This window comes from Myotis nattereri (genome assembly GCF_964212035.1).
Source record: "Myotis nattereri genome assembly, chromosome: 19".
Classification (NCBI taxonomy): domain Eukaryota; kingdom Metazoa; phylum Chordata; class Mammalia; order Chiroptera; family Vespertilionidae; genus Myotis; species Myotis nattereri.
Genome location: NC_138095.1, coordinates 24,954,126 through 25,079,120, shown reverse-complemented (window position 1 = coordinate 25,079,120; position 124,995 = coordinate 24,954,126). Strand labels below are relative to the sequence as shown.

At 56.9% G+C, this 124,995-nt stretch overlaps 4 protein-coding genes across 8 annotated transcripts; 1 reads left to right on the top strand and 3 right to left on the bottom strand.

Moving 5' to 3' along the window:
- Positions 1-7,184: 7,184 nt before the first annotated feature.
- On the bottom strand, positions 7,185-9,476 carry UQCR10 (ubiquinol-cytochrome c reductase, complex III subunit X). Its single transcript, XM_081113819.1, has 2 exons — positions 9,279-9,476; positions 7,185-7,442 (listed from the first exon to the last, which is right to left on the bottom strand). Exons 1-2 carry the CDS (start codon positions 9,426-9,428, stop codon positions 7,404-7,406), a joined length of 189 nt encoding a protein of 62 aa, XP_080969945.1. The 5' UTR covers positions 9,429-9,476; the 3' UTR covers positions 7,185-7,403.
- A 13-nt stretch (positions 9,477-9,489) lies between these two features.
- On the top strand, positions 9,490-29,593 carry ZMAT5 (zinc finger matrin-type 5). Of its 3 annotated transcripts, none has more exons than XM_081113816.1 (6): positions 9,490-9,875; positions 18,133-18,282; positions 21,874-21,936; positions 23,279-23,359; positions 24,276-24,387; positions 29,181-29,593. In XM_081113816.1, exons 2-6 carry the CDS (start codon positions 18,156-18,158, stop codon positions 29,308-29,310), a joined length of 513 nt encoding a protein of 170 aa, XP_080969942.1. In that variant the 5' UTR covers positions 9,490-9,875; positions 18,133-18,155; the 3' UTR covers positions 29,311-29,593. The 3 variants fall into 3 exon arrangements, with proteins under 3 accessions (XP_080969942.1, XP_080969943.1, XP_080969944.1); XM_081113817.1 differs by having other exon boundaries at positions 9,825-9,875; positions 18,133-18,265; XM_081113818.1 differs by lacking the exon at positions 18,133-18,282 and having other exon boundaries at positions 9,827-9,875.
- CABP7 (calcium binding protein 7) lies at positions 28,701-38,733 on the bottom strand. Its single transcript, XM_081113815.1, has 5 exons — positions 38,618-38,733; positions 32,373-32,516; positions 31,559-31,671; positions 31,162-31,312; positions 28,701-30,928 (listed from the first exon to the last, which is right to left on the bottom strand). The coding sequence occupies exons 1-5, from the start codon at positions 38,724-38,726 to the stop codon at positions 30,801-30,803; spliced, it is 645 nt and encodes a 214-aa protein (XP_080969941.1). The 5' UTR covers positions 38,727-38,733; the 3' UTR covers positions 28,701-30,800.
- Positions 38,734-56,661: 17,928 nt separating this feature from the next.
- NF2 (NF2, moesin-ezrin-radixin like (MERLIN) tumor suppressor) lies at positions 56,662-124,647 on the bottom strand. Of its 3 annotated transcripts, XM_081113812.1 has the most exons (17): positions 124,051-124,624; positions 106,091-106,216; positions 103,488-103,610; positions 100,652-100,735; positions 91,121-91,189; positions 89,678-89,760; positions 88,384-88,459; positions 84,683-84,817; positions 81,613-81,687; positions 80,340-80,453; positions 77,310-77,432; positions 76,099-76,316; positions 74,766-74,871; positions 73,580-73,707; positions 72,518-72,683; positions 70,375-70,419; positions 56,662-59,122 (listed from the first exon to the last, which is right to left on the bottom strand). In XM_081113812.1, exons 1-16 carry the CDS (start codon positions 124,162-124,164, stop codon positions 70,384-70,386), a joined length of 1,776 nt encoding a protein of 591 aa, XP_080969938.1. In that variant the 5' UTR covers positions 124,165-124,624; the 3' UTR covers positions 56,662-59,122; positions 70,375-70,383. The 3 variants fall into 3 exon arrangements, with proteins under 3 accessions (XP_080969938.1, XP_080969937.1, XP_080969939.1); XM_081113811.1 differs by lacking the exon at positions 70,375-70,419 and having other exon boundaries at positions 56,664-59,122; positions 124,051-124,647; XM_081113813.1 differs by lacking the exons at positions 70,375-70,419; positions 100,652-100,735; positions 103,488-103,610; positions 106,091-106,216 and having other exon boundaries at positions 56,664-59,122; positions 124,051-124,196.
- Positions 124,648-124,995: the final 348 nt, after the last annotated feature.

Genomic DNA, 124,995 nt, shown 5'->3' with positions numbered 1-124,995 from the left:
GCTCGGCCGACTGGCTGCGCGGGCCAGGGGAGGGGAGGACACGTGTGCAGGCGCTGCCCAGGTACGTGTGAGAAAGACCTGGTCCCCACCCTCATGGAGTTAAGACATTTTTGGAAAAATTATTAGTAACCGTTGGGCTAAGTGCTAATAAATAAATGAAGAAATGAGGAGGCAAGGTCAACAGAAAGTGGCTGAGCGCCAAGAGACTTTCCAGAAGCTGAGGGTGGTGGTCACGGTGTCAGGCAGCAGCCAAGATCGACCAGGCTAAGGCAATGGAGCTCCTCGGGGCTCTGCCCCAGCTTTGCCGCGGAGGGGAGGCAGCCAGTGGAAAGAACGGAAAATGAGGAAGACAAGGCGAGAGAATGAGCCTATCTTGAAAGGAACTTGACATCACAGAGGAGGGAGAGGGGACTCGGATGAGGAGGGAGTGCTGGACCCCAGAACATGCTTAGGGGATGGCTAGAAGGAGCTGGGGAGCCCCAGGGAACCCTGCTGGGAAAGGGTAGTCAGTGAGGGGAAGTGGGGGGCCAGGGCCCGTGGGGAGCTCTCTAGATCACCCTTGACAGCAAGGGGCAGCCGGCATCAGGTCTCCCTAAATCCATAAGTGCTGCCCTGGTTGGGTAACTCGGTTGTTTGGAGCATCGTCTGGATATGCCAAGGTTGGAGGTCTGATCCCCGGTGAGGGGACATAGAAGAATCAATCAGTGAATGTGTGGCTGAGTGGAACAACAAATCAATATTAATCTACAGGTGCCAGAGCAGCCAGCAGGGGCCTCAGCTGCGGGCTGAGGTTGTGGCAGTTCTGCAGCCTGAACCGAGGTTAACCAACGGTCTGAAGACGACCATCCCAGCCGTTGGTGCGGTGGGGGTGGCAGTGTCTTAGAATGAACACGAAACTCTGACTTCACATCAGACTGGAAATTCTCTTCCCACAATCAATAATCATCCAGACTGTCGGAACTTGGAGAGCCTTAAAGGGCACCTAGCCCACAATTTCTTAACCTATGTAAACCTCCAAACCTCCCCCGCCAACCCTATCCTCCCCATCGCCCCCCCCCCCAGGATTTCAGATACTCCCTCTTCCCCTGGGGGCGGGGAGCTTTCCCTGCTTAGGAATCCACGGGGCTGCTGTGGGTCTTTGCCAGCCAGGGAGGCTGTGCCAAGCTTCACTTGCTGTGCCCTGAATTCCAAAAACAACGGGCACTTAATTCCCGTTTTCCAAATAGGAAATCATGCCACCGAACATGCTTTTTCTGGCTGCGTGAGCCCACCCTCCGCACGCTGACATGTCCCTGAAGTGTGCTGTCACCCCAGGCTGTAATTATGGTTTTCTCCCCTGATAGTGGTTTGCACAGAAGAGCCTGGGAGAAAAGGGGCCCCCAGCGGGATGAGGACGGATTTAATTATTCCTGGACACTTAGGGATTTTACTTGCAGGGTTTACAGGCAGACTCTCACCCCATCGCTCATCGCCTGGTCTGATGTACTTAGCGTTCTTTCACACGTAACATTCCCAGGCCTCACATGCCCATCCTTTCTATTGCTCCTTTGGTCACGAAGGTGGCCTGGGGTGGGGACAGGAGCACGCGATGAAGGGCCAGCAGGCTGGGGGCTGGGTCCTGGACTGCAATAAGCTGTGTAAACTTTGGTCTGTCTCTTGGCCTCTCTGGGCCTCCATTTCTTCTTGTGAGAAGTGGGGACAATGGTTCTCCCAGTCCTTGCCTCATGGACACGGGTGATGGTAAGGGTCAGGTGAGACCACGCCTTGGAGGACATGCTAAAAGCAGTGAACCTTGCGCTGACTGGTCTGGCTCAGTGGACAGAGCGTCAGCCTGCGGGGGACTGAAGGGTCCCAGGTTCGATTCCAGTCAAGGGCACGTGCCCGGGTTGTGGACTCGATCCCCAGTAGGGGGCGTGCAGGAGGCAGCCAATCAATGGTTCTCCCTCCACATGTGGTTGACTAAGAATGGGAAAGAGGGCATGTCACCTTCTTTGTTCTAAACACCATACTTCTGTTGATATGATCAAGTTACTCCATTGACAGAGGGACAGGGGAGAGGAGGACAGCAGGAAGCCGAGCAGAACGTATTTTCCAAGTCTCTGCTCTGCCAGTCTCCCCTGTGGGCCTGTGGGAGGAAGGGTTGCCCCTTGGGGGGCCCCATGGGAAGAAGGTGTTTCATTAGGAAAACTCAGTGAGCCACGGCGACAAGGAGTCGCAGGGCATCGCAGCCCTAGGGAGACCAGTGTGGGCGGGAGACAAGTCTGCTCAGACCTCAGGCAGGAGGGGAGACAGAGAGGAGAGGCGTCGGTTTCATGGCGACAGGTGTGGGGCGGAGATAAGGGCTGCCTGCAGATGGATGACACGTGGCTGCCGGGGTCTGAACAGTGTCAGAGATGCTGAAGTGAGATTTCCCGGGGACACGAAGGGGGTCCCAGGAAAGTGAGTGGGCCTCGAGGGATGGGAGGATGTCGGTGAACATGGTTTTAAACAGCAGGGGTGGGGTGGGGGGACGCCTGGGTGATTCCGCTGTACAGTCATCCCCAAAGCTCCGCACTGGCCCCTGAAGACCATGCAGGGAGCCCCTGTTGGTTCACTCCCTGCAGGTGACACTGGCTCATAAGCCTGTGCTAAACATGCCACAAGCATTATCTCAGCTATCGTCTGTGAATTATTATTATTACCCCATTTTCCACATGGGGAAACCAAGGCTCACAGAGAGAAAGCAACCCACCTGGTTGGAGTTCAAACGCAGGCATGTCCCGTGTCCACAGCCCACGCCTCGGCACATCAGGGTGGGCAAAGGGACCCACAGCAGCAACCCTAGCTGGAAGGTTTCTGAAGTGAAGTTAGAGGTAGCCTGGATCTTAAATGTCAGGCTAAGGAATGTGAACTTGATCTTGCAGGTAGTGGGGAGCCATTGACGGTGTTGGGACATTGATCTGGCAGCCTTCCAAGGACGCAGGGAAGAGGAAGGGCCCCGAGCCGCTGAGGAAGGCTCTGTGCAGCAGGACGGCTCCTCGCCAGCACTTCCTCTGCATTTCATCGCCTTGTCCTTGAGGCCGGCTGGAGTCTGCCCTTGACATTCAGTCGGTGCGTAAATCCCAGCCTCTCAGGCCAAGGCCCCAATGAAAAGAGAAAAATGGTTTTTACAGGGTGTGGAGCAGTGCATACTCGTGTAGCCTTGAGCCAGCTGTCCCGCTCCACTCTCACTAGCTGTCACCCTGGGCGGGGCGCTAACCTCTGAGCCTCACTTCCACTTGTAAAATGGGGTGGAGATTGGCGCTCACCTCGGCGTGAAGATCCAGGGACACGGGGCATGTTAACAGCACCCAGCCCAGGCCGGGCCTTGGGTCAGTGCCCAGAGAAGGGAGGGGTGTGTGTGTGTGTGTGTGTGTGTGTGTGTGCGTGTGTGTGTGTGTGTCTCCCGTGGGGGCTGTGCCTGCCCCTGGTACACAGTGCCTGTCCCTCACTGACACTCAAGCAGCTGCCATGACTTCCATCTTGCCTGAAGAATTGGTATTCCCTCCAACTTCACACGTCGCTCAGACATTTTATTTTTTATTCTTTTAAATATATTTTTATTGATTTCAGAGAGGAAGGGAGAGAGAGAAACATTAGTGATGAGAGAGAATCATGGATCGGCTGCTTCCTGCACACCCCACACTGGGGATGGAGCCTGCAACCAGGGCATGTGCCCTTGACCGGAATTAAACCGAGCCAAACCGGCTAGGGCTGCTCAGACATTTTAAATTCATTGATTTCTCTTCTTTCCTTGGAAGACTCCAGACTCATTTGTAGGACAGTCCTTGTCCCTTCGAATTGGAAGGGCTGGCTGAGTTACAGGATGGAATCTATTTCTTTTTACCACTTACATTGCTTCCCCCCTCTCCTTATTACAAAAGCAGTCATATGCTGTGTTCTTCACACAAGGCAGAGATGAAGAAAACCACCATAATCCTACCATCTGGACATAATTACAGTTGGGGTTTTAGTTCTTATCCTTCGAGCATTATTTCAGAAAAAGGGATATACACATTGGTTTTACACACACACACACACACACACACACACACACACACATGGGATCTTACCACAGACACGTGCTGTTATCACCACTGTTTCAGTTATTAAGACATTGTGGCCAAAACCGGTTTGGCTCAGTGGATAGAGCGTCGGCCTGCGGACTGAAGGGTCCCAGGTTCGATTCCGGTCAACGGCATGTACCTTGGTTGTGGGCACATCCCTAGTGGGGAGTGTGCGGGAGGCAGCTGATCGATGTTTCTCTCTCATCGATGTTTCTAACTATCTCTCTCCCTTCCTCTCTGTAAAAAAATCAATAAAAAAAATTAAAAAAAGACATTGTGAACATTTCTCCCATTTCTCATCCTCATCCTTTTTAAGGGCTTAATAGTATTCTCTTGTACCGGTGCCCTGTAATGCGCACCTAGGTTGTTCCTCATTATTTGCTACTAAACTACAATGAGCAGCCAGCCTGCTGGCTAAATGTTCATCCACACCCATGATTATTTTCCCAGGGTAAATTTTAGAAATAGAATGGCTGGGTCAAAGTTTTTCTAAAAATATATTTTTATTGATATTTCAGAGAGGAAGGGAGAGGGAAAGAGAGATAGAAACATCAATGATGAGAGAGAATCGTTTGACTGGCTGACTCCTGCATGCCTCACACTGAGAATGGAGCCTGCAACCCGGACCCTGTGCCCCGACCAGGAATTGAACCATGACCTCCTGGTTCATAGGTCGATGCTCAACCACTGAGCCACGCTGGCTGGGCTGGGTCAAAGTTTTTGACTGTCAAGTTGGCCTTCCCACCAGCAGGATTTGAGAATGACCAGGCCACATCTCTTTGCTCATGCCAGGTATTACAATAAAAACCTTCTGAGTTTAATAAGTAAAAGCATATCTAGCTATTTCTGTTTTGCAAATCCATTCTTGTGGGCCTGAGGAGGATGTAGAGGGGTGTGGTGGACGCTCAGATTTGGTGCCCGGATCCCCCACAGGAGTGGGATGCTGGAAGTGTTATCGCCAGCGGCCTCAGCTGTCAGCCCCGTCAGAGGTCAGCCACGCCAAGAACTGCCCTGCCCCATTCTGCCTCCTTCCTAGGCAGCAGCCTCAGTGGGTGATTGCCGTTGACTGTACAGGGCTGCCCTCTTGCCGGCCAGTGTAGCTCAGTGGTTGAGTGTCGACCCATGAACCAGGTCACGTTTCGATTCCCGGTCAGGGCACATGCCCAGGTGGCAGCAACAGATCCTCAGTATGGGGTGTGCAGGAGGCAGCCTATCAATGATTCTCTCTCCGCATTGATGTTTCTCTCTCTCTCCCTTCTTCTCTGAAATCAATAAACATACATGTATATCTATATCTATATCTATATCTATCTATCTATCTATCTATCTATATACCTTTTTTTTTAAGGGCTGCCCTCACCCTGCTCAGGACAGCTCTGGAAGGTCATCCCATTCTCAGAACTCCCTGGGGATTGGGGTCAGCAGAGGCCTCCGCTGAGACTGCGCCTGCATCTGCCTTCTCCCTCTGTCAGTTCTGTTTCCTTCCCTTCCTTCGCTGACCCCCAGGGTACTTCTTAATAAAGCTCCTGTGCACTGAAGAGTCCATTTCCCAGGGATCCCAGCCTGTGATAGGCAGCATCCTCGTGTCTACTGGGGACGAGCCTAGAATGTTCTGAGGGCTGGGCTTTCCTTTTTGCTTTGAGCTGCCAGGACAATTTGGACTCCACCCAGAGCTGAGAAGTTCCGAGCCTTGGCAGGCAGCCCTGCAGGACCTGGGCTTCCGGGTAGCCCCGGCCGGGTTAAGCAGCCAGCAGGGGAAGATTTACTGCAGTGATCCTTACTCCTCTTGACACCCCTTTAAGATGGCATCTCCAGAAATCAGAGGAATCGTAGCTGTCATTGTGCAATCTCACAGAGGGTATTTCACAGATGAGGAAATTGGCTCAGAGCAGGGAAGTAACTTGCCTGAGTTCACACAGCCAGGGAGCGCTGGTGCTTGAATTCACCCAGGACTGTCCATTCTTAAAAATCAGTGCTCTTTACACTTCACTCCAGCCACTCAGTGGTAATAATAATATGGATTATTGGATCATCATTCACGTTAAGTGACACGGAAACTGCAAAGCACTTAATACAATGCCTGGTTCATATTAAGAAGCTGACAAATGTAAGCTATTGATCAGAAACTCCCCCAGGGCTTCCCTTTCTTAGAATAAAATCTGAATTCCTTTAGCACGGCCGACAAGGCCACCCGGTATCTGGCCCTCTCTCTCCCTTCCTCCCGCATTTCAGTTCAGTGGATAAACCAAGCTCACACTGACGTCAGGGGCTTTGCACTTACTGTTCTCTTTTCTTGGAATGCTCTTCCCCTTGATCTTTACTTGGCTGAAATTTCCATTCAAAATTCCATTCAGCCCAGCTGGCGTAGCTGAGTGGTTGAGCGTTGACCTATGAACCTGGAGGTCACAGTTTGATTCCCAGTCAGGACACATGCCTGGGTTGCGGGCTCCATCCCCAACGTGGAGCATGCAGAAGGCAGCCCATCAATGATTCTTTCATCATTGATATTGATGTTTCTATCTCTCCCTCTCCCTTCCTCTCTGAAATCAATAAAAAAAATAAATAAAAAAAAGCCTTTTCCCTTGCACAACTAGAACGGGTGGAGTAAGGATTCAAACCTGTGAGTACCAGGACAAACCAAACTCTTTAGAGAGCAGAACTCTAGCAGGAGGCTTCGAGTTCTGGCCTAATTCAATCATCAGATGGGTTATGGCCCAGAGAAGCACGGCAGCTTGCCCGGACACACAGCAAGTTCAAGGAGGGATGGAGACTAGACTCTGGGGCCTGGGGTGCCCCCCAGTGCTCAGGCCAGGGTTTTTTTTCCCCAGCTGAGGCCATAGCGCCTCCCCATGGCCAAGTCAGTCAGCTCCCCTCTACACGATTTAAGAATGGAATTATCGGTTTGGAAGACAAAGTTGCAGGTCACATCCCCAACCCTAGCTCATGTTTTTGAAAACCAGAATTCTTTGGAAGTTAATGGGAAACCCAGAATAATGGAAGCTGCCCTTCAGATGTTTGCAGAGGACTCTGAAGTGGTCCCAAGGAACTGACCAGTGACGATCGGGCCGAGTTAATAAAGCACCAATCCGGAAGCAGGTCTCAAGGACAGCTTACATTTATTTGCTGATGACTCTGACTAATCATACTTCAAACACAGCAGAAGTTAAGAGTCTGTCAGGTGAAGCCATTTCATAACAACAGCTAAACGTGGTCCGTGGACAGTGCTGTGAGCATCTTCTCACGCTGAGGCCCTGGCTCCGGGCAAACAGCTGGCGGGTGGGCCTGGTCCGTCCGGCCTTGATGGGCGCCCCCGAGGAACTAGTTCTCATACTTGTGCTTGATGTGTTTCCACAGCTTCTGCATTTTAAAGACAAAAGCCACAAACTTTAAGTTTCCCCTCTCACATTTTACAATTATACTCCCACTGCCCTGGTCCCTAAAACAAGCTGGAGAGAAAGTCTTACCACGTCCTGACAGTTGCAGCGGGAAAATTGGAAGCAATACCAGGCTTGTCACACATTCCTAATGTTTAGAAAATGCTTTGAGCCCTGGCTGGTGTGGCTCAGTGGGTTGGAGCGTCCTTTTGTACACCGAAAGGTCATGAGTTCAGTTCCCATCAGGGCACAGGTGGCAGGTTCAATCCCCAGAAGGGAGGCAACTGATCCATGTTTCTTTCACATCCATGTTTCTCTCCCTCCCTTCCTCCCTCTCTAAAATCAATAAAAACATATCCTCAGGTGAGGATTAAAAAAAAAAAAAAAAAGCTTTGATGCTCTCAATCACCAGGTGAAGTAAGTGGGAAAAGATGTTATTACTTTTACAGGAAATTGAGGAACCGAGATTGAGGGATCTGCCCCAAAGTGCAATTACTAAGGAACAGAGCCGGGGAGACGGTTCACTTCTTCAACTCTAGGTATGACTTAAGGGATCCTAAGCATAGAGTCCCCAAAACACTTCACACTGAGCCATTCTCCTTTCCTCAGACCTGTGCTTTCTGGGTCAGGGACTGGCTGGACTCTCATTCCTAAAAATACAGAAGTCATGACAACACACTTCCACGTCTCTCCCAAACACGGGGAACGGCGAGCTGCTTGCAGGAGATGGAACTGTGGTAGGAGCTTTATAGGGGCAGAAAGCTGCCCTGGCCACAGGCAACACAGCGATCGTGACCAGAGCCTGCCCGGCTACCGTTATGCATTATACAAACAGAACGAATGGTGGGACAGGGCTATCGGCACAAGGTGTACCCTCGTATGAGCCACGATTTAATGATATAAAGTCTGCACAGCACCCAGCCCAGCGCCTGCCTGATTCCCCACCTCATGCTTCCAATTTCTCCTAAGGAATGTAGATGTTATTTTCTTCCTTTTTTTAATCCTCATTTGAGGACGTGTTTTTATTATTTTTTTTAGAGACAGAGTAAGGGAGGTGGGGGGAAACATTGGTAGGTTGCCTCCCCCACGCACCCCCGCCCGGGATCAGGGATTGAACCCAAAACCCGGGTATACAAATGTTCTTTCCTGAGTGGCACCACCTGGCAGGCACGGTGGCATCTTGCCTGTATCTCGAATAATATTCACAGTAAATCCGAGGTCGTTACTGTGATCTATGTCACGGGTAGAAGTGAAGCCCAGAGATGCTAAGAAACTTGCCCAACTTAACGTCACAGCTATAAAGAACCGGGGCCCACTATTCCCACGCAGGGCTCCGATTTCACAGCCCGGACTCGGAACCACCGTGAACGCCGCGCCGCTTGCGCGGGAAGCCCTGGGAACCGAAGGCGCCATCGGAAAAGGCAGCCGCGAGGTCTACGGGGACAGATGTCCTTTTCGCCATCGTCCACCGCTCCAATCTGCCCTTGAAACCCTCCGCGGAGACAGGGGGTTCAGTCCCAGCCCTCACTTCCTGGTGCTGCGGCCCTAGGACGTCCTTGGCTCTCCCTAGGCTTCAGTCTGCAAGTGGAAAAGGGGGAGAGCGCAATATTTAAACGCCCTGCAAAGTGGACTCTATGGACCTCGTTTGACGGTTTAGGATTCACCCCCGGCAGAAAGGCCAGACGGCAGTCTGCAGACAGAAGACGCGCAGGGTTCACCCCTCTTCCTTATCAAGGTGCACTGCGCCCCGTCCCACCTCCCTTCCCACTGACACGCTCAGGTGGGCCCAAGGTCATGGATGGATGGCCTAGGCCCTCACCCCCTGGTTGATGTGCTCGTAGATCGCGTCCGCGCCTTGATCGAAGGCACGCTCGAAGAACAGGGCACCCACGGCGATGGTTAGGGCGAAGGTGGAGGTTCTGCGGAAGAGCAGGGAGTACAGCCTCCCACTTAGCGTCGGAGCCGCCATGTTTCCCCACCGCCGAAGTCGCGACACCGCGCCTGCGCCGCGGCCGACCTTGCTCTCCAAAGGCCTCCGACGAGCCGTGCTTTATGGGACATGTAGTCCCCTCTGAATCTCCGTACTCGTCGTTTTGAATCACGGAGGTAACGGATGGCTTACGCGGGACAAAAGTCTCATAAGGTTCAGATCACAGCAGCGCAAACTGTTTGGTAATATTTATTACACAATGTTACTCCTCAATCATTTCTTGCTGATTGAATATTGCTAACTACAATACCCAGAAACCCTCGCGAGCCCCCACCTACCCTCATGGTGTTGCAGCTTTAATTCGCAAAGGTTTCTGGGAAAGGAGAACTGATACCTAAGGAAGGACTACGAATCCCAGCAAGCAGTTTGCAACGCAAGCGCGGAGGAGGAGGAGGAGCGCTGGGCCGTCGGGCCGGGCCGAGCCAGGTACCTTCTTTGCGGGACATCGAGGGTTGCGTTTTGGTCTCCTGTCCCTCACCGGAGGACTTGGGCTCTTCTTTCCAAGCCCGCGCTCCTCCCGGCGGGCCGCTCCGTTTAACGGGTGTGGGAAGTAGAAGAGCGAGGGGCCTGGGCGTCTGGGTCCCCGGCTCATCTCTGGTCCCTGATTCCTCGGTCAGTTTCAAGTTCTGGGCTAACATTGGAGCCCGTGGCAAAAAGTCCGGTCCTGGGGGCTGAACCCATCCGCCCGACTCCAGGGAGAAGGGCGGTTCTTCCCATTTCCCGCATCTCTGGGCTTCGCATCCGAGAACCCTGGCCTGCAAGGCGGGCGGGCTGCCACCATCATTCCTACCTGGGAATAGAAAGAACGGGGGCTTTGGGGTGCTCGGGCCGTCAACAGATATTTCATTCATTCATTTATTCGTTCATTCATGCGTTCATTTTATTATTTATTTACTTACTTATTTTCATCCTCTCCGGAGGATGTGTGTGTGTGTTTGTGTTTCAATTGATTTTTAGAAGAGAGGGGAAGGGGAAGAGAGAGACACATCTAATGAGAGAGAAACATCTAATCGATCCGTTGCCTTCTGTACCGACCCCGGGGGGGATCGAATCCGTCACCTAAGTATGTGCCCTGACTGGGGATCGAACCCTCAGCCTTTTCGTGCTCAGGACCACGCTCCAACCAACTGAGCCACCCGACCAGGGCAACAACGGTTCTCCGAGCGCCTCCTCCGGGCCGAGCACTCATTCTGCTGCGTGCGGGTGGGCGGGTGGGGAGGAGCAGCAATGACAAGCCAGCGATGCTTTGAAGAGCAGAAGACAGGTTGGCTATTGTAGCCAGAGGGACACTTAGCCAGAGACTTGAACGAATAGTAGGAACTCAAATAAGGGAGACGTTGCTGGGGAGGCCTGAGGCTGCTGCAGTCGGGGTGTCTGAGGGACCGAGCAGAGTGGGCTGTGAAGAGGGGGGCGGGGGCAGCTCAGATAAGGCCCTTGTAGCCTGTGGGAAGGAGCCTTATGTTTTTCTAGTTGCACCAGGAAGCCCCTGGAAGGTTTTAGGCTGGGTGGTGACCTGCTCTAATTTACATTTTAATGGCCTCATTCTGGCTGCTCTCTGTTTTGGTCAAGTTAAGTTAGAGCTGCCCCGGAGACATCCAGCTGAGAGGTCTACAGGCAACTGGGGATTTGGCTCTGGAGTTCAGAGGAGGGGTCTGGGCCAGAGAGAAAAACCATTGACATCGGGGTGTGGCGTTGAAAACCAGGGGCTGGATTCGAGGCCCGGAGCCGACTTGTAAACCGGGCAGTGATGCCTGAGTAGGGGCCTGGGAGGGGAAATGGGAGACGCTGAACATCCTCACTGTGGTTATTTTCAATTTGCAAAGCATCCTAGTACCCCTTTGGGATAGGCCGCTTGACGCTTCTGGGGAAGGAATACTTATGTGTTGCTAACGACAAATCTGGCCGATGGGAAGTTCAGAGGAGGAGTTACTTTAGGTGGAATGGGTGGGGAAGACACAGTTAGGTTGTGGCTTGTTTTATTTGGTTTTATTTTTTACCTCTTTAGTTAATTCTCTTTGGAGCAACAATTTTTTAAAACCTAATTTTCTGCAAGCCATCATATTCAACGTAGAAATTATTATTCTATACAGAAACCTAGAAAAACAAGAAAAATGACCTTACCTTTTCCTTTGAGTAATGTTGAACACACTAAATCCCTTTTAAACATTCAGCCCTATGAACAGCCTAATTGCATTCCCTTGCATATTTAATTCCACTTATAAGTGTAATATATTTGATTTTCTTTTTAAGTATTTCAGATACATAACCTAACAAGCATAATTTCCCCAGAATACTTAAACAGTTACTAAAACATCTAATAAATTAAACCTGTAAACAGTGAATTTTAAGTTCTTATAAACAGTTCAGTGCTTTTAATAGACAGATTCTCTTGTCACTGGTTCTCAGTCTGGGGAGTTAGTAAAATACATCTCTGACATAAAATTAGGATATGGGGGGGCACCTTTAGTATCGTTATAGCACCCCAGGAGATCCTAATACGTAGCCAGTTTTCCAACCATTGCTAACCTCTCCACTTAAAGTCACAAGTCTAATGCCAATTACTGACATATATTTTATCAATTACCTAGCTATATACTTTAACTTTGATATCTTAAATTGGAATCACATTGCTTATCTGTCATCTACGCAGCATGTCAAATTCTTTTCAAATGTTCCTGATACTTTCAAATACCAAGTGTGCACTGACGATTACTAAATTCAGGACAGGAACGTAAGTATGGGTGGGGTGAAGGTCGGTTTACAGTTGTGAGGACGTGAAACACAGAGTTTTTCCTTGTATTGTTTTTTATTAATTATTGAATTATTTTCCATACGGATAACTGTGGATCTGCTTTACCCTGCCCTGTACAAGCAGTTTGATTTATTCTACTCTCTCTCTTTGCAATTCTAAATTTTCCTGGAGTGTGACATGACACCCAGCCAGGAGGGGAAAGTTTTAATCGTGGAAGTGAATGCCAGTCAAGTCGGGGTTACCCCTTCAGCAAGCGGACCGATTGGTGACTGGGGCACGAATCAGGTGCCCTGCCTCCCCAGGGGCACTGTCCCCAGCAGAGGCCTTTGGATGCAGGGACTGGAGGCCGGTGAGCACAGCTGTTCCCCTGGACTTTTGTTCCTTAGCGGATGCCTCCTAGCAGGTGCTAGACTCGCTGGTTAAACCGCAGGCTTCTGGGCCCCTCCAGATCTGCCGGGTCCAGATCCTGGAGATCTGACCCGGGAGACTTCATCTGTAATAAACCCCCACACAGGGAGCCACGGGAAAGTTGGAGCAGCAGTTATTTTAAGAGGGCTGGCCTGATGCTGCCCAGGGCAGGTAAACTGGGGAGGCTGGTCCAGGTGTGAGGAGGAGAGACCCGACTGGGTGGTAACAGAGGGTCAGATGGACTTGAAGCCCAAACTGGGGGGGAGGGGGGAAGAAGAGGGAGGCACACGCCTTCTGAGCCTGGGTATCTGGCGCAGGAGCCTCCTTCAGACTATTTTTACCTTTTCTATTTGGAAGCTCTGGCCTCCTGGGACCTGTAACTGTCTGATGAGAAACCGTGTCTCCAGCCTGCGGCTCCCTGGAGCCCGATTCGGGTTCAGCCGCCTGCGCTGGGCCAGGTCGGCTTAGAATCGGGGCGCACCTATCAGCCTTCAGCCAGGGGCCGAGGGAAATGTCTCCCTTGCATCCCTTTCCAGGTTCATCCTGGCGAACCAGGTCACTGGAACCATCCGTGGTGTTTCCTAAGGAAGAAGGAATAGGGTTTATCCCTGCCTGACAAATTTCCCACTTTTTATGGGAATTTTTTGGGGACACTTAAAAACAATACATGCTAAATGTCAAAACGTAGAATAATAGAAAAACACAAAATGGAAAAAAAAAAATCCTGCGCATAATCCTATTATCCAGGCATTACCACAGTAAATATTTTGTGTCTGCTCTAGTCTATGTATGAGTGTGGGAGGCTTTTTTTCCTTATAATAGTGGTATTATATATTCTGTTGTGATAATGAGTTTTTCCCATTGGTTTTTGTTTTTTGTTTTGTTTGTTTTTTAGAGTGGAAGGGAGGGGGAAAAGGAAGAAAGAGAGAGGGAGAGGGAGAAACATCAACAAACATTTTCTCAGGAATTTGGGAGTGGCTTAGCTGGGTGGTTCTGGCTCAGACTGTCCCAGAAGGTTGCAATCAAGCCCAGGGCTGCACTCATCCGAAGGCTTGACTGGGGCTGGAGGGTCCACTTCCAAGCTTACTCACGTGACTGCCAATAGGTTTTGATTCCTTGCCACTTGGACCTCCCCACAATATGGCAGCCAGCTTCCCCCACAGCGAGTGATTAGAGGGGAGACACAGGATGGAAGCCACAGCGCCCTTTGATAACTTGATCATGTAAGTGACGTCCTGTCACCTCTGCTCTATTCTCTTACCACACAAAACCGTGATACAGCTTAGAAGCGAACAACATTACACGGCACACACATGAGGAGGTGGTGTCGCTGCGGCCACGGCTGCTGCCACATCCACAGATGAGTGTTGAGCACCATCAGCATGTCAGGCGCGGCGCTAACACTGAGCTCGCGTTCTTTTTTTTTTTTTTTTTTAATATATTTTATTGATTTTTTACAGAGAGGAAGGGAGAGGGATAGAGAGTTAGAAACATCAATGAGAGAGAAACATCAATCAGTTGCCTCCTGCACACTCCCTACTGGGGATGTGCCTGCAACCAAGATACATGCCCTTGACCGGAATCGAACCTGGGACCCTTGAGTCCACAGGCCGACGCTCTATCCGCTGAGCCAAACCGGTTAGGGCACATGCTTTAATCCTCATGGTAATCTTATGAAATAGTATTATTACCTTCCTCTTCCAGGTGAGGCTCAGCAGGTAAGCAGTTTGCTGAGAGTTTCCCGGCCTGGAAGTGGCAGGGGTGGGGTTCCCACCTGGGTTGAATGATTAGAGGAGGGTTGACGTGGGTGATCAGTGTGACTTCGGGCTGGCTGTCCCTCCCTCTGTTCTTCAGCCCGTCACCTGCTACCTTAAAGGACCATCTTTTCTCCCAGGGGGGTCTGTGGACTCTGCACCGGAGCCCCCCTAGATCCTGGCCCTCTCCCAGACCTGCTGCGCGGGAAATTGCTGTGGGCGGGGCCCCCACTGCCTTATTCTGCCGGGAGGAAGGGTTGCACCTCGCTCCCAGGGGTGGAATGGAACGTGGTCAGGATGAGAAAGCCCTGTGGTTGCTACAAAACACCGGGGCATCTGAGGGGGACCCCTAACCTATTGGGGCTCCTCTCAGGGAAGACATCTGGGTCTCCTTGGCATCCCTGTTGGAGCTGGGTCCTCAGTTGGCAGTCTGTGGGCCACCCCCACAGGGCGGTTCCGATGCCATCCACTCCAGACGGCAGGCATCTGTGGTGCTGGGACGTTGCCATGCTCCTGGCGGGTGTGCAATGAAGCCGTCCGCTGGCTGCGGTTGGCTGTTTACCTGGGGTCTGGCAGCGCCATAATTAGAAGGGATGACAGGTGAGCTAGAGGGCGGCATGTGGTGAGCCCAAGTCCTGGGTAATTACAGTGTGTGTGCCGGCCCCTGGCCGCAGCCGAGCTGCTGGCTTATTTTAGCCTGGTGCCAGAGCTCTCTGTACCCGAGGCGCGCACAATGGAAGGGACCAAGAATATCAATGAAGCACAAATGTCTGCCCCGTGACAGCCTCGCAGCGGAGCAGTGGGAGGGGAAAGAAGGGGTTCTGGGGTCAGGCAGACCCCGTGTGGGTGCTGGCTCTGGCCTGTGTGGCTGCGGGGCCTCGGCACATGGCTTCGCAGGGCGTGGGGCTCCCTGCGCTGCTCCCCGCCAGCAGTACTCAGGCGGATGAGGAATGACCTTTCTCAGTGTCTTCCCTGGCCTTGGCCTTGAGCACATGGGGAGTGTTTCTGAACCTGGGTCCTCATCTGTGAAGGGCCACCTTGATGGGGAGGGTCCCTGAGGGTTAAATGAGGAATGAGAGCCAGGGGCCTCGCACGCAGGAGTCCAGTCTGAAGGTCTTCCCTCGCCCCGGCTCACCCCTTCTCTGTTACCCTTCTTCTGCCCCCGTGTCCCCACTAGTTGGTCATCTTTTACTTGAGCCCAGAGGACGGAAGGCAGGTGCCCTGGGTGGCCAGGTGCGGGTTAAGTCTAGAGCTGGGCTCTGCCGGAGGCAGCTGTCCTTCGGGGAGGCTGGTGGTGGCAGTGAGAGGCTGGCCTTTGGGGTCTTAGGGTCTCTCTTCTCGCTGTCTTCCTTATCCATCCTTGTCTCTTCCCCAGATCCAGACTTGAGAAGAGGCCTGGCAGGGATGTAGTGAGTGACTCACAAAGGGAAGCTGTCATCAGTGGGGCTTGTCGGGAGGAGACACCTGTGATTGGGAGCAGCCCTAGGGCCACTGGGCCTGGGTTCTGAGCCCAGCTCCGCGCTTGCTGGCCGTGTCACCTTGGCTACGCCATTCACTTATTGGAGCCGCTGTGCCCTCTTCTGAAAAGGCGTCACAGGTCCTGCCACGCAGGGTGTCCTGAGGTGATGCGTTTAGAAAGCTTTTAACCTGGTGCCAGTGCAGCAGGTGCACAGTAAACCAAGTCCTGGGTGACATGGACCGAGCACTGGCTCAGTGCTGGGCGTCACCAGTGCCATTTGTATTGCTCGTTCTTTTGTGGTTAATAATTCATCGGGAGCAGCAAATCTCTGTGTATCACTCCCCCAAGAGGCCATCAGACCCACCACCTCATTCCCACAGTGAAAGTAGAGGCCCAGAGCGGGGCAGTGACTTGTCCAAGGCCACACAGCTGGCTGCTCAGTGCCCTGCGTGGTTTTGTCCAGCTGAGTCTGCTGCAGAGCCACCATTTCATCTCGGCCTCCCAGAGGAACACCCCCCCTCAGCCCCCCCCGCCCCCCCTTGTCCCGGTTACTCTCCAGAGCCTCAGCTTCTGGGTGCTTCAGGCTTTGTGAATGGCTTGGGTTAGCTCCCGGCCGTTAAGCGTTCATCTCTTACCATTTCAATCCAGCTCCTATAAGTTTATTGGCAAGACGGGTGTATTAGAGCTGCCAAATTTAATATATCAAGTCCGTGTGTCTGGGATGTGGTTTCTCAGCAGTAACTGGAGAAAAGAGGTTTTATGTGTTTTCATTTGGAATGACTGTCTGTTCCTAATCCCATTAGAGCCCTTGAGTTAATGGCTGCTGTCCCCGCCTGCACAGGCCCACTTTCTCCCTCAGCCCGCACGGCTGCCAGGCCTGTCCAGGGGGCTTGTTTGTCTTCGTGTCTTTCTCCAGCCTCCTCTTTTCAAGATGCATTTCCCCGTCTGTCTGCCCTGTGGTCAGGCCCCAGCTTCGTATCTATTTGCCAGATCCTGGGAGTCGAGCTTGTGCTGCCAGCCTGAGCTGCCGCCTCATGACCTTGGGGAAGCCTCCGGTCTTGGTCCCCTGGGCCTCGGGAACCTGCTCTGGGAAACGAGGGGCCAGAATATAGGACCTGAAGGGGGAGGGGCTGGTCTGGACTCAGCCTGTGCAGGTCCCGTGTGACGGCCCCAGGGGACTTGGTCCTCCTCTGATCTTGTGGCACCAAACTGGGAGACGCAAGGTTGGCGTCACCCCCCTCCCCCTGAGAGTCAGAGAGTCACCCCTGGCCTGGGGCTGCAGATCTCCTGGGTCAGGAATAGCAGCTGTGGTCACCACGGCTGGAGGCTCTTCAGACCCTGAACCGTCCTCATTTCCCTCTGTGGCTGCCTGGGGACCTGCCACGGGAGAGCTGAGCCACTCTCCTGGGGAAGCCGTTGGCACCTCTGCCTGGGCCTGTAGCTTCTCTGGGCATCGAGCTGGTGTGGAAGAGAGGACACGGGGTGGCTGGAGCTGAGGGGACCTGGGCTTACTGAACCTCCGTCATCCCTTAAGGAAAATGGGAATTGATTTGTTTATTCAACAACTATCTGGTTGCCTGCTATGCACCGCGCACCACTTTGGGTGCTGGAGCTTCAGCGATAAACAGAACAAAAATATCCCTGCCTGCGTGGATTTACCTTCCTACGGGGAGAAGAGATAGTGAACGGAACCAGGAGCTGTTACTTCGCAGGGGATACAAATGAGGCGGGAAATGGGGAAAGCTAAGTGGAGGGTGGAGGGTTCTGCAATTTTAAGTAAAGTGGTCACGGTTGCTTCCTGAGAAGGTAGTGTTCGAGCGAAGATTGAAGGAGTCGAGTGAGCAAGCTTGGCAGGTACCCGGGGAGGGCATCCAGGCAGAGGGAGCAGCATGCAGACGCCGGGAGGTGGGCATGGGGCTGGCGTGCGTGAGGAGCAGAGCGGAGGCCTGTGTGGTCAGCGTGGAGAGACCAGTCGAGAGGAGATCAGAGGTGTGGGGGGTGTAAGGTGGTGGTTCCCTGGCGACAGACGGAAAATTTAAAAAGTACTGATGCCCAGGCCTCACCCACGCTGCTTCTGCTTTAACTGGCCCCCGGTGGAGGCTGGGCAGCAGAATGGTTAAAGGACCCCCAGGGATGAGGCCCGCGCAGCCCCTCACGGGCTGTTGTGAGTTTTAAATGAGGCGGTGGGTGCACAGAAAGCCTCCCTACACGGCCCAGGCCCGGCCCGCAGGGAGCGCTCCGTCGGGCGGTGTGCGTGGGCTTCGGGGTGTGGCGTCCCCTCCCCGCTCTGACATGGTCTGTGCTCCCCAGGCAGGGGCAGCAGGCGCGGGGCCATGGGGAAGCGGTACTTCTGTGACTACTGCGACCGCTCCTTCCAGGACAACCTCCACAACCGCAAGAAGCACCTGAACGGGCTGCAGCACCTCAAGGCCAAGAAGGCCTGGTACGACATGTTCCGAGGTGGGTGCCGCCAGCTCGGCCGCCAGGCTGCTGGGGCCCTGCCCTTCGCTCTTTCTTATCATCAGACAAGGAAGCCCCGTGGGCCAGTGGCCCCAGCGCAGAGGGGCCTCCGAAGGTCAGACGGAGCGTGAGCGCCTTTCCCCAGCGAGCTTGACTGGGGGCTGTTCTCAGATGCCTGGCCAGGCTCTGGGGCTGCTGTGGTCGGGAGGAGGGCCTCTCCCAGGAGGTGATGTGGGAGCCAGTAGCTGAGAGACAGGGCAAGGCCAGCCACACCGCTCCGGGCAGAGGGCGTGCAGAAGCAGGCGCTCTCCGAGCAGGAGAGGGACCCAGCCGGAGAGGAGACTGGTAGGGGTAGAGCTGGGGGCAGGGCGAGGGCCACCACGAAGGACTGGAGGCCACAGTCAGGGGGCTGGGTTGTCCCAAGGGCAGAGAGCGGTCTTTGAGGGGCTTTAGGCAGCAGCCGGTGTGCCCAGAGCTGCATTTGACACTGATAACTGGCTGCTGTGTAAGCAACGGAGTGCAGTGAACGGCGCTGAATGCCTGGCGGACGGGTGGCTGAATAACCGAGCTTCCTCGGGGAGGGGCTGCTCAGAGCAGCTGTGACGGGTGAATGGGCTGAGGCTGTCAGCACCTAGCACCGGCCTGGCACCCCAGGCACTCACTGCAGGGGCTGCTCTGCTCGGTGTCCGTGGACATACACACTGAGCAGCAGTGAGGGAGGGGCCAGAGGGGTTCAGCAGGAGCCTGGTCAAATGGAGAGCGAGCTGGGCAGTGGGGTGAAGGGTCCAAGAGCTCCCGGAATGAACCAAGGCAGGTCTGGTGCTCAGTGGGACCTGGGGAGCAGGATTCAGGGACAGGGCCCAGAGCCTGGAAGGAAGGAGTTGGGTCCCAGCAGCTGAAAAGGAAGGAGAAGGTGAAACAGAGTTCCCTGATCTGTGACTCAGAATTCACAAGAAGGGGGTGAGCATTTATTGAGTGCCTGCTGCATGCCAGGTGTCTTCATTTACTTTTCTTAGTCATTCTCTAAAGCAACGGGCTCTCAGCCCCTGGAGCGAGGATCACCTAGAGACCGTGAAATTAAACAACGCTGGCCCCCTGACCCACCCCCAGAGGCAGGTTTGGGGCGGGGCCTGGGCATGGCATTTTGAAAGCTCTCCCTGACTCTCCCCATTTCAGACGAGAAGCCTCACAGGCTCGGATGAGGGCAGGTGGCCAGGCTGCTCAGCAGGCCAGGCATGACTGTGGCAGGGGTCTGGGAGTGGGGGTGCCTGGGAGGCCTTCGACCCTGGTGTCAGGCAGAGACGCCCTGACTCCCAAATCCTGGGGGCTGTGACCTGACATGGAACTGGGCCTCAAGATCACCCTGGTGTTTGCTCCTAGTCCCAGACTCTCAGCTGACCGCTCCCTCTGAGCTCTAGCCACACTGGCCACTGCAGTTACTGTACCCCCTGCAGACATGTCCTTCCTCCCTCGGCCTGGTCCCCATCTCAGCGCAGGCAGAGTCCTCCAGGGTGTCCTCCCCCCCACACCCCTCCAGGGCAGGTCCTTTGGCCTCATGCTGTTTACCCCGTTTATATCCACGTGGATTAGTGTGGCTGCTGGACTGGAAGGAAGGACCAGGTCTGCCTTGTTCTCCACTAAATCCCCATCCTGGCACGGAGCCTGGCACACAGGGCGTGCTCAGTCAGTGTTTGTCGGATGAATGTCTAAATGAACGAGCAAACAGACACAGGCGTCGGGGCAGGTGCTAACATTGGGAGATGAAGCGAGAAGGACCAACGGGTCAGGTCACGAGGAGCCTTGAACGCCAGGCGGAGGAGCGTGGGCCTCCGTGTGCAGGGCCCAGGCCGGCGTTCCCAGCGCTGGGTGCAGTCAGCGTCGTAAGGGAGCTTTGAACGGCTCTCATGCTCTCCCCATCGACGAAGGGAAGCACAGCCTGAGGATGGGCTTGGGCATCCGTGCACTTGAATAGCTGCCCGATGAGTCTGTCGTGTGGCTGGGATGGGGAACCACCAGTCAGGTGCTGGGCAGAGTCCCTTGTGTAGGCTCGTCATCCTGCCACCCTCAGCTATCCTACCCACTCCCCTCCCCTGCCTGGGCAATGTCCTCTGCCCTCCACCAGCCCACCCCCCTGGGAGGGTATGTGGCATCAGCTGGCTGGACTGATCTGACAAGCCCAGTCCTGAAAGATGGACCCCTCCCCACCCTGCTGATCCAACCCACACTCCCCCAGGGCACCCTGGAGTGGGTCCTCCCATAACCATCTCCTGGCCCCTGCGGCCCACCCTTCCCCCAGCTCCTCACTGCCCTGGGGAAGGGAGGAGCCCCCATCAGAGCCAGGTACTCACCCAGCACCACAAGGGAAAAGGTGGGGACTTTAGACCCACACGCCAGGGTTCAAACCGGCACTGCCACTTCCTGACCATGTTAACCTTTCTCCTGTCTGAACCTCAGCTTTCCCTTCTGCAAAATGGGGGAGTTAGTACTATGCAGTGGGTTTGTGAGGAGGAAACGAAATCGGAACTGCTCCCATTTGTTGCGCATCCAGCACAGAGGGTCTCAGGCTTGGCTGCACGCCGGCGTCACCTGGGGAACATGATGCTGAGGCCACTCCCTACCCCACTTTCCCAGCAGGTCCATGTGCCATCAGGTAGAAGGGCCACCTGCCTCCTCTGCCAGGTGCTGTCCATCCATTATCTGCTTCCACAGCAGCCTGACCCGGTGAGGACCCCCCCCCCCCCACACACACACACACCTTATAGATGGGGAAACGGAGGCCCGGAGAGGGTAAACACCTGGCCTGTGGTCATGTCCATCTGGACTCCGAAGCCGCCGGTCTGCCAGAACCTCAGTGGCCTTTAGAAAAGGCAGTGAATGAATGGGAAGGTGCCCAGCCCAGGCCTGGCCCCTCCCTCCTCCAGGGTGACACCAGGGCCTCTGAGTCAGGGCACCTTGCTCACGTGTCTTACTCGTGGATTTTGACTGATTCTTTGCCGACCAAGAAGCACACAACATTTACCCCCTAAGTATACGATGAAAGTAAAGGTGGAAAAATCGGCAGAAACCAGGGTTGAGGTTTGTATCCAGAAAGATTGTTGCCAAGCCCTGTCAAGGCTGGGGACGGCCTGGCGCTGAGAGCCCGCAGCTGGCGTGCGGAGGGCACGGGGAGAGTGTTCTGCCGTGTTGCCCGTGGAGCGGTGCCTGGGTCCTGTTTCCTGGTGGGCTTCCTGGGCACCGGGAATTGTTTTTAGCTTTCTATTTTGAAATAATTATAGATTTCTAAGAGGTTGCAGAGACAGGCAGAAAGACCTTGTGGTACCAGCTTTTAAAAAACAAACAAGAACACAACCACCCACCACTCCCTGGGTGATTCTGTGCAGAGCTCAGAGCCTCTGGCCTCAAAGCTTGCCTTTGGCGGGGTCTGGGCGGGGTGGGAGGGGTTGAGGTCGCCTGAAGCTCAGACCCCTCTGCCCAGCATCCCCGTCTGTGGCTGTCCCTTTATGGATGGGGAGCACTTCCCTTCCCGACCTCAGGGAGGACCTGCGTGCAGCGCAGGTCGCAGGTCGGAGCCCAGCCCCTCCCTCCTCACAGATGCAGCTGCCATCTTGCTGGATGAACAGAACAAGCGGCCCTGCAGGAAGTTTCTGCTGACAGGTGAGGTGTGCCACTCAGCTCCGCTTCTGCCCGCCCCTCCCTGCCCTTGTCCCTCCCCAGGGACCAGCCTGCCAGCCTGGCCTGCTCAGACCCCTGCAGAGCCTCTGCCCCACCCTGGCCACCATCCTGAACCCCCTTGGTGGCCTTGGAGCCTCAGCTGACTCATCCGCTGGGGTCCTCCTCGGGGTCGTGCCTTAGGACTTCCAGGGGCTTGCCCTCAGTTCTTCAGACCTAGAATGTGATTTTATCAGCTCGGCCAGAACCAGCAAACGCTGCGAGATGGCAAGGAACCCTGGGGACGCGATGGGGGTGCTAGCCTGGCGGATGAAGTTAGCCTGGGAGCCCAGCCCGCTCCCGGCAGGCAGGGCTGGAGGGGCAGCAGGTCTGGCAGTGCCCAGAAGGTGCGGAAGTAGAGCCGAGGGCGCGAGGTGTTGATGTGACTGCTCAGTATCCAGCCAGGAAAGAGGCATGTGGTTTAGAGATAAAGACCTCAGTCAGTGAGGAGCCAAGGCAGATGAAAATAAGGGAAGAAAAATAGGACAAAGCCGGGAGCATTCGTCTCCTCCACGCTGGCCATGAGGGCCTTGCACTCTCTAAGGGCTTGGCCCTGAGCTTCCTAGCGGCCGAGGCAGAGATGAAAGCCACGATGATTGACATGGTGTAAAGGCGCAGCCCTGGGGAGAGGAGCTGCTGTTGACCCAGGGAAGCGAGGTCAGGAGATGGCGCTGTCCCCAGCACGGGCCCCAGGCCTGCAGGTCAGGGGCCTCCCCCAGGACTCCCCGTGGAGGGCATATTCACTGGGAGGTGGCGCTGGCTTAGGACACCTCCAGTCTTCTGTTATTTTGAGACACATTTTGGTCTTCTCGGTTGAGGTTCAGAAAGCCACCCTGGACGGTGTACCTCCTTTCATGGTGCAAATTACAGCCATTCAGGCCTTTCTGGGAGCTGCTCACCAAGCCCAGTGAGCGGACCGGCCCCCGGGGGGAGGGGGGGGGTGGCCTGGAGTGCAGAGGAAGCATGACCTTTTCGGGGACCCACATGTAGTTCCAGAGGCGGGGTCACCGAGTGGTGACAAGAGCCACGCCTGCAGAGGCTGTGTATCCTAAACGTGGACGTTGTCAGTGGGGTTTGACCCCCAGCCGGGCAGGGTCATGAGCGGATGGATGGAGCAGACAGGCTGCTCCGGCTGCTGTGAGGGAGGGGCCGGAGAGTTAAGTTTTTCTTCAGGGGTGGGGTTGTTGCTCTTGAGTCCCTAAAGTCTTGCCCCTAAACCTCCAGTGACCCTCAGCCCCCAGCGGAGCCCTCCCTGCCGGAGCAGCGAGTAACTGTCTCCCCCTTGCAGGCCAGTGTGACTTCGGCCCCAACTGCAGATTTTCCCACATGTCTGAGCGAGACCTGCAGGAGCTGAGTATCCAGGTGGAGGGTGCGTTTTGGTCGGGACCAGGGATGGGGAGGGCTGCTGGGGGGAGAGTGCAAGAGCTGGGGCTGGGGGAGCTACCTGTCCCCCCTCACCTCCCCGTCTCTTACGGTCACCGTGTGGGGTTGGCTGAGGGCTGCTGGGCGATGGGGTGGGTGTCAAACTGTCTCCAAACCTGCAGACACCTAGTGGAGACAGTGATGGGAGAGGGGAGGGGGCCGGGAGCAGAGGCGCACCCCCTCTGGCTCTGCTACACCCCTGGTGCCCTTGGCGCACGGCTTCATCTCAGAGGCAGTGTCTTGGCCTGTCGAAAGTGGCCGCTTTCGAGATGGAGGGAGCCGACGCACGCGCAGTGCTGGCCAGGCCTGGCCCAGAGGAAGCGCTGGTCCACAGCGTGGCTGTTTTCCTCCGCCCCGGCTCCTCCCAAACCGCCCATGACTCTGACCCATCTCACACCCAGCCTGTTTGAACTCCACCCATTGCTCGGTCTTCACTCAGTGAGCAAAGGTGTTTATAGGACATTTTATGAGAAGAGCCGTCGGGGAAGCTGAGGCTTCTGCCCAGGGTCAGAGACCCGGCACCGGCAGAGCCGAGACCCACCCGCTCTGCCCTGCGCTGCGCCCCACAGCACCTGCCCCCAGGGGTGGGCTCCTCCTGAGCCCCAGGCTCCCTGCAGGCGTTGTCCCTTGTCCAGCTCCACAAGGCTTGGGGGGCAGGCAGTGCTCTATCTCCATTCGATGGGGAAGCAGAGTGAGGCCCAGAGGGGCGGGCCTGGGAGGGGGCGGCGCGGTGGGGACAGGCCCACGGCTGCTCCTGGCTCCCTGCTCGCGCTCTCCCAGGCAGGCTCCGGCTGCTGTGGGCGGCTGGGATTCAGGTGGGGGTGAACCTACCCTCACTCGCCTCTGTCTCCCCATTCCCACAGAGGAGCGGCGGGCCAGGGAGTGGCCTCTGGACATCACTGACCTCCCCGAGGGCCATCTGGAGGACTGGCTGGAGAAGAGAGCCAAGCGGCTGAGCTCGGCCCCAAGCAGCAGGTACAGGCCCCCTGCGTGCCCTCTTCCCGTGCCCTCCCCTCCGGGGGCAAGACCCCGGCCAGCCCGCCCTGGCCTGACGCTGAGCCATCTCCATGAAGTGCCCAGGCCTCGGCACCGGACAGGGACTCCTGCTCCCCCGGCAGAGCTCCCCGAGGGCTCCCCGCCCTGGACCTCCATGCCTCAGACCCAGTTATCTCTGTGGAGGGGCTTCATGGGACAGCGGCCTGGCCTGGGCCTAGGACGCCTGGCTGGGCAGTCTAGGGGACGAGGCCTTCCCCCCGGCACCGCCAGAGGGGGTAGGTCAGGCTTCTTGCCGTCTGTGTTCCCATCTAGAGAGTTCGTTAGGCTATTTTACAACTGACTTTCATTGCTTTTCACCTTTGTTTTACATCTGCGCCAAGTTTTTGTCCCTCCCACCTTGAAAAGATACAGCACAGAAATGACGCAAATGTTGGGGCCATCCCTTCCTCCTGGCCCAGGGATCTATGTTCTGCACCTCAGGCTTCTTCAGCCGGTTGGGGGCCCCCCAGAGAGCTCTGCTCTCCCGCTCCGCCCACACTTCTCCTTGGGGGTTAGCCAGCTGCCTGGGCGCCCAGCGCGGTGCTCCCTAAGTCACGTTCCCTCCCCTGCCGCTCATCTCCCTGCTGTTTCTGGAATAGAACCTGCAACTGGGGACCCCTGGACTCTAGAGGACGTGAACCTCTCCCCCAGCCCCTTCCTGGGGACCTGCTCTCCCGGCAACCACTTATTCTCTGTGTCCACCTGCCGTCCACCTGCCTCCTGCGGGCTCGGAGCCAGAATGGATTACTCTCCGGGCAGCACAGGCCTGTCCAGCCTTGGGAAACAAGGGCCGTTAGGAGGGAGAGGAACATTTGTTCTTGTCTGTGCCCTTGCTGCCCTCGCCTGCAGGCTGCTCTTGTGAAAAATGACACCTGAATCCTGTGCCCAGAGCGTTGGGCTCTGCCCCCCAGGGAGGCGGGAGGTGGGCTGGAGCGGCCCCCTCCCTTGTCCGCGGCCTTGCTCTGTTCCCCCCCCCGTCTCCTCCCCTCGAGGCAGCCCTGGAAGCAGGCTCTCTGTGACCTTCAAACACCAGTCGCTCCTGTCTCCGGCCCCTCCTGGCCTCCTGCCTCCCCTCTGCTCCTCCAGCTTGTCCACACAACAGCCCAGAAGCTTCTAAACCACACACTGGCCTGGCCTTGCTTAAACCCTCGGGCTCCCTCCACCTCAGGTGGAACTTCCCTGCCCCCTCCCTGGCCCCTGGGGGCCACCTTCTCACCTCTGCCATCTGGCCTCCATGTCAGTACCACTGGACGCTTGGCAGCGCCTTCGCTGTGGTGGGTGTTTCTGACTGAGGGGCACCTGCGCCCGCTGTTTTCCTCGGCCTGTAGCTGCTCCCACCCCGCCACGCCTGCAGAGTCGGACGCATCCTCAGGCTCAGCTCAGACCTCCCCTCTTCCAGCCCCAGGCCTCCCCTCACGGCCCTGAGCTTGCAGTGTTGTCATGTGGGCCTGGCACTGGATGACATGTGGACAAATGAGAGCATTTGGGGAGCAGGGACCCCGGCCTGTATTAGTGCTGCAGGCCACTGTGGGCACTGGTCTGGTCACCCCCCTGCCTCCCTGGGTGTCTGTTTCCTCCCCTGGGCCACCCAGACTCAAGGGCCCTTTCCCTGCTGAGCAGAGCCTCCAGGGGAGCCTGTCCTGTAAAAGGGGGGATGGAGGCTGGGGGCGGGAGGGGGGGCAGCTGGGGCGTTGTGCCAGGTTCCTGACCCTGAGGGACCCGCCCAGAGCAGCGGTGGGGAGGGAGGGGCTGGCCTCAGCCAAGCGGACTAATCCCCCAGTGAGGCCAGTGCTGGTCCCTGCCCTCTGTTGTTGGCTCTTCAGATTGTGCCTTTATCCCTTCTAATCCCCCCCTTTGCACCCCGCTCCCGGCTGGCGCTGCAGCTGCAGCCCACGTCCCTCCTGAACTCTTTCCTTCTGATTGAGACCAGGGCTGGGCGACATGAGGGCTGCTCCTGTCCTTGTGCACGGGACAGACAGGCCACTGTGCAGCTCAGGGTCCCTGTCTGCCCTGGCGGGGCCGGGGGCACACTCCAGGGGCTCCTGGTGGAGGCCTCGGGGCGTGCAGGGGCTGAGTCCCAGCTGCCCAGTTACCCGTCCCTCCTAGAAAAAGGGGCTGAGGCTCATGGGGAGGGGTTCCCGGGATCACACCCTCTCTGCGGAGAATGGGGGTCACCCCAACCCTGCCGGGAGCCCTGGCTTGGCTGGCAGCTGGGGCTGTCCCTGCCAGCAACCGTGGAGCCTCCCCAACCCCACCCTTCTCTGCCGCTGGGGAGTTTATGAATCTCCCCAGAGCCCTAAGTCATGCTGGGAGCTGCTTTCTGCGCTTCCCCACAAGCAGCAAGCCCCCGAGCAGGGATTCCCGTCCTCTCGCCCTCGCCTCTCGCCGCCAGAGGCCCCAGAGCCGCGCCTGGGCCGCCCACAGTCCTCAGATGGGCTCTGTTCAGCTGCTCAGGCACCCAGAGGGGCTGGGGGTGGGTACGCGGGGCAAACTGCTGGGCCTCCTGCCCCAAGTCCCCCAGCTCCACCCGAGGCCCGAGTCCTCTCCAGACCGCTCCAGGCGGCCACAGTGCTCCAGGCGGCCAGCCACAGTGCTCCCTGCGGCCACAGTGCTCCAGGCGGCCAGCCACAGTGCTCCCTGCGGCCACAGTGCTCCCTGCAGCCACAGTGCTCCAGGCGGCCACAGTGCTCCCTGCGGCCACAGTGCTCCAGGCGGCCACAGTGCTCCCTGCGGCCACAGTGCTCCAGGCGGCCACAGTGCTCCCTGCGGCCACAGTGCTCCAGGCGGCCACAGTGCTCCCTGCGGCCACAGTGCTCCCTGGACCCTCAGTGCTCCCTGGACCCTCAGTGCTCCCTGGACCCTCAGTGCTCCCTGGACCCACAGTGCTCCCTGCAGCCACAGTGCTCCCTGCAGCCTCAGTGCTCCCTGCGGCCTCAGTGCTCCCTGGACCCTCAGTGCTCCCTGGACCCTCAGTGCTCCCTGGACCCACAGTGCTCCCTGCAGCCACAGTGCTCCCTGCAGCCTCAGTGCTCCCTGCGGCCACAGTGCTCCCTGGACCCACAGTGCTCCCTGGACCCACAGTGCTCCCTGCAGCCACAGTGCTCCCTGCAGCCACAGTGCTCCCTGCGGCCTCAGTGCTCCCTGCGGCCACAGTGCTCCCTGGACCCTCAGTGCTCCCTGGACCCACAGTGCTCCCTGCAGCCACAGTGCTCCCTGCAGCCTCAGTGCTCCCTGCAGCCACAGTGCTCCCTGGACCCTCAGTGCTCCCTGCGGCCACAGTGCTCCCTGGGGCCTCAGTGCTCCCTGCAGCCACAGTGCTCCCTGGACCCTCAGTGCTCCCTGGACCCTCAGTGCTCCCTGGACCCTCAGTGCTCCCTGCGGCCACAGTGCTCCCTGGGGCCTCAGTGCTCCCTGCAGCCACAGTGCTCCCTGGACCCTCAGTGCTCCCTGCAGCCACAGTGCTCCCTGCGGCCTCAGTGCTCCCTGGACCCTCAGTGCTCCCTGCAGCCACAGTGCTCCCTGCAGCCACAGTGCTCCCTGCAGCCTCAGTGCTCCCTGGACCCTCAGTGCTCCCTGCAGCCACAGTGCTCCCTGGACCCTCAGTGCTCCCTGCAGCCACAGTGCTCCCTGGACCCTCAGTGCTCCCTGCAGCCACAGTGCTCCCTGCAGCCACAGTGCTCCCTGGACCCTCAGTGCTCCCTGCAGCCACAGTGCTCCCTGCGGCCTCAGTGCTCCCTGGACCCTCAGTGCTCCCTGCAGCCACAGTGCTCCCTGCAGCCACAGTGCTCCCTGCAGCCTCAGTGCTCCCTGGACCCTCAGTGCTCCCTGCAGCCACAGTGCTCCCTGGACCCTCAGTGCTCCCTGCAGCCACAGTGCTCCCTGGACCCTCAGTGCTCCCTGCAGCCACAGTGCTCCCTGCGGCCACAGTGCTCCCTGGAGCGGCAGCCTGAGTGGGGGTCATGCCCAGAGGGACTGGAACGTGGGACAGTTGGTGGGGGAGCTGCCTCCGCACCTCCGTCCTCAGGATAGGGGGCCCCAACTGGGCACCAGGGCGGCCGTTCACACAGGCCCCGGGCTCCCCAGACATGGCTCCAAGGGTAGGAGAGGGAATAGCTTGAGAAATGACTTTTTTTTTAAGTTATACAATTTTTGGGGGGTGAGGGGTGGGGATTTCAAAGGCTTACGTGCCTGTAAAACTTTTCTTAAAAAGTATGAAAAAGTCAGAAAACACAAAACACCCGTAATCGCACCACTCCGATAGAACCACTGCCACCATTTGGTTGTTTTCCGGGTTTCTTATGCATTTATATATGTTGTATATCTTTAAACAAAAATAGTATCATGCTATATACATTATTTTATAAGCTGCTTTGTCTACTACTCACACCTACGTCAGGATCCCTTCCTCATCAGTGCATAGAGGTCCGCCTTCATTACACAGGCTGTGCGGCATTCGCTGCTGTGGACGTGCATATATAGATCACCAGTCCCCGCAGGTGGACACAGGTTCTTTCCAGCCCCTCAGTCCCCGCCCATATCCCGCTCTGCGCTGGGCTCATTCCTGGAGGTAAGGTTCCTGGCTCAAGGGGCCTGCATGTTTCTGAGGCTCCGCTTTCCAGAAAGGTCTACCCTCCCGCACAGCCGCGCGGCAGGAGGGTGAGCAGGGCAATGCCCCAGCCTGGGCCTGCCTGGCCGTGCCCCACTCTAATCCTCTGCCTTCTCCTTCTCTCTAGGGCTGAGCCCATCAGAGCCATCGTCTTCCAGTACCCAGTCGGCTGGCCACCAGTCCAGGAGCTGCCGCCATCTCTGCGGGCACCCCCACCGGGGGGGTGGCCCCTGCAGCCCCGCATCCAGTGGGGCTAGTCCCTCATCCACCCTGGCCCCCTCCGGGTCAGCTCCCACTGCAGTCACAGTAAAAATAAGGGCTCCTGCTGGGGACGCTGGGGTTCCCTCCTGCTGTGCCCCTCGGAGCCTCTGAAGCCCTTAGCTTGGCCTGGCCTGGCCCAGCTGAGGCGCAGGAGCGCCCCCACCAGGTGCAGCCCTGGCCCTGGCCAGTCAGCGCCACCCTCCCTCCCTCAGGGGACGTCTCACCAAGACGGGTGAGGAAACTTCCTGCTGGATGTTTATAAAGAAAGTGTCACTACGGCGATATGGCTACGCTTCCCCCTTGCCCGGTGCCCTCGGCTCCGTGCTCTGGCCTCTGGTCAGATTGGAGTGACAGGAGGCCTTCTGCAGGGCGACCGCGCTGGCTGCCCTGCTCCCTGGGGGGCCGGGAGAGGGTGGCCAGTGTGGCTGCGCCCATCACCCGTTTGAGAAGCGGCTCCAGATCTGGGGAGAGAGCTCAGGGCTCGGTCTGCCATTCCCGGCCCCCACATCTGTCCGTGCTGGGCTGGTGCCTGAGCGTGACATGGCTCAGCTGGGGCAGGGACGAGCTGGGTCTCCAGCCTGGTCAGTGTAGAGAATGGGGGGCCCAGGAACACAGGCCCTGGGCTTGAAAGAGCGGCCTGGGTGAGCTTCCCGGCACAGGCCTGAGCCCCGCCAGGCGGCTGCCCTGGAGGAGGCCCGGCCGGTGGGAAACGCGGCTGCTCAGGCCATTGGGAGCTCTAGGCCCTCTGCTTCCTCCTCACTGTACTCCAGCTCTGCGTTCCGTGTGGGGCGGGAGGGGCCATGCGGCCTCAGGCACGGGGCCTCTCGTCGGGAACCCAGAGTGGGGGGCTGCAGGGCCACCTCAGTTGCCTGCTCCTCCAGGAGCTTCTGCCCTCCCTGGAAACCCTGTTGATGTGGGAACTGAGGCCAAATCTGGGGACCCTCTGAGCTCTCACCTGTGAAATGGGCTGGTTCTCTGGCCCCGTGGGTGTGTGACAGGCTGGGTTTGAGTATAAGGAGGGTCAGAGAATGGGGCCCAGCAGAAGGCCAGGGCCCTTAGCCAATGCCCCCTGCCCAGGAAGAGGCTGTCCACCCGCTGCCTGACCCAAACCTCAGGGACCGGGGACAGGCTAGCTGTTGGCCCTGAGTACAGGGGCCTCTTCCTGCCTGAGGGCTGCAGCAGCTCCTGGGCCCTGTACCAGTTCCTCCCTCACTTCCCAGGAGCCCCTGGACAGGGGAGGAGTTAGTGCTACATACAGGCCAGGGCGGGCGAGGCAGGGGCAGGGTGCTGGCGGGGCCGGAGGCCGTCCTCAGAGCCGCCCCCAGGCCCTCCACAGCTGGGCCACAGCCCCATGCAAGGGCGGGCGGGGTTGCCGGACATCCAGGCCCTGAAGTACAGGAGGCGGCGGAGGCCGGGCAGCGGCTGCGGGAAAGGACTGCAGGCGGCGGTGGGTGTGGAGGGGCCAGCGGAGGCGTCCAGGCGGCGCCTACTTCATGCCGCTGCGCAGCACCTGGTTGGCCGCGATGAGCATGACGCTGATGATGAAGGCGATGGCGAAGGCGCAGATCAGACTCTTGCGCACGCACGTCTGACGGATCTGCTGGTTGGAGCAGGCTGTGGCCACCCGCCAGGAGCACCAGAGAGAGACAAAAGGGGACAGCGGAGCGATGCCATCAGGCGCCGCCGGCATTGCTCCACATGGGCTGGTCCCCTGTGCACAGGGCACGAGGCTGGGGCAGGCCAGGAGCCCCAGCCCCCCTGCAAACCCCGGTTCCTCCCCTGCTCTCGCAGTTGGCCCCCGCCGGGGGGGGGGGGCGGGGGGGGGGTCCCAGGTGTCAGTCACTCACTCTCCACGTCCACGGGGCACTCGGCCGTGCCCAGGTGGCTCTCCTCCTCCGTCATGATGATGTTCTCGATGTCCTTCATGGACAGGTGCTCACAGAAGGTGTCGTAGAGCAGCCGCTTCAGCTCGTCCACCGTCAGCTTCTGCATGTCGCACTTGGGGGAGGAGACGCAGCGCTCAGGCCACCGCGGCCACCAGTCCCCACCCAGCGCCTGCAGCCACACAGCCAGCAGGGGCCTCCCGACTCCAGAAGGCTGGGAGCCACTCGCTCCATTCTACCAGCCTCCCCCAGGGAGCCCAGGACCCTCTGGGAGACAGGACACCCTCTTTACCAAGTGGCCCCACCATTCACTGGCTCCTCACAGTGTGCGCAGCCCCGGGTCCCCCCAGTCACGGCATACCTTCCAGAAGACGGTGTCAAAGTCAGTGCCATGGAACCTCTCCGGGATCCCCATGGTGGAGAGCTTGGGTCCCAGGAGGGTCACAAACTCCTCAAAGTCCACTTGGCCATCACCTGGAGTGGACACAGGCCTAATGAGCGGGGTCAGCCTGCACCTGTCCAGCCTCAGGCAGGTCCCTCCTCCAAGCCTTGCCCGTTTCAGGGGCACCTGACGTGCCAGGCTCTGGGCTGACGGTGAGGCCAAGCGTGATGAGGCTCCGTGGAGGTGGAGGTGGAGGGCGGCGGGCGGCCCCGAGCACGTGGGGACTCTCCATTCGGAGCCCTCATGGCTTCCCAGGCCCTGCGGCCATCCCGGGCGGGTGCGGGCCTGACGTTCCCCACCACAGACAGGAAACGGAGCTCAGGACGGGGACAACCTGCCCAGGCCACCACCTGTTCTCTGGGTGGAGCGAAGTGGGGGCTCTGGGGGACTTAAGGGGGGCTGGGCATTACTGCTCCTTAGGAGTTTCTCCATAATAAAATGCCAGGTGGCAAACACAACTAAATTATTTCTTACTTTGAATGGCGAGACCTGGGCTGTTTAGAATAGACTTCTTTCTACTTTTCTGTACTTAAATTTTTTTTCAGGATACAGACCAAGACGGGTGGAGTCTCTGACCCCTAGGTGTGGCTGCGGCGCTCACACTCTGGCTGTAAGCGGCCAGGGGCTTGGGGGTGGCTGCTAGTGGGGGGAGCGAGTCCCCCGTGGTTCGTGCCCCGGCCCCAGCCCCCGGTGAAGGGTGAGGAAACAGCCAGGGGGGGGGGGCAGCGCTCACCGTCCATGTCCAGCCGCTGGATGATGACTTCCAGCTCGACCTCATTGGGCATGTAGCCCAGCGAGCGCATGGCCGTGCCCAGCTCCTGCTTGGAGATGAAGCCATTGCCGTCGCGGTCAAAGACTTTGAAGGCCTCTCGGATCTCTGTGGGGGGAGCAGAGCAGGTGGGGACTTCACTCCTGTTCCCGACACCCTGCTTCCCAGGCCGCGAGGACCCCCACGCCCGCAGCCTGAGCCCAGCAGTGCGTCCACCGAGCCTGCAGGCCTGGGCAGAGACGACTGGCAGGTGGCCCAGGCGTCCGCATAGCGCTGCTGCTGGAGCTCAGGGCAGAGGAGCAGCGGAGGTGTGCCCAGGCCCCAGCAGCCGTGAGGCTGTCCCCAGGGTCTCAGTGTCGGTGTGCCAGGTCCCCACAGCCCCTCCAGGCGTCCTCACAGCGACCCCCTGTGGCAGGAACCATGGGTCCCACTGTGCGAGGAGGAAGCCAGCACCCCACACTCCCCATCCCCACGCTCCCTGCACCCCACACTCCCCATCCCCACGCTCCCTGTCCCCATTCCGCACGTCCCCCCCTAGCTCAGCGGCTCCGTTCAGCTCAGCCTGTTAGTTAACACGCTAATGGCAGCCACGTGAGGCAGCCTTGCGGGGCGAACAGCTCGGCACAGCCTGCCTGGGGAGCCCAAGGTTTGGGGGAAAGGGAGGCCAGATGGAAGGGCCCCAGCAGGCGCAGGCCAGCTCAGATGTGGGGGTCGCTCCCCTCACTCCATTATACAGAGAGGGAGACCAGCCTGAGGGCCTGGGTGACTCAGGGTGGGGGGCAATGCAGAGGGCTGGGAGCCTGGGAATGCGCACCCCAATGAGTGACCTTGGGTGGGCCTCAGGCTTACCCACAGTGAAATGGGCGCAAAGGATGTCGGGACAAGGGTTTTCCCGAGGGCCTCCAGGAACTGTGGAGGGTCCTAACCTTTCCCAACGCCACCTGTTTCCCTGTGTCCCTTCCCTGGTCCTCAGCCCCGGAAGGGCCGTAAGAAGCGTTTTCCTCTGGGAGAGAGCGGATCGCCATTCACTCACAGCCTCTGCTCCAACCCCCCGGTCGCCCTACTCAGTCCACCCGCCAGCCCCCTGGCCTTTGCTCAAGCTGTTTTCCTGGGCGGGACGTCAGCGGAGAGCGCGCTCAGGTGTGCACCTGTGTGTGGTGTGTCCATACATACATATGTGGAGTGCAGACTGATGTCTTTATGCTGCAGTCCTGGAAAACGAGGCCCAGAGAGACGAGGTGGACAGTCTAGGGTCGGCGTGAGGTCCTCGGGGCTATTTCTGGTGAGGGCAGAGTTAGCTGGCCTGGGCCTGGCCTGAGGGGTCTGTGGTCCTTCCTGATCCTGCTGATCCCACGATAGCCCAGAGAGGGTAGCTGTGTGTCCCAGGCTACACAGCAAGGCGGCTTGGACCGAGGCCCCAAACTTCATTAGGTTCTTCCCACCTGGTGTCTGCACCCAAGGCCTGGAGGTGCGACTGGCTGACCTGCAGGCCAAGACAGAAGCCGCGAGCCGCACCTGCACTGCCCCCAGGTGCCCTGACTCAACCTTCCCCTTCCCCAGCCCAGCAGGGCCAGACCGCCTGCAGGAGAGCAGCCGGGATGGGAGATCCCTGGACTCTGGGAACTGCAGCCAACTCCCACCTGGAGGTTTCCTGAGCCACTGAGGGGTGGTGAGCTCCCCATCCCCAGGGGTATGTGAGCCCAGGCCCACACTGTCCCCCACCTAATGCCCCTGGCGGTACGGAGACTGCGGAGGGACTTCAGTCGCCTGGGAGTCTCTGCTGGAAGATGAGGGTACTGGCCATGTAACCAGGCTCTCCAGGGCTGCTTCTACTGGAGGCCCGGACCCCCTTATGGAAGTCCCCAGGCTGGATGGGAGACAGGGGAGGTCAGGGGAATCATGGGATATGGGGCAGGCAACAGACCTGGCAGTAGCCAAAGGGGCCCCACAGCCATTTCTCGGGCAGGACTGGCCTCCTAAGATCACCAGATACATCCAAAGACCGCCACTTCCACGTCCGTGTGTCCCTTCCGCCATCCCTCCCTGGCACCCCCAGCTCACACCTGAGGGTTGCCTCTGTACCTCTGTCCATGCCCAGAGCCCTGCCCCAGCCCCAGTTGACTCCTGAGGACAAGTTCAGGGACCACCTTCTCAGCCAGAGAGTCAGCTCTAAGTCACGCAGACACAGGTTCAAATCCCAGCTCTCCTGCCTCCTGGCTGGGTGACCTGGGCTGGTGTTTGCTCACCTGTCCAGGGGGGCGGCGGGGGTGACTACGTAGGAAAATGGAGGGTGTAAGTGCTTGATAGGGCCGGCCGGGCTTGGCTCAGCACAGGGCACTGCAAACGAGAACGTCACAGACAGCAGAGCTGGGAGGAGAGGGAGGACTGGGTGAGCTCTGGACACCAACGTGGGCTTCCTGTTGGCTGGTGCCGGGCCCTGGGGCCCCGGCCTTGAAGTCCGGCCCTGCCGCTCAGCAGCTGAACAACCAGCTGGAATGCAAGGCAGCTCCCGCTCTGAGCCTCCAGTGCTGCACCTGTGCAATGGGAACGCGGCTCCTGCCCCATCGCTGGGGCCTGGGCCTGCCGGGGGCTCTCTGAATGGGGTGGGTGTCATCACGTCCCCGTCGCTGCCGCCGCCATCGGCACAGCCCAGCGGGTGATTCCCCGAAAGCCTCGCTCTGACCCTGCGCTCTGTTCCTGCCCACGAGGCCGCTGTGCTCCATCTTGGCATGAGGACGCCTGGCCCGGGAAAGGGCTGGCAGGGCCTCCGCGTTTCCAGGCCCACACTGTCCCCCACCTAATGCCTCCAGCCTGACAGCCCCAACCCCCTCCCATGGCCCCTGCAGCTGTCAGGGCCCGGGTCCCTCACAGGCTCCAGGGGATGCCAGCACTCCGTCCGGGAGTTGGGGTCCAGCGAGGGGGGGTGCTGGAGGCCGCTGCGGGGGCGGGGCAGTGTCGTCCTCGGCGGCTCTCCGACACATTGGCCCTGTGCCCCATCACTTTGGCCTCCCTGAGCTTCCGGCCCGCACAGAGGCAGCCACTGGGCTTGCAGGAAAGGAGCAGGATGGCACTCCCCTACCCCCGTTCTCCCCATGTCCCCATGTGGCCACTCTCAATGAAGGCTCCACGGTCCCGCTGAGCAGGCCAAGGACGCGGCTCAGAGCCCTGCCCTGGCGGCTGCCTGTCTGTCTCCTTCCTCCTCCACCAGCCAGAGGACAGGACTGCAGCTTGAGCGGCCCCATTCCCCCCCTCAGGTGCTCAAGGCTGTGGATGCCGCTGGGGCAGGCTCAGGGTTCCTGCAGGCCTGGGGGCCTCTGCTGCGTGTGTCTGTCGGGGAGGAGGTACAGGGAGGATCTGGGAGAGTCTCTCACGGGGGGAAGGGGGGCTGATGGGGGCAGGAGGTCCCAGGCTGGCTCTGCCGGGCCATGTCTTTGTGCCAACTGCCATCCATCACATGGCCCCTTCCACCCAGCCCTCCCTACCCTGCACACCCTGCATCCCTGCCTCTTGAGCCTTCACCGATCCCTCTACACTCCAGCCTCTTACCCCTGCAGGCCCGCTCCTTGGCCTTCCCTACTGCTGCGTCTGTCCCGCCCCCACGGCTCGTCAGGGCCCACACTGGGCACTTCCATCACCTCCTCTGTCACCAGCAGCCCTGGGGAGGGGCAATGCCAAACCCCTTTTACAGATGGAGAAACCGAGGCAAGAGTGGCAAGTGATTGCCGAGGTCACTCCATGAGACAGGGGTGCAGAGACTCAAACCCAGCGCTGCCTGGCTGGAAGCTCTCATCTTAACCCCCGGCTCTCCCCCTCCCTCCCTGGCCCTCCTCCCCCTCGGACGAACCGCCCCCTGGATCTCTGCGCCAGGCACGTACTGTCTGCAGCACTGCGTCCCAAGCTGCCAGGCTCCTCTTCTCGGCACATGTGGCTCCCCCACTGTGGGCATCCTCCCAGGAAAGGGCCGGGGTGTTACCCAGACTGCCCCGGGGGAGCAGACGCACTGATGGGGCACTGGGGAGGTGGAGGGGGCGGAGGGGGGAATCTGTGCGAGGAATGGTCGCCCTGGCCACACAGCCCTGGCATTCAAGGATCACTGGGGCCTGCAGAGACTTGGTCTCCTAGAAGGCGGACTCTCGGGGTGCCTGCAGCCAAGAAAGGGGTCAGGCATGGAGGACTCCTTGCCCTCAGCTGTCGCTGCTGTGGGCCGGGAGATGGGCTGGGGCCACCCTGGCATCTGCCTGCTCCAAGACCCCCGCCTGCCCACACCAGAGAGGGCCCTGCCCTTCAGATGCCCCCTGTGCCAGGCCCCTCTGCTCCTCGGGGCCCAGGAGAAGAGGACGGGAGAGAAGCAGGGAGGGCGTTTGGTGTGGCTGGTGACTAACGCTCCTGGGCTCCTGCCAGTGTGCCCGCGGGGCAGCCCAAGGGAGGCTGCGGCCCGGCCTCCTTGCCCCCCACGCTGCCAGCCCTGCGCCCCGCTGACCCCTGCACCCTAGGCTCCTCTCAGCTTCTCCCCTTCCTTGGGGCCTTCATTTCAGGGCTGGGAGGTGGCAAGAAGCTGGACCTCGTGAGGCCCAAAGCAGGGCTGCATGGTGGGGTGGAGGGAGCAAGGGGAGAGAATGAGGTGGGAGCTGGCTGGCCTGGGGTGTGGGGGACGAGGGTAAGCCCTGCCTCGGTGGCCAGCAGGAAGGAAGGGGTGCGAGCCTATAGGAGCGGGCACTGGCAGGAGGAGGCATTAGGGAAGAGGCAGCGGATGCCCCATCCCCTGCCCTCTTGCCCCTCATCATACCCCCTCCTTGTTCCAGGCCCCGGATGACAGGGCAGGGATTTGGGTTTGGGGTTCAAGGCCAGAGACGCAGCAGCAGCATCCATCCATCTGTCCTGCCCGCATCAGACACCAGACCCCTTTTCCAAGGCTCTCCTGGCCTCGGGGAGCTTTGGGGGGACTCGGTGAGGAGCAGGTGGCTCAGAGCCTGTGGTGCAGTTGTGGGAGGGGGGCTGCCTGCTCTCACTTGATCTTCCCCTTAAGCCAGTCTGACCCCCCCCCACCAACACCTGCCCCTCCAGATCTTGGGGATAAGGGGGCCCTCTCTCCATACCTTCCCCTGTGCTCCCCCCATCATCCCTGACTGCGCTGTCTCGGCTGCAACCTTCCCCCAGGCCCTGCTGAACCCCAGATCTCAGAGACCCCTGGATTCAAGAGACCCATAATCTCCCAGCCTCTTAGTACTCTCAGCCCCTCCCCCAACAACAGACAAGAAGATCCCAGGGGGTCAAGGCACCCCTCCCCCAGAGCCCCCCCCCCCCACTCCACTCCATATGGGGCCCCAGGAGGTCTGCGTGGAGTGGAAGCCTGAGCACCTGCCCACAGCCCAGTAGGGAAGGAGCTCCCAGGCACCAGGGGTCTCACTGCTCCCCAGAATTCTCCATCCAGGGACCCCACCATCTCACCTAGACCCCCACCTAAGGTCCCCATCCGTGTCCCCATTCACGCCCAGATGGGTGGTGGGTGGGAGGGCAGGCTTGGGTCCCTGCCTCCCTGCCTTTCCCTTTCCAGGCTGGGTTATCAGGACCAAAACCAAGCCGCTGGATCTGGCCACTTGTTGTCGCCACCACCTCCCGGGCCGCCTTCCCGGAGCCCGGGGCGAGGGTCCCCGCCGGGCCGAGCGGAAGAGGCTCAGGCCGCAGTGGGGCGGGAGGGGGGGCTGGGGGCAGCCCCGCCGCAGGGCGGTCGCCCTCTCCCCTTCGCCAGCTGCCCGAGCAGATTGGATCGTAAAAGCGACACGAGTGGAATGTCAATGCGAGCGCGGAGCCGCGGGCTGGCGCCGCCGAGGGGATCCGGACGCGGGCGCTCGGGCTGAGCCGGCGCAGGGGCGCAGCTCGGACCCCGGCCCCAACCTGTCGCGTTGCCGCACTGTCGCCGCGGACTGCGCGGGCCCGTGACCCTGCGGCGGGACCCGGCAAGTTTCCGCAGCGCCGGGGACCACGCAGGCAGGGGCCGGGCCGCCCCTCCGCCGCGGCGACCCTCCCCGCGGCGCCCCGGGGTGCGCGCTGGCCCGGCCGCCATGCGCAGCTGCTCGCCGGAGCGCCCCCCGAGCAGCAGGCACCGGCCGGCGGCCCCGCGCCCCCCGCGCCCCCCGCGCCCCCGGCTCGCGCTGCACCTGGGCGCACAGGTAGGAGGGCCCGCGGGCGGGGGTCCCGGCCGTACTCACCCTCCAGCTCGTCCTCGGGGATGTCCACGGGGCGCTGCTCCGACAGCAGGTTGGGCACGGTGTAGATGCCCCGGTACATCAACGCCGCCGTCACCGGGTGGAACGGCATCTTGGAGGCTCCGCGCCAGCCCGCCCGCCGCAAACTTTGAGGTCGGGGCTCATGGGCCGGCGGCGGCCCTGGGGGCGGCGGGAGCGGGCGGGACGCGCAGCCGTGGAGGGCGGCCCGGCGGCGGCAACGGCGACCCGGCGAGTGGCACCCGTCCGTCCGGGGGCCTAGAGCCCCCGCGCCCCAGGCCGCCGGTGCATGCCGCCCCCTCCCGCGTCGGGCTGCCGGCCGGGGCCCCGCAGGGTGGCGGGGGCGGCGCCGCTCGGGCCTCCCCGCTCGGGCCGCACCCGCCGCGCCCGCTCCTCGGGGCCCCGCGCGCTCCGCGCCGCTCGCCTCCCGCTGGCGCGCTCGGTCCCCCAGCCCGCGGCTCAGGCTCGCACCGCCTCCCGGCTCGCTCGCTCGCTCGCTCTGTGCCGGGCTGGCTGCGCTCCCGCCTCCCCCACCCGCCGCCCGCCGCCCGCCCCCTCCGCGCTTCCCGTCCCCCCTCCCGCCCCTGCCCTCCGCGGGCCCCGGGCGGGCCACCCCAAGCCCGCGGGGGCTTCCTGTCCCCCTCACCCGGGCTCCCCTCCCTCCCTGCGGAGGATCACTCGCCCCCCGCCGCAGTCACCGGGATCAAGGTGGGGTGGGGGCCCTTTCTTCCTGCCCCTTAGCCCGCCCCAAACCCTTCGAACTGAGAGCAGGGAACCCGGGTTAGGGTAAGACCGGGGCCTGGTCGTGAGCTGAGGTCGGCCCCAGGCGCCTGGGACCTCGGGGAGAATCACAGTGTGGGTGCCAGTTCAGGCTCCAAGGTAGGGAAACTGAGGCTGAGGGACAAGGGCGTTGAGCAAGGTCACGAAGCAGGGGCAGCAGCAGGAGCTGGTCCGGGTCGGGGAAGACTCCGGGCCCTGCGGCTGAGACCTCCTGGCTGACTACCCCTTCCCCTCCCCATAGAGCCTCAGTCCTGGCTCCTTCCCAGGCTCCCACCCCGGGGCCTTCAGAGGAGGAGCCAGGGTCTGTGTCCATGGCCCAGCGGGCACTGAAGGGCGGAGGGGTGGCCACGTGTCCTGCAGGGACTGGTGTGCACACCGGGGTGAGGCGGTAGATGTTCGAGGGCATAGCACGTACGTGCCTCTGTCTGTTATCCACGAGGGTGCGTACAAGTGTTTGCAAGTCCCATGGGCGCGGGTCAGGAGTGTTTGGACACCTGTGTGTGCTCGGGTTGTGAGCTGGCAGGGGAAGGGAGGGCAGGAACTGGTTGGCAGAAGTCTAAGTGAGGGAGGGGGCAGGGGCCAGACCTGGGGCTGGGCGTGGCATGGGCCTGTGTGCACAGAGGTGAGTATATGTGTATGGGGGAGGAGATGACCCTCTGGCCTTGCTGTGGCCCCAGCTGTGGTTCCTGCCCCTGGAGGCCTCCAGGAAACCCCCTCCCTGCCCCCTTTGGTCCAGTCGGCCAATGGCCCCAGCGGGAAAGCAGATTGTCACAGCCCTGCCTGACCCTGCCCTTCCCAAGCTGATTGCATTTTTCTGTCTGTTTCTGCTTTTGTCGCTGATTAATCACAGTCCTGTCTTGAGGCCTGGGGAGAGGGGGCTCAGGGAGAGAGAGGTGGTAGTCCTGGCTGAGCCAGGCTGGGCTGGGAGTCAGGAGGGACCCCAACTATTTATGTCTCCCCAGCCTCTGTGGGCTCCTCGGATGCCCATTAAGACCAGTGCCTGTGGCTTTAAGAGGCCCCGGGAAAGCCCACACCTGAAACCCTTCTCATCCCCCGCCCCTTGTCCGACATCCCACCATTGTCGCTGCGGGCTTTGCGGTCCCTCGGGTCCTCTGGCGGACAGATGACTGGGGATGTGAGAGTTTAGAACTCAGAGCCAGGCACACCCGGGGCTCCTGCATCTCCCACCTCTGCGGTGGGAACGTGGCCATTTCCCTTCACCTCCTGGGGCCTCGGTTTCCCCCTTGTGAGGTGAGGGTGGCGAGGCCACCCCCCAGGCAGTGGTGAGGATGAAATGAAGTGACATATGAGAGGTGCCTGGCAGGGCAGGGCCTCCCTGGATCTCCTGGGAATTTCCTATTAGCATGACAATCCCCCCGAGAGATATGAATTAATAATAATTATGGCTGCCACATATTGATGGAGAGCGGGAGCCGCAGCGGCGCACTCCCGTGGTTCTTGCTGAGTGGCCAGGCTGTCCCAGCCCAGGCCAGACGCCCTAAATCACCAAGGGAGGGTGGGCTGGAGCTTTCTCAGGGGTTGGTGGGAAACCCAGCTGGGGGAGGTGAGGACTCTGAGAGGCTGCAGCAGGACGTGTTAGTACTGGCCCTCCTGAGAGAGGGAGGGAGGGAGGGAGTGAGGGAGGGAAGGGCACCTCCTGCTGCGGCTCCTGTGGCTCCCAGCCTTGCTGCCCAGGACTCTGTGGTCGGCAAACCGCGGCTCGCGAGCCACATGCGGCTCTTTGGCCCCTTCGGTGTGGCTCTTCCACAAAATACCACGTGTGCGGGCGCGCACGTACAGTGCGACTGGAACTTCGTGGCCCATGGGCAGAAGTCGGCATTTTGTGGAAGAGCCGGTGGAGTACGGATGGCGCAGAAACGATGCCTGAGATGAACCAGGCAAAAGCCACGTGGGTGGGGGCCTGCCTTGCTTGGCCAGGCCCTCAGGCCTGACACAGGTCTCCTCCAGGCCTCAGCCGTGGTCTATGGCCAAGGGGTCAGGCTGTCTACCTTGTGACCAGGCTACTCTGGGTCAGGCTCCACCAGGCCAAAGGGACAGGACTCACTGGGGGTTATCGCCCCGAGGCGGTAGCGCACCCCACTGCTAGGGCCGTCTCTGAACCCCCAGGTCCCCTGGTGGCTCAGGCCAGTCCCTGTCCTCTCCTCTGGCGCAAAGCCAAGGCCCACAGAGCTACGCCTGCTCCCCTTCGCAGGTGGATCCATGGGCTCCACCTGGGCTGTGCGTGTAACCAGCTGAGTCGTCTGAACCTCTGAAGGCAATTCGGCTTTGTCCCCACTCATGGACAGGGGCACTGCAGGGCCCCCGTGGAGTCACGCAGCTGCATGGGGCGGAGCTGGGGGCTTCAAGCCCCAGGTGGGAGCAGGGTGGGGCCAGGGGCCAGGCTCCCAGCCATGCTGATCTCTCCCTGCCCTTTCAGCCTCAGAGGAACGAGGCCTCCTCTGGGAACCATTGCCAACCTCCTGGCCCTCCCCCGCTGCACATCTGGGGTCACTGCGCATCGGGGGTCACTGGGCAGCCCTGGGTAAGCCAGGCTGAGTCAGAGGAGGAGAGGGAGCTGCTTGTACCTGGGCTCACACTGCCAGCTCCAGAGGGCTGTACGGCGTGGCTGAGGCCACAGCTCACTGCCTGCTGAAGGGCAGCAGAGAATGGAGGGGGCAGAAAGGACATGAGGACAGTGGTCTGACTTTGTGGTGGGAGAGGCAGTGCCGCGAGCAGGAGGAGCTCTGCATGGAGAACCCAGAGCTGGCTGTATGACCTTGGGTGTCTACCCTCACCTTGTCCCTGTGAAATAGGAGCACCTCTGACCCCCGGAGTGAGCACTTAGGTCCTACGTGTAAGTGCTCAGTGTGCGGACATGGTGGTTCTTATGACGAGTCAGGGGAACTCCAGGAGGAGGAGCCAGGTGGGCAGAAGCTCAGAAGTGTGAGGGGCCGTAACCGGTGTGGCTCAGTGGATAGAGCGTTGGCCCGTGGACTCAAGGGTCCCAGGTTCGACTCCGGTCAAGGGCATGTACCTTGGTTGTGGGCACATCCCCAGAAGGAGGTGTGCAGGAGGCAACTGATCGATGTTACTCTCTCATCGATGTTTCTAACTCTCTATCCCTCTTCCTTCCTCTCTGTAAAAAGTCAATAAAATATATTAAAAAAAAAAAAAGCTTGCAGCTAAGCCAATATTCATGCTTTTCTTTAAAAAAGAAAAAAAAAAAGAAAAAAGAAGTGTGAGGGGACCACCCTCAGCTCTGGGGGTGGGGTCTCGTCTGCATCCTCCAGATCCTGTAGCTGACCCAGGGCTGGGCTGGGCTGGGCTGGGGAAGGGAGTGGGGCTGGTTGTGGGCACATTCCCAGAAGGGGGTTAGAGGTGCTCCTTAATGAGTGAATGAAAGAATAAATCAACGAATGAATGACCGTCCACCCACCCTTCGGCACTGCAGCTCCGTCCTCTTCTCTGCATGTCACAGGGGAGCAGCTGGCGTGATTGCAGGGTGTGAGTTATGTCTGTCGCTCCCCCATCTGGGGGAGGTGCTGCTGCCATCACACTGCACTCCCTGGGGTGTCCCCAGGACACTTGCAGCCACCTCCTAAGAAGGGTCTCCACAGACCTCACCCACTAGTACTTGGCCGGGGACACGGGGAGAGGTGACCCACCTGTGACTCTGGGAGAATCCGCCACGTGCAGGGAGGTAGGGAGAAAGACGGGACCATCCTGAGCGGGGGGGGGGGGGAGGGGCGGGGGGGGGGCTGGATCTCTCTCCTGTCGAGGCCAGTTTGCTCCCCACCCTCCCTGACCAGGAGGGGACCGCTGCTCTGAGGCCAGCATCCTCTCACTGCGCGTTCAGCACCAGGGAGAGCTCCTGGCAGCCGCAGGGCCCTGCAGAGTAGGGAGAATTTATTGCGGGACACGCAGAGCCTGATAAGGCAATAAATGAACCCATTGTCCAGAGGAGGAAGTCAAAGTGGAGGAGGGCACGCACCAAGCTCAAGGTCGTGTCAGGACTGCTGACCTCAGCCCAGCCTGAGCAGGGGGGCTGCTGGGGGTCGCAGGAGGTCAGCGGGGTGAGGGAGGGGTGTCCAGGGAGGGCAGAGGCGCTGGCCTCTGCTCCTTGGCTGGGGGACAATATTGTTCCAAGAACCCGCTGGGGACAGTGTGTGGAGGTGAATAAAATATTCATCGTCTGGGCAAACTCATACCATCACTGGATGAATAATGGAATTTATAGACTTGCAGAGGCAGACCGAGCCGAGACCGATCGGGGTGGAGGCCCGATCCCAGCAGCCCCTGTCTGCTCTGCTCTTGCCCTGCCCTGGGCATCCCCCCTCCTGGGCCTCTAGATGCCCAGCTCCCACAGGTGACCGGGGCAGACAGGACCAAGCAGGTGACAGAGTCCAGGAGAAGGAAGTGGGACGAAGGGGACAGGTCTTGCACCTGCCGCTCTTTGAGAAGCAGCTTAGCGATGGAGAAAGAGCACCGGACTCAGAGTCCAGTGTGGCCGAGATGAATCCCGTCCTCTGTTACCAGCTCTGTGCCCTGACTGTGGCACCCGTCCTGCCTCTGTTACCTCCCCTGGAAAATGGGGTTGGGGCTGCCACCACCCAGCTGGGGCTGCCTCGAGGATCTGGTGAGATGACCAGGTGACGGTGCCTGGCGCCACTCGCTCGCTGTCCCTGGCACGCACAGCGCTCACACCTGCTACTGAGGCTGGACCTGCAGGTCCTCCCTCGCAGGCGCCCAGACTCCCCTGAGCCCAGAGTGGTCTAGATTCTAGAAGGCAGAGGGCGGCCTGGCCGCAGGAGCAGAGAAGCTTCTAGCCCTCAGGCAGGTTTTGTCAATGAGTGCAAACACCTGGCAGGGAGAGCGAGGCACAGGCACTCACCCAGGACCCGCAGGGCTGGGCTGGGCGGGGCTGGGCTGGGGCTTAGGCCGGGCATTTTTTTAAAAATATATATTTTATTGATTTTTTACAGAGAGGAAGGGAGAGGAATAGAGAGTTAGAAACATTGATGAGTGAGAGAAACATCGATCAGCTGCCTCCTGCAAACCCCCCCACTGGGGATATGCCCGCAACCAAGGTACATGTCCTTGACCGGAATCGAACCTGGGACCCTTTGGTCCGAAGGCCAACGCTCTGTCCACTGAGCCAAACCGGTTAGGGTGGGCCAGGCATTTTAATCAAGCTCTCCAGTACCTTTGAAGGCACAGCCAGGGTCAGAACCACTGCTCCAGGGGCAGGAGGCCTGGTGGGGGAAACTGAATCTGGGCAGGCAAGAGGGTTTTAGGCATGTCCCACCCAGGAAATGACAGAGATCCCTGTCTCTGGTCCCCTCTGGGCCTCGGCCTCCCCTTCTGGGAAGTAGGAACCTACCCCCAGGGCATGGCCAGGCTGCTGGCTGGGAGGGAGATGGTGGGCACTGAGGGCCCAGCGCCTGCTCTGGGCCCGCTTCCTGAGTGACAGCTGTGACAGCTGGCAGGAGACGAGGCGCAAGGCAGCTCCTAATTGCTCTGGGCTCCCAGAGCCCTGCCTCGTCTGTTGCCTTTGACAAGATGCTCCACCAACCTGCCTGCTCTCCCACAGAGGCCCTTCTCCGGCTGGCCTACGATAGGCGGGGGGGAAGGGTTGGGGGGCAGTTGCGTCTCCCTGCAGGGTCTCTCCATCTCTGGAGCAGGGTGAGACCGGGACCCTGAATTCCCACGGCGCCTGCCCCCTCCTCTCTCCATCTCTCTGGATGACGCGAAGGGCTAGGTATGCATTTCCACTCCAACAAGGAGCTGCCCAGGTGCTGACATGCACAGACTCTGTGGGTGGACTCTGCAACCTCATTGGGCACCCCTCCCCCCGCCACCAGGGACACAAGCATGTCCTCTGGGATCAGACCCAAGAGAGAAACTGCGTGACCTTGTTGGGCAAGTCTTTGGAGCTTGGGGTGTTGGTGCCTCGCCTGGGAGTAAGGGCACCTGTCTGTCAGGGCGAGACAGAGAGAGGAGGGAACAAGGTGCCCAGCCCAGGGTCCGAGGCGGAGCACAGATGTTCACCGTCCTCGGGGTTCCGGGGACCAGAGGCCCTTAGCACACCCCTGGGGCTGAGTGTTCAGGTGGGTGCCTGCCTCCCTGTCTCCAGCCGCCCACCAGCCCTCAAATGCCTTCCCAGGAGAATCAGCTTATTGACCCGGCTTCAGGCCTCTGGCCCAGAGCTTCCTCTTCCCCAGGCATGAGCTGCTGCCCCCACCTGCTGCCACCTGGCCTGGGCGCAGCCTGCGTTTGCACACCTCCAGGGGCGGGGATCTCACCACCTCCAAGAGGCAGACCCAGCACTTGCTTGTTCCCGGGGTTCTGGCTTTGTGCTCCAATAGCGCCCCTGTCCTGAGACAAGACGTTGAGAGCCCCCCCAAAGGGACCCCTCCATGTTACCTGGGAGACAGACAGCGCCGACCATTGACGAGCAGCTCATCAGAGTGGCACTCCCCCAACCACAGTGTGTAAGATGGCACGGTGAGCCTGTGTGCAGAGGGCGCTGTGGTGGCAGAGAGAGGAGGCAGGGGAAGTGGAGGCCACACTTTTGGAGGAGCACCTGTGGCCCCTTGTCCCAGGTTCCAGCTGCAAAGGTCAGCCCGGCCCCCAGAGACCGGGACACAGATGGGTGAGTTTTGACGATGAGGAGCCGTGGGGGTGGGCCAGGCTGGAGGTGCTGCTCAGGGAGGGGCTGGTCCTGCCGGGGCCCCTCCTATCCCGGCCACCATCACTTCCGTAGGAAACTGGGCTGTGATCCTTTGGAGTCCCCAGTGTCGGGGACCGGGGCCAGGCCGTCTCCAGGGCTGAGCGAGGCCTGCAGGCCTGGCCCGAGCCGGCCCCCCACCCCAGGCCCTCTAATGATCCTCTGTGGCCCGCAGTGCCCGGGTTGTGTTGAGCCTAAGTGATGATAAAATCGACAGCAGTTTAATTGGTAATTTTAATCCTGGACAGAGCAGTAATGGCGTTACTAATTGGATCGTTAGAGATTTGTGCTTTATGGCTGTGTAATTAGAGGAGCTGTGTGGGGCTGGGGTGAACTGGGGGGCCCTGTGGGGCCAGGGGCCATCCTAACTTAAAGAATAAAAAAACCGCTAAATAGACACACTACCCCCGTTCTCCCTCTGCCCGGCTTTGTTATCCTGCTCGCACTCATCACCGCCTAACGTTCTGGGACTCTGCCTTCTGCCTGGTGCTGAATTTTGATCATTGCTGCATCCGTGTTGTGACGTACAGTTGATGCTCAAACATCGATGCTGAATGAATGAATGAATGAATGATCAGGAGGCTCCCTGAAAAGGCAGCCCTGGCAGGTGAGGGCAGGTTGTGGGCTGAAGGGGCAGGAGGTTGATGCTGGGCCGAGACACCCTGGCTGTAAGCCCTTCCCTCCGGCCCTGACTCCCACCCCCACCAGTAACTCAGTCAGGAGATGGCACCCCAGCGACTGACATCAGCAAATCACTGGGTGGAGGGGCGGCGATAAAAATCTCTGTCCTGCTGCCAAATACTCAACCTCGGTGCCTTCCACCTGCGTGGCCGTCAGCCGACCTATGCTCCCCTTCAGCCATGTCACCTCGTGGCCTCCCACTGCCTCCTTCCTCCTTGCCCCCCAGCAGTGGCTGCTCCGGGGTGGGCTTTGGGACTTGAAGGCCCCCCCCCCCGCCTCTGCGGGGCCCAGCTCCCAGTTCACAGGCAGGAGCCGGTGCCTGAAATCCCACCAGCAGCACCCAGACAGGCCGCACCCCGGCCCAGCGCTGGGGCCCGGAGCTCCCGGCACCCCCTGCCCACCCACCTGGCCGGCTGCCTCCGCCTTCATCAGGTGATGTACGGCCCACGGGCCCTGCCAGGAAGCAACGGCAGATGGATGGGCAGTGCGGAGGGTGGGCTCAGAGCCAGGAGCCGGAGCAGGGAGAGGAGGTGCCTGGCTCCGGAGAGAGCCATTCCCGGAAGGCCACCCTCCCTGACCAAGGGCAGGACGGGGAGTACTGGCGTTGTCTCGGGCATGGCTCCCAGGCTGTGGCCCTTCTTGTGGTGAAGTGCAGGGAGCTGGGGGCTCCTGGCTCCTCACGACGTCTCCTCAGGCCTCAGTTTCCTCATCTGTAAAATGGCACCAAGCTCAGCCCCAGGCTCAGGGGTGCTCCAACCCCCAACCCTGGAGGCTTGGTGCTCGGCCCGGGAGGTGGGCGCTGTCCCTACAACTCTGCTCCCTCCTCCCTGTATTGCCCCACCTGCCCCCCCCTTGGCCTTTGGGGGACTCACACAGCCAGAGATGGGCAGGGCCTTGGCCAATGTCTAGTTGGACCTGCCTCCCGTTATCTCAGAAAGGACCACCGGTCTTGAGAGAGGCAGGTGGGAGGGCTTGGGTGACCCCCTCATGGTGATGCTGAGAGAAGCGCTCTCCCTACGATGGGCCCAGGTGGGGGGCGATGGGGGGGTGGTTGTAGCTGCCCACCAGGTGGCGAAGGACGGGCAGGGCAGCTCGGGGCCAGGGAAGGGGCGGGGCGGGGCGGGGGAGCTTTGCAGTCCCTGTGACTGAGTCAGGATGCGCCAGACGTCTCCGTGGGCCCTGTCTGCGTCCAAGGAGACCAGGACACCGGGCAGACGAACAGCGTGTCCTTGCTGCTGGCCTGGAGGAGGGGTGGGGAGATGGGGTTCGTGCTGGGAACCCGGGCTGCCTGCTGGGCTGGGCAGCCAGCGTCTCCCGGCATCTGTTCACCTGCCCCGCTTCCCAGAAGAGCCCGGACTCCGCATGGGGCTCTCGGTGGCCGTGCACGTGGCACAGATGCACACAGGCAGGTCTGGCGGACGCCTGAGGGGGTGTGGGCACGAGAGGATGCACGTGGGCGTGTCCGCCCGGACGGGTGCTCTGTGGCTGGGTTGGGTGCCCACCTGTGTCTGAACACCTGGGGCTCGAGGACTCAGGGCACGGCTGGTGCTCAGTCGGGGCGGACGCGTGGTGGGCACATATGTCTGTGGCTCAGTGAACTTTGCACGCGTGGGCCTCTCCACACACGCAGGCGTAGATGAGACGTGCACGTATGTGGGTGGATGTAGGGAGAGACATGTTCTCACCCAGCACCAGGCCCTGCACAAGCTCGGCCTCAGCCTCAGTAAAAAAAAAACAAAAAAATCAGGGTCTGTCCCCCTTGTCAGAAGGGGGGACTGAGGGCAGCAGCCAGCCTAAGGCTGCAGGGTTTCCCGCCTGGAAATGCAGGAGAAGGACCCCTGCTCCATCCTCCACAGGCTGGGGCTCAGACAAGAAAACGCCCCCCAAGATGGGAGACAGGTCTGACCCCGAAGAAAGGCTCTGTAGCCAACCACGGGCTGGGACGCTGTTCTGGAAGGTGAGGGTCGCTTCGGACTTGTTCTGAGCAGGGGCGGGGCATGGCCGTGGAACCCCAGGGTCGGACGGGGCCTTTGGGGTCACTTGAGCCCCCTCTGCTCCCTATGGGCGGGGAACCTTGCAAAGGGGGGAGCCCCAGCCAAGGACCTTGTCCCCTCTCCGAGCCTCTTTCCTCAACTGGAGAATGGAGCCCCCCTCACCCCGACCCTGCTGGAGGGCTGGCGACCCAAGGTCATCTCAGGGACAAGGCGGCGGCCCCAGCCCTGCTTCCCGCCAGGGGGCAGCTGGGTGCGGGGGCTGAGGGACAGGAGGCAGGAGACAGGCCTTCCAGTGCCGTTAGTGAAGGGATCTGTCATGTTAATGATGCGATCTTTCTTGCCCGGCTCTGTCTGTGGCAGCAGGAAGGGCCAGCTGCCACCCTGAAGGAGGCGGTGCCGGTGCTGGTGGGGGGGGGGGGGTGTCCTGGGACCAGAGGCCTGGATGCTGGGGTTCGAGGGGCGTCGACTCACCTCCAGCCCGGCTCTGCCTCTCTCCCCCTGAGTGACCTTGGGCAAGGCCTCCCCATGGCCGAAGCTCCGTGTCCTCATCTATAAAGTGGGGCTCACACGATCCGATCGCTCCCCTGGCTCCCGGCACTGGCTGCTGTCGGTAAACAGTCTTGCACATCCCTCCCCACCCCACCCCTCCAGCCCCCTCTCTCCTGCTCCTCAATTTCAGCAGACCCTCCCCCGCAGCAGTAAGATCTTTTGGAAGTGCCCACCTGGCACCTCACTCCTCTCACCCAAACTGGCCCCACCCCACCCCACCCCACCCCAAGCCCAGCCTCCCTGGGCCCCGTCCCCATCCCGTCTCCATGCCTCCGTCACCCTGACTTGTTGCCGCTGCGTGAACATACCTGGCTCTCTCTCACTTCCAGGCCTTGGTATACGCTGCTGCCCCGCCTTAGTCACACCCCTCACCCTGGCCCCTCGGACCCGAGTCCCCCTCTGGCTGTCACAGCCACCCGCTCTGTGCCCTGTGGCAACATTGGTCACCCTGGGCAGGGCGACCGCTCGTGTCCTCGTCTGTCTTGTGTGCTCTGTGTTCCAGCACATAGTAGGCCCTCCCGTGATGTGTTCGTTGAATGACCGAATGAGGGACCGCGGAGCTGCCCTCTGACCCCGCAGCACAGCAGTGAGGATGCGGGTGGCGGCCGCCGTGAGGGTGACCTGGCTCAGCCTGGCCAGATGGAGCCCAGTCCCCGGGGAGGGGAGAGGCAGAAAAGATCCATCACCCGACCGTTCGTCCAAACACGTGTGGGCATCATGCCTGCCCCCCACGGGATCCCATCCATCATGCTGTCCCCGGGACACGGGACACGGGACGCTGGGATGGGGCGGGCAGGCAGCACCCCTTCGCCAGGCCCCACGGGGCTGGACACGTCCGGAAGTCTGCAGCTGTCTCGTGTGCAGGGGAAATTGAGGCCGGGGGAGACTCTGGAACCAGCCTAGCCAGCGCTTGAGTGGCAGCTCTGGGACTCCCTTGTCTGAGCCCGGGCAAGGCTCTGGCCTCTGGGAGTCAATGTCCTCATCTGTAAAATGGGGGCGCAGCCCCGACCCTGACCCAGCGGAGGGGAGGATTAAGGATTCCCATTGAGGCGATTGAGGCTCATGCAGGCTCCTCGGGCCTCAAGGGGCAGGGCCAGTGATTCAGGCAGGACCGGCTAATTGTCTGGGCCGTCAGAGGGAAGGAGACGATGATGGATGCTCCTCCGGCTGGAGGGGCTGGGGGGGCTGGGGGGGCTGGGGGGGGGGTGATTGAGTGATGACCAGGCGCCGTGGTGATTACAGCTCAGCTGTCCCGACCAGCTGGCCAGGGGGACAGCGTGCCCCAGGCTCTCTCCCAGCCCCCACGCTGTTTGCTGGGAAGTCGCTGGCTCCCTCCTCCTCCTCCTTTTTAATTATAAGAACAAATGCTTTCTGAGCCATCATGTCACCTGAATCACGCAAGGGCCTGGGGAGGGGGGTAAGATTTGTGGGTACTTTAAGGTCCTCATCCCACAGAAGGGGAAACGGAGGCTCATTCATTCACTCAGCAAGTCGGTGCTGAGCACCTGCTCTGTGCCCGGCGCTGTGCTGGGCACGGGGGAGTCAGGCAGGGGTTCCGGCCACCTGCTCGCCCCAGGCACGCTGCGAGGGACAGGTGCACCGGGACTGAGCTTGGACCGATGAGGCTGTGACAGGCAGTCATCCCTGTGTGGGGGGTGCACGCTCCCTGGCGACTGTGGGGTGCTCGGTGCCAGGCACAGTGCTGGGCACGGAAAAGGGCACAGTCTCACTCACTCATCCCAGGCAGACCCCGGGGACCCCACTTTCCAGCTTCGAACACTGGAGCTAACGCGGCGACTTGCTTGGGGGCCCCCAGCTGGGAAGAGGTGACGCCCAGACCTGCACCCAGGACTTTGGCTCTTTCTCCTCCATCAGGGTCCCACGGCCCCACAGCGATACGTTCAGTGAGGAACTGCCAAGTGGGGGGCACGTGAATGAATGAGCAGAGGCACCCCAAACGCACCAAGCCCCACCTCCTCCCCCAGATCTGGCTCTGCCCTGGAGCAGGCGTCCCCACACCTGGGGTGCCCAGAGCCGCCTGAGGCCCGGGGCCACCCAGGTGACGTGGGGGGGGGGGGGTGGCTCCGTCCCGCCTGCTCTGAGCTGGGATTGAGGGGGGAGCAGAATGGGCCCAGGCAATAGGGAAGGGTGGGGTTCAAACCCCAGTTCCCAGACGTCACTGGGCCTCTCTGAGCCTCTCCTCCCGCCTCACATGGGAGGGATGGCGGCTGCCAGGGCTCTCCTGGGACCTCCTGATGCCACCCACCGGGGTGCAACCTGGGGCGGGTGCGTGCCGTGGGGAACGCGGCCCTCCTGGGCCTGCTGAGGATGAAGAGGCAGACCACGCGTGCCCAGGCCCACACGCATCACTGTCGCTAGTATTTTCGTCCTCCTCGGTGCCTGGCAGCTGCTGGGGGGATGTTGTGGCCTGGGCCTCAGCAGACAGGGTCAGTGCAGGGGGGAGGGGGGGACCTGCCCTCCTGAGCCAGGCCGTGGGGCTGGGCTGGGCCTGCGCCGACCTGCGCAGCGGAGCGGAGCTGGCTCTAATGAAGTGGGCTAGCCTCGGGCTGGCACTGCCTTCACGTCTGGGTGGCCACCTCCGGCTGGTAAATGTCACTGGGGAGAGCAGCCGTGGCACCTGGCATGGACCCAGCCTGGGGCCGGCTGCCGGAGGGGCCGGGATGCCCGTGGAATGCTGATGCCAGCCCCTGACTCCAGACCCTCCATCTAGACTCCCCTCAAGTCCCAGGGGGCTGCCCCAGCCCCTCTCCTGCTGTCAGCCCACAAGGGCCTGACCCCCAGTGCTGGGAGGATTCCCTCTTCCCAACCCCACCCCCCCGTGGCCCCATCCTGCCCCTCTCTTCATGCGGGCAGGCTGGGGGCTGGATAGGGGGGTTCAGGGTGGTCTGGGGAGGAGCCCCCCTGCCCGGGGTGCAGGAGGGGGAGAGAGAGCCATGGGAGAGCCGCCCCTGGCCTGTGACCACCCTGCCTCCCTGAGCCGCCTTCTCTGGCCGCGCTCCCAGCAAATGCTGTGTAACCCCCAGCGGCAGGCCCGGTTCATAAACGCTCGCTGCGGCAAGCACCGGCTCAGGACCTGGCATCGCCATCCCGTTCACCCCACCATGACCTGCGGTCCGGGTCCGTCGTGGGGAGAGGAATGTGAGGGTGGAGAGGCCAAGCCCCCTCCCCTGCTCAGCACTGGGGGGGCGGGGTCCCCACCCTACCCTACTCCCCCTCTGCTGTGCCACCCTCAGTCCCTCTCTCTGCCTGGCTCCCCACCCCCAGGAGATGGGGCCTGGCCCCTGCTGCCTGCCCTACACTGCCCCCCCCTTCCCTGTGTCCTGGGATGACCAGGAGGTGGGGGGTTCAGGGTGGGGAGGTCCCACTGCTCATCTTGGACTCTCAGCCTCCCTCAGCTCCTGAGCCCATGGAGGCCGGAGGGAGGGAGAGGGGCTCGTGTCCAATCCAGGTCTGGACTCAGGGGAGGAGCTGGGCCTCCAGGAAGACTAGCAGGCACGTGGGTGGAGGGCCGGGGGCGGGGGGCACGGCTCATGGTTTCCTCCCTGCCCTCATTTGCTCTCCCTGGGTCTCCAGATCTGAGACCTGAAGATTAAGATCTGCCCAACCCCCCGCCTCCCTAGATCAACACTTCCCGGGTGCGATCACCCCAAGTTGCATCAATGAGCTACTGCCCTGCGGCCGAAGACAGTCCTGTTGCCGGAGGGTCCGGGGCCTGCTCTGGGGACAGACATGGAGCAGCCACGGAGTCAGGCCCACCTGCAATGCTGTGACGTCCACATCGCGACTCTGGGGGTCCTCCAGCCCCTGGAAGCATCTCTGGGTTACCTGCTTCTCCCGCCCCTTCCCTGCCTCAGGAGCCCCTCACTGGGGGCCACGTCCCCCCACCACTGCCTTCCTGGGCCCCAGCAGAGCTCGGCCCATGGGGGCCCTGCGTTTGGCTGGGGTGGAGGCCGTCCCTGGAGCCTGGTGGCCTCTTGGAGTTGGGGAGCAGCACACAAGCCAGCCTCGTGGGGGGGATTGCTCCCCCACCTGGAAGCTGCCCCCTGCTCCCCCTTTTCGGCATTTCTGGGGCCTTCCTCCGTGGGGCGGGGAGCCCTGGCATCCCCGGCTGCTCTCGCCCCCACTCCCCGGGAGAGAGGAGGAGGAGAGAGCAGCCGTATTAATAAAAGACGAGGATACTGCACCGAACTCCGCAGCGTGCAGCTCGGAATAGCAATGTGCCTTCTCAAGGCAAACAGAACTCCCCAGGTGTTAATGCAAATTCACTCCAGTTAAGATGAAAGAGGGTTGCTTCCCCTGTGCCAGCTAATATGAGGGACTTAATAGATTCTGCCTCAGAGCTGTGGCTGGGAGGGCCAGGCCGGGGAGGGGCCCGGAGGGGGCCGGAAAGGGAGGTCCCCCTGGGTTTTAGGGCGCAGTTACTGTCACCGCAGGTCCGGCTGGCGGTGCGCACACGTCACCCCACCCTCTGCCTTCCAGGGGAGGCGGCGGGAAGCCCCGAGTGGCGATGCCAACCGCCTGCCCCTTTGCCCACCGCCCTTCCCATGAACTTGGGCTGGCCCGACCATCGCCACTCCCAGTGTGGGCCAGAGGTGAGCGGGGCTAGCAGTGGCGATGACGTGAGGTTGGCTGTCCGGGCAGGGCCCCTGGTGGGATACTGGGCCAGTCTGTCTCCTGTCGGCTCCCTGGGCGGTGACACCGGTGAGACCAGCCGGAGGAATTCCTGTAGAAACATGCCCTTCACAGACTGACTGCCCGGGCAGGAGGGGGCCTCGGAGTCCCTGGGGTCCAAAGCTGGCCCTTTAGGGCGGAGGACACGGAAGCCGGGAGAGTGGAAGGGACTTCCTCAAGGCCGCACAGCTGGAGGCGGAGAGCTGGAGGGACCAGAACGCATGGGGGGGGGGGGGGGGCCCGTCTCCAGCCCAGGGCCCTTCTCAGCAGCTGATTCCAGAATTATCTTCACTGAAAATTATGCACGATGCAACCTGGGCCCTTGTTGTCGGGGAGGGTGGGCAGGTGTGTGCTGGGGGCCCCAGGATGTCTCAGGCCTCAGCTGGGGATAAAGGGAGACTTCAGGGAGATGGGGGGGAGGGGGACGGTCCCACTGGGCCACTCTGCTTGCTGGAGTTTGACTCCTCTCTCTCAGGGCCAGTGGCACAGTGGGAGCCTCCAGGAGCCACCCGCACCCCAGCAGCCTTCTCCACTTCTGTTTACTGACTTAATTCCTGCAGATCAAAGGCCGCCCCCTCCACCCTGGCAGGCGGGCGGGCGGGCAGGGGAATTACATTATTTATATTGGAAATGGGCAAGGCTCCACGGGGACTTCTTCCCGATGCCGCTTAAGAGAAAATCAGGTCGCCGGTCGCTGCGGTGCCTCCCTGGTGCCCAGGTGCTCTGGGAAGGGTTCCAGGGGCAGCGGCCAGGGCTGCCCACCCGGCCCCTCTCCTGCCCGGAGCCTCCAGTCCATTATCGACCGGAGCCGCGAGTATTAATGTGACAAACCAGAGCCTCCTTCCCGGGCAGCCCCCGCCTGGGTGATCCATCATCTCCCGGGCTTTGCAGCTGGCACTGGGCAAACACGGCAGGACAAACAGGCCAGGTGCAGGCTCATTAAGCTCCTGGCCCAGGTGGTGGGATGGGGCCCGTGTGGGGGCCACAGGTGGGCTGGGGGCCTCCGAGCCAGGGCCGCCTCTGGGTCACCCCTGCTCTGTTCTCTGCTTCCCCCTCAGCCCCCATCCTAAGAAAGCACCCAGAAAAAGAGCCACCTTCCTCAGACCTGGCATTACTCATCCCCACAGCACCCTAGAGAACCCCTCTTATTTTCATTTATTTATTTTTAATTGATTTCAGAGAGGGGAGAGAGAGAGAGAGAGAGAGAGAGAGAGAGAGAGAGAGAGAGAAACATCAATGATGAGAGAGAATCATGGATCGGCTGCTTCCTGCACGCCCCACACTGGGGATCGAGCCCGCAACCCGGGCATGTGCGGAATTGAACCCGGGACCCTTGAGTCCCCAAGCTGACGCTCTATCCACTGAGCCACACCGGCCAGGGCGGATACCCCTGTTAGATAACGACACTGCTGTGCCCAAAGCTTAGGGAACTTGCCTGGGATCACCGGCTGGCAAGTGGCTGAGCCGGGCCTTGAACCCAGGCCTCTCTGAGTTCCCCGTCAGGAAGGCCCTGAGCCCCTCAGCCGTGTCGTTTCTTCAGCCCTCCCCGTGGCTGGGTGCAAAGAACAGATCTCGTGTGTCTTCGCTGCTTTGATTACTTGTAAGTAATGGTAATGCTGCCACCTCTCCTCACCCCTTTTGTCACCGGAAGCGGAGTGTTTTCTGCATCTGCTCTTCGTGCTACCCTGACGCTGTCCCAGAGGTGCCGGAGGCATCACTGTCAACCCTCCTGACAGACAGGGAGCGCCCAGAGGCTGCGGGAAGCCCAGCGCCTGGCCCTGCAGGGAAGGGGTGGCACAGAGCAAGCGTGCGGCTCAGCGGACGGGCCAGCCGGGCTCCGGCGGCTCCGGCTGCGGAATCAAGGAGATGTCTTGATTTCCTGGGCTCCGAGGCAGCCTGCCAGGAGCTATTCTGGGGCGAGCGTCCCAGTGAGAAATGGGAATCGAGGGGAAACCGGGGGAGGACGCGGTGGGGTTCCTCTGAGTCAGCGCGGGTCCTCGTGTGCTGACGACCGTGCTGCCGATGCCTGGCCCAGCTGCCTCCCCAGAAGCGAGCTCCGGACTCCTGCCCCCCCCCCCCCCCAGCTGGGACTGAGGCCGCAGCTCCTGCCATAATGCAGCAAGGACAGGCTGCCAGGGAGCCCTGGGAGGTGCGGGAGGGGACGGAGCCGGGTGGCCTCCCTCGCCGCCTGGGCTGTCTGAGGGAGGCGGAGAATGTGCGGGTGGCTCAGCTGTCGCTTCCTCAGACTCGCAAGAAATTGGATTGGACGCGTCGCAGCAATCTTCTCCCCAACACCTTTCCCCCCAGAGTCCTGCTGCCAGCTCATCGTTACCCCTGGGTGGCTCCCTACTCTACCCGCCCAGGCGAAGGCTCCTGGGGCGGGCAGCCCTGGGAACAGCGGCCAGGCACTCAGCTCTCGGGCGGGCGGGCGAGGGCCAAAGGCAGAGGATGGAGGGCCAGGAGGGGGCTCAGAGCAGCTGCTCAGGGGTCCCTGGGACCAGGCCGCAAGCACCACAGTGAGGCGCTGAGGGCGGTCGGCACCCACTGGTCTTGCCACCTCCGTGGGCCTGAGCAGCAAGCAGACGGAGGAAGCCCGAGACAAACTTGTGTCAGCTTAGAATTTTTATTAAAACAATCATTTAAATTACAACCATCTTCCAAAATAGGAAATAGTCTTCCGGGGTCTGGCCCTGACAGGAGGCGAAACTCAGGCCCCACAGGCAGACGTGGGGCTTGACGTCTTTGGAAAGGGACGGGGCTCCCCCGAAAGCCCTGGCCCCAGGCAGGCCTCCCCCCAGGGCCGCCCCCTCCCCCCAGGGCCGTGAGGCTCCAGTCCGTCAGCCTCTGGACTTGTCGTTTTGATTTGGGAGAGGGAGAGAGAGAGAGAGAGAGAGAGAGAGAGAGAGAGAGAGAGAGAGAGAGAGAGAGAGAAACGTGCACCCAAGATTGCAAAACACAGCCACTTAAGGCGTGTTATGTAACGCCACGGGTGCTGTCTAGCGGGGCCTGGCGGGGCCGAGAATAACGGAGCCCACGCCACAGGTCGGAGCGTGGCTGTGGCGGAGGTGAGGCCTCTGGACAAACCAGCGGGGCGGCGACTGCCCCGCACCCTCAGCGGTGCTGGCGATGCCGTCACCAGCCCGGGCCCGCTCTCCAGGGGAGTCGGGCTTCCTTCCCGGGTGAGTGCCCAGCCCCCACCACGGTCACTGAGAGATGACACAGGCGCACGTCTCTGAACACCGCGCTCCGCTCCCGGCCCTGCTCCTACGACGGGGGCTCCAGACCTTTCCGAGGGCCGCCACCCCCTCCGCCCGGCCATCCGCGGAGGTGCCCACTGGCTCACCCTGAGGACAGCCCAGACGCTCCTGGCTGAGCCTGCTCCCCGGGCCCCAGGGGGCTCCTGCCACGGCTCAGACGCCGGCCCGGCTCCCTGGTGGCCACACAGCCTGGCGTTGCCCCGACTTCAGGCAGACCCTCGGCAGTTAAATAACGAGAATAATAAAAGCCGGACGATGTCTTTATGAGCCACCGCCCTGCCCTGTGCCCCCGGCCACCATGAAGGGTTGAGCTGACAGGCGAGGAGGGAAAAAGGGAACTGCTGGAAACGCAGGGACGGGGGCTGAGCCTGAGGAGGCAGAGCCGCACGCAAGAGCCAGACCTTCCATTACAGACGCGGGAGGGCGCGGCCAGCCCTGGACGCCGTGGGGTCGGCCTGGCTGGAGGGAACAGGCTCCGTGAGCTGCTCGGTTTCTCAGACGGCCCAGGCGTGTCGGAGACCACCGTGCTCTCGGATGTCGCCAGGCCTCTCGCGCCCTCTAACGGATGCCTGTGCACCGGTTCAGGCTGGCCACCTGCTCCCCAACAGCCCCCCTGGGAGGGTCCGGCCGCCCCGTGGGTCGCAACAGCAGCACCGAGTGATGGAGAAAAGAAAGGGCACGAACGTGGCCCCAAACCAGGGAGCCAGGGTGGGCCCCGGGGTGGTCTCTGCCCCGCTGCCAGCAGGGGTGGGCGGTCGGGCGCCGGCTCTCTCCGGCGGGGGCACCAAGGGACCCCGTATGGCCCATAAGGGAATAGGAAATAAAGGGCCCAGGTACAACGATGGGTGGGGAGGCGCTTGCTGGCAGGCTGGGGCCAGTGGAGCTCTGAGTCTGGGCCACTGAGCAGTGTCTGTGGGGCCTCAGAGCCTTCTGGGGGTCCCCCAGTCACGGCGGGGCTACCGGGGGCCGACCAGACCATGGCCAGGGAGCCCCCTCCCTGCCCCCCCCCCCCGCCCGGCCCAGCCAGCAGGGGGGACTGAGGCCGAAGGGGGAGAAGAGGACCCGTGGCTCCCGCCTGCCCCTCGGACCCTGGTCTGGGGAGGCAGGAGGAGGCAGCGAGTGTAGTGTGTGGGGCAGGTTCCCACACCGTATTCCGGCCTCCCAGCCCCAGTGCTGGCAGCCGCCCGACGTCACAGCGTCTGCCGAGTCTTCCCCGGTCACGGCGGCTGTGCCAGCTCCCCACCCCCTGGGCTGTGGGCAAGCTCACGGCAGGCCACCTGGGCTCGGGTGGGCCTCGCTTCTTCCCTTGCCAGCTCCCCCCCAGGGGAGGAAAGGAGTGTTCTGGAAACCAGGGGGTTGTGTGTGTGTGGGGGGGGGCACCAGCCTCCTGGCCTCCAGGGGCCTGTGCACTTTCCGCCCTTCACCTACTTCCCAGCCAGGGCCGGGGGCCAGCACTGGACAGTGAGCCACCCCCCAGGGCGCCTCCGATGCAGGAAGGTTGGGGTCATACACACGTAGACGAGGAAAGACAAATGCTTCCGAAGACATTTAAAGACTGGGGCCAGGAGGACCGGGCCCCGCGGGAGGAACCTCCGCAGGCTCAGAGTTCGAGGCCATTGCACAGGAGGGTGGGCGCGCCCCTCGGCCGGGGAGAGGTCTGCGCCCCCCGGGGGTCCGGGCCACCACCTGCACCGGCTCCCACAGCGGCGGCCCATCGGCCGGAGCAGCGGCGGTAGATCCTGGGGCGGCGGGTCCCCGGCTAGAGCTCTTCGAAGAAGGCCACTCGGGACTTGGCGCTCTGCAAGGTGAGCTGCAAGGAAGCAGAGAAGACGCTGAGAGGGGGACGCGGCCCCGGGGCCTCGCGGGGAGCCAGCTGCCTGGTGGGCGGACCTCAGAGGCGGCTTGGAGAGCAGGGGAAGGGCCGGTGGTTCAAACAGACGTTCAAGGAGCGGGGGGTCGATCCCAGACACGGCTCCAGATCGGCCCCCAGAACTCCAATGAGGAGGTGACCCAGGAGGACATGCCGGCGGGGGTAGGGGGAGATGGGGGGGGGGGGGCGGCGGAAACATGCTGGCGGGAACACGTCAGCCACGTCGCCTGTTCAGAGGGCAGGAGGCTCCCGGACATCTGAACAGAGTCACACATTCCCATCTACGCGTCTCTCCGGCCCCGTGGGGCGTCGTCTGCCGTGGTGCCAGCCTGGGACGCTCGCCTCCCCGGGGCTCGGGGCTCAGGCCTCACATCCCGGGGACCCGCTGGGGCGAAGGGACGGCCTCAGGCCAGAGGCCTGCTCAGAGGAGCAAGAGGTTGTCCCTTCGCTCTGGCTCCCAGGGCCCCAGAGCAGGCTCGCCCCGGCCTGGCAGCGAGGGGTGTCTGTGCACAGCCGGGAGGTGGCTTTCCGGGCGGGGCCGGAGGACGAGGAACTGGAGCTGGCGATGCCCTGCGCTGCTGAACCCCAACTTCCCGACTCTGTGGCTGAGACAGGCCACGTCCCAGGATCTCCCCCAAACAGGAGCAGCATGCCCGCGCCCTGCTAAGACCGTGCGCTCCACACCCAGCCCCGGGCCTCCCCGGAGCGGGCTCAGGGAGGCAGGGCCCGGAGCGCGTGCAGCCCACCTCTACCTGCCCCCAAACCACCGCGTTCCGTCAGCGCTTGGCTCCCAGTAGGAGCTCCCACCATGAGAGTGAACGAGACGCAGGCTACCAGGGTAAGGAAAGGCGAGATGCGTGGGGGAAGGGGAGCGGTCCCCGTGGGGCTGAGGAGGCCGGGCTGTGTGGCCCCCGTGGACGCCCTGGCCCTCTCTGCGCCTCTTTCCTCTGGAGCTACCCCTCGGGGGGCAGGTTAGATAGTCTGGCCCATTCCCTCGACCTCCTCCGGGGGTCTCTGAATCCAAAAAGTCCTCAGTACCATCCGTGGCTCTTCAGAGGCGCGGGAGGAAGACGCCCAATCAATCACTTCACCACCAAAGACAGCACCTCCGTCTGCTCAACGTGAGACAGCTTGAGAGCCGGCTCCCTCCGTCCTGCCAAGTCGTCTGGCCTCGCCGTTCCCGACTAACAAGCCGAACGGGCGGCATCGGAGCCATCTGAGCCCTTCCCTTCAGCGGAACCAGTTCCGGAGGTGCCTGGGAGAGCCCCACTCCGACGGCCATGAGCTCCCGCCGGCAGGGAGCCACGCCGGACACGGGCTTCTCCCTGAATGCGACCCGGAGGGCCAGCAGCGACATGCTCGGGGTGAAGGGAACCGGGATGGGCACCAGGAAGGAGGAGGAAGGAGAACCAGAGGACCAGGGGGACGGACATCCTCCTGGGAGAGAGTTTAAGTCAAAAGCTGTAAAACCAGCCTGGCCGGCTGGCTGGGTGGTAGAGCGTGGACCTGTGAAACCAGGTCAGGGTTCGATCCCCAGTGTGGGGTGTGCAGGAGGCAGCCGATCAATGATGCTCTCTCATCATTGATGTTTCTCTCTCTCCCTTCCTCTCTGAAATCAATAAAAATATAATTAAAAAAAAAAAAAGTAAAGGGAATTCCAGTTAAAAAAAAAAAAAAAAGGTATAAAACCCAAAATCTCTGCTAAGGTTTTCCCACTCACCTGGCGAAGGCCTCAGGGGACAAGGGGCCTGCAGGGGTCAGGGCCCTACCCCCAGCCCTTCCCACAGCCACATCCAGGCCTGCCTGACCCAGAGGCATCTGGGCCGGTGGCCAGCTGGGTGGTCCTGGGCAGGCCACTCGCTCTGGCCTCAGCTCCCAAGTGGTGGCAGCCCCTCACCGGGTGGCATGTGGAGTAGCTGGGAAACTTGTGGAGTAGCTGGAAAACGTGTGGAGTAGCCGGGAAGCGTGTGGAGTAGCCGGGAAACGTGTGGAGTAGCTGGGAAGCGCTCAACACCGTGCCTGGCGCACAGCAGAGCTCAACAGCTGTTATTACTAACAGCAGCGTCACGGTCCCCCTGCTTCCCCCAGCTCTGGCTCCTCTCCTTCCAGCGGGCAGCAGGGCAGAGTGAAGGGTAGGAGAGGTGCCGGGGAAGGCAGGGCTGCGCTGGCCCCCGTGGCCTCTGGGGCAGGCGAGTGGGTGCGCCCCCCAAGAGGCCTGGCCACTTCCCCAGGCAGGGAGCCCAGGCTATGGGGGCCTCTGCAGGCCTCCTGCCCATGTGTACAACGTCGGCTCCAAGAATTCCTGGATCCTCTCCCCAAGCTGTGTGCTGGCCGTCCCCACGAGGTGCCAGGGGAGGGTTCTGGCAGCTCTGGCGGCGCCAGATGCCAGTTACTTGAGCATGTGTTCGCTGGGATGCGAAGCCCTCCGTGTGGGCAGATGCCAGTCCCCACCCCACACTGCACGGCAGTGGCTCAGCCTCGCCTCTTCTCTTGCAGGACCGGAAGTTGTACCCCAGCCCAGCTGGTGTGGCTCAGTGGTTGAGCGTCGACCTGTGAACCAGGAGGTCAGGGTTCGATTCCCGGTCGGCGGACAGGCCCGGGTTGCAGGCTCCATCCCCAGGGTGGGGCGTGCAGGAGGCAGCTGGTCAATGATTCTCTCTCATCACTGATGTTTCTCTCCCTCCCTCCCTTCCCTTCTTCTCTGAAATCAATTAAAAAAAATAAAAAAGTGCCCCAGCCCAAGGAAGGCTCGGAGCGAAGCCAAGTCCTCTGGCCACGCGGACGCGGGAACGCGCAGACACCGGCCTCGGAGAGAGGAGGTCGCAGCCTCCCGTCGGGCGCTGGCCTGGCAGAGGCCCGGGAGCCACCGGCACGGGCGCCGGCGTGGCTGCTGTCGCCGCGGGGCCTGGGAGCCGCCTGCCTCTGCCCACGGCAGCCCTGGCTGCCGGTCACGGCCCCCGTCTCTCGCCCTGACAATCCACCAGGACTCCTGTTGTGGGAGGAAATCACTGCACGAGCCGCCTGCTGCCGCTGGAGCCGTGCCCGTCGCCACCTCGGCCTGTGTCTGCTTCCCCCTCGGCGGCGGCATCCTTTATCTTGGACGTGAACATGCCCTCCTCCTGGGCCAGCCGGCCTCCCCGCGAATCACACGGGGGAGCAGGGGAGGGAGGGAGGCAGGCGGTGGAGGAGGGTCAGCAGGGAGGTGCCTGGGGCGGCTCTTCTCCAGGTGGGGAGCCCCAGGGCAGGGGGGTTTGCTGAGGGACCCCCCTCGGGCACAGCGGACAGTGTCTGCCAGCTACACTGCACGGGGCGTCCGCTCAGCCTCCCGCCTCCCCTGGGCACGCTCTCCTCGCCCGTGGGATCCTTCACCGCCTGCTCTTTCTAGAAAGCTCGCTGACCGTCACATGGACAGGGCAGCTCCGGGCAGGAGGGGTTCGTGAAAGAGAAGGGAGGGGATCGGAGGGAATGGCACACAGCCAGCTCTCTGTAAAGGACACGCTCTCTGCGGCCTTCTTTACACTCACGGGACCGGCTGACAGCGTTCCGCTCTGCCCGCCAGCCCTCGGCACCCCTCACCCCTCACACAAGCCCACATTGTGTTGGGTCTATCCAATAAAGAAAAAAAAAAAAAATATATATATATATATATACACACACACAGAGATATATATCTGTATATGTATATATGTATACAGTGTGTGTGCATGTATAAATATGCATATATGTATTGATTTCAGAGAGGAAGAGATAGAAACAATGATGAGAGAGAATCATTGATTGGCTGCCTCCTGCACGCCCCACACTGGGGGTGGCGCCCATAACCCAGGCGGCATGAGCCCTGACCGGGAATCGAACCGTGACCTCCCGGTTCAGAGGCCGATGCTCAACCACTGAGCCACGCCGAGGACAAGTGAGTGACCCCCTCTGCCACCCGCTGCCCACAACTCTGAATCCAGGCAGGGCCCACCACGCCAGTCCTTGCCACGCCCAGCTCTGCCGGGAAGCGAGAAACCCCAGGGGCCGCGGGAAGCCTCTTGCCAGTTCCCTACCACGACCGAAGGAACACGCAGTCTCCTCGCAGACACTGGGCTGCCCGCGCCTCTGCCAGCCGTCGCCTCACATCTGATTAAATAAGCCGCGTGCGAAATACGGGAGGAATTAAGTTCTCTCTTGACTGAGCCGGCTGCTCAAGTCTGTCACTAATCCAATTCCGTTCCGAGGAGACAAACTTCTCTCTCTGTCTCCGCTGCAGAGCGGGGCGGCCTGGTGGTACCTTCCGGGGCTCGGACCCACCTGCCGGGCGGGGCCCTTTCTTCCTGCCCGGGATCGACAGTCACCGCTCCTCCCGCTCAGCTCTCCACCAATGGCCAGTGGTCGGTGGCGGCCCCCTCGGCTGTGAAAGGGCAGGAGACGGAGCCGCCCAGCAGGGCTGGGCCTCCTCACACTCACCCACACGGGCACATCCACTGAATCTAAGCCCGTTCACCTTCGGGGACACATCCGTCTCCTTAAAAAGGAGGAGGCCGGGCCCTGGCCGGTGTGGCTCAGAGGATGGAGCATTGGGCCTGCGGGTGGAAGCGTCCCGGGTTCGATTCAGATCGAGGGCACGTACCTGGGTTGCAGGTTCCCCCGGCCCCAGTCAGGGTGCGTGCAGGAGGCGACCAATCAATGTGTCTCTCTCACATCGCTGTTTCCCTCTGTCTCTCCCTTCCACTCTCTCTAAAAATCAATGGATTAACCAAAAAAAAAAAAAAGAAGAAGAAGAAGAAGAGGAGGAGGAGGAGCGGGAGGGGGAGGGGGAGGGTGGCTCCTCTGAACCCTAGGAAGGACCTGGTACCCGGCAGGTGCTCCCTGACACAGGCACACAGGAAATGAGCAGACTCACTGGTTCCTGCTCCCGGGGGATTTCAGGCAGCCCCCCAAGACACAAGGGCCCCCCCGCACCGCACCACACCGGCCACTCCTGAGAAATGGCCCCGGGGTCTGGAGACAGAAGCCTGGAGGGCACCTGTGACCAGCTGCAGGCCCACCTGTCCCTCCCAGCTCCCCCTCTCCCCCCAGCTGCAAAGGCTCCTCCAGCATCAGCCCCTAGAGTGCCCCCTGCTGGGAGGACACGGCATGGGGGCAGGGGGCACTGCCAACGCTTCACCCCCACCTCTCCTCTCCAAGCCCTTTAGGGGGAACTGGCTCCCAGAGTGCCGGGAGGAGCTAAATGCATTCGGGCACGGAGCCTGCAGCAGCAGAGCTGCTTGATTAGGAATGAATTACACTTTCATCAGCACGGCACAGGCCGCACTGTGGTAAAGTGGTTCTTCAGGCAAAAGGGGTGGGGGTGGCGTGGGGGGTGGGCAGGACACAGAGCCACTTGGGCTATCAGTGCCGAGAGAGGAGAGAGAGAGAGAGAGAGAGAGAGAGAGAGAGAGAGAGAGAGAGATCTACCATTAAGCCGGGAGAACAAAACAAACTCATCAGGATTCCTCCGAGTAGTCTCTCTGGGGGCCTCGCCTCAATCCCCTCATCCCGCGGGGAAGAGAGAAGAAGTGGGGAGGGGCCTGTCTAATTCATTTGAAACAATAAGACCCACGAGGCTGAACCTATTTTAGACACTAACCCAATCACTCCAGGCGCTGGGACTCTGCGTGTCCCATAAAAATGCTGTGAAATGGAAATGCGAGCCCTAAAAATCCTGTTATACTTCCTCTCCGCCGCTCACTACATGTGTCTTGGGCATGAAGGGGGGGGGGGGGGGGCGGGGCGGGGGTACGAAAGGAAGCAGCACAGATCCAAGGGGTGAGAGCTGGCCCTGGAGTGAAAAGGAGGCAGGAGAATCCAGCATCACCTTTGATCTGGGGTGTAAACGCCGCTCCGCCCACCCCCCCATTCCAAACCGGAGCCCAGCCAAGCGGAGGGGGCAGGGCCAGGGAAGGCGGGTAGCTGCTGCTGCAAACAGGCCAGATCTAGCTGCTCTGCCGGCTCGCTGGTGACAGCTTGCACCCAAATGCCATCTGGGGATGTGCGCGGGGAGAGCGCTACTCACACGCTTAGCCCTAAACAGAGGTGGCAAGACAGGCCAAGGCCTTTCCAATGAACACATCCAATTGGGTATCAGCTCCTTTATCTGAGAGAGAGAGAGAGAGAGAGAGAGAGAGAGAGAGAGAGAGGCTGCCAGGGGGAAGCCAGAGGGCCTCTTTTGTGGACGAATCCTGTAGGGACCGGAAAGGGGCAGGAGGAGGCCTGGAAACGGTGCCAGCCCTGGGATGCGGGCAGGACCCTTTGCTGCTTCTCCATCCTCCCACCTGGAAAACGGACTCTCGGGCCTGATTCCCCTCCCTGGGTGGGAGGGAGAGGGGGGGCAGTGGCTGACAGCTGTGAGCAGGCTGACGAGGACCCTGGGAGAAAGGTGCCGGCGTGCTGCTGTCTTTCCCAAATGGCCAATATCGGAAGGAAAGGGCAATCAGGGCGAAGACCGCAAGCACAGAACCTGAGCCGAGCCGCAGGATGAGTTTGCATCCCGTCTCCTCCCGCCCCCCGTTGCAGTAACAAATCAGGAGGAAAGCCCGCACCGAGACGCATCTCCGGGGCTGAGGGAACCCAACGGGATGTTTTACTGCACCAAAGAGGCCCGATGATGTCCGCGCGCACTAACCGGCTGTCACGGCTCCCGGGAGGGCGAGGCGGGCTTTCCGGGCTCCTCGAGGCCGCCTCCTGACCCAGAACGGACTGAGCCCCAGAACGGGCTGAGCCGCGGTCTTTCGGGAAAGCGGCTGGGAGAACCTTCTCTCTAGAGCGCTGCCGGGAGCAAGCGAGAAAACCGTGAGCCCTCAGCAGTGAAGAGGCTGTGTGACTGAGGCCGGAGTGGCCTCCGGGGCTGAGCCAGGTGGTGGCCCGGAGGGGGGACGCCCTCCTGAGGCCAGCCCAGGCCTCCAGCACCTTCCTCGCGCCTCCCGCGGAGCCGAGCCCAGGTGGCCGGCCGCCCTCCCGCTACGTGGTCGCTGTCCACACCGCGCTCCGTGCTCCCTACCCCACTCCATCCCCTTTCTTAATTTGGGGACCTGTGAAACAAGAAAAGGGCCGGGGAGATGAGCCCGGGGCCGGGCTGCTCTGGCTCACTATGAAGTCAGAGAAAGGGGGAGGCCTGGGGGACACGGTCCGGGCATTTGTCAGGGACGAGCTGCCCCCACTGCTGCCCTGGTTGCAAGCCTCATGGGGTCCCCTAGAGTTTAGGGGATGTGCGCCTGTGGGGGACAGGGGGAAGGGGGGAGAGGCAGGGGCCTGCTCCTGGGAAGGAGATCCAGCCCCATCCCCCTCTCTTGCCCCTCCCCCTCTGCGGCGCTCCACCAACAAAGGGAAGGCTCTGGAGACAGGCAGCCAGTGCACGGCCTTTCAGGTCAGGGCAGAGGATGCGCCAGGAGACAATGCCAGGTTCCCAAGCAGGGAGAGCCCCTGGCTCCCAGCACTGGGGTCAGGGGACGCCGGCACAAGCCCAGAGGTCACGGGGGAGGCTGGCCGCTGGCTGTAATTGCGGGAGGGCGCCGGCCCTCGCCCGTGATTTATCACTTCCCCGGGTGTGTTAAGTGTTCTCCGCTCCGCCAGCTCTGCCTCTCCGAGGGAAGTCCGTGCAAATTGAAGAGGACGTTGGAGACGTTTTATGTCTTCCTGACCCAGGGGGGGCCAGAGCTTCGGAGAAATGTCAAGGCTCCTCACTGCCCTTTCTCCGCCGGCGGGAACCACAGTGGACCTTCGTGGCGCAAGCCACTGACGAATAAAACGGGCTTTCTAAGCGCTGCGCCCGCCCCGCGCCGTGATTTCTCATCTGTCGGTTTCCTCTGAAATCCTGTGTCCCTCGGAGACCACGGGCACCACAGCGATGATGGGCCTGCGGGAGAGCGGGCCAGCTCCGGACTGGGGCGTGAGACGGGTCCGCTGCGAGGGGCCGGAAGCAGGACCCGGCAGTGTGCGCGCTTCGGGGCTGCATCTTCACCTCCACGGTGTGCTGCACGGCTGGCACGCTGGCCACCGCCCCCCTCCTCAGCATGGGGGGTGGGGGGACTTGGAAGGCAAGAAGCTCAAGCCTGTGACACCCGTGTCCCCCTCATCCCAGCCTCACTGCGGACCTCACCGCCCTCACCCCAAAGACTCAGATGCCAGGCATTCGGGTCGCTATCAACCGCCCCCCAACAACGCATCGAGGTTCCCAGCCCAGAGGTTCCCAGCCCAACGGCGGCTTAGGCTCGATCCCCGGGGCCACTGCTTCCGGTGCAAATGCCAAACCAGCTGCATTGATTACCAACTGGGGACCAGATGGAAATGCATTCGGGAGTTAGCGGGAGGGGGAAATACACCCTTGCCAACCCAACACGGAGAGCGGCTGGGGAAGCGAATTCCGGCTTTTAAGAGGTTTTTGACCCCAAACACATGGAAATGAATGCGACTGGTGGACGTGAGAGTCACAGTCGTGTATGCAAAGGCGGCGAGGCCCTCCCCGCAGGCTCGTGAGCAGGTCTGCCTCTTTCCATATGGTTACGCCCTCGCTGAGCTCTCACGGTGGCCTCATGTAACCCCAGCCATAATCCTTGGTAAGGGCCACTGGATTTACTCTTTTTTTTTTCTTAATTTTAAATCCTTTTTTTTTTAAGAGAGGAAGGAGAGGGAGAGAGAGAGAGAGAGAGAAACATCAATGATGAGAATTATTGATTGGCTGCCTCCTGCACGCTCCTTCCACCCCCCCACCCTTGCCCCCGCTCCGCCACCCACTGGGGACCGAGCCCACAACCCAGGCATGTGTGCTGACTGGGAAATCAAACCGTGACCTCCTGGTGCAGAGGTCAATGGCTCAACCACTGAGCAACACCGGCCGGGCCGTTTTATTTACTCTCTGTAGGCGAGGACACTGAGCCTTAAGGGAAAGTCGGAATTACAGAGACAGTAAGAGGCAGAGCAGTGGTCGCCTCGGTAAACCACACCTGACTGCCCCTCAGCATCCCCAAGGGAACAGGGTCACCCCAGGGGAGACCCTGGGGATTCGCTCGTGTTACCCAGCCCCTGAGTCAGGACCCACACCGAGAGCAACCCTGAGAGCGGAGAGGAGGAACACGCCTGGGTCGCAGCCGGCAGCGCCATTCCCTCCTGGTAGAAATCCATGATCAAAAAACATTAAAAGCGCAACGAAAACCAACGCAGGCTGGCGGGAACCGAGACAGATGACATTTCAGGACAGGAGACTCCCCAATCCCTCCACCGGCCTCTGCCGCTCTCATCCCAGACTTCGTGGAGGGAGCCGTGCCCTGCACCTTCCAGGCACCCCCACGCCCAAAGCCTGCGTGCGGCGTTCCTCTCTCGGGCGTGGCTCCCTGCAGCCCAGCCCGCAGCGGGCACCCCCCGGAGCCACCCCCACCCCTCCCCCCGACAGGCAGCTGCCTGGCCGTCAGTCCTGGCCCCGGGGACCGCCGGAGTCTAAGACATGGAAAGTACATCCGACGTCACAGGTAGCAAAACCACTACCGCTACCGAATCCGGTGAGGCTGGGATAACTCACTCCATTTGTATTAAAAGCCAAGTCCATGCGCGCATGAACCGGGACTCATCAGAATTCTTGATGGACTGGCAGCCGCTTTGAAAACAAGTTCACATTAAGACATTAAAAAAAAAAATAAAAAGGCTTCTGTATGCCCTAGCAGCAGTACAAATCTGACTACAAATCAAACCTCATTTGTCTACAATAATAGCTCGGCGAGAACTGACGGTCAAAGGCAGGCCCCTTGAAGACGTTAAACGCGCCGGATCGTTACAGGGAGAGGAGAGAGGAAATTGTATCAGGGTGGAACAGTGCGGGCCGATGTCAGGGAATTCTGATAGCACCGGCTGACCTGAAAAGGGATTTTTCTGCTTTGCCCCTGCGCTAGCCACGGTCCAGGAAACCAACGTGGACCCTTCTGGGGTCCTCTGGGTGCCAGGGGGTCACCTGAGCCGAGGACCCACCTGGCCTGCCCGTTCCCGTCACCCCAGCTCAGAGCGTGCACTGCCTGGCGCTGGGGTGTCCCAATGCCCACGGGAGGTGTGAGAGCTGGAGAAAAGAGGAGGCCGCTCAATAAAAGCGTCACATACGCACCGGGGTTGATGCCATGGGTTCTTGGAACCACTGACAGCTCGAATCCATCTTATAATGAGATCCATCTGGGACTCGAATAGCTAACCTCTCTTGCTTGGATAACAACCACAAAGAGGGTCTATTTATGCCAGGTCTCATTTTTTGGTCGAAAGCTTCCAGGGAGCTTATTTTCTTCTCGCGGCAGGAAGCGCGGCGAGGATTCCAAAGGACACGGCCCACGTGACCGCCAGAGGTCGGTGCCCTCCCTGGGTACCGGGGGGGATTAGGTGAGGGGCGGCGGCGGGAGGATGCTGTTGAATAAATTCTCTCCGCCGCCTCGGCGCGTCTGGCAGAATTCACACCGTTGCAGAAGGAAAGCGGCGACCGTTCGGTTAATTCCCTCGACAGCCACTGACCGCCCGGCCACGGGGTGTCCGCCACGGCACCGTCCCAGGGTGAGCTCCCTGCGATCGCACCCGCCCGCCCGCCCGGGGCTGCGGAGGGGCAGAAGCGGAGATGGCCTTTAGAGCGCTGACAGACAGACGGGCCACCGGGACGGACTACCCCTAAGGCCCCCGTGCCATGCGTTTGCTTTGCTGGACAAGAAAAACCGAACGTGTCCGGAAAGGGGGAGGCTTGGAGGGAAAGGAGTGAGCGGAGGTGGGCAGCCCTCTCATCCCACGACCAGGTGAGTGAGACCACGGGTCTTCAGAGGCTGTCACCGCGTGTACCCCATCTCCATGCTAGGGTTACCATCCGAGAAGTACGCCACCCAGACACAAGACTCAGACAGGCCTGACTGGACAAGAAGCGGTGACCTTCTCCAGACCGACAGTGACACAAGACGTAAAGGGCGACCAGTCCTGCAGCCCCATCGACATGCTCTTCCGAACAGAGGCGGCCTCTGGGACCCCCGGAGGCCGGGCTGGCCCCACGGGGGTGGCCGCCTGCTCTCGGACTCAAAGCATGCTGCGGCCGGTGCCCAGGCGGCCCCTGCCCCGGGGAGGGCTGGGCGCGGGCTGCGGACAGACAGGCAAGCTCATGCACGGGTTAGTATCACAGAGGGCAGGGCCGCCACCACACAGAGTACCCGCGAACTACCTACTTTGAGGGCTCAAATGCAGATAGGTCTTCTGCCTTGGGCTTGAGGCTAAACCAGCAAAATAAAACGAAGAAAAACAAAAACATAATAACCCTGTGATATCAACAATGCCACGTGTGCCGCTTGCAAAATGCTCAGACAGGGTGACCAGGGTGACTTCACTGGCTTGCTTTCATGGCTTGGAAACGGGTCTCCCCAGCTCTCAGCGCTCCAGGTCCCCGCAGCCGCGGCAGAGCCGAGGCGGCTCCTGGTGCCCAGATGAGCGAGTGGGGGGCGGGGAGGGGCTGGGAGGGGCCGGGGCAGCCCCTCCGAGGCCTGGCTGGCTCCCCGGCCCAGTCATTTTACGTCCCTGTGCACTGGCCGAGGCCTCACCTCAGCTCCCCGTTTGTTAAAACTGCTTCATACTTTGGCTTTGGAAGGGAAATGCAGTCAGTGACAGAAGCCAGCGGTAAGAAGAATGCGGACCGTGGGGAGGTCTTTGCTTGCGGGTTACGCTACGAAAAGGAACTCTCTACCCGGTGCCAATGTGAACTGCAGTCAGAGAGAGAGAATCCGGGTCCCCACTGTGCCCATCAGTGATGGTTCTCAGATACAGCTTAACCACTGAAAACCGGCATTCCTGAGATCGGGAGACCACCTTCAAGACTAACAGTTGCCGAAACCGGTTTGGCTCAGTGGATAGAGCATTGTCCTGCGGACTGAAAGGTCCCAGGTTCGATTCTGGTCAAGGGCATGTACCTGGGTGGCGGGCATATCCCCAGTAGGGAGTGTGCAGGAGGCAGCTGATCGATGTTTCTCTCTCATCGATGTTTCTAACTCTCTATCTCTCTCCCTTCCTCTCTGTAAAAAATCAATAAAAATATATTAAAAAAAAAAAGAAGACTAACAGTAAAGCAGGGGTCCTCAAACTTTTTAAACAGGGGGCCAGTTCACTGTCCCTCAGACCGCTGGAGGGCCAGACTATAGCTTAAAAAAAAAACTATGAACAAATTCCGATGCACACTGCACATATCTTATTTTGAAGTAAAAAAAACAAAACGGGAACAAATACAATATTTGTATTTGCATGTGGCCCGCGGGCCGTAGTTTGAGGACCCCCGCACTAAAGAGTAAAAAATTAAACTTATCCAGCCCGGCTGGCGTGGCTCAGTGGTTGAGTGTCGACCTATGAACCAGGAGGTCACGGTTCGATTCCCGGTCAGGGCACAAGCCCGCAGGGTTGCGGGCTCGATCCCCAGTGTGGGGTGTGCAGGAGGCAGCTGATCCACGATCCTCTCTCATCACTGACATTTCTCTCTCTCTCTCTCTCTCTCTCTCTCCTTCTCCCTTTCTCTCTGAAATCAATAAAAATCGATTTTTTGAAAATTAAATAGATCTGAACGATCATCGTCTAAACTCCATGAGCAGCCTTCTCCTACCGACACCTGTCCCCCAGGTGCTGACCCTGGGCTCCGGTTAGGACCAGACATCAGGGGCCCCGAGAGGACCTTTCTGCGTTGGCCCCACCTCAGAGACGTACACTCTTGGGCGGATATTTAGGATGGAAACCAACGTCCCCTAAAATGCTTCAAAGCTCGGAATCTCGGGGGAGAAAGATATGGCACTCTCAGCTCTGAAGTTTCATCTCCTAAAACATGAAGGGTCTTCTAGATACTCCCCTGGAAGCATGAACAAAGTTAAAAATTCCACCTTTGGCTTCTAAATCAAGAACAGGACTTTAGAGCCCTTGCCACTTTTAAACACACACACACACACACACACACACGCACACACACACAGACTGGAGGGAGCGCCTATTCTCTACAGCCTCCTTCTCATTTTTGCTTTCTTATTAAATACGGCAGCTCCCTGGGTAGAACCTCCCCTCGGCTTAAAAGACAGAACTGCTTTACAGCTAAATGACGGATCAAACCCCGGCCAGTCACAGTGATTCATCTCGTCGTGAAATGCTTGTGTTGAAAGGCTCCCCTTCCTCCCAGCCAGTGGGCGCACAGTCGTGGGCAGATTAAGATGCCCTCGTAGGCAGCAAGGACATATTAAACATGACAGGAGCCTAATGACTCGGCCACGGAGGAAACCAGACGCGGACCTCACATCTCATTCACGACCACCCGGCTCGCCCGGCGGGCGGCGGGAGAGCCGGTACCTTCTTGATGGTGTTGTGCTTGCTGCTGGTGCCGCCCCGGTCGGCGTTCTCGTTGTGCAGAATGTCCAGGGCCGTCTCCCTCTCTTTGAGTTTCAAGGCCTCGATCTCGGTCTTGAGTTCATTGAGCTGCTCCTGCAGATGCTTGCTCTTCTCCATGTACTCCACTCTGCGGGGACAGGACGCCGCGCGTCACGGCCCGGGCATAGCCAGGGGTTGAGACGCTCCAGGCCTACAAGCCGCTCAGCAAGGGACCCGGGGTCTGCAGCCCCAGGGGCTGGGGCAGGGAGGACTCATGTCTCTCCTTGGCCACTCACAGGCCATGGGAGCTTGGGCCAGTCACTGAACTGGCCTGAATCTGTTTCCCCGTCCGTAATAATGGGGTAACGATGGCAGGGCTGTGGTCAGAATTAAATAAAAAGGAAGTGGAGGAGCCTGGCCAGTGTGGCTCCGTGGTTGGGCGTCGACCTATGAACCAGGAGGTCACGGTTTGATTCCCGGGGTCAGGGCACGTGCCCCGGCGTGCGGGCTCAATCCCCAGTGTGGGGCACGCAGGAGGCAGCTGATCAACGATTCTCTCTTATCGTTGATGTTTTTCTCTCTCTCCCGCTCCCTTCCTCTCTGAAATCGATAAAAATACTTAAAAAAAAACACACACACAAAAACAAACATGGAATGTCACAGATTTGAGCCGCCAGAGAACACAACCAGGAAACGTGTTCTATTACGCCGTCAGCCCATTATCACACCCTTGGTTACCATGGGAACAGCTCTCTGGCCGGCTCGGAGGTCCCCGGGAGCCCGCCCCAGACGTTAGGTGGGGTTCCGAGCCGCTGCAATCCCCAGGCCACTGATCAAGTATCATTTTTATCCTGGAAGATGGAATGCTGGCCTGTCGTCCTTCATTTCTGATTAGGAAATTCTTCCTCTAGGTGGTGAGGACAGCAAACCGCGGCAGGAGCTGGCGACAGGCCGCGGCCACCATCCCCCCGCCCCCCCCCCCCCCCCCGCCCACCCCGGGCCCAGGCCAGCTCACTCCGCTGCGGGAAAGGGGAGACCACGTACTTTTCTTTCTCTATTTCCATGGAAAGTCGCTTCATGTCAGTATCCTTGAAGTCGAAAGACAGGCTGTCGCCGATGAGGTTGAAGCTTGACATGTCAGGGGGCAATGGCGCCGGAATTGGGTTGATGGGCTATAAATGAGAATCTCCGGTTAGGAGGTCCGGGCTCTACACGAGCCGAGGGCACTGCTGGGCTAATCACCGTCCCCCCCCATCCCCCCCACCCCCGGGCAGCCATGGAGGCTACGGGAGCAGCGTGGGTCCCGCCTCCCAGGACCAGCACCGCCTCCTCTGACTCCACAGTTCTACTCGTGAGAATTTATTCTACGGATTCACCCTCGTGTACGTGCAAACATTTGTGTTCAGGGATGTGCTGTGCAGCTTTTGTTCATAATTGAAAAAGAAAACAGGCTACGTACCCATCCACTGGGGACTGACTGGTTGGATGAACTGTAGTCCATCCGTACAATGAACTATGGTTAAAAAGTCGGGCCCTAGACAGTTTGGCTCAGTGGATAGAGCATCAGCCTGCAAACTGAAAGGTCCCAGGTTCGATTCCGGTCAAGGGCACAGGCCTGGGTTGTGGGCTTGAAACCCAGTGGGGGACCTGCAGGAGGCAGCTGATCCATGATTCTTTCTCACATGGATGTTTCTCTCTCTCTCTCCCTCTCCCTTCCTCTCTGAAATCAATAATAAATAAATAAACTAGGCTGCTTGATTCGTTTTGTGACCCCACTGAATTGCAATCTGCCTCCTTGTCCCAAACTGAGTTTGGAAGCTGGTTCCCGGAGGCCGGTTCCCGCACGGCAATAGGTCGCCTGAGGGACACAGGATCGCGGTGCAGAGCACATCCTGGTCGCTGAAGGTGACATCCAGGTTGGTGCTAAGAGGCTGGAGAGCCAGTTCTCTTGAGAGCAATGTGGGACTACACTACTTGGAATAAGAAGAACACTTCCGAGCTGTAAAAGGCCCTGCTGCTCGCTATCTTGGCAGCCAGAGAGGTACCTGACGAGTCCAAGGCCAAATGGCAGCCCAGGCGTCCTGCCCAGACCCCACCTGCAGGCTCTGCACCTCTTCTCTGCCAGGTGCTCGCTTGAGCAGTCACCCTGCAGGCACTGCCCGGTGAAGCAAAGGGCCGGGCGCCCCCCACCCCCCGCCCCGCCTCCCCACCCTGGTCCTCCCAGGCTCACCGGGTACGTGGGCTTGGTGGTGATTTCCAGGAGCTTTTGCTTGGCTCTTCGCTCTGCCTCGCGGGCTTCCTGCAGGTCCTGCTTCAGCTGATCGGCCTCCTTGGCCCTGCAAGGGAAGGAGGAGCCGTCACCCCCGCAAAAGGTGAGGAAATGGGTCCCTTCCCCCCTTTCCCATGGAGAGGAGGGACCGGGGTTAATCCCGAGGATGGCACCAGATCGGACAAACAAGGTGGAGGGTCGGGGGGACACTGACATGAATCCAGAACTTCCAAGCCAAGGACACATTCCCGGGTACTGTTGACTTCAACTGGTGAATCTACGCGGGGCGAGCGGGGAAGCCGTGGGGAGAAGAGTCGGGTACGAACCCGTGCAACTGGTGGAGGAGGAGGAGAGATGGGGAAAGGGCCGCAGACATTGTCTGCGTTGTCTCTGGGGGAGAGTGGGATGAGCACAGGGAGAATCCAGGGGATTCTCTGTGATCCCCTGGAGGTGAAAGAACGGACTCTTCGTAGCCGCCCCCCACCCCCATCCCCCTGAAACTCATCTGCAGGCCAAGGGCCCACCTCCGCAGGCACCACCGCTGAGGGCCTCACACATTGGTGCAGTCCTTGCCCTGCAGGACACAGGACCCAGCCCAGCATGCATCACGCATGGGGAGGCGACCCGGACACAGGGCAAGGGGCCCAGGACAGGGCAGAAAACAAGGAACCGTCGTCCTAGACTGACATGCAAAACGTGGGGAGGGCCCGGCTGGCGTGGCTCAGTGGCTGAGCGTCGACCTAGGAACCAGGAGGTCACGGTTCGATTCCCGGTCAAGGGCACACGCCCGGGTTGCGGGGTGCATCCCCACTGGGGGTCCTGCAGGAGGCAGCTGATCGATGGTTCTCTCTCATCATGGATGTTTCCATCTCTCTTTCCCTCTCCCTTCCTCGCTAAAATCAAAATATATATATATATATATATATATATATATATACATACATACATATATATATATATATTTTTTTAAAACATGTTTTTTAAATGTAAGAAGAGCCTCCTCACGTCTCCTCAGCTAAAGCAAGTCTCTGACACGCTTGACGGTTTCCCTGCAAACACGGTATCCGAGGGACCGGGCTCATCACAAAGGCACACGCGTGACAGATGTCACTCAACGAGGGAACTGTGGGCCTGTGTCTCTTCCGGGAGCTCCGGCAGCACCGGCCTGGCCCCGAAGGAGCCTGTCCCCGCCCCAGACAGAGAAGCAGCCTGAGGACAGCTGCGGTCAGCTCTGCCTCAGTGCAGGGCAGCCCCCCCGCCTGGGCCCCAGTGCCCGGGGCCCCCCGCCTCTGACCTCCTCTCGGACTCCTCGGCCATCTTCAGCGCCAGCACCTCGGCCTCCAGCACCTTCTGCTCCATCACGCGCTTCTCCTCCTCCGTCCGGATGGCCGTGGCCTTGATGCGCTGCATCTCCTGCTCGGCCTCCGCAGCCTTCTGCGCCAGGAGCTTCGCCTCCTCCTCGGTGATTTGGGCCTTTTCCGCCAGCAGGTCGGCCGTCTCCTCCGACCGCATCTGGAGAGGAGGGCGCCGTGAGCGGGAGCCGGCGGGGATCCCCTGCCTGGTCTCCCACGAGATCGGAGCCCGGACCCTCGGGTCGGCAAGAGCCCGGGTCTCGGACTCCTTGCGGCCTTGCCACCGGGTGTCCCCTCGGACGATATCCCGGCGACGGACGGCAAGCCACACCCTCCTCGTCTCAGAAGGGCCTGTCGGGTCCCACCCGTGGGAGCAACACGGAGGCGCCTGACGGCGAGTCCCCACGGAACCGAGGCTGGAGGAGGGGGAAAACCAACTTCACCCCGTTCTCCTTTCCCTTTAAATCAGCTCCCAGCCAGTGGAGACTCTGCCCCCGGGGGGACACCTAACGATGTCTGGAGACCTTTTCGATTGTCTCAAATGAGGGGTAAGAGGGTGCGACCAGTTGGGGGGGATGAGGACACATTTGTAATACCTTAACTAATAATAAAAAAAAAAAAAAAAAAAAAAAAAGAAGAGGGTGCGACCAGCATCGGATGGATCAAGACCAGGGACACCACTACACGCCCTTCAGTGACAGGGCAGACCCCACCAAGGACGACCTGGCCCCAGGGCCGGTTGTGCCAAAGCGGAGCCCCGCTTTAAAGGTACCCCACGAACCGGGGAACTTATCTGCATCTATGCCCAGCCCCCAGACACAGACAACAGAGTGGTGAAGGCCTGGGAGGGGCGGGGGTGGGGGCGGGTGCAGGGGGTCAATGGGACAAGCAAACAGACAGATGTCCGGGTTGCGAACATCTGTAATACTTTCAGCAACAAAGATACCACCTGAACCCGCCTCTGCCGGCACCACGGAAAGGAAAAGGCACTGATTTTTTTTTTTTTTTTTTGAAGCTGAAATGTCACAGCAGATGTCTCTCGTTTGTGGTGCCCGGGAGGTCTAACGCCAGCAAAGCGAGCGGGACTCCGTGCAACCTCCTGGGACCCAGACACCCCGCCCCCGCCCCCCCCCCCCCCCCCCCCGGGAATCACCAGCGCCTCGTTGGCCATGGTCGCTTCTTCTTTCATCTGCAGCAGCCTCCTCTCCAGCTCGTCCCTGGTGCGCTCGGCCTCCTCTCGCATCTGCTTCTCTCGGGCGAGGCGCTGCCGCTCCATCTGGGGGGCGACGAGAGCAGCCACTGAGTCATGGGCTCACGACCTGCGGTGCCACGGGAACCCAAGGGTGCCCAGTGTGCAGAGTCCCCGCTGTGGGGACAGTTCTGGTTCTTGTCACCCACCACCCTCTGTCCTTCTAAACCAGCTGCAGGGATGCAAACGACGCTCCTGTGGGAAAGAAACCAACAACAGCCTGGCCCGCATGGCTCAGTGGTTGAGCGTCGACCTATGAACCAGGAGGTCGGGGTTCGATTCCCGGTCAGGGCACATCCCCGGGTTGCGGGCTCGATCCCCAGTGCGGGGAGTGCAGGAGGCAGCCGATCCATGACTCCCTTTCATCATTGATGTTTCTCTCTCTCTCCCTCCCGCTTCCTCTCTGAAATCAATAAAAAAAATATATTAAAAAAAAAAAAAGGAAACCACCAACAAAAAGCCACGGCAGGTGACCACCTGGGTGGGAGGAGGCACTCTCACACACCGTGCCCTGCGGCTGGTGGGACGCAATGCAGGTTCCTGAGACGGAGCCCCCGAAACGGGCGGCTCTCCCATCTGGTCGATGAGCCACCTTGCTGTTGCTCGTCAACACAGACGCCCTCCCACGCCTCTAATTTCATCAACAATGGCTCCGCTCTCGCCTCGGACCCTGGAGAAGATGGAACCGTTCTGCGCGATGCATCAATAGCTCACACGTTGTATTTCACAGGGGGAGCTGCGGCAGCCACGGCACAGGCCCCACAGCCCCCACAGCCCCCCGCTAAGGCACCTCCTGAGCCGGGCCTGCGCCGGGAGGAGCTAGGCGGGAGCACAGCACCCGTCCTTATGGCACCAGCACCGCCGCCGCCCTCTCCTCCGGCATCGCCTCCTGCATCGCGGTAGGAACTGGGCCACATGCCGAGCTTAATCAGGCGAACAAACAACGCCGGACCAGCACCAGCGCTGTGCTCCGCGAGCCTGCAGCACGGCACGCACTGCATTCAGGAGGCAGCGGCCGGAAGTGACCACGGCACTATTTTATTTCCTTTCATAATTAAAGCGACATTTAATTACTTCTCGTTTCAAGCGTCTCTCAAATGCAAGATTCCTAAGAGCGCTGCTTTTTCTAAATACTAAACCAAAAAATAAAAAAAAAAAAATGCATCGCACCTCAGAGGAATAATGCAAAGACAAGCAATAAAATACTGCCAACTCTTCTCCAATTTTCCTCTTACAGGTCCATGAAAAGCCTGGCCAATTTGTGCTCTAATTCCCGCAGATCACGACTTCCATTAGGCGGGTAACTGCATGTCCATTACCCTCCACTGGAGGAAAGCCCGGACCGTCCCCTTCCATTCCCAGCCCGGCACCTTCCCTGAGGTCTCCACCCCCATAATGAGGGGCCTCCGTCTGCAAAGTGGTTCAAGTGATACAGACGTTCGGTTTCGCCGTGTCCTTTGGTCGGAGACAGGCGAGAAGTCCCATTAGCTCCACGTGACAGGACAACACGGAGGTCTGCGAGTCAGGTCACTCGCTCGCCTCACACACCACGTTTCCCGAGGTCATTGTCCGCCCGGGGGCCCTGGAGCCCCCGACCCGCAGTTGCCGGATGCCGGGCACGTGCCCCTGCCGTCCTACAGGCAGGGGAGGTCCGGGGGGGTGTCCATGCTATTCTCTGCCATGGCCCAGAGGCCCTGTCCGCGCCTTGTCCTTCTCAGATCTCTGACTTCTGCCGACAAAGGGGCCAGAGGTCACCTTTCTTCTGAAAGCTCCCACTAGGACCCTGTGCTGGCTCAGGAGTCTCTCTTTGTCCAACAAAACCCAATTCCACCCGCCCCCCCGCCCCAAAGCATCCCACGGGGCACATGGATGGCCCGCCACCTGGGAAAGCTAAGCGATGGAGAGTCGAAAGAACTGGATCAGACTGGGCATCTCCTGCTGAAGCTGCCGGCTGGGAGCCAGGCGCGCCGGAGGACCCACATCAGAGACAGCTGCGCGCAGGCTAATGATTACACCTTCGAGCCTGCGGGTCCTCCGGGCATCCGACCGCAGCTGCTGCTACTCTGCCTAGTAGTCCGTCCAGAACCACAATTAATATGCTCGGCGGCCAGGCCCGGGCCCGGGGTGTGGATTTCGGGGAGTCGAGAAGGTCTACGGGCGGGAAACAGGTTATGGGCTCAGTGGACAGAGCATCAGACCGTCTGCTGTCTGCTGATCGGCGCTCCCGGCACCTCGTGGGGTGGGTGCTGGGCGCCCGGGCTGACCTCCGGCGGGAAGTGCAGCCAGAGGCTAATTAGCATTCCAGCAGCAGCATGGAAAGGCTGCCATGCATTCCATCACCACCTAATTAGAAAAGGAGCTGGCCGGGCAGAGGAGACAGGCGGGCAGGCGAGAGGAAGCTCAGCTAGACGGGTGAGAGATGGACGCCTGGGCGGGTACGGGCAGGCTTGGCTATTTCTTCCCACTTCGCCTGAGTGGAGAAATAACTAGAGACGTTTCCTTCGGATATGCGGCTGGAGTTTGTTCCTCAGCTGCAGAGCTGACAGTCCACCAGCTGGCAGCAGCCAAGAAAGATTCAAAAGAGATCAAATAAGAGTCCCCTTCATCGCCCCGCTGGCATGGCCCAGTGGTTGAGCGTCGACCTAGGAACCAGGAGGTCATGGTTCGATTCCCGGTCAGGGTACGTGCCTGGGTTGCAGGCTTGATCCCCCGTGTGGGGCGTGCAGGAGGCAGCCGATCCATGATTCTCTCTCATCATTAATGTTTCTCTCTCTCTCTCTCTCTCCCTTCCTCTCTGAAATCAATAAAAAAAAGAGTACCCGTCACCCATGACCAAAGGACCCCGGTCAGCCCGTAACCACTCCTTCCCTCCAGGGCCAGGACCTGGGGGGGTTGGGGGGGTGGTAAGAGCAGCCCAAACGTGGTCTCGCTCACCTGCTTTCTGGCTTTCTCCTCCCGGGCCTGGGCTTTCATCTGCTGAACCTCCAAAGAGTCGGCCTTCCTCCTCCTCATGAAAAGGTCGTGGTTCCCGATGCACAGCTGCAGAATCTGTGGCCGCGGCAGCGGGAGAAACGGGAAACCCACACGTTTACGCCACAGCCTGCGGCTCCCCCGCACCGCAGCACCGTGGCCTGAGGGTCCCCGTGGGCAGCAGGAAGCCGGAGAGGGAAGCGTGGAGAGAGGCGCCAAACCCCTGCCGATGGCCTCTAGCGCTCTCAGCTCCAGAGACAGCGCCCTGAAGGTGCCTCGGATGTGCCAGGGGACACAAATCACAGGAGAGAAGCCCAATGGGCGTGGCTCCGTGCTTAAGAGTCGGCCTAGGAACCAGGAGGTCGAGGTTCGATTCCCGGTCAGGGCACCTGCCCCGGGTTGCAGGCTCGATCCCCAGGGGGGGGCGTGCAGGAGGCAGCCGATCGATGATTCTCTCTCTCATCGTTGATGTTTCTCTCTCTCTTTCCCTTCCTCTCTGAAATCAGTAAAAAAAATGTACATATTTTTAAATCACAGGCAAGAAAGAGAAGACACGTTAGCGGGTCTTCGGGACGCCCCTCACTCGAAGTGCAGACGTGGCTCTGCCGGTCAGGGAGGCTGGGAAGGCTCACTCGGCAGGCTGGGCTGGGACAAGAGGTCATTCATGTGGAAAAACACAAGTCGGACCCTTCCCTCACACCATATGCAAAAATGAGCTCCAGAGGATGAGAGACCTACACGTGAGGCTCAAGCCCGTGAGACTTTCTAAGAGAACAGAGAAGAACATCTGGCCCCGGCTGGTTTGGCTCAGTGGATAGAGCGTCGGCCTGCGGACTGAAGGGTCCCAGGTTCGATTCCGGTCAAGGCCACATGCCTGGGTTGCGGGCTCGATCCCCAATGTGGGGTGCGCAGGAGGCAGCCGATCGATGATTCTCTCTCATCATGGATGTTTCTCTCTCTCTCTCTCTCTCTCTCACTCTCCCCTCCTCTCTGAAATCAATAAAAATATATTTTAAAAAAACATCTTTCTGAGCCCAGAATAAGGAAAGATGTCAAGCAAAACACAAAGGGTTAAGGAAAGGACGGATACATTCTTCTACATGAAAATCGAAGACGTTTTTCGCCCCGGCCGGGTAGGTCGGTTGGTTGGAGTGTTGTCCCGATATGCCGAGGTTGTGGGTTCAATTTCTCAGGAAAACTATAGCTTTCGGTCACAAAAGCCAGGATCTCAACTCACCAGCTTATTAACACGAAGCTTTGAGGAGTTAAACTTGAAGACGTCGATCTTCTTATCCAGCGGTTTAATAGTAAACTGGAAGAAGGAAGCGGAAAACGGCTTCGGTTTGACGGCCTGGAATGTTCCCACCAACTGTGGGGACTCACACGGAAGCAGCAGCCACCCTGGCAGAGAGCCAGCACCAGGCTGTGCCTCGCCCTGGCTTGCGGGGGCCCAGGCACGAAACCACGCTGAATCAGAGGCGCCTGCGGACGCAAGTCCAGGGGGGTGGGAGTTCAGGATCCTGGAAGGCACGCTCTCGGCACCGTCGTGGGCTCAGAAACCTGAAAATAAACCCTTGACGGGCCCACGCTCCGGGCTAACACTGGGGAGGGGGCCACGCCAGACTCTAAGTCACGGCCCTGACTTAGGCCCACAACCTAGTGGAACTAGACTGACCACAGGCAATTCCTCGAGAAGCCACATCACCTATTAGTGCCGCACTGGGGGGTGCAAATCACAAATGTGCTGGAGGATTCAGAGTGGATCTACCATAAGGAGGAGGGGACTTAAGCTGGTGAAGAATATGTACAGAAGTTAACAGATAGGATGGCTCGGCCGGTGTGGCTCAGTGGTTGAGCGTCGACCTAGGAACCAGGGGGTCACGGTTCGATTCCCGGTCGGGCACATGCCCGGGTTGCAGGCTCGATCCCCAGGGTGGGGCATGCAGGGGGCAGCCGATCCATGATTCTCTCTCTCGTCATTGATGTTTCTACCTCTCCCTCTCCTTTCTTCTCTGAAATCAATAACAAATATATATATTTTTTAAAAGAACAAGTGGCAACGGTTGTTTTCAACCATTCCTGATGAGACCAGACAGGTCCTACGTTTCAAAGATGCACTTAAAAAAAATGGGTATCCATTCCCAAGAACCACCTGCTATGCAGACAAATAGGTTTGGAAAGATCTGTTCTCGGGCGTTTCTTTCTCGTGTTATATTGTCGCACAAGGGGCTAGCATGAGGACAGAAAACAATCCTCTGTGTCGCTTTCGGGCAAGTTAATTTAGAAGCGGTATTGCCTCCGTGTAGGCTGCTGTTGTGAATTTCGTAAGCTTGCTTTTGGCCTCGCTGTAGATCCCGGAGCTGTCAGCGGGAAACCACACGTCGTGTGGAAACCACGGGCTCTGCGCCATGCCAGGGCCGCACGGAGGATCAATGAGTCGCTTAAAATAAACCAACGCTTCTCTGTTGACAGCAGGGCTGTCAGACGTAACTACGAAGGCTACTTCCTATGAAGTCCAGTCAGTCTGGGGTCTCCTTAACCGTGCGAGTTATTGACAGGACGAAGCATGAAGGCGTCCTGCCCCCGGAGAGGGCGTATTGGAGTCTGGTGTGCCGGGCCACCCTAAGGGGGACTTTAATCCTTGGGCTCCGGGAGAACGAGGGTTTGGGGAGCCTTTAGCACACACATGTGTGCGTGTGTGCAGCAAACAGACTCCATAAAATTAGAAATGAAAAACTGCCCTACCCTGGCACACCGACTGCTTGAAGTTACGTGGGATTTTCCATTTAAGCACTTAAATAAATAAATAAAAATCCCTACATGCTCATCGCCTGGGCTACTTACCAAATTTTGAAAGCCAAAATGTTTTGAGTTAAGAAGTTCAATCTGGCCCGGCCAGTGTGGCTCAGTGGTTGAAAGTCGACCTATGAACCAGGAGGTTACGGTTCGATTCCCAGTCATGGGTCAGGGGACATGCCTGGGTTACAGGCTTGATTGCCAGTGTGGGGCCTGCAGGAGGCAGCCGATCAATGATTCACTCTCATCATTGATGTTTCTATCTCTTTCTCCCTCTCCCTTCCTCTCTAAAACCGATAAAAAATGTACTTAAAAACAAAACAAAAAAAACAAGCTCAAGCTGTCGGGTCAAGTCTGGACAAGCAGATCACAACCTTGTATTAGAAACGGGGGGCCGGGCGCTCGTCTCCGGGAGCTGCTCCCAGGAACGAGAAAGCAGGAAGCCTGCCTGGGGGAGGCGGCTCCGCGGGCCACAGAGCTGTCAGTTACTCCACACGCAGCGTCCTGGCTGTGCGGGCGCCAGCATGGCGTTGGGCACTGTCAGGCCCGCGCTCCTCTGCCTGGTGCCCTGTGATGTGGCTTCAGGGAACCTGGAGTGCAGGCCCTGCAACCCCACTCCCCGGACACGGGTCACTGGATGCCTTTGCATCGCTGCTGCCTATGACGGGACACGGGAAACCCAAGCCTGGCCCTACTCTCCCAGCAGCGTTCCTGTGAGGACCGAGCCGGGGCGGAGGGGCTTGTACTACATCACCGTCCCCTGCGGCGTCAGCCCCATCGTGACGTCACTATACCTTCCTGGAGGGCTCAGACAGGACTGTCTACATCTTCGCTTCCCCCTACAAAACCTAAGGCAGCGCAGATGCTCAATAATTCCTTTAAAACTAACAGAGAATGAATAAGTACACAAACCAATGCGTGCAGGATTATAGCGTTTGGGAGATGCTGTATAGAAATACTGGAATTCTAACCTAGAGTGTCGATCTAAGTGATTTAAACTTAATTATTCTCAAATTCTGGTAAGCAAGTTAGCCTGATATCATTATTTATTGTTGATACTCTCTCTCTCTCTCTCACACACACACACACACACACACACACTCACACCCCCACCATATGTATCAAGCTGGACACAGAGAGTTTAATATCTACCACGCTTACAATGCAGAGAGACTTTCTCACCAAAAATAGGAAGCAAAGTACTAAGAAAAGGTGACGTTTGGGGTTGGTTTACTGTTTGTCCTTTTGGGGTTCAGCTCGGACAGGTTGAGCCCCCAGCCTCTTGTTAGCAGGGCGGGGGCGGGGGCGGGGGGGGCGTGTAGGGATGCTATTTGAAAATAGAATGCCAATACTATCCTGTAAATGCTACAAGAATCAATAACCAAACGCCCACAGCCTGGGCAGGAAATGACTTTTCCTGTAACAGGAGAAGAGGGGCTGGGGACCCCCCCAGCCAGGCGGGGAGGTGGGGAAGGCCTGCGGCCGGGCCCCGGCGAGCAGACAGGCCCTACCTCCTTGTCGCTGTAGGAGATGTTTCGGATTTCGTTCCACGGGAAGGAGATCTTGGGGGTCAGCCTGTTCTCGGGGTCGTAGATGTGCAGCCCCAGCGCATCCACCCCGAGCAGCAGCTCCGTGCCCTTTTTGTTCTGTGGATTCAACAGAGAGCAGCCGCTGTCAGCTCCGGCCGAGGCCCGAGGTCTCATTCATCTTCCCCCGGGGCCTGGCCCACAGCGTGACAGATGACAAGCTTCGGCGGGTCCCCACAGAAGCCACGGCTCTCGTGTCACCCGGGGGGGGAGGGGGGGGGCTCCAGCTTCCTGAACCGGGGGCAGGTGGAGACACAGCCGTACCATTCTTATGACCTACGTGTCCCCGGAGAGGGACGGCTGGGGGCGCCTGCCACTGGCTTGACGGCTGAAGTAGCAGCAATCTAAGCATTGCTGACCTCCGATTAAACAGCCAGGTTATCCGAGATGTGAAATAAAAGCCTGTAAGATGAATCATTTCTTATATCAAAAGAAAAAAAAAACTGTTGGCCCAGCCGGTGTGGCTCAGTGGTTGAGCATCGACCTACGAACCAGGAGGTCACAGTTCGATTCCCGGTCAGGGCACATGCCCAGGTTTCGGGCTTGATCCCCAGTGTGGGACGTGCAGGATGCAGCCTATCAATTGATTCTCTCTCATCATTGATGTTTCTACCTCTCTTTCCCTCTCCCTTCCTCTCTGAAATCAATAAAAATATATATATATATATTTTAAAAGTGTATCTTAATGTGATAAAGCAAGTATAGTAAAGTGTTCATCGTAGAATCTACGCAGTGGGTTTATATGGGTAATCGCTATAAAAAAATTCAACTTTCCTGTATGTTTGAAATTTTTTATAATAAAATGTTGGGAAAATATATCAAAATGCCCTCACTGGTTTGGCTCAGTGGAGAGAGCCTCGGCCTGCGGACTGAAGGGTCCCAAGTTAGATTCCAGTCAAGGGCATGTACCTTGGTTGCAGGCACATCCCCAGTAGGAGGTGTGCAGAAAGCAGCTGATCGATGTTTCTCTGTCGTTGATGTTTCTAACTCTCTATCCCTCTCTCTTCCTCTCTGTAAAAAATCAATAAAATACTTTAAAAAAATATATCAAAATGAATGATATGCAAATGACACCTCCATGAGGCTGTTTAAAAATTTAGTTGATTAACTACCCATGTGCTCTGTACCTCCATATGGCAGCCCTGGTCAGCGGTCAGAGCCACCCGAGGGCCAGCACCCGGGCCCCCACGTCACCGACCGGGCTGCGGTCCAGAGGCCACACCCTCCGGCTGCAGGTCCGCCCGCCCGCCCGCCCGCCCGTCCGCCCGCCCACGCTGTGGTCTGGCCTTTGTATGACGGCGGCAGGAAGCTCCCTGCACAAGGACCTAACGCGTGTGACCCCCGGCCGACAGCAAGGAGACTAAACCAGACTCAAGGGCAGGAAGACAGATCTGCAAACTGAGAAGGTGCCTGGACCCTGAGGGGAAGTGGGGACCTAACAGCAGGAGGAGGGGCGCCCCAAGGTTCATCTCTCTTCTCGTTCCAGCACCCCGAAGGCAGGTGCCGTCAGCACACCGCGAGAGCGCTTCCTCCGCTCGCCCGCAAAGCTCCGGAAACCATGAGTTATGTTAACACGACCAAGGCTTGGTACTCTGAAAACCCGTGGTACCTTCTGGAAGACGCGGTTTTTTATTATGGTTTATTTTTTCTTAGTTTGGCTTTTAAAAAAGAAAAGATTCCACCCTCTGCCTTCTATCATTATGACTCCAGCATTTCAGAGAGAGACACACACACACAGCTTTCAGTACACACACTGATGGGGAATGCAGGAACTCGAACACAAAAGACGACGATGGCCATTAGCTTTGTTGCGTAACATGAGAAACCACACACACACACACACACACACACACACACACACACAACGATATCGGACTGCTTGACGCAACGGTTGTTTCAGGATTGCAAAACACCAATTTTCTTTGAATCGAGGTGGTGGGCGTTACGGAGCGAGAGGCATTGGGCTGACAACCCACGGAAATGCGTTGAAATTGGTCCGGCCCAGAAGAAGCCAAACAATGAGCAAATTCAAATTAATAAAACTTCAGAAAATAAGCTTCTGCATTATTATGGAAAATCTTTTAGGCATCTGCTTACTAGATGACATCACATAACTTGTCGGTGGGCCTTGTTTTAAGCAAAGTAATCCATTTAAAAATCTGTATTGCCCTAACTGGTTTGGCTCAGTGGATAGAGCGTCAGCCTGTGGACTGAAGGGTCCCAGGTTTGATTCTGGTCAAGGGCATGTACCTTGGTTGCGGGCATATCCCCAGTAGGGAGTGTGCAGGAGGCAGCTAATCGATGTTTCTCACTCGTCGATGTTTCTAACTCTCTATCCCTCTCCCTTCCTCTCTGTAAAAAATCAATAAAATATATTTTTTTAAAAATAAAAAATAAAAATCTGTATTTAGGAAAGAAAAAAAAAATCAGGTAGACAGCTTACCTTAGACTGTTTTAAATGTGTTCCAGCCAGAACCGGTTTGGCTCAGTGGATAGAGCGTCGGCCTGTGGACTCAGGGGTCCCGGGTTCGATTCCGGTCAAGGGCATGTACCTTGGTTGCGGGCACATCCCCAACGGGGGGCGTGCAGGAGGCAGCTGATCGATGTTTCTCTCTCATCAATGTTTCTGGCTCTCTATCCCTCTCCCTTCCTCTCTGTAAAAAATCAATAAAATATATATTTAAAAAAAAAAATGTGTTCCAATGTACCCAGATTTAATATAACATTTTCAGGGACCCCCAAAAAGGAGAGCCAACCATAGCGTGATGGTCGCTTTGCCGTCCACGCATCTGCAGTTCGGAGCTAGCGATGAAACATCTCAATGGGTCCGCAGGAATTCCTTTGCAAGGAGCATCTAGCAGGCTGGAAAGGCCCGGCCGCAGACTGCAAACAAAGGCCGTCCTGACGCAGGAGCGATTGGCTCCCAGAGGCCCGTGGACAATTAATGGCCTGAATAAAAATCCAATTAGCCTGCCAGTGAGAACAAGAGTCCACACCCACGCCAAGCAGTGAGATATAAAATCGGCTTTACTCTCCTCGTGCCCTTGGGGAAGGAAGTACTTACAGGTCCTCCCTGCGGGCCCGGACCTCACGGAGCCGGATGGAAGTAATCAAATCAAATAATGCACTCAAGCATTCAAACAGGTTTCTGCTCAGCCCGGGACCAGCCCCAGGCCCCAGAGGCTCCACCGACACTTAATTACCTCGGATCTAATTGAAGCCCCAAAAATAGACAACGAGGCTGTAGGACCCTTTCCCCTTCTCTCCTTCACCACTGAACCGTGCAAGAGTCTCCCATCCAGCCCCAGCCGGTTTGGCTCAGTGGATAGAGCTTTGGCCTGCAGACTGAAAGGTCCCGGGTTCAATTCCGGACAAGGGCACATGGCCGGGTTGTGGGCTCGATCCCCAGTAGGGGGCGTGCAGGAGGCAGCCGATGGATGATTCTCATCATTGATGTTTCTCTCTCTCTCTCTCTCCCTCTCCCTTCCTCTCTGCAATCAATAAAAATATATTAAAAAACAAAAAAAGCATCTCGGATCCAGAATGAGAAAGTAATGCATTTCCGCAGTCGGGCCCTGGGTCTGTCTCTGGTTGCACACAGGGAACTCGGAGAAGCTTCCACGTACCCGGATGGCGAAGTAGTTCACGCCGTACATCTCCAGGTCCTGCGCTATCTTCAAATATTCCATCTCGGCCTCGTCCCTGTGGGGAAAGGAAAGGAACTGTCCCTGGAGCTGAGAGAGGAAACGGGAAGTGAGCCAGAGCAGGCCCAGGCGACGCTCTTCCTGACCCGGAGTCTATGCTACACAGCGACGTCCAGCAGGCTCTCCCATCCGCATCAACACAGGAGAACAGTCCTGGCTGGTCTGGCTCAGTGGATAGAGCGTCGGCCTGCGGACTGAAGGGTCCCAGGTTCGATTCCCGTCGAGCGCACATGCCCGGGTTGCAGGCTCGATGCCCAGTGTGGGGCATGCAGGAGGCAGCCGATCGATGATTCTCTCTGGTCATTGATGTTTCTCTCTCTCTCTCTCTCCCTCTCCCTTCCTCTCTGAAATCAATAAAAATACATATTTTTAAAAAAAGTTAAATGGAATGAAAAGATGATCAGTTCCTAAAGTGATCAGGGAAGTGCTGATTAATATTTAAGATACGTTTTACCTTTTAGATGATAAAAGTTGGGTTGATAAAAACAGGTGTTGGGGAGAGCATGGGGGGGTGGAGACACGCACTGCTGATGGGCACATAAGCAGGTACTACCTTTTTTGGGGGGCAATTGGGTGGCACCTGTCAAAACTCAAAATGCATCCTTCCTTTGACTCAGCGACTCTTCTAAGGAATCCACGGGCAAGTCACTCAGACCATTATGTAATGGTACAACTGCAACACGTTTTGTAGGAGTAAAAGATCTCTAGCTACTCCAAATGCCATGGGTGGAGAAATCAGCCCAAAAGTTGTGGGCTATCTCTACGGTGGAATTCCTAACAGGGAACGAAATGACCAATGCGTACAGGCCCGCACACCCCGGTAGGCAGGGAGTGCCCACGCTCACAAGCGCTGGGGAAAGGATTCCTACAAAACTGAACATACTCCTGGCTCTCTCTTTTCTTTTACACAAGAGGCCCGATGCACGAAATTCCTGCAAGAGTACTCGTACGCCTTCCTTCCCCCGGCTGCCGGCACCGGCTTCCCTCCAGCACCCAGGACCCAGGCTTCCCCTCACTGCCCCGGCTTCGTCTGCAAGGTCAGCTGGAAGGACGTCCGGTCTAATTAGCATATTACGCTTTTATTATTATAGATGCTACAGTAATGCGCTTTGTTGGACAAGCATGTCCTAGGTTTGTCGTTTGTTTTTTTTGTGTTTTTTTTTTTTTTAAAAAAAAGCCCATGAAGAAATATAAACCCCAAAGGAAGCCGCCTCACCTGGCCCGACCTCGGTGCTCCGCGTACCAGGCTGTGATTCTCTCCTCCCACATCTCTGGCGTCATCTGATACAGATTTATCACCTAGCGAAAGAGAGAGCAACATAAAAAACCCAGTACACACAGGGGGGTTCGGTATTGTGGGCCATGTTTACCATGACGCATCACTTCGACAAAACAGCACGGCTATTTTCCTTTTTTCCTTAAATATATTTTTATTGATTTCAGAGAGGAAGGGAGAGGGAGAGGGAGAGATAGAAACATCAATGATGAGAGGGAATCATTGACTGGCTGCCTCCTGCACGTTGGACCGAGCCCGCAACCCAGGCACGTGCCCTTGACCGGAATCGAACCTGGAACCCTTTGGTCTGCAGACCGATGCTCTTATCCACTGGGCCAAACCAGCCAGGGCAGCACGGCTGTTTTCAAAAAGCCACGCACAGGGAGCCAGTCGCACGCAGGGGTGGGCGTGTCAACAGGCACCATGCAGTGTGAGTCACAACTCGGGCAGCGGTGCCACCCTTCAGGTATATGTGCCCACCTTGCCGGGCAGGGCCCCCCCCCCTTCCTGGGCTGTGTGTCCCAGAGGGAGGAGCTCAGGAGTCTTGGGCTCACAGATCTGGGGCCGGCCTGCTGGGCCAGGCTGCGTGTGCTGCGGCCTTCGCCTGCACAGAAGCCGTCAGAGGGGCAGGGAGAGCCAGGCCAAGGGGAGGAGCAGGCCTGTATTCCGCGTGACGGGCGAGTGGAGCTATCAAATCAGAAGCAGCAAAAGGGAGGGAGGGCCTGCTTCTGCGACTAATGAACAAGACGAACAACACCGAGGAGTAAAAAACCACAACGCCCACGCCTGACTCGTCTCCTCTCTGCACCCCACGTGGCTGCTCAGTGCTCGGCTCCCTGGGCTGAGCGTGTGCTGCTCCACACTCCTTCCCGGGAATCACGGATGCTCACCAACCTTTAACGAAAGGACTGTTTGCAGGCCACGCGGGTCCTGGCAGCCCCAAACTCATTCCATGAACCTTTGCTTTTTTCATATTCTTAACAGAGATTCCATACTCTTCACTCCAGGTTGATTACAGCCCGGCCGGCGTGGCTCCGTGGCTGAGCGTCGACCTATCAGCCAGGAGGTCGGGGTTCGATTCCCGGTCAGGGCACATGCCTGGGTTGTGGGTTCGATCCCCAGTGAGGGGTGTGCAGGAAGGAGGCAGCCAATCAATAATGCTCTCTCATCACTGATGTTCCTATCTCCTTCTCCCTCTCCCTTCCTCTCTGGAATCAATAAAAAATCAATATATTTTTTAAACGAAAAAGAAAGATTGATGACAAAACGTTCATAATAACGTCCTTGCCACCTCGTTCCACTATGCCTTCAAGTCCGTCGGTTCGCTGTCCTTCAGGCCACACACCTGCGATCTCTTCCCTGACAGGGAACAGGATGCCTTACCCTTTTTGGAAGCAATTCCTCTTGGGCCAGAAATCCCCGCTTGTGAACAGAGGGGTCGTAGTCGCCGTACTGGAGAGAGAGAAGAGGGGGGGGAGAGCGAGCAATTGAGATTCGAGAGACAGCTGTCATTTCTGAACGGCTGGGCTCCGGCCCAATTCCCTCCCAGCTCCAGGGAGCAATTCAATCCGGATGACAAGCCCAGATTTCAACCTTGCTGGTGTGTGATCCCTGAATGAAAAAAAACTCAAAGCCGATCACATCTCTGAACGCAGTTGCATAATCCCCGAGGGCGAGGCGCTAATGAAAACGTGACATCCTGTTCGTAGGTTAAGGGAGCTGTGGTTTCTAACGGTCAGAGAAAGCAGCCGCTCCGGGAGCATGAGCTTCGGAGATGAAGCAACGACACTCGACTGGCTGTTGCGATGCGCAAGGTGTGATAAGAGCCTTCCCTGCTAATGGCTTCTAAGTGGCTGGTGACCGGAGCCGATGGCTGGGTGGGGGGTGCTGGGATGGGAACATGGCTGGCGCCGTGTTTAATACCTTTCATTCAAGGCTCTGGAAAATGCTCTGGGAAGACGGGACGCCGGCGCTGTCACTCACGTTTGTCATCCAGACAGAGACACGAGTGAAAGGGGAACAGGCTTTCCTAATGCTGCAGGGGCCGCTCGCCGCAAGGGCTGGACGTGGGCCCTGAGCTGCCATGCGTTCTCCCAGGAGAGGAACGCGCAGATTTACTTTCCGATCTAAGGAAAATAATCCTTTTCTTTCTCAGGACACTTAAGCCTGCCCAGGAAATAATGAATAAAATAAAATAAAATGGAATTTTAAAACAGACACGAACTGGGAAACCTTGAGAATGTAACAGTCAAAGCCCGACTCTCGTCAATCAGCATTCGGTGGCTTTTCTTGGGGCCAAACCCACAAAGCTCGGTATTTTAGGGGGATCGTCTATACACATGTATCCGTTTAGCCACCAGCAATGGGAAAAAGCAAAAGAAAGGCGGTTGGCTCCGGACACCACTAGCTCGGGCGGGGCCGGGGCCCGCCTGCCCCATCCCTCCCAAAGAGCCTCTAGGCCAGCAGTTCTCAACCTGTGGGTCGCGACCCCTTGGGCAGTCGAACGACCCTTTCACAGGTGTTGCCTAAGACCATCCTGCATATCGGATATTTACATGACGATTCATAACAGTAGCAACATGACAGTGATGAAGTAGCCACGAAAATAATTTTATGGTTGGGTCACAACATGAGGAACTATATATTTAAAGGGCCAGCCCTAACCAGTTTGGCTCAGTGGATAGAGTGTTGGACTATGGACTCAAGGGTCCTGGGTTCAATTCTGGTCAAAGGCACATGCTCAGGTTGCAGGCTCCATCCCCAGAAGGAGGCAGCCAATCCATGAATCTCTCTCATCATTGCTGTTTCTATCTCTCTCTCCCTCTCCCTTCCTCCCTGATAGCAATAAAATAATTTTTAAAAAAATAAAGGGCCAGAAGGTGGAGAACCACTGCTCTAGTGGGACTCCTGGTGTGTTTTCCAAGTGAAGTCACACCCCCAGCAACAGACACTCCCGCCGTGGGGCCGAAAGGTGGCTTGTCAGCAACCTTAACGCGGGCCTCATCCCCACACCGCCCTACGATAGAAGCCCCACGAATGACTATTTCTCAGGAATCTCGTAATCATCGGACGAGCGGCGGAACGGCATTGCATCGTCTTCTGAGTGTTAATGGGATTAATCTGTCGAATGTGAACGTTCAAAATGCGCCGCAGATTCTGTAACCCCGTCTAGGCATTTCTCCGTTTCGGAAACGGGAAGGGACCTGGCTGGTCTCGCCCTCGGAAAGGCCTGGGGGTGGAGTAAGTCAGTAACTCTGAGCTTGCATGCACTGCCTCGGGAGGCGGGGTGCCGAAGGTTCAACCCCAGCTCTTTCACTCATTAGCTGCGACTCTGGGAAACCTGTGACTCGGTTTTCTCGTCTGTAAAATGGGATGATAACAGTATTTACCTTCCAGGACTCTTACGGGGGTTCAATGGAATCATACCCAGGACGTTTCAGTTTAAAACACGATGGCCATCTGGGACTCACACATTTTTTTTTTTTTAATTCCCTGGAGCTTCTGGTTCCCATCAGCCCCTGCTGTCAATTAGAGAGGGGAGCCTTGTCCCTCCCCCTGACCCCCACATCCATAATGTTCTTTATTTTATTTTTTACCTCAATATAAAGATAAAAGGAAAAAATAGCCGGAACCGGTTTGGCTCAGTGGATAAAGCGTCAGTCTGCGGACTGAAAGGTCCCAGGTTCGATTCCGGTCAAGGGCATGTACCTGGGTTGCGGGCACATCCCCAGTGGGAGATGTGCAGGAGGCAGCTGATCGATGTTTCTCTCTCATCGATGTTTCTAACTCTCTATCTCTCTCCCTGCCTCTCTGTAAAAAATCAATAAAATATATTTAAAAAAAAAAAGATAAAAGGAAAAAATAAATAAATAAAACACGATGGCCGACACGCAGCGCTCAATACAACCTGACGTGAAACGATAAAAGCTCAAGCTGTGTCCCTTCTCTGCGTGTTTTCTAATTCGTCAAACGAGAACGCCGGTCCTAAAGGGTTTGAAGTGGGGGCTGCAGAGTATTCCTGCTGTGGCCTTGAGTAAGGAACACCCCCCCCCCCCCCGAACCCTCCACTTCCTCATCTGGAAAGCGAGGATCATACAGCGCCTGCCTCATAGCGGGTGGTAAGGATGAAGTAAGACAATCCGGGTAGCAGCCTGCGTGGTGCCGGCTCCTAGTTACAATGTCGCGTATTACTGTTAACCTCTCCGCCGTTCAGAACGACACCGGTCACTGCCTGCCTCTCTGATTTTTTAAAAAAATTATTATTGATTTCAGAGAGGAAGGGAGAGGGAAATAGAAACATCCATGATGAGAGAGAATCACTGATCGGCCACCTCCCACACGCCCAGTGGGGGATGGAGGCAGGTGCCCGCAACCCAGCACGCGCCCCGGGCCCCACGCTCCATCCACTGAGCCAAACCAGCTAGGTTTTTCCAGGGGGCAGGATGCTGAAGAAAGCCCTGCTCGTCGCATTTGCACGCCTCGCAAGAGCGCTGACCGGGCTCTAATGCACAAGTAAGCAGATATGCCAAGTTAAGGCTGTAAATCCAGGTTCCGAGGGCTTGTAAGATTAACGACCCACATTATCATACTGAGCTCCCAGCGACTCCGCTGATCAAATAGGTTACGTCTGAGCAATGCAGAGGCAGCAAAGCCTCGGCTAACAGAGCCCGGGCTAAAACTCCACTTGCCACATGAAAGCCGCCTGCATGTGTGAGTCGGCTCTTACATGTGCCTTCAAGAGACAGAAGGAGAAGAAAATCCTTAGGTTGTGGCAGTTGGTGAAGATAAAAGGAAGTCATACCCCAGCGCGGGGAGAGACGGCGGTCCTCAGCCTTTTATGTACAAAAGCAACCTGAGACTGTAGCCAGGACTGAGCTGCCCGTGGAGCCAGTGACGCCCGGGTTTCAGGTCTCTGTGCCCAGCTTTATACTCATAATTTGGATTCTTGGGTTAGAAAAAAAAACAAAACAAAAAAACTCCCGAAGTTATATAAACTTCAGCCCCCACAAAACCTGGATCCACCCCTGATATAAGGCAACCGAATTTCAATTCAAGGCAGGAGTTCTCCATGGATGGGATGCCGGGGAGTCAATTCTTACATTAAGCAGATATTGAATATCCTTCTGGATGTTAAATACTCTCCCCTGCCTGTATGCACGGGAAATTAGACAAAACGCTCTGAACAGGATCTCACAAAACATAAAAGATTTCATCGATGCATAAATAGCGTAAATAATCAGACCCCTACCGCACCTCGGTCACTGGAACACAGATGGATTAAAGCCTTAAACCAGTGGTTCTCAACCTTCCTAATGCTGCGGCCCTTTAATACAGTTCCTCATGCTGTGGTGACCCCCAATTTCATTGTTACAAATTGAACATAATTAAAGCATAGGGATTAATCTCAAAAACAATATGTAATTATATATCTGTTTTCCGATGGTCTTAGGCGACCTCTGTGAAAGGGTCGTTCGACCCCCAAAGGGGTCGCGACCCACAGGTTGAGAACCGCAGCCTTAAACCATCAATGAAAAGCCATCAAAATACCAGGACAAAATTTAGAAGGACATGTGTATGATAATGGCGGGGGAAGCCATTCTAAAAGTCACTCCAAACAGCAAAAGATTGACAGTCTGACACATGAAAAAAAAGATAAAAGGTTAATACCCATCATAAATGGAGATCCTATAAATCAACGAGAAAAAGATAAACAGTAGAGGAGAAAAACGGGCGAATCATACACACCAGCCTCGCAGAGGAAAGCAAATCTATGAAAAGATGCTCAGCCCCAATGGTAAAGCAAGGAAATGAAAACTTTTAAAAATCTATTTTTTTTTCCTGTCAGATTAGCAAAAATGTAAAAGACTGACAGCATGAGGATGTGGAAAACAGGTATTCTCACACACTGTTCTTAGAAGTTACGGTGGAGGGCAATTTGGTCACATCTATTTTTTTTTTTTAATTGAGGTAAAACTTATATGCATACAATTCACCGTTTGCAGCATATGATTTCGTGGTTTCCAGCATATTCAGAATGTCGTGCAACTATCACCACTCTCTAATTCCAGAATATTTCTATTGCCCCCAAAAGACACCCCAAACCCATGAGCAGTAACTCCTGATTTCCTCCCTTCACCCCATCGCCACCACGAGAGCCGCTTCCTGTCTCTACGGAGTTGCCCACAGCGGACACGTCATAGAAGTGGAATCACACACCCTGCGTCATTATTTACATTTTAAATGTTCTTGCCCTCACCGGTTTGGCTCAGTGGATAGAGCGTCGGCCTGTGGACTGAAGGGTCCCAGGTTCGATTCCGGTCAAGGGCATGTACCTTGGTTGGGGGCACATCCCCAGTAGGGGGTGTGCAGGAGGCAGCTGATTGATGATTCTGGCTCATCAATGTTTTTAACTCTCTATCCCTCTCCCTTCCTCTCTGAAAAAAAAAAAAAAAAAAAAAAAAAAGAACTTTTTTAAATGTTCTTATCCTTCGACCCAGTTATGCCGTGTCTTGGTATCTATCAGAGAAACGTTGTCCACATGCTCTTATTCACGGGTGTTTGCTACACCCGTCTAAACAGAAGAATAGAAAGAAAAACAAACCTAAATATCTCCCAGTAAAGAGAGATTTAAACAACCCAGAGTCCCTCCGTTTTATGGAATAGCGCTCAGTGGTTTTAAAACATGAGATGGGGCCCTGACTGGTGTGGCTCCGTGGATAGAGCGTCGGCCTGCAGACTGAAGGGTCCTGGGTTCGATTCCGGTCAAGGGCATGTGCCTTGGTTGCAGGCACATCCCCAGTGGGGAGTGTGCAGGAGGCAGCTGATCGATGTTTCTCTCTCATCAATGTTTCTAGCTCTCTATCCCTTTCCCTTACTCTCTGTAAAAAAATCAATAAAATATATTTTAAACAAAGAATAAAAATAAAATAAAATAAAACATGAGGTGGGGTCTACCTGTTCTTGCAGTTTTCAGTGGAAAGGGCACCTCGTGCAGGACTCCCTCTGGAATAGAGTCACCCAGAGGGAGGGTTCAGGGGTTGGCGGGGGGTGTCTGCTCACCTGACCGGCCCCTCCCTCGCCCCTCACCCTACAGAGGCCACGCCAGTGCACAGACCCTCCCGGCAAGTAGATGAGCTTAGACGGCGCCTCTATTGCGTCCGTGGATTTATTGCTCCCTGTCAATCTTATGGGCTTGGAATGCTGCCTTATCGTCACTCTAATTTCTCTTTCTCTTGATTACTAGTGAGATGGAACATTTTTTGTTTTGTTTTGACTCATCACTCTCATTTTCTCTTCTTTAAAGTGTCTGTTGTTCATACGCCTGGCGCCCATTTTTCTGCTGCCTCTTTCTTATAAACGTTAAGGGTTCTTGACGTTCAGGGATATTGATGTAATTCTACCTCTAAAAACCTACCTTAAGGGGAGAAAGCTTCTGCACGTTCATATAAGGCATCGCATAAAAAGGATTTTCAGTAAAGCGCTGTTTATAATAGAGGGGGGAAGAGCAGGAACCAAGCCTACCTCTTCCTCAGAAGGGAGGAGGGCGAAACTAGGTTTATTTGTCAATGGTTACGATACAGTGGTTAGAACTAATGGGCTAAAGCTATAGATAGAACACAGATACAAAAAAAAAAAAAAAGAACACAGATACATCTAAAAATCAACGCTGAGTGGGGAAAGTAGCATTTTGTAAAAAGGGTGTGCAAAAGAGATAAGCAGAGGGAAGCATCCTTTATATCAACCTTTACTTCCTGGGTTTCTTTTTTTAAAAATATATTTTATTGATTTTTTTACAGAGAGGAAGGGAGAGGGATAGAGAGTTAGAAGCATCGATGAGAGAGAAACATTGATCAGCTGCCTCCTGCACACCCTCTACTGGGGATGTGCCCGCAACCCAGGTTCATGCCCTTGACCGGAATCGAACCCGGGACCCCTGAGTCCGCAGGCCGACGCTCTATCCGCTGAGCCAAAGCAGTGAGGGCCCGCCTGGGTTTCTTTAAGCCAGCGCCTCCCCTCCAAGTCACCGCCGCCCGAGGTGTGAACCTCATTCACAGCCTCTCACCGGGAGGACCCCGGTCTGCTAACGGGGCTCCCTGTTCCCAAACTCGCCTCCCCCTCCAATATGTCCTTGCGTAAGCCACCAAAATACCTGCCTAAAATCCGACTGGGAATCAAACCGTGACCTCCTGGTTCACAGGCTGAAGCTCAACCACTGACCCACACCGGCCAGGCTAATTGTTTTTTTAATGGAATTGGTAGCCCACAGCTGGATGGGCAGGATTTGAAGCAGAATGGAACGAGAGGACGGAGTCAGGATGGGAGACCTGGGGTCCGACTGCCGAACTCCGCACTTTGCTCTTGCCCCTTGCGGTCAGTGGCTTGAGGGAGGTCTCCAGGCAGCACACACGCCGCTCACCGAGCAGGTTCAGCCCGGCGGGCGTGGCTCAGTGGCTGAGCATCAGCCTGTGAACCAGGAGGTCACGGTTCGATTCCCGGTTGGGGCGCATGCCCAGATTGCGGGCTCGACCCCCACTGTGGGGGGGGGGGAGTGTGCAGAAGGCAGGCGATCTATGATTCTCTCTCATCATTGATGTTTCCATCTCTCTCTCTTCCCTCCTCTCCGAAATCAATGAAAAATTTTTTTTAAATTAATATAAAGTATTGTGACTTTAGACAAATTATTACTCCTTCCTGAGCCTTCAGTTCGCCACCGATAAAAAAGGCAAGATACTTTCAAGCCCTGGCTTATCGCAAAGGCTACACTGAGAATCGCACAAAACATGCATGTTGTAACGCTTTGTAAGACGATAAAATACTACAGGCATCTAAGATCGTATAAATACCGTCATCAGAAATGCCCTCTTCATATTAAGCAGCCATCCTGGAAACTGGGAGATGTTAAAATCACCCTTCGTTTCCCAAATGCAGACTGGCAGTCATAGATGCGCTTTATTTGTGAGAGCCCGAGAATTTACACCGGAAAAAAAAAAACCACCCAGAACCTCCTCCTCCATATGAGCCACATATGTGCTCTGTGAATCACTTTCATCTCTAAATGAGTAGGGCTTTCCTACGGTGAAATCTGTTTAAGCAAACATCTGCTGGTTCCCAGACAAGTCCGCCCCCCACCCGCGCCCCCCCCCCCAACACACACACAGGTGGCCTTTGAATCTGTGGCTCAAAATCCATGCAGAGAAAACGCTGCCTTTGAGACGGAAGCCCTGCAGGGAGAGAGGGTGTCCTTGAGAGCTGGGGGCCTCCTCAGCTGGGGAGAGAACGTGAACAGGAACTCCGTTCCGGGCCAGGAAGTGCCCGGATTTAATGAGAGCGACAATGACTGCTTCATCACTGTCAGGGTGATCCTGATTGAAAGGGCACATTTTTTCCTGTTATTAATATTCTTAATCAAAGCATAAAAGGAAGCATATGTCTTAGTTGAATCAAGGCCCATTTTCTGTGGTTTGGTGTGTTTTTTTTCCTCCCTCCAATTACTCATTTTTCTGGGCAGTGGAATAGGGGGAGGCACAAAACGTAATCCCAGGGCCACGAATTCTGCCTTTAGCTTTACCCCAAGATCGCCCGGATGACCTTGGGCACGTGGCGGAGTCCGTATTGTGACAGAATCCACACCCACTCGTGCCGGCCAGGGAACGCTCTGCGACCATTAGCTTAGTCATCAGATGACTCCGAGTCACCAATGACTCCAGGGGCTTGTCGGTCTGAGTAGCGTGTATAGACTCTTCTCTCCTCCAAGTGACAGGCTAATTGGTTACTTCCTGACTTTGACCTGAGATCGCATTAAGCTACTCCAGAAAAAAAGCAGGCTGAGAAGTTAAGAGCGTCTTATTAATTTTTGTAACACTGCAGGGATATGGCTGTAGGGGACAGCTCTAACTACAAAGGAAAACAATAGCAAAAGACGATACGAAAAAAGTAATCAAGATGCCCTAATTCTGGAACGTCTTTAGGCTGCGGTGAAAGGTCGTGAGTGAGCAGAGGGGACGAGAGAAAGTGGCACGTGCCTGAAACGGAAATCAGGGGGACCGCAGGCCCCGTGGGCGGGCCCTGTCATTGGTCTTATAGAAACAGGGAGGACAAAAACACAAGATCATTGGTCTCCCTTTCCTGCCGTTCTCAGTTGCCGGGAATGCCCTTCTGCTAGTCGGACAGCTCAGCTGGGCTCAGCGGCCACGGAGCCCGCAGTGCCCAGCCGTGAGCAGGGTGGCATGCCCATCAGGGGTGGATGGAGCGGGCCACCTTCTCGGGGACGGTGAGGTCCCCATCCAACAGGGCTGCTGGTCCACAGAAGATGAGTGGGGAGTGAGGACCTGGGCCTTTCGGACCTAAAGGCCATGTTTGACCCACACCGAAGATCATAAATTCCTTTTTCCTGGTTCATAATAAGAGAGGTTGGGCCCCAGCCGGCGTGGCTCAGTGGTTGAGCGTCAACCGATGAACCAGGAGGTCACGGTTCGATTCCGGGTCACGGCACAGGCCCGGGTTGCACGCTCGACCCCCAGGGTGGGGCCTGCAGGAGGCGGCCGATCAGTGATTCTCTCTCATCATTGATGTTCCTATCTCCCCCTCCCTCTCTGAAATCAACAAAAATATGTTTTAAAAAAAAGAAAGAAAGAAAAAGAAAAAAGAGAGGTTGGTTCAGTAAATGTAAGGAACCACATGTGCACAATGAGAGCAGAAAGAAAAGTTACCAAGTTACACACTTATTTGTAAACACACACACACACACAATCACGAGACCATACAGAAGTGAGACTTGGCTCCCCCAGGGCCTTCCCCCTTGCTGGGGAAAGTCTCCCTAAAGTCTAGGAAACCCCAAAAAACAGACGACTGGCGCGGCAGCCCCACGCGACACGTCCCTGCCCCGCAAGGCTGAGTTTTCCCCTTGGCGCCTACCTTGGCCTGGACGGCGTACGAAGCCAGCAGCACCGAGGCCTCGGGCGGGCAGTAGATCTTTTCATCCAAGATCTGCTTCTTCACCTGAAAGGGGCGACAGGGGACACGTGACACGGGGTACGTGGCCGTGAGCCGCGCAGCTGGGCACGGCGGACGCCGCAGGGCGTCCTGATGAGGGCCGCCCGCCAGGCCGGCCTGTTAAAGACGCTCTGACAAAAGGGTATGATTTTTTTTTTTTTTTAAATTTTATTGCTGCAGACAGGTTGGGAGCTCAGGCGCTGAGCAGTTCTTGGTGAGACGGCCATGCGTGAGAACCCCTCATCGCTTCTGCTCACGATCAAGTGCTGAGGTGGAAAGACAGTTCATGGTTACAACCGAGATGAGCCCTGGCCGGTGTGGCTCCGTGGATAGAGCGTCGGCCTGCAGACCCAAGGGTCCCGGGTTCGATTCCGGTCAAGGGCACGGACCTCGGTTGCGGGCTCCTCCCCGGCCCAGGCCCTGGCCAGGGTGTGTGCAGGAGGCAACCAATCCATGTGTTTCTCTCACATCGATGTTTCTCTCTATCTTTCCCTCTCTCTTCCACTCTGTCTAAAAATCCATGGAGAAATATCCTCGGGCGAGGATTAACAACAACAAAAAAAGAGAGAGAGACACTAACATCTGGGCCGGGACAGAGGAGCGGCTCTGATGGGGGTGGCAGCCTCAGCCCCGCTGAGCGCACGCAGCACCCGCGGGAATGGCGTCTACTTTCAAGTCTGAACACAAGAGAAAAGGCAGCGAGGCCACTGAGTTATGACTGCGGGGAAAACACCATCACTTTCGATACGGCTGCTCTAAGGAAAAAGGAAGCGATGAAGTGGGATCGATTAAACTGTTAAGCACTCGTGAGGTCCAGGAAATATAACTCTTAAGCCGCAATGTTGAATGAACATATCTCAGGGCACTTAATTTCTTAGACGCAGCGGCGAGGGAGCCACCGGGAGTGGGGGCAGCGAAATAAAACACGACGGGAAAGCCAGCTCTCCCTTCACAGAGGTCAACAGCCACCAGATCCACCAACGCAGCGAACTGCGCCTCGCTCGGCCGCGGAGACGCTCCGACGTCGCCCTGCCAGGGGAGGTTAAGCCAAAGGCGCCTGAGGCACGGGCACCGCGTCCCAGGGCTTAGGAGAGAGCCATCTCCACGGCGCGAGGGCCTTCTGGGGCCTGGGGGAGCCTGATGTGCTCTCCTTCAAAGCAGTGTGACTTCCTCGTCCTTTGGTTTCTTTTCAAAGGGGGAAAAGCCACACTACAGAAAACCTGAAGGACTTCCCATGGAGCAGGACGTGTTGGGATGGGGGAATATGTATGCATATATGTATATTTGTGTGTGTGTGTGTGTGTGTGTGTGTATATATATATATATATGTATATATATATATATATATATATATATATATATATACACACACATCCTTTTTTTTAAAAGGTTCGATCCTCAGCCCCAGTCTGGACACATGCAGGAGGCAACTAATCAATGTGTCTCTCTCACACCAATGTTTCTCTCTCTGTCTCTCTACCCCTCCCTTCTACTCTCTAAAAATCAATGGAGCCGGACCGGTTTGGCTTGGTGGATAGAGTGTCGGCCTGCAGACCAAAGGGTCCCGGGTTCAATTCCGGTCAAGGGAGTGTACCTAGGTTGCAGGCTCCTCCCCGGCCCGGGGCCTGGTCCGGGCACGTGCAGGAGGCAACCAATCGATGTGTTTCTCTCACATCGATGTTTCTCTCTGTCTCCCACTCTTCCTAAAAATCCATGGAGAAATATCCTCGGGTAAGGGTTAACAAAACAAACAAAAAAATTGGGGGGGGGGGGGGTGTTGTTATTAACTTAATATTTCCTGAATGAATGCAATAGCCCGAGGCTCGAACTAATTTTTGAGCCTGGGCTACGTGACAGACCATCCATCTACTGCTGGGAGGTCATGTGATTAACACCCCGGCTGCAGTCTTCCCCATGACTGACAGTGGGCACCTTTGGGCACACCAGCAGCTCCAGCGCCAATCACTGTAACTCCCCATGAAGACTGGGGACGCTCCGATCGAGCCGTAAGGACACCAGCAAAACAGACAAGGTTTCCATCCTCACACTAACTCACTCCCACCCCCCACCGCACCCTCGGACGGCCAGCTAGCTGTCTTGGAACCTATCGATAGCAACGGATCTCCTAACCTCTTCGGCTGGGCTGAGGGATTACTTACGGAATGCCTCCTGCGCACTCCGTGAGCCCAGCCTTTAAGGAGCTCGGGAGCTATGAGGGAGGAAGGGAGAGCTGAGAGGATGACAGGCGAGGAGTAGCACATGGACAAGGAGTAGCATAAAGCGTGATGTGTGAAGTTCCTCGTGCGTGGGGTTAACCAGGCGGCGCTGGCGTCCCGGACTCCCGCCTTAACGAGAACGGACGCTGAACTTCTGGGAGCACTATTCTTCGTAAGACTCCCTTTTGGCTCCCTTTGCGACTGCTGAGGACTTTCAGGTCAGCGAGCAGATAAACGGGATCTATCGTCAAAGAGGTTTCAAATCGGGCAGCTCCCTGTCCCCCAAGCGTTCGCCATCACACGTTTGCCATTTCGCCTGACACCACTTCTCGCCCCTCAAATCTAGTCCTATTCTAGAGGCGCCGTCCGTTCCAGAGCCGAGAGGACTGGCTTTCTGGACGTGGGACCTTTTCACCGCGTGAAGCTCCGGGGACGACACGGACAGTCTTCCTCCCGCAGGTCACCTTGACGCCTCCACAACCACCACGCCTGAGTGGGCTTTCTCGTCGTGGGGGGGGGGGGGGGAGCACGGACTACCGTACCTGCAGGAAGAATAGGTGCTGAGTGATCTCCTGCACCAGCTCCTCCTCGGCGTTCTCGGGGTAAAACTTGGCCAGGAAGTGGAAGGTGACCGGCTCTTCCTTTGAAACATCATGGTCCAGCACCTGCGGGATCGCAGGGCAAACGACAGAACAGGCTACGTTGGCCCCTCTTCCCCCCACGCCCCACCGGAGCACCTCTCGCAGGGAGCGCATAGATATTTTCTCATCCTCTAAATTCATCACATGCCCGGCCGGTGTGGCTCAGTGGTTGAGCATCAACCTATGAACCCAGGAGGTCCCGGTTCGATTCCCGGTCAGGGCGCGTGCCTGGATTGCCGGCTCGATCCCCAGGGTGGGGCGTGAGGGAGGCAGCCGATCAATGACTCTCTTCTCATCGTGGCTGTTTCTCTCTCTCTCTCTCTCTCCCTCTCCCTTCCTCTCTGAAATCAATAAAAATATATATTTAAAAAGTAATAAATTCATCACATTTCCCAGAGGTGGTGACTAACAAGAGGTATTACTTCAAACGACCTTTCTGAACCAGGCTAATTAACGGGGGCCCGAGGGGTAAGGAGAGCGAAGATGAAGGCATGAATGTTCTCAAGGCCGCAGAGATCGTCAACAATTATGTCTGAGTCCAAGGTTCTGGGCTGCCGCCCTTTATCGTAGGCGGAATGTTTTTTTCTAATTTTTTTGAAAGTAGTGGAATATTCCTTTATTCCCTCTTCTTGCTGCCAACAACCCCCAACATTCAGGTCCATATTGGAACGGAGCTTCGGATGATGAACTAAATCTTTGTCAAATCAGCTGAACACCAGCTAAGCAGGAGACGCAACACGTGTCCCTCGCGGCGACCCTGTGTTTCCAGGAACCTCCAGAGACGCCCCGCAAGAACACGTGGGTGCAGGCAGTAAGCCACTCGCCTTTCATCTCCCAGCGATCCCGTCCACCCCCCGAAAAGCCTGCGCCATCTGCTCTCCAGAACGAGTTTTCCTCCAGGCCATAAACATGCCATTAACATGGGTCACAGTTGATTTCCTTTGAGCAGCGAGGCACCGTGGCTCCTGATGCCCCCGTCCGATAGCCTTTTGGCCAACGCTCGGGGAGACGATTTAAATTCACTTCGCTGAGAGCCACAAGAAGATACTAGGAAGTTTTGCTATCTCTGGTAGATCGCTTTCCACGCCCTTTTCCAAATTCCAATGGGTGGTTCCCAGGAGACTTAACATAAACCTGATCTCGGACAATCTTTTCTTTTTTTTTAATGTTTCTTATACATTTTTATTTTTTAAAATATATTTTTATTGATTTCAGAGAGAGGAAGTGAGAGGGAGAGATAGAAACATCAATGACGAGAGAGAATTGTTGATTGGCTGCCTCCTGTAGGCCCCCGACTGGGGATCGAGCCCGCAAGCCAGGCACGTGCCCTTGACTAGAATCAAACCCGGGACCCTTCAGTCCGCAGGCCGACACTCTATCCACTGAGCCAAACCGGCTAGGGCTGATCTCGGACAAGCTTGCTGACATCGGCACAAGGTGGGCAACTTGATGTTCGAGATCACTGGGGAATTACCGTGTGGAATTTATAACCTGCGGGATTCCAACACGAAGTCTCAGATGAGTGTCCATCTGTCAGTAATGTGAACATGTGAGCTTAGAGTCAAAATGGCAGAAGTCAGGAGGCTTTGATTGTTTATCATGCCATGTGGCAGATAATAAAATCAGGCTCCATTTGGGGTAAGAATTAGACACTGACTTCCTCTGAGATTCACCGAGAAACACATATGGCCCTGGTCTCAACCACCTTCGTGGTTAGGTAGGCAGGTAAGCAGGCGAGTATGTCTTTGTGTGCATGGATGAACCCACACAGAGGGCAGCATCCCGGGCGATATTCACTTCTGAGCCGCGTCAGAACTGCTGGGAGTCCCCTTCAGGCCTCAGAAGCCTCAGAAAATCATGAGGACTAAATGGACAGTCTTCCTTCATCACAGGGACCAGGGCAACTCCTTACTCCTTAGATCGCACGAATGAGTAGACTGAGTCGGGCCACGGTGATTCGCAAAAAGACTTTTAGCCCGGCCGGCGTGGCTCGGTGGCTGAGCGTCGACCTAGGAACCAGGAGGTCACAGTTTGATTCCCGGTCAGGGTACATGCCCTGGTTGCGGGCTCGATCCCCAGTGGGGGGGGCGTGCAGGAGGCAGCCAATCAATGCTTTTCTCTCTCTCTCTCTCTGAAAATCAATAAAAATATATTTAAAATAAAATTTCATAAAGCACATGAGCCCCAAGAACATCTTTCCGCGACATATATTCTAAGTAACGTCTGTCACTTTTATTCACGAAACCTGACCAGTGGCTCGGTGAGCTGACCGGCATTAACGCCCAAAGCAGGCAGCCCGGTGACGATGAGGAACGGGGCCGGGGGTGGCAGCAGTTTCATGGTGGTGGGTTCTGCGTGCCCAGGAGAGCCTGGGAGGGGTAGGAAACCCCCTTCTCTACCCTGGACCCGGCAAGCCCCACAGTGAGCAGCTGCGCTGGGCCCACACGCAGGGAGGAGCCGGAGCACACACCCGCCCCTCCGGTCCCAGCCACTTGCGGCCCAACCTTCTTGTCCGTCTTGAGCCAGGCCACGGTGTCCTTGATCGTGTACTGCAGCCCGAAGAACCAGGTTTCCCGCAGCCCCAGGGTCCGGCACACCAAGTCAAACAGGTCCTTCCCTTTCCACTTCATCTGCAACACAGCAAACCAGGAGGGGGGAAAAAAACCGCAAAGAACATGGTGAGCACACTGTTATTCACAACAGCTAAGATCTGGAAACAGCCCAAGTGCCCAGCAGGAGATGAGTGGATAGAAGAGCTGTGGGGCATTTACACTATGGAATATGAGAGAGAGAGAGAGAGAGAGAGAGAGAGAGAGAGAGAGAGAGAGAGATATCTTTCCCTTTGAGACAGCCTGGATGGACCTGGAAAATACGACGCTAAGTGAAAGAAGCCAAGCTGAGAAAGACAAATATCACATGATCACACTTATGTGTGGAATCTCATGAACAAAATAGATTGGCCGACAAAATAAGACGCGAAGCCGGGAGGCATGGAACGGACCGGCATACCTCGATGTGGGGTTGGGGGGACGAGAAGAACATATATACTTCTATGCACAGCCCATGGGCACAGGCAATGGGGCAGTGAAGACCTGGGGAGGGCGGGGGAGGGGCTGGGAAGAGGGGGGGAAGGAAGGGGAGGGAATGGGAGGTATCTGTATTACTATCAACAGTGGTGTGTGTGTGTGTGTGTGTGTGTGTGTGCAAGAGGCATCAATGATTCTCTCTCATCATTGATGTTTCTATCTCTCCCTCTCCCTTCCTCTCTGAAATCAATATATATATTTTAAAACCACACACACACAACACTGTGAGCAAGAGCCATGATCTGCTCGCACAGAAACCTTTTTTCTCTGCTCTCTCCACTCTCGGGTCCCAGGATGCGGAGAGGACGCGAAGGTGGCTGACGGGCGCAGGCTCCTCAACAATGTGAAGGCTTCCTCCACAAAACCAGGAACGGGGAGATGCCGACGAGAGCTGAACGGCTCAGCCGCTGCTCAGCACACACGGTGCCTCCCTCGGGCAGCTCCCCACCGACCTCCGCGCCCCCAGAGCCCATTCAGGAAACCGGGAAATGCGTGTCCTCACCTAGGAGAGCCGAGCTTCTGGAGTGAACCCGGGGAGGGGCCAGCTTCCAGGCACATTAATTGCCTTGAGATTTTGTCTTTTTTTTTTTTTTTTTTAATCACGACCTTGCCCTTTGATAAAAGGCTAGTGATCTGTTGTTTGCTTGTTTCACTTTGTTTTAAAATTTAAAGACTGGTTTTACCAGAACTTTTTTTTTTTTTTTTAAAGCCACATAGGAAAAGAAGTTGTAAGCAAAGCCATAAATCATGGAGAAAAACAACATTAGAAATGGGTCAGTCCACGCTGATCACGCTGTAGAACTGAGGCCAAAGGGGAGGCAACTGCTCCAGGAGCAGTTTCAAACTCTCAGCGTCTGAACCAGGGGACGAGTGGAGACCGATAGACCGATACACCGTAGTGCACGCATTCAACAGCCTCGCTTTCAAAAGGGCCTGAGCCAGTGGTTCTCAACCTGTGGGTCGGGACCCCTTTGGGGGTCGAACGACCCTTTCACAGGGGTCACCTAAGACCATCGGAAAACAGATATATAATTACATATTGTTTTGGTGATTAATCACTATGCTTTCATTATGTTCAATTTGTAACAATGAAAATACATCCCGCATATCAGATATTTACCTGACGATTCATAACAGTAGCAACATTACAGTGATGAAGTAGCCACGAAAATAATTTTATGGTGGGGGGTCACCACAACAGGAGGAACTGTGTTAAAGGGTCGCGGCGTTAGGAAGGCTGAGAACCACTGGCCTGAGCAATGGCTGCTACACCCCTCAGCCGTCCAGTCTCTTAGCTGGAAAAACAAGTTCCACGTCTTCACGGGAAAGGAAATGCCCAGCGGTTTAGTGAATGTTGCCACCTTGTGGCTTTCGCGTTAAATCACCCAACCTGTTCCCATACTGCCCGTGGGCCTCGGCTCGCCCCCTACCCCCAAGAGCCCCCAAGTCCCAGGCGGGCATTCAGACGTAGCCCAGGTACAGTCATGAGCAGGTGAGACACGTCACCGCGTCAGTGGGCGTAGCGAGAATGAACTTGGGACTCTGACAGCGTCCCCAGACACCGGAAGAACCAAGGCCACTCGACTGCAGACCCAGCTCTCCTTCTGCCCTCATTAGACACCTCCACCCGGGCCCGGCCGGCGTGGCTCCGTGGCTGAGCGTCGACCTACGAACCAGGAGGTCAGGGTTCGGTTCCCGCTCAGGGCACATGCCCGGATTGTGGGCTTGACCCTCAGTGGGGGACTTGCAGGAGGCAGCCGATCGATGATTCTCTCTCATCATAGATATTTTCCTCTCTCTCTCTCTCTTTCTCTCTCTCTCTCTCTCCCTCCCTATAATAAAATCAATAAGAAAAGAAAGGAAGGAAGGAAGGAAGGAAGGAAGGAAGGAAGGAAGGAAGGAAGGAAGGAAGGAAATCTCCACCCAGTTCCTGGCACACTGAAGGTGCATAACGAAAAGGAATGAGGGAATGATTAGGGTTTAGACGACTTGGTATAAAAGCAAAGAGGGGAAAAAATAAGTTAGGCCTCTGATATCCGATTGGCTTGGGCTAAACCCTGAGTCGACAGAGGCCTTTTCCCGTAGGGCTTCTATTTTTAATATCTGTGAATGAACGGCGTGTTCTCTATGAGGCTCTCGGAGGGAGAGCCCTCCCTCCCCCGGGCCTGCAGTCCAATCACAGAGCAAAGGAGCAGCCCAGATGGAAGGACTCCAAAACCGCAGCAGACAAGTGGCCGGGATGCGTCCTGGCTTTTGTCCTTCGCCGGAGCTGCATCTCCTATCTGTCCTTCTCGCTCTGCCTCTGTCCCTTCCCTGGGACTTTAATGAGACACTACAGAGGTCGACGTTTTAGAAATTATTTCACAGAGAATGAAATCAAATGACATTTTTTAAAAAATGATCCCTTTCCCCCTTTGCAGGGCTTAGGACTGCTCGTTGGCACCACGCTTCCCGGCCTGACCACCGGACAAAGGGTTTTTTAACGCACGCAATTCAGGTTTCAATTCCTACAGGCAGACGGCACCGGAGAAATGTTATTTTGGAAAAACTAGAAGCTTCAGGATGCTGATTATTCTCTTGTCTCTATTTTAAGCCAGGACACAGTCTATAAATTATAAATGACTACCTTTGCTACAAGATAATGGAACAATAAAAAACCAGACATCAGCTTGGAGAAGTTAAACACCCCAGGGCCAAGATCAAAGTAATTCCAAATCCTCCCTAACTCACAGCCCCAGCCAGGCTGGGATACAGCACGGCAAGGCAGCAAGGCACCACGTCAACACCACGGCACCACCACGGCACCACCACGGCACGAAGGGGCTGCCAGTGGGATGCGCAGGCATCTGAAGGAAGCTGCAAAAGGAACCACGAGGGAATGTCTTGACTTAGGAGTTTAAATTCTCAAGCATAATGCCGCATTAATGCAAGTTTCTTGTATTCCTTCCTCCTTCTTTGTTTTTAAAATACAGAACTATCCCTGTTGAATGCAGAGCCGATATCTTTGTTCCCAGGGAGCTGGCAATAAAGTGAGGAGAGGGGGGGGAAATTCTCACACTGATTCAAAATGCCCTGCTTGGATTTTTAACTTAGGGCCCTCGCTGGTCTGGCTCAGTGGATAGAGCGTCGGCCTGCGGACTGAAGGGTCCCGGGTTCGATTCCGGTCAAAGGCACACGCCCGGGTTGCAGGCTCGATGCCCAGATGTTTCTACGTCTCTTTTCCTCTCCCTTCCTCTCTGAGATCAATAAAAATATAAAATTAAAAAATAAAAAAAAGAATCCAAGAATGTCCTAGTAGGAAATAAGCCTATTTACTGGGTCTACCTACTACAGATCCACCCCCTTTTTGTATAAATAAGGAAACTGAGTCACAGATCCTGCTAAAGTAGACCCTGACCTTTTTCACAGTGGATAGAGCGTCGGCCTGCGGACTCACAGGTCCCAGGTTCGATTCCGGTCAAGGGCATGTACCTGGGTTGCGGGCACATCCCCGGTGGGGAGTGTGCAGGAGGCAGCTGATCGATGTTTTTCTCTCGTCGATGTTTCTAACTCTCTATCCCTCTCCCTTCCTCTCTGTAAAAAATCAATAAAATATGTTTTTTAAAAAAGAATTTGTTCTTTTAAGTTAACTCTCACCACCAACATGGTGTCTACCGACCCGAGGATGCCCTGTTCAACGTGCCCTCCCTCCCCAAGGCCCGTGAGGCTTGCTTAGTCCTCCTAACTCGGGGCTCCACTTCTTTACAAACAAGAACCATGTTTTGCAGTGGCTCCAAGTGGTTCTCGGGACGCCCTGTGCAGGGGGGGGGGGGGGGGAGTCTTGGGCTGCGAATGGGGCCTCCTTGGTGACAGCCGACTGACTCCCCGGGATGTGACCGTGCTCAGAGTTTCATCAGTGACCCACTGTACCGCGCCGATGCTGTGCCGTGATTCAGAACGTCTGAACGTCTCCCTAAGATTGTAGGCACCTCGGAACAGGGCACCATCTGCCGTGTCTCTATCCCCACCGTGTCCGGCCAAGCATGGACGCACAAGCCACGGCCCATGGCGGCCGTCCGCCGGAAGACCCGACTGCTTCCAGAACCCGCGAGCCTTGAAAACTGAAAGCAAGATGAACCTCCGTCCACCCGCTCCCTCAACAAACATTTGGTAAACTCCCGACGTGTCCGAGCAAGAGCCGAGGGGCAGGGGCTAAACGGGGAGCAAAAGAGACGGCCTCTGCTCCCACAGACCAGGTCTTGAGCATGAACCAGTCAGGAACAAAGGGTCCCCTCCCTCGCCCCACGCGTGGAAACCAGCTCCAGGTGTGGTTTTCACGCCAACACCTGTGTGGGTGCCGCCACAGGGACAGGGAGCCTGCAGGGACGCCCAATAAGGGACCGTCTGTCTTGGGGGAATGGGAAATGGCATCTAAACTGACTCCCCGTGGTGGGAAACAGGAGCTGAGTGAAGGCTGGGTGTGGGGAAGGCAGGAGTGAGCAGGGAAGTGTGTGCCAGGGCAGAGGGAACAGCATGTGCAAAGGTCTAGAGGCAAAAAAGGACCACGAGGGCCCTCTAACGGCGCGTCTTCGTGAGCCATCTGACTCGGCCTCTCCCACGTGCACCGCGGGACACAGAACGTCGTCTGCGTGACTGTTTCCTCCTGGTCCCCGAGGACGGGTCATATCTAGGACCCTTCCAGCGATACAGGACACAAGTTCAATCGTTATGAGAGACAGATGTCCTGGGACATCAGGACTTCACTCTTCCCGGGAACCAGTCCGAGGGGCCTGGGCCGGGCGGGGGTGGCTATCTCACGTTGACAGGCATCTCAGCTCGGTCCTGTCACGCTGCGACCGTGGGCACGTTACCGGACTTTCTCATGCTTCTCGATGGGGAGGATCGACAGATGAGCTGAGCAGACTGATCTAAGGACTAAGAGCGCTGATACGATGAAAAGGCCCGAGGTAAGAGACCTGCCCGTCGGAAACACTCAGTAAATAAAGGGTAGCGACTCATCCATCCCAGCCCTGCCTCCGCTCCTGACACGCCCAAGGGGCACCGCTGCAAGTCTCCCAGTCCTCTTTCGCGCCATGGGTGACGGATGACAGACGACAAAGGGCGCCATCAATTCTCATTGAACGGACCACGCCATCACTCATTTGACAAACATTTATTGAGCAGCCACTACGTCCAAGTCGTCGTGCTCAGCACAGGAGATAAATGATGAATTCGGGGCAAGACACTGTCCCTGTTCACGTCTGACAGGGAAGACAGGTAAACGGATAACGGAAATGCAACCTGGTAAATGCTAACAGAACAGAGCACTATGGGAACACAACCCAGGCCTGGGGCCGGTGGGGGCGGGGGGCGGGCGGGCCTGCGCTGGGGAGCCCCTGTCTGAGCTGGGTCTTGAAAGCCAAGTGGGTAGCTGGTCCTCTGGTGAAGGGGCTAAGAAAGCAGGCGGGGGAGGGGGACGGGGGGGTCACACCAGCTGGAGGCAACAGCGTGTCTGCCACTTGGGCCCAAGCTGTTGCGAATGAAGGAATGTTCTCTGCACTTTCCTAGTGTCTGACAAGCAGCATAATCACCCTCGCTGCAGCACTGAATGCTCGACGCAGCACTGACACGCAGCTCCAGCCCAGTGCGTGTGCCGGCTCCACGGCTGATCAGGAGCCACGCCGTTCAGCCCCTGGTTCTGAGCAGCCACGCATCCCATCACAACACCCGCCAGGTCTCTAAGAAGCCATGGCCAGTGGGACGAGTCTCATGTTTACTTTTTTATGAAAATACTTCCTTTCCTTGCCCGGCCCGCACGGCTCCGTGGTTGAGCGCCGACCTCTGAACCAGGAGGTCACGGTTCGATTCCCGGTCAGGGCACAGGCCTGGGCTGCGGGCTCGATCCCCAGTGTGGGGCGTGCAGGAGGCAGCCGATCACAACTCTTTCTCATCATGGATGTTTCTCTCGCTCTCTCCCTCTCCCTCCCTCTCTGAAATCAATAAAAACATATTTTAAAAAATAAAATATTTCCTTTTCTGACACCCGATCGCACGTACACTACGGAAACGCCATTTTGTTTGTCACGGGGCCGGTCATTTTTCCTGAACGGACTGCCAAAAACAGAACAGCCCCTGGTTTTGATGAAACGTCCCTTTAAACCCGGGACGTGCCCATCTCTTCCCACCGGGTCCAAGCGCTCAAACTGTCCCGCGGGCACGACCACAACAGCTCCTGGCCTCGCGGAGGGAGGGAAGCTGCGCGGCAGAGGCTCACTTTGCGGACAGAAAAAAGAGAGGTGGGGGGAGCGAGGTGACCCGCAGGGAGAAGAAAGGCAGGAAGGAGCCCTCACTGGTTTGGCTGAGAGGATAGAGCATCGGCCTTTGGACTCAGGGGTCCCGGGTTCGATTCCGGTCAAGGGCATGTACCTTGGTCGCGGGCACATCCCCAGTGGGGAGTGTGCAGGAGGCAGCTGAGCGATGTTTCTGACTCTCTATCCCTCTCCCTTCCTCTCTATAAAAAATCAATAAAATGTTAAAATAAAATAAAAAGAAAAGAAAGAAAGGCAGGAAGGACCACAAATCTGGACTCCCCGGCACGCGAGCTCCCGCCACTCCGCGGACCTCAAGGTGCCCTTCAAGGTGCCCTTCAAGCGCAGGGGCTCACGGAAGTGAGGCCGGGAGGGCGACGCCCGGTGCTGTGTGGCTGTGCCCTCTATTACGTGAACAGTCCACGGTGCTATTTCATAGACATATACTTGTGCCTGCACCAAAGACAGATGTGGGTGAACTTCATAAACAGGACCAAGAGCCGCCAGCTTGTTAGTTTTCTAGGGGCTGAATTTATGAGCTTTATCCAGAGTGAAGTGCTTGTCATTTATCAGCCCAGAGTGTTTTAAGTAAACGGCACTGAGCACTCAGCCTCCGCAGCCGGGACGTGGCCGGATGCAGCACTCACCTGCTGCAGGGAGCTCCTGGCACCGGCGACCCACAGGGCCGATGGGGGGCTGCTGACCAGGGAAGCGTGGTGAGTAACACCCATGACAGTCGTCTTACCATTGGCCGGTTTAGACTGCCATCTGCCCTGGCTGGGGTGGCTCAGTTGGGTTGGAGCGCCGTCCCATGCACCGAAGGGTCCCAGGTTGGTTCGATTCCCGATCAGGGCACACACCCAGGTTGTGTTATGGGAGGCAACCATCAATGTTTCCCTCGCACATCGATATTTCTCTCTCTCTCATCAATAAGAAAAAAATTTTTTAAAGAAAACTCCTTTAAAAAAGTGCGTCAAACAGTTAGTTCCCTTACAGATAGAGCAACAGAAGGAACTGTGCCTCCCCCCGGTTCAGGACATGCGACACGTGTTTACCGTTATTCCAGAGACAGAAAACTGTGGTTTCTCCTCTCAATGTTTACCCCTGACTTTTGCGGTCATGGCTGGCCTACGGGAACTGATTCACTATAGGAGACTTGAGAACTGAAGATGGTAACGTACCAGATCCAAATACAACTTTTATTTGTCCGTTTTGAAAAAAAAAAAAAAAAAACAACAACAGATGCTAAATACCTCGATATCCAAGATAAACACAATCTAAAGAGTTATTAAAAATGATTTTGCGCCCTAACCAATTTGGCTCAGTGGATAGAGCGTCGGCCTGCGGACTGAAGGGTCCCAGGTTCGATTCCGGTCAAGGGCATGTACCTGGGTTGCGGGCACATCCCCAGTAGAGGGTGTGCAGGAGGCAGCTGATCGATGTTTCTCTCTCATCGATGTTTCTAACTTCCTATCTCTCTCCCTTCCTCTCTATAAAAAAATCAATAAAATATATTTAAAAAAATGATTTTGCTGGACAGTCAGTGAATAATGAGTCCCATTAAAATATTATTTCATTAAAGAGGATAAAAAGAGTGCGGTAATGCGGGAATAAAACCAGCACTCCCCAACTCCATGTGGTATCACCGTAGCCCAGAAACAGGTGCTTGTGTCTTACAAAACAATCGTGCTGTTCCCTATTGCAATGAAAGGAGACACACTCCCAATTAGCCATTATTTCTCACCATGAGGGGCAAGGGGACCCTCCAAATAGAAACAGGATTTTAGCAAAAAAAAAAAAAATTCATTTCTCTGGTCTACCAATCACAACCCCCTATGCCACTCATCTAAATCTGAGCAAAATCTCACAAACCTAAAGCCTCTTCTTTGCAAAAAAAAAGAAAAAAAAAATCCCATCTCCACTGTCTTGTCCTGTCAATTTCTGTCATAATCAACCATAGCAAGTAATTTTCCTGCCCCGGTCCTCCAATCGTCCCTGTTAGGATGCGAAATCTATTGAAATGACTGGTTTCAAGACCTTCCACCTTGAAATGACTTCCTCCCTCTGTCAACCAATTTCCCGGCCTTGTTCCAACCCAGCCTGCCCCTTCCCGAGTCAGCAAAACGATGCGCTGCCATTGATTCGTAACCAGGCCTTCCTAAGATCCATTTAGCTCATCGCTCTCGCCCTCCCCACAAACAACACCAGGCCCGTGAGTCGGGGTGCACAGGAAAAGGAGGTGTCTGCCTCCCGTTCTGCGTATCACACGCTCCTTAACAGCAAGAGCTGCTTCACGTCTCCTCGAATCGTGCTGGCGGGCGATGTTGATGATAATGATGATGATGGCAGCTCGAGGAGGCTCCTGAGCAGAACAGCCTTCTAAGGAATGATTGCCGCACGAAGCCGGGGTTTAGGGTGCTCCTCGTTAAAATTGTAATTGCATAAAGTGGGCCTTGAGGTATAGCTTTTCCCCCCTCCGGTGACACAGACTGGTTTCCTCTCTCTAAAGACACCTTGGCCAGGAATTCTCACTCTCAGAGAACCAACAAGAAAAATTTCCACAGAACGAGAGAATCACAGCACTTCGGGGAGTCACAGAAGACAGGTTTTAAACGCTGATAAGTCTTTCAAAAGAAAATGTATTATAGTTTCTTGCGGGGGGGGGGGGGGGAGGGAGGAGGGGTGTGGCAGGGTTCTTATGTCTGCAGCCCCTGGCGTGTTTCCTGCTGAAATAGAGAGAGGTTACGGCAGCCGCAGTGAACCCAGAGAAGAGATCTGCGTTCTGCACTCCCTCCCTCCGCCACGCACAAGCCTACACTCTTGGCTGAGCCACGCAGCTCAACTGGGCCTCAGTTGCTTCGCCTGTCAATCTCTTACGCCCTTGCAATGCCCAGATTTTATGATGCTATGAAAAAAAAAAAATGATGAGGCCTGGCCGGGTGGTTCAGTTGGTTGGAGGATCGTCCTGTACACCTAAAGGTGGCAGGTTTGACTCCCAGTCAGGGTGCATATGGGAGGCAACCAATCGGTGTTTATCTCTCACATCCATGTCTCCTCTCTCTCTCTCTCTCTCTCTCTCTCTCTCTCTCTCTCTCTCCTCTGTGTTTCTCTCTCCCCCCGCCCCACCCCTCCTCTCTCTACACATATCCTCGGGTGAGGATTTAAAAAGACGAAGCACTTCAAACCCGGTTGACAGATGACAAAGCAAAAGGAAACAATACGATTATGGTGCTATAAAAGCAACAATCCCCCCAAAGCAAAGAAGACAATTTCTGTCCTCGGAATTGAGCTCACAACAGGAGAGCAATCACGGCCTTGTCAAAGAGCGATAAAACACCCGAGAGCCCGCTGCGTGGGGGAAGTCACTTCGCCTCTGTGGGTCCCGGCGTCCACAATCATCCCACGTGGTCCGTCCTTCAGGATTAACACCATCGGAGTCTGTGAGCCCGAGATGGTTTTTTTTTGTGTTTTTTTTAAAATATATTTTATTGATTTTTTACAGAGAGGAAGGGAGAGAGATAGAGAGTTAGAAACATCGATGAGAGAGAAACATCGATCAGCTGCCTCCTGCACACCTCCCACTGGGGATATGCCCGCAACCCAGGTACATGCCCTTGACCGGAATCGAACCTGGGACCCTTCAGTCCGCAGGCCGACGCTCTATCCACTGAGCCAAACCGGTTTCGGCCCGAGATGGTTTTGTATAAACCATGTAGTACCTTTTTCGGTGGCTAAAATCATTTCTTTTAATCCTGGATCGCCCCGTTCGCTATCTGGAAATCATTTTCGGGGATGTAAATGACACTGAACATTTCACTGGTGTGTGCAGTCCCCATCTTCTCCCCTTACGCGGGTTCTGCTATTGCTAACACGTGCCTTTCTCCAGATAATCAAGAGCTGACTCGTGATAATGAACTCTCTAATGTAACAAAAATAATTACGATGCTGCGGAAAAATAGACGTGTTTCGGCACCAAGTGTGCCAGTGCTATTCAGCATTTATCAATGATGGCGCTGCTTGAAATACTCAGAATCCAAATTCTGCAGAGCTCCCAATAGGAAAGAGAAAATTCAGTGCAGACACGAAGGTAGATTTCACACACCTCATCTTGAGGGAAAAGGAGCAGACTACGAAATACAACCCATGATTAAGGGTTATCTAACTAATGAACTCCGCCTGCCCTTCACAGAAATTGCACTTTGTCTTTCAAAGTGCATCCCTTCAGCCCTAGCTGGTTTGGCTCAGTGGATAGAGCGTCGGCCTGCAGACTGAAGGGTCCCGGGTTCGATTCCGGTCAAGGGCACATGCCCGGGGTTGCGGGCTCGATCCCCAGGAGGGGGGCGTGCAGGAGGCAGCTGATCAATGATTCTCTCTCATCACTCATGTTTCTATCTTTCCCTCTCCTTTTCCTCTCTGAAATCAAAAATATATTTTTAGAAATATATAAATGAATGAATGAATGAACAAATGAATGAATGAATGAATGAATAAATAAAAATGCATTCCTTCAAAAAAGTTCTTAGGACAACAGGACTGGAACACAATCCTTTCATGCCAATCAGCTCCTGCAGAACCCAGACGTTGGCCCGGAAAGAAATTTCAAAGTCTTCTGTTTCTACCTTAACCTTTGATTACGTTTCATGTCATTCATGGTAAGGACACTGACTTGAACAACACCAGCAGGTATAAGTACGAGTGGGTAGGACGGGTAAGATTTTCTTCCGCTGGAGGAGAATGACTGTGGGCTGAAGACTTTTTAAACACATTCATGGGTCTGACTGAATCTCACATCAGCATGAGCAGGCTACCAGATAAATACACGGTTTGGTGAATTTAAAACCACAGCCCAGTTCAGATACGTTTAAGTAATTACTCGGGCCTTTCAGTTTTATCTGAAAGTCAAATGATCGCAATGACTGAAACCAGGAGACGAACATTGGCAGGATGCAGGGGAGAGCAGTCAGTTCGGAACTCACCCGCCGGAAGGTTTTGTGAATTTGCCAAAGCTGGGTCCAAATCTGGCACAGAAGCAAAAAGGAGCTGGAAGAGGCAAAGGCCCCAAGGCCTTTAAGAAATGATGTGCTCTGACCCCACCTAGTGGTGCTGGAGCGATTCCTAACCTGGGACAAGCACCTTGAGCGACTGGAAGGTTTGATTAAAGATTTTTCCCTCCCCTGAGTCAGCACTAGTTTGGTAATAAAGTTTTACTTGGTTAAAAAAAAAAATGTACTAAAACACGTGGATTCAGAATCTAAATTAGACGAAGTACAGGCAGGAGGACGGAAGGCATCGTCCTGAGAAGCCTGGCTAAAAAGATGAGCCGCTCTGAGAAAAGTCAGTTCTGGGTTGTTGTTTTTTAAGACCTCAAATGCTGCAACTTCTGAAATTAAAATTAAACAAGCAACAACGTGTTCGGACAAGAAAGCAAAACCAGCATGAATAACTGGAGAAGTCACCAAAAACAAAGAAAAGAGAAAATGTTCAAAATGACACATTGGGGACCGAAGAATGGAGAACAATTAATGATGGCAGAAATAAGAAAAGAATCCTGTGCTCCCAGTGGACCCCAAGCTAAACAGAGATCAATTACGTATCACATCATAAAAAAGATCCTTGAACAGGAACAAGGCGTAAGGTAAAGTTCATCGTAGTTAGACTAATTATAACCTAGAAGGTCTACCATTACAAAGGCTTCCTTCTTTACTGTTCACCAGCACAGGACGACTGCATTCCTCATTCACCCTTGACTTGATCTGCGGCACCCATGCTAAAACCCCCAGGGGAGAGCCCAGCAATAAAATAAGGTAGAGTCCATCTTTCTTCTGAAATAAGAAGTTTCTCGGTGGCCTCATGTAGACTACTCTTACTACATATTACCAAGCAACAGAATCACCACCACTGCCCTCCTGGAGTTTACATTCTAGGAGAAAACGTTTATGTGCCTAAATCTCAGGGCGTCTAAAATTTCACATCTTGCCCTAGCCAGCTTGGCTCAGTGGATAGAGCATCGGCCTGAGGGCTGAAGATCCCAGGTTCGATTCCATTTAAGGGCACCAAAAAATAATAACAATAAATGAAATAAAATAAAATAAAATTTCGCACCTTACTGAAAATACCAGTTGTCCTTTCTGTTTTCCCCTTTGGCAAGTTCCTTCTGTCACGGACAACTTCGTGTCCACGTGGACGTTGGCATTTAAACCTATCCTAACCCCACTTGGGTCTGTGAAAACCTCTGGGCTATCAACCAACACCAGGAGGAGGCTTTATTTCTCAATATAAGATAGAATCAGAATCTCGCACAACTCAATTCGGAGCAATTTTTCATATCTTCTTCCTGGTAGATTGAGTTATTAGAGTAAAATTCCAGCCTAGATAAGAAATAACAGAACCGTTTAGCCTCCTGGCAAATTACATTCAGCACCCACTCTCTCAAAATGACAAATATCAGGTCTTCCAAGTGGAAAAATCCTCCAAAGCATTGAGCCAGCTGTGCAATGCAGCAAGCAGGGCAAGGAAGAGATTTCTCCCCTCCCCACTACCCCATCGCTGCGGCAAAAAAAGTTTGAACTTATTAACATAAGGTGATCCGTTAACTACCACAGGCTCTAAAATTGACTCCTGATTAAAAAAAAGACACCTACGTTTGACCTCGAGAAAGCGAAGAATTCCTCAAGACACCATCTCTCTTCTTCTTCTTCTTCTTTTTTTTTCAAATGCATTAGCACGTGAATGTATAACATAATAATAGGGCAGGAGAGTATGACCGATCGCTTCTCCGAAGCCAAGTTCACTCAGGCATCATCGATCAAACTGCCATTACTTTCAACGGGACATCAGAACATCATTTACAATCAGGTAAATTTTCACTGGGAATTTGAGGTTCCATGAGATGCAACCGCCTGACAAATCACAACATGCCAGGGAACGGGGTGACCCGAGCCCCCAGACCAATGACTGTCCCTTTCTTTCTGCCCGGCACTACGCATTCCATCCCTCCCGAGAACAGCCTTGCGGGGTCAGTAATATTTGTCCCATTTTACGGATGTGGAAGCTGAGGTCCAGAGAGCTGAAGTAAGTGTCTTGCCCAAGCTTCAAGCGGCTTAGCTGGAACTCAAGGAAGTCTGTCTCATGTCAAAGCCCATGCATTTTCTCTCCTCAGCTCTTGGCCACTCGGCGTGGTCCCTGCACCAGCAGCATCACTTGAGAGCTTGTTAGAAATGCAGAATTCTCAGTCCCACACAATCTGAACCCCCATTTTACCAGGATCCTCAGGTCACTGATGTGTACTTTCAGGCTTGACAGACTATACACTTTAACATTCTGCCTCTCTGAATGTCACTTCGAGGATCCCTTCCCATAGATCCCAAGGTGGTGGGTGGGATTTTTGCTACCATATTCATGAGATATTGGCCTCTAGTTTTCTTGTGCTATCTCTGTCTGGTTTTGGTATCAGGGGAATGCCAGCCTCATAAAATGAGCTAAAAAGTGGTCCTTTCTCTTCTATTTTTTTTTGGGGGGGTGGGGTGGGGGGTGGGGGGAGTCATTTGTGAAAATGTGGCATTAATTTTCTTGAAAATTACACTCTTCACTTGTAGGTCTATTCAGATTGTCTCTTTTTTTTTCTGAGGGAGAGGAGAAAGGCGTGAAGGAGGTGGGTAGATTGTCTCTCCTTGAGTCAATGCTGATGGTTGGTGTCTTTAGGAATTTGTCCGTTTCATTTAAGTTGCATAACTATTTGGTATAGAACTGCCATTTTTCTTTTTTTTGTGCTGTTGTTGTTTTTTTAAGTCTTTTATTTCTCTATTCCTCCTTTACGACTTGCTTTTGCATTAAGTGAATATTTTCTAATGAAGCATTTAAATTTCTTTAATAAACTTTTCCACTATATTTTTAAAGATTTTTTAAACTATATTTTATTGATTTTTTTTACAGAGAGGAAGGGAGAGGGATAGAGAGTTAGAAACATCGATCAGCTGCCTCCTGCACACCTCCTACTGGGGATGTGCCCGCAACCAAGGTACATGCCCTTGACCGGAATCGAACCTGGGACATTTCAGTCCACAGGCCGACGCTCTGTCCACTGAGCCAAACCAGTTAGGGCTAAAGATTTTTTTAGTGGTTACCCGAGGGTTTAACCATATAATCCTGGTTTATCAGAATCAGCTTCAGATTTATATTAGCTTAATTCCAGTGATATATAGAAATGTTACTCCTATATAGCTCCATTCCCTCCCCCCTTTTTTGTAGTATTGTTACATATATTATATCTGGTAAAGTTACAAGCCTGGCAATGCATTGTTATAATTATTTACTTTATCATCTATTGTCATTTCCTTAGCCCATTATAGCTTTGCTCCTACCACTCCTTTGCACTATTATTGGCAAGTATATTACACATAGATTACATTTCTGTTATAGTCCCAACAGTATATTACATGCATATTTTACATAATTGCTTTTTAAATCAGTTAAGAGGAGAAAAATATGTGTTTATACTTTTTTTTATAATTACATAATTACCTTTATTGGTGCTCTTTGTTTTTCTTTTATGTGAATTTAAGTTACTATCTATGGTTATTGCTTTTAGCCTGAAGAACTTCCTTTAGTAAGGTGAGTCTTCAAGCAACAAATTCTCTCAGTTTTTGAATATACTGGAAAGTCTTTAGTTCACCTTCATCTTTGAAATGTCCTTTTCAATTATAGCCAACTGAGGTGGATATAGGATTCTCAGTTGACAAGTTTTTTTCTCTGAGCACTTCACATGTGTTCTGCTGAGAAGTCAGCTGTTAATCTTATTGGGGTTTCCTTGTAAGGGGAAAGTCATTTTCCTCCTGTTGCTTCCCAAATGTGCTCGTTTGACTTTCAGCATTTTTACTATGATGTGCCTGCTTGTGAATCTCTTTCTGCTCATCCTCCTTGGCGTTAACTGAGCTTCCTCAATGGGCAGGTCATGGCTTATTATAATGGCTACTTTAAAACCTTCTCGTTAAATCTGACATCTGGTCACTCCCACAAGCAATTCCTCTTGCTAGCTTTTTCCCATTGTATGGGTCTTACTTCCCTGCTTCTTTGCATACCTCATGATTTTTGTTGGAAACTAGACATTTTAAGTAATATATCACACCAACTCTTGGGACTGGTGCCCTCCTCTCCAGGGCATGTTATCTGCTTATTTATTTGTTTAGAGACTGGCTGTCTTGTTTTAGTGAAATCTATTTCCTTTACACAGTGTGGAGGCACATCTTTGGGTAGCCTAAAGGTTTTAGAATCACTCTCGTTCTCTTTCCCTTATCACACCCAGCTGTTAAAGTCCACTAATTGTGGTATATTGTTCCATTATCCTATATAATAAAAGGGCAATATGCAAATTGACCAAATGGCAGAACAACCGGTCACTATGACACACACTGACCACCAAGGGGCAGACACTCAACGCAGGAGCTGCCCCCTGGTTGTCAATGTGCTTCCACAGGGGGAGCGCTGCTCAGCCAGAATCTCTCTCCACCTTGCTGAGCTGGGAGCAGGGAGGGTGATAAAGGTCTTGGTTCAAATGTCACAAATTTTCACCTTCCTTACAGAATGTTTACGTATTTTTTAAATATATATTTTTAATTGATTTCAGAGAGGAAGTGGGGGAGAGAGAGAGAGAGAGATAGAAACATCAATGAGGAGAGAGAATCACTGATCGGCTGCCTCCTGCACACCCCATACTAGGGAAGGAGCCTGCAACCTGGGCATGTGCCCTGACTGGGAATCGAACCATGACCTCCTGGTTCCTAGGTCGACGCTCAACCACTTGAGCCAAGCCAGCTGGCTGTTTATGTATTTTTTTAAAATATATTTTACTGAATTATTTCACAGAGAGGAAAGGAGAGAGATAGAGAGTTAGAAACATTGATGAGAGAGAAACGTGACCAGCTGCCTCCTGCACACCTCCGACTGGGGATGTGCCCACAACCAAGGTACATGCCCTTGACCAGAATTGAGCCTGGGACCTTTCAGTCCGCAGGCCAACGCTCTATCCACTGCGCCAAACCAGCTAGGGCTGTTTATGTATATTTTGAATAGATATTTCTTCACTTGATGCATGCCCCTATCATTCCTAGAGGGTTTAAAGTATTTTTTAAAAATAATTTTCACCAGTGTTACAGAGAACCAGGTCAGTGGAACTCCTCCCGCTGAAAGTTAGTCCTGTCTACAGCTGCTTCGGGGCTACAAGGGTACAGCTGAAGAGCTGTGTGGTTGCAGCTGAGACCGTATGGCCTGCGAAGCTGAAAATATGTATCATGTGGGCCTTTACAGAAGAAGTTTGCCAAGCCCTGGCTTGGGTCGCTGCTGCCAATCCCACAGGTCCACAGACCACACTTTGAGTAGCAAGGGCTTCCATCGCTTGAGAGACAGTAAGCGCTGTGTTGGCTGAGCGCTTGCTTCAAAACTCCATTTCACCATTTCTTGGACAGATGGTTTGGGGCGCGCCTCCCTCCCTGGGTTGTTGTGAGAACGAAATGTATGAAAGTCTGCCACTTCGGAAGTATTCAACAAACGATAACTTATCATCGTCCTGCAAACTGTATAGGAAATTTAAGTCGAAGACATCACCGCTTTCCTCAGTTTTTTTCCCCAGAAAATTTAAGTTTTGGAAAAGGGACACAAGTGTAGACTCCCCAATAAGACGAGATGTCTTTTCATACCCGGGGTACACAAATGACCTACTGGAGTGAAGACTCTATAGAGCTGGAGCTTAAGCCTGACATTGAAAAAACGAGAATTTGCCACCGGCGATGCCTCCGGCCTCTTGCAGGAACAATGAATGAAAACTTTCAGGAAGTGCTTCCCAACCCAAGTGCCCTATTGGAAAAGACAGCAATGGGTCCTTAATCCGAGGATCCGGGCCTAGATGCCTCCCTTCCGGTTCTGGCCACCTCTATCCGAGCCCAGAAATGATATACACAGAATCCCTCAAGTTTACACCTCGACTTGACACCCGGGCCGGGGCGCCCCGATCGGTGCCGCCCTAGGGCCCGAGGCGCGCGGGGATTCCGCCAGGCTCCCACCTCGCCGCGGGCCCGTCGGGGCTGCCCGCCCGCTTACCTCGCAATTAAACTCCATCTCGGCGTCCATGGTGACGATCCGCACGGTGAACGTCTTGGGCTGCTTCCTCTTGAGCGAGCTGAAGCTCATGCGGGAAGCGATGGCCCCGGCCATGGTGCGGGGCTCAGGCCCGGGACCCTCGCGTCCCCAGGCCTACGCGCTGGGACTGTTAGCCTCCCTGGAGGAGCCGCACAGGCCTCAGGGCCACCATGGTGGCTGGCCGGCCGGCCCGGGAACTGTCTAGGCGGCGCGGGCCCCCAGCAGCCAGCATGGGCCGCGAGGACCCTGCCCCGGGAGCGGAAAAGGGGAGTTGCGGGGCGGGCCCTGGCGGCCGTCGGGAGGGAACGCGAGCTGGGACCGACGGGGTGGAACCCGCCCGGCTCTCCGGGACTCGGGCCGGGGACGCTGAGGTCACCAGGACCCGGCCCCTAGACGGCGGCGACCCCGATCGCGCGCGCCTCGCCGCGGCGGCTGGAGATCTCGGGGGCGCGCGGCGGCCGGGCGCGCACGTGCGCGCGTGGCTGTCACCGTCCTCGCTCCGCGCGCCCGCGGGAAGGGTCCCCTCCCCGCAGCCCCGCGCCTGCTCCCGCCCCGCCCTCAGGCCCCAGTTCCCTCCGCACCACGCAACCTAACCCGCGGACACCGCTCGGGCGCAGCGATTGGCACAGGCCTGGGAGGGAGGCAGAACTTTCCCTCTCCGGCCCTCGCCTCCCGAACGGCTCCACCAATTGGAAGTTCCGCTCTCACCGGGGGCCTGGGCCCGGCGTTGACTGGCTGCCGCGTCGGTCGCTCCGAAAGCTTTTGTTGGGAATTCTAGCAAGACTGGTTGAGGCGGCGGATCCCCACCCGCCTTTCCTGGGAAACCACGTCGTAGAGGCAGGGCCAGGGCGCGCGCGTGGGGACCCTCCCCGGTCCTTGCGGATCCAGTGGCGCCGAGTGGGACGC

Excerpts from the sequence above, each read along its gene's own strand:
- NF2 (XM_081113811.1), bottom strand. The coding sequence starts at position 124,164 with ATGGCCGGGGCCATCGCTTCCCGCATGAGCTTCAGCTCGCTCAAGAGG. Across the intron at positions 91,190-100,651 it reads CGTACGCCGTCCAGGCCAAG|TACGGCGACTACGACCCCTC; the intron begins GTAGGCGCCAAG and ends CTCTCTCTCCAG. Across the intron at positions 74,872-76,098 it reads GCCGAGGAGTCCGAGAGGAG|GGCCAAGGAGGCCGATCAGC; the intron begins GTCAGAGGCGGG and ends CTTCCCTTGCAG.
- UQCR10 (XM_081113819.1), bottom strand. The coding sequence starts at position 9,428 with ATGGCGGCTCCGACGCTAAGTGGGAGGCTGTACTCCCTGCTCTTCCGC. Across the intron at positions 7,443-9,278 it reads ACGAGCACATCAACCAGGGG|AAGCTGTGGAAACACATCAA; the intron begins GTGAGGGCCTAG and ends TTTAAAATGCAG.
- CABP7 (XM_081113815.1), bottom strand. The coding sequence starts at position 38,726 with ATGCCGTTCCACCCGGTGACGGCGGCGTTGATGTACCGGGGCATCTAC. Across the intron at positions 31,313-31,558 it reads TTGACACCGTCTTCTGGAAG|TGCGACATGCAGAAGCTGAC; the intron begins GTATGCCGTGAC and ends TCCTCCCCCAAG. Across the intron at positions 30,929-31,161 it reads GTGCCCCGTGGACGTGGAGA|CCTGCTCCAACCAGCAGATC; the intron begins GTGAGTGACTGA and ends GGGTGGCCACAG.
- ZMAT5 (XM_081113816.1), top strand. The coding sequence starts at position 18,156 with ATGGGGAAGCGGTACTTCTGTGACTACTGCGACCGCTCCTTCCAGGAC. Across the intron at positions 18,283-21,873 it reads CTGGTACGACATGTTCCGAG|ATGCAGCTGCCATCTTGCTG; the intron begins GTGGGTGCCGCC and ends CCCTCCTCACAG. Across the intron at positions 23,360-24,275 it reads GCTGAGTATCCAGGTGGAGG|AGGAGCGGCGGGCCAGGGAG; the intron begins GTGCGTTTTGGT and ends CCATTCCCACAG.